This window comes from Callionymus lyra, chromosome 15, assembly GCF_982586985.1.
Source record: "Callionymus lyra chromosome 15, fCalLyr1.hap1.1, whole genome shotgun sequence".
Classification (NCBI taxonomy): Eukaryota; Metazoa; Chordata; class Actinopteri; order Syngnathiformes; family Callionymidae; genus Callionymus; species Callionymus lyra.
This window is the reverse complement of record NC_141832.1, coordinates 22,003,825-22,127,030: the sequence shown is the minus strand read 5'-3', so window position 1 is coordinate 22,127,030 and position 123,206 is coordinate 22,003,825. Positions and strand designations below refer to the sequence as shown.

Here is a 123,206-nt window from a genome sequence, read left to right as displayed (position 1 = left end):
CTTCACCCCTTCTTTTGTTTCAGTTCTGAAGAACTAAAAGTACTACTTGAGATGCATAATCTGAATACAGATACTGTTGAACTGAATGTTTAGCTCTATCTTAATTTGTCTCAAGGTAAAGGTTGTTGATGTCTTCTTGTTTTTATTTTTCGTACTCTTCTTTTTTCTCTTTCTTTTTGATTTTCCTTTGTATTACTGTGTTTCTTGTATATACCTGATGGGTGACTTGAATAGGAGTACCTTGTTGTATGTATACTACATATTATGGATATGTCATCTGTGATTGATGTGAATTGACAATAAACAAGTTAAAAAAAAAATGATAATAATAATAACATAAATGAAACAAATAAAACAAAATAAACAGCATACAATAAAATATACATAAATAATGAATAATGAATAAAAATAAAATACATTATAATTCATTAAACAATATTCATGATCCGGATAGCATACGGATGGAAAGATTTATTAAACCGTGATGTTCTGGTCCGTATTGACCTCAGGTGAACTCAGACAGGAGCAGTTGAAACAGGGAGGGTCCCGATTGAGAGGGGTCAGCCACCAGCTTTGTAGGTGAAACCAAATGGTGGCTGAAAGGATTAACAAGAATCACTTAAGCCTTTATTTATTTGTTTTTATAGTATCTGCCTATACCAATAAAAGAAACAGTCGAAACTAGTGATCTAACTAGTTATCGGATGATAAATAATAATAATTGTTTAGTATGATCATTGTAGAGATTTTAGTTATGTTATGACATACCTGTACATCGTACTGATTGAACCAAATCATTTTTTTCAAAATATTTAATTTGGTGCTTAGTTCTGTTCTTCTATTGCTTATTTCATCATTTTATTCTGTATGGCACCACATAAAAATCCTTAGTTGTGTTTACAACACTGGAAATTTAAGTTTCTGGTTTTCTTTTAACTATTATCAACCTGTTCTGTGTCAAAGCCATAAAATAGAACGGGTTCCAACGCAAATTACTTTCCAAATATTTTTATTCAAAAGTTTATCTACAAGTCAGGTATAAATCTGTTGTGTTATTATCTTATTTAATGGACACGTGTGTAAACTACCATGCACGGTTTTATATATGTACAGACATTTCCTCCCAGAATCAATGCACATTTTTCAAACAGTTTCAAACATCTGAGCCGAAGTAGCTTACCATGATTTTCCTTTACATTTCAACAGCCAAAAATATAAAAATAAATCATATCAAATTGAGTGTGAAGTGTTTCCTGCTTAAGACTGTGGCTGTTGAAAGGGTTTGACTGATGCCATACTGTGACATAGAGCCACTTAAAAAAATATGATTATTTTTAACTATAAACCAGGGACGTGCGGTCAGTGGAGGCAGGGGAGGCAGTGCCTCACCTCTCAATGCGCAATCCATCACAAACTATACACTGTATACGTATCTCTGAATGTCACCAATATAATGCTCACGTTTATTTGCCTTGATTTTCCACAGTCTTCGCTAATCGGAAATACAACCGCAGTGAAAAGGCAAAGTTTGAGGCACATGCTAATGAGACTCACAAACTACGTCACATCTCTATTGAGGCGGAGAGACATTAAAAGCTTAAGTAAATAAGGTGGACTTTTACAACAAAGTAACAGAGGTATGTGTGGCGAAGGAAAAGTGCATGGACTTTATCACAGATAAAATACCAGAAATGGTTTTCCTTTTAATCGTATCAAAAAGAGATAAGACTAAGAAAAATACAACAGAATATTTAAAAACTACATTTTGGCCTTAAATAAAAATATTCTTTGTTTTTCTATCGCTTATAGTGACCCATTTAATACTCGATATATATCTTTTCACCATAATAAACATTGTTCCGGTTTTCTTAAATCTATCCAATCACGGAAAAGCCTGACGCAAAACTAACGCAACAAAAGGCGGGTCTATCTGTCATGACAGCACCACATTTCTAACATCGTCGCTCGGGTTTCTTCATTTTTGAGCCAAACTTAAATCTGGAGAGTTCTCGCTTAACTTTACGGTAAATCCCCAATATGCCATTTAATAGGAGGAAATAAACGCTTGACTTTCAAATTAAGAGCATTGAATTAGCTACATCTTCCTTGTAATCCTTTATCATCACGGTCATATTCTATACTGTTAAAATCCACGCTTGCTAATCCCTTTTAATTATTAGTAATCAAGTGTATTATTAGGTTATAAGTAGGTCATTCATCTTCTCCTATATCCCTTGATTCTTTAAAACAAATTTAGATTTTCAGCCAATTGAAGGGACTCAGATCATTAAATATGGCAGGTTAATTTAACATTATAAATAAATTGAAAATTATTAAAACATAATATTTCAGCTATGACTCTTATATCAATGTCAAAGATGACATGAGGTTTATGAAGCTATAAATCAAAATTTATTCACAAGTGATGACTACGATAGATCTAAAGGATGTAGTATAATATCCCACAGCATATCACAAAAATCCAATATAGACTTGTTGAGAAATTATTTCATAAATATAATTATTATATTTGAAAACTTCATATGAGTGTGAAGAATGCTGCTGAGATATGAAATAACTAGTAGCCAATTAAATAAGTTTATATACTTGTAAATCTGACACTACAGGTGTCAGTGGCTCACCAACCATGGACCTCGCTGCACTTCACTGCTATAAACATAAACATATAGTGAAGCCTCTTGAGCATCAATGTTAATGAAATAATGAAAAATAAGATTGTCTAATAAAAAGCCTGTGGTGTGATATAATTCGGCAGACTATGAGTAAACAACATGAGATGCCACTGTCATTTCTGCTCAAGGTCACGTTAAAAGTATATCCAAGAATGAACCAGCAAATGATGTCAGCAAATGTTTGTCTGACTACTCTCTCATTATTCTGCCATTTTTTCTAATAGTAAGTCAACGATATATTTACAGATGTGTCATTCCATGCAGAAAAAACAGGATGAGCTTCCAGCTGATGCTTATGTAGGACACCAGAGGTTGAGTGTGGTCATAACGAAAGAAACGTTTAGTGGTCTTACATAAATAATGGATCTTTTTAATAAAGAAAAAGTTTGATCTATGTTCTTTTTATTTGCAATTTGTTCTTGTTCTTATGAAACTATCGTCTGCTGAGTACTGGAAACCAAATTTCCAGTGAGATTATTTTACAATGCAATTAATATGGCACTGGTTTCACCAACACAGATATATTGAGTACTTTGTGTAATGAAATTAAAATTCCGTCTGTAAAACTAGTCTCTTGCATTTTTAGAGGCAGCATGACCTCTGACACGAGCTACACTTGGGTCCTTCACAGCTAGCTGAATACTCCCCAATAGATTTGGATGCTGTTGTCATAGTAGCTGAAGTGCTCTGCTGGCTGGCACGCAATGATAGTTAAATCAAAAGTATGATTATTCACGAGTGCGGAGCAACAGAGGAGGCCGCAGGAGATTTACAGGGACAAAAAGAGAGAATCTTATGCTGGTTCTATCAGGACCCTGGACTCCATGTCTGTGATTTAAGGTGGGTGGAATGACGACATGGTTGGAAGATAAATGTTGTGGAGTACCTTGATAAAACCTCTCATTAAATAAAGTAGTCTGTATCGTGTCATTAAACACATTCCAGGATTTATTTCATGTATATGAGATTAATTAGTAGTTTAGGGGGAATGAACTGAACACTGCCACCTGCTGGAGAACTGTAGTTTTCAGTATTTGAAGGGCAAGTAAAGTGAAAACCCATCTCTCCTGATTGACTCACATGTTTCAAATGTTTAAATCTTCCTCTACAAGATGCAGTAAGTCCCTCATCATGACCGGGTTTTGAAGTTACTACTTTAAAAGTTCTCCCCGGCGAATAAGTCCACTAGATGGCGGTCTCTGCACTATTTTCCTTTGTATTGAACACATTTGCTAATGAAACATCACATCATTTTTAAACTGATGGCGCCACCTACTGATCTCTAAACAACATGACACTGCTTCATGAAGCTTCATCAGACCATCACTAGTTTTAACTAATAATGGCTTTGTTTATAAAATAATCCCTTGGACGTGTAGATGACACAACCTTAACGCTTGACCAATCAAATCAAAGTGGGCGTGGTAACAGTAAACATGATTTAATTTTGCGTAAAACTTAATTTAACAATTAAGTTTTAGGAAGGTTTTTGTGAAACTAGCACTTTTGCTGTCAGCCCATTTCTTCTGAAACAATCTAAATCAAATGTATTTAAAATTGTTAGTTTTCATAATTTACCTTTGAATTGTAAATATTAATCATACACGTTCCAGTCATTTATACCAAAACATGGATAATTTCCCTATGACATATTGATTCAAAAATGTTAATTGCGAAGTAATATTTTTAGTGTTTATTGCACATCATCAGTTTCACAGCGGTGTAAATCAAAGACACATATCGCAGTAAAAAGCTGTTGAAGGTGTTAAATGCAGACAGGATGTTCACGATTTCAAAGGTTTTTATTGCACAGAAATCATTTTACAATTCACATAAAGTTCCAGGTGGTTTGTCGATGTACGATCAATCATACAATATACATCCAAAAATTGCTTCATAGGCTAATGTCACACAGAGTCACAGAAGAACCAGAACCATACCAGGTCCAGAACCCAAACCCTGGGTACAGTGGTCCAGTGATGGAGGTGGAGAAGGTGTGGAGGTGGACCAGGGTGTCAGAGGAGACTGCGTAGAAGGATATAGATCCAGCAGGGCAATTTACAAACACCCCTACTCTGTTAGAGACGAAGCCAAGCTGGATCTTCGTTCTCCTTCTATCATGGCGGACCTGATAACCTTCATCGGAGCAGATCAGACTCCAGGACTGATCATTGTGACCAAACAAACACTCGTCTCCGTCTTTTCTGGAAGTCACTGAGACATCAACGCCTCCTCTCCACTCCACCTCCCAGTAGCAGCGCCCGGTCAGATCATCTGTGCACATCAGCTGCTGGTACGAGTCAAACCTGTTTGGATGTTCTGGATAGTTCTGGTCGGTCAACACAAATTCCGCTGTCCGGTTGTTGTTGGACAGTAGGAGGCGCTGGTGTGCCGTGTTTGGATCCAGTTTGTGAGGACAGAAATCTGATGGTGAAAATAAATTAAGACACTTGCTATGATGTTTGCTGGAGAACTCTTTGAGTGCGAATTGCGCAGTAGCGCCCCCCAGCGTTTAAGAGTAACCCAGCAACAGTGCTAAGAATGTAATTCTAATCCAGCTTTATTGATTTTATTGATTCTGAAAATTTAAGTTGGTTGCTTATGCTTATGTTGTGACACTTATTATTTGTCAGAATTTCATTCAGTTGTTTTCTCATCTTCAAAGAATCAGAAAACTTGTGTTTGTCAAAAAAAGTGTTGTAAACAAAAACACTGAAATTTGTTGTGGTGGCATTACATAACGGGACCAACCACAAGGCAACCATTAGCGGCACCATCTTGAATAAGAGACACAATTAAATAAATAATACGGTGTATTGTCTATATTAGGGTTTGTCATAGTGAAGATGTATTCATATCGTTGTATTTTATTTTCTTCTATATAATCCTCCATGGGGTCGTGTGGGCGAGCTTCTTTTGTCATTCAGGAAACATTTTCATATATAATGTATCAATCTGGATCGCTTCATTAACTCATCAAATAATGCACGATTACGTACTTCAATGGGCTAATTTGTGTCCATATGAAGCAAGCATAACTTGTATAATTCTCATTAGTCCAACTAAACTTTGAGACTTACACTTCCTAAGACCAGGTCTTAACCTCTGCTCTCCCCCGTGATCAACCCTGGATACAGAAAGCACAGTCCGAAAGATTTGGATGTGAAGCTCTTTGGTAAAAACAGCCAGTCGGCTTTACTGGTTACCTGAGAGTCTCCAGCCTCCAGTCTGGTCTCTTCAGTCCAGCAGATAACACGGTCAGTCCTGGTCCTCTCAGGTGATTATAGCTCAGGTCCAGCTCTCTTAGATGAGAAGGGTTGGATTTCAGAGCCATGGCTAGAGAAGTACAGCCTTCCTCTGAGACCAGACACCCTAACAAACTGGAATCAATCATAGGGATATCCATCACAGGTGTTTGGAGACATCATGGAACCAGAAGTCAAGATGTGAAGCAAAACTGACCTGAGGCTCTCCAGGTGACAGTGGGAACTCTTCAGTCCAGCAGACAGTAGTTTCACTCCTGAATCGTACAGGTCGTTGTCACTCAGGTCCAATAGAGTCAGACTAGAGGACAGCGACCTGACAACCGAGGACAGTATTGAACAACCTCTCTCTGACAGTCCACAGTGTCTAAGCCTAAGAAGAATGAAGACAAGAGTCAAACATATGGTTAGTCCTGGTATCATTAAGATGATTTATATATTGGTTGATTCACTTACAGGACCTTGTCTGAAGCTCTGACCACAGGCAGCAGTCTCAGAAAAACCTCCTCTGAAGCACAGTACTTGTTCAGGTCAAACTCAATCAGATGCTCCTCAGGGGACAATAGGATGAAAGCCAGAGCAGACCACTGAGCAGGAGACATGTTTGTTAAGAGACCTCCTGATCTTAGCTGCTCTTGGACCTCCTCCACCAGAGATCCGTCCTTCAGCTCATTCAGACAATGGAACAGGTTGATGGTTCTTTCTGGGGATGCCTTTTTACTTATCTGCTCCTTGACGAGCGTGGATGTGAAGTGATTGGTCCGTAGGTCACTTCCTGTCTGTGTCAGCAAACCCTTCAGAAGAGCCTGGTTTGTCTGTAGCGAAAGGCCCAAGAGGAAGCGCAGGAACAAGTCCAGGTGACCGTTAGGACTCTCCAGGGTCTGGTTCACAGCTGTCTGGTAGAATTGCTTCTTACGATTGAACACAAATACACGAGACCACCAGGAATTTTGATGTGGTTCAAGCAGGTTGACTCCGTGAATGGTGAATGTCTGGTGGACATGAAGCGCAGCCAGAAACTCCTGAAGACTTGCGTGCACAAAGCAAAAGACAGAGTCCTGAAAGAGACCTGCTTCCATTCTAAAGATCTGTGTAAATACTCCAGCGTACAGCGTGGCAGCTTGGATATCCATACCACACTCGATGAGGTCTGATTGATAGAAGATCAAGTTTCCTCTCTGCAGATGCTCAAAAGCCAGTTTTCCCAGAGACTCAATCATCTTCTTGCTTTCATGATCCCAGGGTGGATCGGTTCCAGCTCCTCTATCAAACTTCATCTTCTTGACTTTGGCCTGAACCACCAGGAAGTGGATATACATTTCAGTCAGGGTCTTGGGCAGCTCCCTCCTCTCTCTGCCTGCCAACATGTCCTCCAGGACTGCGGCAGTGATCCAGCAGAAGATGGGAATGTGGCACATGATGTGGAGGCTACGTAATGACTTGATGTGAGAGATGACAGCGCTGCTCTGCTCGTCATCTCTGAACCTTTTCCTGAAGTACAGCTCTTTATTGAGGTCAGTGAACCCTCTGACCTCCGTGATCTACACAGTCAGGGGGAATCTTGTTGGCTGCCGTAGGACGCGTGGTCATCCAGACTGCAGCCGATGGAAGCAGATTCCCTCTGATGAGGTTTGTCAGCAGGGTATCTACCGAGTTGGACTGGTTAACTTCTGTCAGGACCTGGTTGTTGAGAAAGTCCAGAGGGAGTCGACACTCGTCCAAACCATCGAAGATGAAGAGAACCTGGACTTCTTCAAAGCTGCTGCGTTCTGCTTTTTTGGTCTCAGGAAAGAAGAGATGAACAAGTTCTACTAAACTCAACTTCTTCTCTTTTAGGACATTTAGCTCTCTGAAGGTAAAAGGAAATATGAAGTGGAAGTTCTTGTGGGTTTTGCCTTCAGCCCAGTCCAAAGTCATCTTCTGTGTCAGGAGGGTCTTCCCAATGCCTGCAACACCCTTGGTCAACAGGCTTCTGATTGGTCGGTCTTTGACAGGTCTGAAGAGGTATTCTTGTTTGACGATTGTTTCTGGTGAGCTCACTTTCCTTTCCACCGTTTCAATCTGCCAAACTTCATTCTCATGGTACACCGGGTCTGTGCCCCCCTCGGTGATGAAGAGCTCTGTGAAGATCTGATTCAGAGGAACAGAGTTTCCTGCTGTAGCGAAACCCTGAGATACGCTTTGGAACTTCCTTTGCAGCCTCTTCTTCAGGAGAGCGCCACACTTTGCTGCACAACTTCCTGAAAGTCAAGAGGTCAAAATATTGAAGATATCTACGTTCCTAAAGTCAGGAGTCTGTTTTGGATCAGGAGGTAAACTCGGACCCAACACATGTTACAGTAATCTTCATTGTCTACCCCATAAAAAAGAAATCTTGGTGTCCGAAATTCCATTCATTCAATCCTAGTTTAACTGGGATTAGAAGTCTTGGTAAAATTGTTGACACCCATTACCTTTGTCCTTATCTTATCTTAAACACTGGCATCTTTATAGGCCACTTTATCTACATAAACGTTAATTCACTTGGATTTTTAGCAATTTAGCATTTGGCGAGCCACTTAAAATGACTTCATTAATACTGACACGTTTCCGTAATATGCAGTTTTACCTGGTTCTTCAGCAAAATAACAATTTGGGTTTACAAAGGTGGAGTTGGAGAATGATCTACTGCTTCAGTTCCTGTTTTTTGACGCACCTATCCTTCAGATGACTTTGGGATGAATAAAGGAAAGTTCGAAGTCGCTCCTTGTTGTGTGAGCGATTTCTTGACCACTACTGCCATCTACCTGCAGTACCATGGAGCTCATTTATTTATCAACGTTATTAAAAAGACGTTTCTAAGGAATAATATTGAGTAGACAATAGGAGTACCATTGGGCTGTGGTCTGCACCATCCTAGTACCTTTTTAGTTTGTATAAATGTTCTTACTGGTCCACAGGCGGTCAGCCATTTCCTCCTTCGAAATTTTCCTCAGGAGTTGAATGATTATCTTCAGGAAAGCCTCGCTAATAATTTGATCCTCTTCTTCCTCCTCAGAGGAAAACCCTGGTTCTGGGTCACCTGGACTGAGAAGCCTCCAGACTCGTTCAAGCCCCGTCTCCACAAAGTTCAAGCACTCCTGTTCCAGCAGCTGGATCAGAATCATAGCGATGAAAGCAAGAGTGACAGGGGATCAACTCCAGAACCACAAAACTTGTATACAGTTTAAATTGAGCTTCTCAGATCATCGCTGGGTAACGTTCATACCGTCCTTGTTGAGTACACAGGAGACAAGTGTTGTTGACCACTCAGACGATCTGAGGTGTGATCATCCATCCTGGGAAGAAATCCTAAATTCTGTAAGCTTCTTCTCCTGACGGGACCATCACTATGTGGTGTTTGATGAAACATCATCTCACCTCTTTTCTAAAGAATCCAGTCCCTTTTTCAAGTCCATACGGGCGCCCATGGATTGGGCACTTTGCAGATGCACCAAGAGTCCAGACTCTCCTGGATCCTCCTGCAGAATCCTGTTGAAAACACAACTCTGACAACTTCTTCATCCTCACAACATGTCACACCTGTATGTACACTCACCTTTGACCTGAAGATTCTGCTTGTCTTCCTAAATCAATCGTTCTAATCTGGCTAGAACATTCCACATCTTGGTTCTGGTCCAGCTTGTTTTTGCTGCGGCTCGGATCTTTAACACAAAAGAAACGATCGAAACAGAGGGGATGTTGGAACACCTTCATGAAACACTGTTGGAGACACTTGTCTCGCCCCGGATGTCTTGAGTGGTCATCGTGGTTCTCACACTCTCAAACGTTGTTTCTGCTCCACGGAAACTTCACCTTCACAATAACACCTTGTCTCTTGGAAGAGAAAAATCACCAGCGTTTCAAGAGGAACATCTAAACACCTGTTGAATCTCAGATTCCCCGTTGGCTCAGAAGGACTGACTTTTCCACTTGGATTAGTTCAGTGAGGGAATTTGAGGGGTACTGCCTTGTTATAGAATTATTTTAGATCTTGAAACCTGCACATCCAAAGTGTGTCTTTTCATTAAATTAACAATTTAGATTTTCATTATCAAGTTTTAGAATCTGTGTTTCTTTTTTCGATTTACTATAGTATAGTAATATAGTAGCCATTAACAAGATGTTCCGTTAAATGTATACATTCCATGGAATGTGAGAGTTCAAGGTTTTAATTGCCTTATATTTCCTCTAGAACAGTTGTGTCCAACCGTTCGCCTGTGGTACTATTCATTAAGTTTCTGTTGTGCTGATTTGTAACGTTTAAAAGTCATTTAGTTTTGGGAGAAGACAGAATTTTCTCACCATTAACATTAACCTGTGAATCTCTAAACACACACACAAAATAATCATAAATTGGACGATCCTTTGGAAATAAACCAGCCCTTGTTTTTGATTTTTTCATTGATGCTATTTAAGTTTTGCTTTATTTATCTGAAGAAAGGTGCGTGAGAATACTGAGAACCCTGCACTATAACTTGTTACTTACTGTACTTTTAAAATTATACTTTTCATGAGCAAGGTACTTCCTGTTAAGCTAGTTTGACTGATTGTGAGAAATACAAAACAAAAAACGAAAATCAAATTCTGGAGAAAAGCTTCTTCTGCCATATCTGACTGAACACTTAACAATTTCACTGTTTCTCACAACTCTCTCTTTGCGCTTGATGGAGTCTACTGACTCCTTTAAGAAACATCTTAAGACGTTTCTATTTGTTCAGGCTTTTCCTTGAATTTCTCGAACTCCTGTTGTGTTCTCAGTATTATCTTGATCTTTAAAGTATGTACTTTTTTGAGTATTGTTTTGATTGTTTAAGCGCTTTGTGACCCTGGTCTCGAAAAGCGCTATATAAATAAATATTACTTACTTACTCACTTACTTACAATCTCACTCAATACACTTAATTCTTGCCTGTTCGTGGAACTAAATAAAAAAAATCCTTTTTTAAATGAACAAGAAGGTCACTCACCTGTGCGTATTCTGTAAAACACCAGCTGCATTCGGCTTCTTCAGGTCCAACAGACTCACTCTGACTGTCTGACAACTTTTTTATGCTGTACAGGTGACGTCAATTGTTGGCATCTGAATTCTTGGCATCTAATCGCAAAAATATTTTTGAAGAAAAAACCCTGTGACGCTAAGGTTTCCTTATATCTTTTCAGTCCTTCACTTCAGATAAGATTGAATGCTAAGATTGTGTTATCTTTTTTTAAGACATGTTTTCTGTTTTGAAGTTGGACACATCGTACAGAAGTACAGATCACCCTTATAATCTAAGCTGTCTGAGCCCGTACCTGAAATAATTCGGACGTGTTCCAGTAAAAACCCTTATCAGCTCGGTACACATCTGAACTGAACTGAACACAAGATCATCTGTCGGAATGATGAAAAACCTGAAATCCATCTATCAAAATAACAAAAGGAAAGGACAACAAAGTTCAAACTGGCCTAAGATTTTACAACTTATCGAATATTATGATGAAACAAAACATTTAAATTAAAACAATTTAAACATGTTTTTGTCCGCTGACAAATTTTATTCTTGCTTCAAATTTATATTCCTTCTTTATATATCTTCGTCAAAGTTGAGTGGTGACCTGGCAAAATAAGACTCAATATAATAAACAACGTATGATTGATTGACGTGTTTTGGGCTGTTAATTTACCATAAACATTTTTTTTAAAAACTATAGTTCCTGTCCATCTTGAACCAGTCAAACTTGTTTTCCATGATTGAACACCCATGCTTGACTTTTGAAACAATTTTATCTACTATTGATACATAATCAACAAAAAACATATCCGTTGAAAATAATTAGCATAAAATCTATGGCACTTTGTATGAATCAGAAAAAGGTCACGTTCAAGGAAGATTGAATTTTAATTCGACTGATAGTTCGAGAACCTGTCAGCAGGGGGAGTCATTTTATAACCTTTTTTTGTTTCTGAGTTCATCTTAAATATTTGTCCTGCACGAAAGAAAAAATATAATTATACATGACATTATATATTCACTCACTGGCCACTTTATCTTGACCTTTAAAGTATATATTTTATTGAGTATTGTTTTGATTGTTTAAGCGCTTTGTGACCCTGGTCTGGAAAAACGCTATATAAATACAAATAACTTACTTACTTACCTTTCTAGCTCAGCAAAAAGTGTGTCCACCTTTGTTCCTTTGGGGAACTTTAAATTACTTAGGAAGGCTGATGAGGCAGTCTTTGGGGGTCTGCACATGCACATGCTCTTAATGCTCTGCACAATTCAATTTTATTGTTATATTCTGTATAGTCTTCTGTTTGTATTTTGTGTATGAAACAAGTCTCTCTTGAAAATAAGATCCAATGAAAAATATTAACTGTGTAAATAAAGGTTAATGAAAAAATGTAAAAATTAAAGCAGATCATCTTTACCATACATCCATCCATCCATCCAGTGTCGGCCGTGCATCCGTCCGTCTATCTATCTATCCATCCATCCATCCAGTGTCGGCCGTGCGTCAGTCCGTCTATCCATCAATCCATCCATCCATCCATCCATCCATCCATCCATCCATCCATCCATCCATCCATCCATCCATCCATCCATCCATACATACATCCATACATACATCCATCCATCCATCCATCCATCCATCCATCCATCCATCCATCCATCCACCCATCCATCCATCCAGTGTCGGCCGTGCGTCCCTCCGTCCGTCCATCCATCAATCCATCCGTCCATCCATCCATCCATCCATCCATCCATCCATCCATCCATCCATCCATCCATCCATCCATCCATCCATCCATCCATCCATCCATCCATCCATCCATCCATCCATCCATCCATCCATCCATCCATCCATCCATCCATCCATCCATCCATCCATCCATCCATCCATCCGTCCCTCCATCCGTCCATGCATCCAGACTAATAATCCAAGTACTATTTTTAAAAATCTCACCTACTACCACATTTCAGCCTGTGAGCGTTATTTGCTTCCTTGTGGCTCATATACAAGTTGTTTCAAGGATCTGTTTGTGGACAGACACCTCTGGATCAGGTCCAGACTCCCCATCGACTCAGTCTGCGCACATGAAAAGTGATGACACAGTTACAGTCTGTTCCTCCACCGAGCCACGTTACGTCTCCAATAAACTACTAAGACAATAAAGCCAGTCTACCTAACCCTGCCAGGTGTCTCGGGCTCAGATCTGCTCCTGCGTCACCTGTTTAGATTTTGGAACGGGATCTTAAACTGTGCTTCCTGGCAAGAGTCTTGGAATCCTCGAGTCACTGATTGCAGCGCGAGTTCAAGCAGTTTTCCTGGCCGGGCCTCGCTGCTGCATTACGGTGGTTAGAGTTAATGAGTTGAAGAGTCCACTCTGAGAGCTTCCTACGATCTAGTGGTGGACATCAGAGTGACCAGTGTGGTCATGTGGGCGAGGAAAGACAAACTGTCTTCTGCTCATGTCAACCCTGAGGATCGATAATTGTCATGTGCTTCTTTAAGCCACTTAGCAACCACAAGGTGTCTTGTCACTCTTTGCGTTTGTTGGATTATTTTTTTTTTCTCTTCTTTTTACTTCCTGTAATAGTCCTTTTCAAATCCAGTGTAACATCTTGATTTCTTCTTTCAACATTGTTCTACAAAACAACACAATTTCTACAGATAAATACAAAATACTTTAAATAATAACAGATACTAACGTTACAATACTTTTGTAATATCTATCGCAACAATTGATTTTAAATGTTTTTGTAAAACAATACCCTCCACTATATTACTTTCATGACAGTCACACTACGACAAATAACTGCTTCTACATTCTAACTACAATTATAGTTCTACATTCATTTTCCAACCATTTTCCTGATCATATTTACGTCTTTAAACAACAGTATTGTCTAAGTAGTCATTCAAAGAGCAGCTTACTACTGTATACCTGAATAGAAATGTCAAACTAATGGGCACATTAGCAAACAAAGATAAAAAAACACTTTTATTTCGGAAATAAGACATAATAACATTTAGAACATGTTTGAGTTGGTGGGATCCTAGCCAACATCACAGGTAGTGTCAATACAGTTTAAATACCATCTATTTATGCAATTCTTCGGTCATTTTCAGTCAAAGGACAGGCCCAGAAAGTAAAAAGGAATGAAAAGTACAACGTTATCCTGCTCTCCATTGGGCCACTTTCCAAGAAATGGAAAGCAGACTGACTATTTCAGGGATTTTATTTGACAATTTCTGTGGGATTTGTCACCAACAGTAACTGTAATGGCCACCAATATATGACAGGTATGGGCAGAATTAATGTCTGGATGTTTCAGTATTTATGAAAATACTGTATCAGGAAATGGTCTCATATATTAGTTATGGTCTGATGAAGCTTCATGAAGCAGTGTCATTATATTCAGAGTCCACTAGATGGCGGTCTGTGCACTATTTTACTTTGTATTGAACAACAGTTCTAATGAAAAATCACTTCATTTTTAAACTGATGGCGCCACCTATTGGCCTGTAAAGAACATGACACTGCTTCATGAAGCTTCATCGGACCATAAATATTTACTATTTAGCATTTTTGAAACATTGTAGCTATTACTGCCGTTATAACAAGGCTTCTGCCTTTAACTATAGTTTCACTTCCTTTTTGAGAAAAGGAATTGAAAACAAAAGTGACACGTTTGAGCACAGATGGTCTCTTTTCTTCTCAGGTAAACTGTTAACAATAATAATAAGACACTTTTCATGCAAAGGTCGCCGTGCCCTTCACGACCAGGCTCCCTGAACAGAAGCTAAACAATGCAAGCCTGCTTATAGCTGGTCCAAAATGTGGCATGACCTCCACCTTCTGTTGCTCGGAGCTGCCTGTGGAGGGAAGTGACAACAATTAGTCCGCAAGCCTGAAGTTCCTGCGAGTCCGACTCTGGATGAGGCAGCATAAACAGACATTTCCTCTGGCACCTGAACCCAACGCGCTGCGGTAAACAAGGAGGAATAATTCACCGTGGTCCAAGAACAATTTACTCATTAATTCAGTGACTGGCTGACTTGTCGTCTTTATTGGACTCACACATTCTTCGACTCCGGACGGCAAACACTGACTTAACACCTCCGTCATTAAACTGCGTTATTTGATTTGTCACTTTGAAACTTGAAAATTGTCGAGTTTTTTGTTTTATTCATTTTATCGCGTGCTCAGACTCGAGTTTCGGTCGAGCCGGTCCGTGAGGCGTTTGTTAATAATTGTTCATTTATATAATTTCGGTTCTATTGACCATTGCATTATTAAAGATGTGTGTTTTTGTTTTTTTTAAACATGGTATTTTCTCTTAAGAAACATTATCTTGTAACTCTTAATACATCAAGATGCTCAAAAAATAAACCTGTAATCTGGTCGAAAAATGATATAACATGAAGGTCCGTGAATATAATGCCATAATATCGAAAAGATCCAAAGAATTATTTTTTACCTACATACAGTTAATGCATGATATTAATCATAACTCACCAAGATATACATTACACTATCTTTTGGCATTAAAACAATGATTGGAAATGGGACCAAAAGTTGCAAATATTGCACATTCAAGAGTGGCCTTTCTCAGTGGCCCGCCTAATGCACACTGTGCAATATCCATGCTAGTTAGTCAGCATTTTGCTGAGCTGGGATGGATTCTCAATGGAGACACGCTCATGAATAAACACCGATTTATTCAGATTTTTAACATTTTAGAGACATTTTGAGCGTTTTTTATTCTTCGAAACGGGAGTGTAGAAAAGTGTTGCAGTTATAGTTTTGTTTCATGTATATACAAAGTATTGATGGAGGGTTGTATATCGACTATACTTGGACTGCATCTTGTCTGTTATGCTAAACAGGAATTAATGAATATAACTTCTACCCAATATGAATGGGTTGGCAGATCTGGATAAATTACAAAATGAGGTAAAGTTCCCACAGAGCCCTTAAGGGCTGTGTATTGGTAAGACTTTGGTGATATGACACGATATACAATATATTGCAATACTGCAGGAAAAGGTATATATTTATCACATTGCCTGAGTACTTGACTGTGACGATTCAGAATACACAGACCACATGAATCTTGACAAAGTCGTAACTGCTGTCATTTTTTTAAACCACCCGGTAGTCAAATGTATCCTCTTGTCCTCAGTCATTGCCCTGATCCATGGGATTTCATTGTTCTTTCGGCCGTGGAGGAGGTATGACTGCTGCCATCTAGCGGCCGGATGTTTAATTGCAACACAAAAATGCACAAACCCTGCGAGGATTTGCATGTTAATAGTACATACAAATACAGCCTATGATTTTATTGTATACACAATTGACATGTAAACCCCCCCCCCCAAAAAATATGATATTGAAAATATAAAATACAATATATAGATATATAAAATATAGCGATTTATTGTAGTGTTGATATTTTCTCACACCCCTACTGCTCTTGAAGCTCTCAGAGCTCTAAACTTGACGTTTGAAATGTATATCCGAGTTGAATTTTAGAGACATTTTGAGCGGTTTTTATTCTTCGAAACGGGAGTGTAGAAAAGTGTTGCAGTCATAATTTTGTTCCAGGTATATACAAAGTATTGATGGAGGATGGATCGACTACACTTGGACTTCATCTTGTCTGTTATGCTAAACATGAATAAATGAATAAAACTTCTACCCAATATGAATGGGTTGGCAGATCTGGATAAATTACAAAATGAGGTAAAGTTCCCACAGAGCCCTTAAGGGCTGTGTATTGGTAAGACTCTGGTGATATGATACGATATACAATATATTGCGATACTGCAGGAAAAAGGATATATTTATCACATTGCCCGAGTACTTGACTCTGACGTTTCAGAATACACAGACCACATGAATCTTGACAAAGTCATAACTGCTGTCCCCCGTCCCCCCCCTAAAAGAACTATGATGACATAAAATATCAATTGGATGCCCCCCCCCCCCCAAAAAAAATATGATATTGGAAATATAAAATACAATATATAGATATATAAAATGTAGCGATATATTGTAGTATTGATATTTCCTCACACCACTACTGCTCTTGAAGCTCTCAGAGCTCTAAACTTGACGTTTGAAATGTATATCCGAGTTGTCAGCGCTTTTTTTTTTTTTTTTTTCCTTTTCATTACACAGAGACTCTGAGAAAAGCTTTCTACTTAATTTGCCTTTAGGCTATAATGAAACCGTTTGTGCAAATCATCTGTCTGCTCGACGCAACATCCCACCGCTGAACCCGAACACACCCAGAATCTCACGCTGGAAAATCCGCTACTTAAATCCACTCCGCCGGGTTTTCCGCGCAGCCTTTGTCTCGTCCCACTCTCACTCGCTGTCACAACTTGACAGTCTCTGGACACCGATCAGCCCACTTTGTCAGGGTTCGAGTGCAAGAAGGAGAAGAAGAAGAAGAAGCTCTGCTCTCTCTCACACCCTCCAGTCCACAGTTCAGCACCAAGACTTCCACTTCACACCCACTTTTAACCAAAAAAAACCTGCACCATGTCTGGAGAAGACGCACCTGTCCAGCAACAGAACGCCGTGGACCAGAAACAGGAGACTAAACCTGCAGAGGAACCCAAAACGGAGACCGAATCCGCGCCCGAACCCGCCGACGGTGCCGCCGGTGCCGCCGAGGCAGCAGCGCCCGCCGCCGCCGCGCCCGAAAAAGTCCCGGAGGAAGATGCGTTCACGTACCGCGCGCTGGTCCTCACCGGCTACGGCGGCTACGATAAGGTGAAGCTGCAGGTGAAGAAGGGCAAGCCGGTGCTGAAGGCGGGTGAGGTCCAGGTCCGGGTCAAGGCTTGCGGGCTCAACTTCGCCGACCTGATGGCCAGACAGGGACTGTACGACCGGCTGCCCTCCCCGCCCGTCACCCCCGGGCTGGAGTGCTCCGGGGTGGTGGAGGCTGTCGGGGAAGAGGTGACCGACCGAAAAGTAAGTCAAATAATTATTTATTTATATTATTTTTAAGCACTTTTATCTTTGAGATCCATTGTGAGGTGACGGGCGTGAGGCTGACATCTGGATACACACATGGGCGTGTCTGCACACACACACACTCTCTCCTCCAGCTGCGTGTTTTCTATCTTTCCAAACATCGCTTTATTTGTTTATTTATTAAAACACTCTTTACTTCCACAAAATCCCCGATTGCATTTTGAATTAAAACGAGAATAAGTGACTTTTAAGGGATGGGCGTGACCCACGTTTAGGGCTTTTTTGCGCAAGTGCGAGACGACGTGGACGCGTGGATGATGTATTTTTTGCAAGTGTTGAGACAAAATAGACACATTATTATAATCCGTGGGAAGCTTCCCACTCTGTGTGCCCACGCGGAGAAATGTCAAGTCAAAAAAAACGATGGATGGCGAAAAACCGGAAATCAAGTCGTGGCGATTTCAAATTAAAGCATCGACCCAAATCTTTTTTTTTTTGTCCCTCTTTCCTGTCTTCAAGACGATGATGTCGATGTAAAAGCAGGACTATAAAAGCATAAAGCTATATTGTCGAACATTCATTCATCACACACAGTTCTTATTTCAGCGTTTTTTTTACTTAAATATTTTTTATTTTATTTTATGTAAATGTGGGTCCACCTCCTAGTAAAAGTCACACCCAGTCAAGAGTTTCAATTTACACTGCATGACTAAAGGAAAATCAGTCTTACTCTGTTCAATTTCCCTTTTAACCAAATAATTCATGAATAACCATTCAAAATACACAATTTCCTTTATTCAAATGTATTTTAAACCAGGTATTAATTTATGTGTGCATATATACAGTATATATAAACAAATATCTCAAGCCTACCTGTTGCCCTTCCCTAAGAGGAGAACACCTTTACTATTTAAGTCTTTTGTTAATAATGTAGTGGTAAATGTGGCCATTTTTCACCGGTGACTGGAGTCACTGATGCCTTTTGTTACCGGGAGCGGTGGTGGCGCTCACACACTTGAAGCAGAAAGGGCGAGGCAGCTGATAGTCTGGTGTGTGTGTGTGTGTGTGTGATTTATTGACGGTGTGTACTATTATAATTTTGTGTGTACCGACCTCCTCTCTTCTCATCCCTTTTCCCACCCCATAAACTTCCTCACACAACAATGCAACATCCATTCGTTCGCCAAAAACAGTCAGGATGGATGATGATCTTTCAGGGCCGTGATGAGTCACCTATATGTCCATCTTCTGCTGCATGGTGTCACCATGGCAACACCATTGTGGGGCAATTACTGTACAGAACATCCAGACATAATCAATCGGTGATGAGTCACTTGTGAGGAGAGAAGATGTCTGGTAAGTGTCTCTGGTTGGTTAGGGAGTGGCACATGCTACACAGTGATGGTGGTAGAACATGATGGTCAGCAGACAGTGGACATTAGACAAAAAAAAAAGGTCAGGATTGACATGGACAGTCACTCAAAGTATACAAAGTAATTCATTCGTCTGCTTCCTGTGACGTTTTAAGTCGATGACGATGTCTAGAAACAGAACAAATATATAATTTAGATTGAGTTATGCAACATTAGGTCCACAAAAAGAAGTGAAAGGAAGAGCCACTTCAGGAGTTTATGTAATGATGTTTTGTAGGAGGCTACAGAGAAACCCACTACAGTGCTCCCACATCGCCTGGCTGGTAGATTGAATTAATGATCCATTTCTAACTATGATAATGACGATGTCAGGATTTTAAACAATTTCCTCTGTCAGGCTGAAACACCCATTTGAAATCATTTAGGCTTGCAAAAGTATTTAATGCCAATCATATAAAAACAAGTTTCATAATGTGGACAATTATTAAAGTCACTTTGCGAAACACCTTTTTTTCTTAGCTAGCTCTAGTTTTTAAAACCAGGCACATTATGGTAAAAAAAAAAAAAAAAACGTTCAAGGAAGAGAAAGAAGCACCTTGTGTCTTTGTTTCAGTGACATCGGTGAGCAGCACAGGAAACATTAGTCAAAATGTGAAGGAAAAGGCTATTTCGGTAGAATAAGTATTCCTGTTTTGTCAGGGCTGAGGGACAGGAGGGAATGTGGTGCACCGACTCGTACTTTAGTAAACCTAAAAATAACACATTTGAAAGCTCTACAAATTGAATTTAAAATGATGAAAAATATTTGTGTTATGGGGAGTAATGGGTGTGTGAAAGAAAAGGTTCACTTGAATAAATCAATGGGAAGCATATTTCCCACAACCACACCGTTGTATCTGAGCACATTTAGTGTGTAGTCATAGGCTGAGACAAGAATAAAACAAGGATAAACTTTCAATTTCATTTATTTATTTGTCAATTGGACAGATTGCTATTGGGTTAGTCTAAATGAAAGAGCTTTTTTCATGGCAGCATCATCACAAAGATAATAACCGTAACTAAAATTTTCCATCATTACCCTTGTGTTATCTCAGGGTCAAGGTGACCCGAAGGTTCGAAAACAAATGTGTTTGAGTTATCCCTTGTGTTGTCACTGGTCCCAGGACTTCGGGTGAACTTGACCCTGATACAACGCACAGGTTAATATAAACTGTTATTCTGGGCTACTTCATCTGTATTTTTCGTTTGAGTTTAAGACGAACAAACAAAATGTCGCCTAAGATAAATAATACACACCAGCATTTCACTAAATACAAAATCCCCCCAAAAAACTATATTCAACCTTCTTCTCTCATATCTGGTCACTTTTACTTCAGTCAGCAACGCTCGAATCAAGGACAACGCAGGTGTTGGCCCAATAGCTGACTTTGTCTTTCCCTATTCAACCCTTGTGTTATCTCAGGGTCAAGGTGAACAATTCCCACCACTGCATATGTTTCTAAAAGCCAGGGAGTGCGTTCACCTTGACTCATCTGTTTTCAGGCCACCGGGTCACATTGACCCAGAGATAACACAATGGTTAAGACACCCTGTTCAACGTAGAGACCGATTTATCAAGTCATGATTTAGTTCTGTGCAAAATATATAATGTTATCCAAAATTGAGGATCTTGAATTTGAATCAGTAAATTTAAACCAAGAATATGTTTTTCAAACTTGGTAAATCAGGCGCAATCCTGGGGTTAGCCCCTAATTAGCAATTGTACATACTATTGACTATATTCTGAAATTTCCCTCGCTCGTGGGAGTAATAAAGGAATTCACATTTCCAAAATGCTTGAAGTTGTCAGGAATATATAGCGAACCTCTCCCTTTCCTGTTTCCAACAGTAGATCTTTGAGATAGGCCAAAAACGTGAAAATTCAAGTCATGGTGAGTTTCACAAAATCATTGTCAAAGCAACTTTCCTGAGTGTCAGAACCACACTGGGGGCTAATGGGGGAGAGCACAGCAAACTCACAGTCACTCTGGCTAATTGACTCAGATCTCTGCGGTGCATTTGACAGCTTAGCAAAACAAAAGTGCTGACACTGATAGATTCGATAAAGCACTAAACTCTTTTGGACAAACTTATAGAAACACCAATGTGTGTATACACACAAACACACACAATCTTTACACCATCGTTGGATCTCACGTGACTTGGTGCCTTTAAAACACACCTTTACCTGACAACCTATACTGTTTACTCCCTACCCCTAAGGGTACACATGTGAACATACCTCATTTCGTCTTTTCTTTTTTACAACCTTAACATGCTCTAGAAATCTTTGTGAGGTATTTCTATTCAGACCTTTTAAGTAAGAAGCAAAGATATCTGGTACATCAGGAGTCAAGGGTCAACTACAATAGTCATTGCGTGGTCTTCTAAGAGGTTCCCTCTTCATGTTCAAGTGCACTTGACTAACAAGGCATGTTGATTTCTCTTTATGGTATATAATGGTCTAAGGGCAGTTAACATTGAGATGATTTGAGGATCAATCATATGTTACCATTCTTTTTTTTCTATAGGCCCTTTGTTCAGTGCAAACACACACACACACACAAGGTACAAACTGACAACGGTTTTCCTAAGAAGGGAACAGTGAATATTTATGCATGTACAGGCATGCAGGAACAAAACTCAGAAGAGGTAAACACAGGTGTTGAGGTGGTGAATACTTCTAAACAGGTTAAAAACTGTTTTGGATAATAATGACTATAGATAAAATAGGGTAAAAGCAGTTTTGGGAAGGAGGTCCGGCTGACCTTCCTCTTCCCGAGGGACCCCGAGGTGTTTCCAGGCCAGTTGAGATGAAGTCTCTCCAGCGTGTCCTGCATCTCCACAGTGGTCCGCCTCCCGCGGGAGATGCCGAGGCTATCCTGGATGACCATGCTTCTCACTCAACTAAGGGAGGGTCCGGACAGCCTAAAGAGATCTTGTTATTCCAGTCACAACCCACCATTCCTGACCATAGGTGAGGATAGAGATGTAGATCAAATGGTAGCTTTGCCTTTTGGCTTAGCTCTCTTTTTACCACATCAGATTCAATCTCACGCTCTATTCTTTCCTCACTCGTGAACAAACCCCCAAGATTCTTGAACTCCTTCACTTGGGGCAGGATCTCATCCCAACCCTTATGAGGATCCCCATGAAAACCACAGACTCCTAATTGGAGGTTCTGATTTCCATCCATGCGATCTTGTGCGAATCTTACCAAAGACACCCGGACCAACTCATAAGCAAAGACCGGTGACCCAAATCTAAGCCCTCAAAACAGGACCCACTCAGTGCCCTGAGTAAATCTAGAAACTCTCTTCATAAAAGTTATGAAAAGAATAGAACAGACAGTGTATCAAAGTATCTGATACCCCATATTCCCTGAGCACCCCCACAGGATTCTCTGAGGGATAAGGTTATATTCTAGAACGTATAAAAATAAAAACTAAAGTCTTCTTAGGAATTTGAGTCGTTGTTTTTGGTTAAGAAATATAATATTTTCCCTCTTTTATATGTTTGTAGAGTATTTATTATCTAGGCTGTAGTTCCTTAGAAAAAAGTGAAACTTCTTATTTTACCAGATGTTATTTTAAAATGTTGCCCAAGGAAACTAGTTAATCATCCACGACTGAGTCCAAACACTTTTGGTTTATGCAGGTTTGCACATCTAGTCTATGAAAGCATTATTAAACATGTGGTATTGTTAATCATTTATTCCATTATCGCTCACTATTTAAGGACTATTGTCGTTTTTATTATTATTCATACAAACCCTTCCATATGACCACATGGACACAATGGTCTCACACTCTTCAAAGTCAAAGTTATCATTAATTTCTTTTATACTACACAGATTGACAAAATGTGACATCTTATTATATTCCATCTATTTTTAAAATCGCTGAATCACCTGACATCTTGTGACCGAAAACACACATGAACTTGTACGTGTGTGAAAATGAAACAGCGTAAAAGAGGAAGGATGGGAAGTCGAACAAATCATTCCAAAGGTCCTCTGACAGCAAACATAAGCACTTTTTTTTCTCTTCCAAATGTGCATTTTTATGTTTTATGCACTTCCTCAGCCGGTTCTGACCCATATGTTCTCAATTACCTAGTCCTGGACCACATTGTCAGTCTGGTATTTCCTCAATCCCTCCTCCCCTCCCTTTATCAAGATCTCATTCCTCTGGATAATCTCCTGAATCTTCTTTATTCTGTCAGGGAATCTTGTCATTTGGGGCTGCCTGTCCTCCCTTTTTCCCGTCTGTCCTCGTCCTCCTAAGGAGGTTCAAATGTCAAATTCATAAATAAAGTGGAAATGCAGGCGACCAAGTGTTTTAGCTTTGAAATGGTGACGATCCATTCTTTTTCCTACGTGAAATTTTACTCTGGAGAAGCAGGATTAGAATTGAAACTGACAAAAAAGACAGAATCCAAAATCGACCTTTAAAAATGAAATGCTTTTTGATCCACCTAATTATGTTATCTTTGGTTCTGACCCGACTCCTTCACCGTCCTTGAAACTTCTTATAAATGTGTTGTTTGTCTCTTGAACACAAGTGTTCCCATCAGTTTTTTCAAAGAAGTCTTCAAAAGCTCTTTTGAAGTTTTCATTTGGATTCGGAGAGTCAAGTTTGAATATTTACCAAAATGGTAAAAAACCTCAAACAAATAAATCCATATAAAAATGCAGCAATACACTTAAACAAAGCCTCCCAAAGGAATTTTTCAGTGCTTTCTAAAGTTTGAAATGTTCTGAAAAACCATAATTCAAGGGGTTCAAACTCTCTCATGACGACTCCATGTTTTTTTTTTTAGATTTATTGAAGGGGTTCGAACGTAAACAGAGTTGAGGGGAAACTCTTTTAAGTTGTAATAAATAAGATTAATTAGGAATATGCTTCTAAGCGTTTGTTTGATCTCAACATTTCCGTTATTAATGTATAACTATTCTTTTGTTCCCTGTTATTTTAGGGGTAACAGTTATGAACTGTAAATATACATTTGTGATGGACACTTTCATCATGAAATATGTTTTGACATTTTCCATTCCGTTTAATAATCATGAATAGAAGGATTATTCTGGATTGTGTTCCACTCTTTTGGTATTTAGGAATTTTCCACACTTCCTACTCAACAACTGTGTTTAAATCATTAATTCAGTTCATGCATGTCCTTCTTGTAAATTCCCCTTTTCTCATAATTTTGAGTCCAAGTCTAGACTAATTTTATGGTCACACTTTAATGGTTCACTCTCTTGTTTGCTTTTTATTAAAAAATCATGAACAATAACTAAATTATTGTTCATTCAACAATCTTATTCAGAAAGAGATCTACAATCCAGTATTCTTATACTAGTTGTATAACTTCAGATGTTTTTACCCTCGCTGTCCTTGAAATGTAGCGAAAGAGGCTCAACAGTGCAGGAGTTTTGCAACTATCAACATCCTTCCTTCCTATTTTGACCAGAGTGTTCTTCGCACAACAATGTGTTGGCTTTGTTCCTGGAAAAAAAGAGAATTAAAATGGAGTATTTTGATTATAAAGTGGTAAACAACTGTGCGTTTTTATTATTTGACCTACAGTAAACTAGTATTGGTTGGGAAGTGATCAACATTTGTATTGAAACTAACTGCAGTTTTGTTTCTCTCTCAGGGTGAGACCTTTTAGTCTTGTTTTGGAGATTTAACTTTTTTTGGAGATCAATTTAAATTTATATTTAACCACCAACAACTTCATCTCTGAACCTTTTTTTTTAATTTGTATTGAAAACCTTAAAGTTAAAAAACAAGTCCATTTACTGCATTATAACTATATTCTTCTTTTTCAAATTTGGTGCACCATCACTAAAGTCATCACACTTGGAAGTAACCAGGTCATATCCAATAGAACTGGTGTGAAGTGTGACTCTCGGGCCCTTGGCCTGTATTTCTGCTGCCCTTAGACTAAAACTGAAATGTTTCCCAGATTGTAATCCAATTATCCTGATTAATGTCAACATTCATTGAGTTTTTTTTATTTTTTTATTTAACTATTCAACCTTTTTTTTATTTTTTTTCAATTATTATTTGTGTCTACTTCTAAGCTAATGTTAGATATAGATTAAACCTTTTTATATACATCCTTTTTAAAAGTTTATTGCATATTTAATCTCATGATTTAATGCTTCTTCTTTGTTCATTTTGCTCCAGTACATAAACCGACCTTTATGGAAATGTAACTGTCCGACAGTAGATGGTCTATTTATGTTTGTGTGGTCTGGACGGGTCTTAAAAACGTGTTGTTCAGTGAACGCCACATAAAGCACGAGTGATCTAATGGAATATGAAACAATAACCTAGAGAGTAACGGTGATTTGCATAATGGGGGGTGCAGTCAAGTGCATGAAACAGCATGTGGTTGTCGGGTCCTGTTAGAGGTGATGTGAGCAAGGGTGTGGTCTTCGTCCTTAAATTAAGTTAAAGCAACAAGAAGTGGATCGAGTATACATCTGTTTCACATATGACCTTCATCTTCCTTCTGAGTCACTGATTTACTTCTTCCTTGAATGTTTTTTGCTGCATCATCAAACCTGTAAAGAGAGCTGACTTTCGGAGGCCCCGCATACCCCGAAATTGAATCAGCATCTGATTAAGCCCTTTTCAAAAAACAGCTCACTGGAAGTGTCTTTGTCCCTGGTCTTCTGACCGCATCGGTAAGGCCTGCGACACGGCGACCCTTGTGCCTGGAAATGAGAGAAAAGTGTCGCCATTAGAAGACGTTGCGACACAGATTGTCACAAGACATTCGTCTGATAGTAGCTGACACTAGAACGTGGGCACTGGAGAGATGTGTGTGTGTGTGTCATGATGTGTGTGTCCTGTAAAAGCTTCTGTCTAGCACTTTGTGTCTGATTATAGCTCTTCTACTAAAAACAACATTGCAATAAGGTTTGACTGATATTTTGTGGTAGCTTCCATCTTATCTTAAAACTAGTATCTCATAGATCAGCTACTTTTGTAACCAACTAACAAGGTCATCACCACCGTGGTTGGATTTATTTGCCTGAATGCTTTGACCTCAGGTTAACTAAAAGTATTAAAACATTAAAGGGAAGAAAGACATTGAAAAGTCAGGACAAAAATAAGAATTCAAAGATTATTTAGACACAAATATAGAAAATAATATGCTGCCCACATAAAATGACCTTAAGTGCAAGAAAAGTGATATAGGTCAAGTAGCCCAATAACTTTAACCTCTCAATGCCTAGTGTGCCCTATTGGCATCATTGTTTACTGACATAATATTCTCACAATGACCGTATGAGCGTTAAGGGCGATGAAGTCAAAACTGCTTTTGTTTGTTTTAAAACCAAAATGACTGTATCCTCTTGTCCACAGTCATTGCGAGATCTGCACAGGACGTAATGACTATCTAGCAGCCTGTTTAATTGCAACACAAAAATTAAGAAATGTGACGAGGATTTGCATGTTAATTGTAAATAAAAAAGATTAATAATTTGATTTTGAACTTTAAAAAAATAAAATAAATAAAAATGAAATATAGTTAAAAGGCCAAAAGTTTATATTATAAAAAATCAATACAGTGCTGTAGATACAGTATCATGGAAAAAAATGGTTTATGTCAAGATATTTAAACAGAAAATGAAACCTAATTTCTTGTAAACTGTCAAATGTATAGGGTAACGAAACATGTTTAGTTCCTGATATTAGTACATTGTTTACTTCAAACAAGAAGTAAACACTTCTTAGATCTCACTTTTCTACAGTATAAAGTTTCTGTTTCATTCAAGTTATCTAGTGTTCGGACACATTCTTTGTGTATTAAAGACCAGTATTGAATATTCATGCGGCTTATCCGGGATAACCAATATAGACCCGAGTCCAAAAGTGAACGTACAGTTTGAAAACACATCAAATGAATCAGACAGGAAGAAGAAAAGGAAGGAAGAGTGAGATCTCTCTAATTGGGTAGACGACAAGGCGAACGGCTCCCTCCGGACCATTTGAGGGGCCCGGGTGGAGAGGGTTTGTTCCCAGGAGGTGAGAGCTTGTCTTATGCTCAGCCATGAGGAAGAATCTGGCAGCGATCCTGACGAGTGGAGGGAAGCCAGGGGAGAAGATGGGCCCCATTGTCCTGTCGCACTGATGAGGACGGAGGGGGATCCTTCTTACTCCACAGAGAGGGGTGACAGATGAGATACGGATGGCACACAAAAAAAAGAGGATAATGAAAGAAAGAAAGTGAATGACAAATTGGGAGACAGGATGAGACAGGAGAAGAGGAAGGAAGGCACTCCGAGGGTTTCGGGAGGAAAAGCAAGTCAGGAAGTTAGAGAAGAAAGAGTGAGGAGCGTGGCAACAGGGCTGCAGGAGTGTCGAAGTGGGTGACGAAGAAAACAGGAAGAAAGTTAGAATCGTCTGTTTGTGCTTCTCTTTTGGATTTTGAATCCTGTCAAGAGGGGCCTCATGTTTGTATCGGTGTAGCTTTTCTTTTGAAAGTTACAGCTCTAAAAATGGCCACCAGGTCTAATATAAGACACCAAACTAATAATACTAGGATATATTTGTAGTATTGTCAAGTACTTGACGTTGCAGAATTTACAGACCACACGACTCCTGATGAGGAAACCGTAACTGCTTTCATTTGTTTCGAAACGAAAAAACAGTTCATCACCTTTAAAAGTGGCAGGAGTCGACTGTATCCTCTCGCCCTCAGTTATTGCGAGATCTCGCAGTTGCAAGTTAAATTGCGAAGCGAAAATGAACGCCTGTTAAATGCTTGAAGCCTGTTATTGAAAATAAAAAAAATAAAAAATCACATTATTTTTATTTTATGCAAACTTTATTTAAATAAAAAAACATAAAATAACTAAGACACCAAACTAAAAATACTTTACCATCTAGTGGTAGTGTTTTTTTGGTTTCAGAATATAACTGAGCTACCTTGAGATCCACTGCTAGATCACAATCCACCTATTTTAGTATTAAAATCTTGATTTTAAGTTTTTATTCTTCCTGAGACTAATAATATTAACAGTCCAAAATAAAGTACAATGGTCTAAATATCACTCTAAATATATTTGTGATTTCCCCTACCTTATACTTGTAATAAACTACTACTAAACTTTAGTTTTAGGGGGTGAAAGTGCACTTTTTGTTTATGCAGATATTTTGAGGAAGTAGGATGACACATTTTGTCACCTGATGCAATGTTGAGTCATGTGATCTTCACTCAATTGATGAGGCTTTTTCCCTGCATTATGTTGAGTCATCAGCCTCTCTCTGGTTAACTTTGACTCAGATATATGAATGTTAAACAGTGTAGAAATTGATTATTTAGCAGCTGGATAGTCTTTGAGGTATCCATGTCTTAGAGGGAAAACTATTGCCAAAAAAATAATGTAATAGATTCAATCTGTTGGACGAAATGATTTATCTACATGATCTCAAAGATGACAGAGTAAGAGAAAACCTTTGGTCAAAACATGTCATCAGTCTTAGTCAGCAAATGCTGTCTACTGTAACTAAATAACGTAAACCACTGTTCCACAGGAGATTAAACAACTGTGGAGCTCTAGCATTTTGCAAACCAAAGAAGCAGAAATGATTACTTCAGATTTCTGTTTTTCTGGAATTTGGTTAAGATTAAAGCTTTTTTTTAGACTTGAAAAAAGTCTAATAAAAATGTAATAATGTATACATCTATAATCCTTAATTCCTTCCATTATATTTCCTCTTTTAAACTAGGTTTGCCTGCATTCTTTGTGCAGAGCAATCTCCTCTCACCAGTGTGGTTCAATGTTTGCCTGAACGAGAGAGAGCGACAAAAGAGAAAAACAAACCACTTTTTTGTTTTCTTGCAGGACAAACAGGCTCCTATCGTTTCATCCTGGAAATCCAAACACAGGAAAGCAGTGACAAGCGAATGACCTATAAGCAAATCTGGGCCCCAATCCCTCAGAATAGCTCTGTTGTTGGGATAAAGAATATATAAAAATAATCACTACAAAGCCCTTTGAAATTCTGTTCATCTGCTAAAGATACTGTTTTTAGATTTTTACTTCAAATACTTTCTTTCGACTGAGAAACACCACAAGAGTGCTTGATAAAAACAGCGATGAAATGCGAATAAACTATTTATTTGGTACTGATGCATTAACTGGCAAACCTACTTACACATACGCATTTATTTCAGTTCATGAATGTCCCTATGATTTTCTATCCAGCTGCGCTTCAAACTGATTATTATTTGGATATCGAAAACAGTAGTGCCTCAGCATTTTTTTCCAAGGCTAGTTTCCAAAAAATAATGGTTTAGGATTCGAGACATATTAGTTTTAGAAGTGAGGCAATTCTACATTACAGTGCAATTACTTTTCCCTTTTTTCTTCCACTTTTAGTGAAAATATTTTGAAAAGTTCATGTTTTCCATAAATCTTTTATGTTTTATATTGAAATAAAATGTGACTCAAATAATACAACCTTACTGGACACTGGCTCAAAAAATAATACATGTACATTACAAAAATGGTAATTAATACTTCGGGTATGGGGACCAGTACCGGTTCTTGAGACATTTGTTACTAGCGATGAAACTTCATGAAGCAGTGTCATTATTTCTAGAGTCCACTAGATGGCGGCCTCTGCACTATTTTACTTTGTTTTGAACAACTGTTCTAATCAAACATCACATCATTTTTAAACTGATGGCGCCCCCTACTGACCTCTAAACATCATGACACTGCTTCATGAAGCGTCATCAGACCATCACTATTTCTTACTATTTATATCATTTCTGTTCTATTGGTTTATTACTGTCGGAAAGGTGTTTTTATTTGAAAAAAGATGGTATTTTCTTTGGAGTAAAATAAGCTTGTGACTCTTGACACGTCAAGACCACCGTTTTTGTCAAGTTTACTCAAAAAATAAATCTGTAAACTGGTTAAAATGAATGAAACCTCTCTCTCCAGGTCGGGGACAAAGTGATGGTGCTGAACCGCTGTGGCCTGTGGCAGGAGGTGGCCGTCGTACCCGCGAGCCACACCTTCCTCATCCCCGAAGGCATGAGCTTCGAGGAGGCGGCCGCGCTCCCCGTCAACTACATCACCGCCTACATGATGCTCTTCGACTTCGGCAACCTGCGGCCCAACCAGAGCGTGCTCATCCACATGGCTGCAGGTACAAACATCTACGAGAGAAGAAACACTTTATCTTCCCGAATGTTTACAGCGGCTCTTCCTTCTTTCCACCTCCTGTTTATACAACCACTCTATAGAAATGATAGCAACTGGAAAGAACTCAAAGTGGGTTTGGATGAATCCCAAAGACCTGATATTAAAACTCCTGCGGTGTGAGGTCAAGAGTCATGTGTAGGTGTTGTAGGAGTGATGGGACTTCAGGAGCACCTGCTTTTGGGTGTGACGCTCTAAATCTTGCGATTTATAGTTTTTTCTGTTGTATTCACACACTGGGTCCAGCTGCAGAGAATGAAGGTGTGAGCCAAGACTGCTCCCTCCTGGTTTGTAGAGGGACAGTACGGGGGTTTTGGTGGCCCAGAGAAGCTCGAGTGAAACAGGAGATATCTGTGAGTGACGGCTTATAGCACAAGAGCCACACAGGGATTTGAAAAATCTCAGCAAAGCAAAAGCAAAATGATCATACCATTGCACCGACGTAAGGGGAGTAACAACCTGATATCCTGTGGCTTTCTTTCATTAAAAAAGAACAAGTGTTTCTCGCCTTCCTGAGACTAATTAACTATTATTCATAGTCTTCTTGGTATTTTTCCCAATAATTTATTCTGCGGAATCGCTTTCCATGAACTGTCATGAGCCTTGAGGTAGTGAGCTGAATGGTTCTAGCGTTCACAGGCTCAGGCCAGTGAGTTCTTCACCATATGTAACTGCACTCACAGCTTCTTCTCATCAGTTGCAATTCGTTTTGTTCAGCCGAGGTTTTTACCTTTGGACTCCACCATCCTTGCCATCTCTGCAACGTGTCTTGAGTCATGAACTCTAACCTTAAACAACAGCAACACAGTCTCTGGCTCTTTAGAAGTGTGGTTTATTCTTTTACTGTCCATGTGGACAATGGTTTTCACCGAGTATATTGGAGCCCCCAATTATGACTTGTACATAATACATGTTGAAAACACCTGGATACTTTCACAGGTAGAGTTAGGTGTGTCTAGGGTCTAAGTCTAAAAATGAAAAGTAGTCAGACATCTTCGATCGGGTACCTCCCGGCCTTATCGCAATTCTGCCTTGCATTGGACCAATAAAGGCTCTTCCTTCCAAATCTCAGCTTTTCTTATTATTTTCTTTTGAGACATAAATGGCCTTCTTTCATAATATCAACTCTCCGACTCATCTTCAAGATTTAAATCGAAGGACTGGGTCTGCTGGCGGGTTCTTCGCTCTAATTTCCTGCACGATGGTGAGTCTCTTAATAATGTCCACCTGCTTTACCAAGTCTCAGGGTCCATTCAGTCGAAAAGCAGCTAATTTGACCAGCTGCTTTTTCCTCTTTGAACAAATAATGTTGGTTGCCAAGCAGTTGTCGCCGGGAGGCTTGGTGATGGTGGGGATCCGCTTATCTTCCAGTTCTGCTTCCAAACACTTCAGCACCTGAATGTAGCACCAGGGAAACCTACCTTGGCCTTCCTACCTACCTGGATGTGCTGGCTGGAGCGGCACACTGAAGACAGGCCTTAAGATAGTTGGAGAGTGAAGATCATTATATCTGGCTACGGTTGTAAATATTTAGAGATTTCTTTCTTTAGAGAATTCTGTTTTACTGGAGGTAAGATGCCTTAATGTGGCCACTGAAGGTAATTTTGGCCAACGGTAATCCAGGTGTCTTAAGACGAGCTCAGGTAGGACGGAAATATATCATAATGAGTCTTATTTATTTTTGTACGAATACAGATCTTCTTAGATCTATTTCATTTTACAAGTGTAGCGACAGTATGAATGCCACATTTTCTGGCAGTTATATAGATGACTTGCTGAAGTACCTGGCGTTGTCCTTGGATTTTTACAACATAGAAAACGGCAAAACACATTTTAAATGAATAATGAAAGGCCATGTAATTTAGTTTTAAATATTTTATTCTCCCTTTAAAATTGTAACGTTAACTTGCTTAATATTTGTTAGTGCTCAAATTTGTTTAAATCTTGGCAATTGGAATGAGACAAAGAATATAATCCTATTAAATGTTTAAAGAATAATAATTTAATTTGCATCAGCAATAATTGAATATACAAATGGAATAATGGAAGTAAAAATATCACAAAAGTGGAAGAAGATGTTTTTAATGGGCACCTGAAGAAGAACCAATCGCAGTGTCACTAATATGTATTTATGTCATTAGAGTTATAGCATCCTCTATAGGGTAACATTCTCTGTGACAGCTAGTGGGGGTGCGAAACTGCGAAACACCACATGATGCACAGGAAGTCAACCGTAGCAGGAGCTGTTAAAATGTGGTGTTAGGCTCAGGCGTCTCTGGCGTGCCAGGGTAGACTGCCGGTCGTGTCTCACTGGGTGTCCCGACACAAGGGTCGTAAAAGCACATTAATGAGGTGACGACGAAACATTTGCTGCTGCTGCTTCATCATTTTGCATCACCGTCGTCACGCTGTGATGCTCGCACGGCTTGTTTGTTTCAAGGTTGTTGTGCTCAAGAGGCGGATTTATTGCCGGCCAATGTGTCTTTGTTGGAAATATTGTTTGCTGTGATATCACATGTATTAGAGAATCGATGAACCGAATGACATCTAACATAAATTCAACTTTAAAGCCATTTTTAAGAGATCATTTAACGCAATTATCGGTAATTTATACAGTTTAATGAACCAGCTCATCACGATAGATATCGCAGCAGATTGTATCTCGTGTTAGGTGGTTCCATTTAAACCAGAATGTGCAGCAATGTAATCCAGGGTGTGGTCGTCTGTTCGGCTCAAAATGAAGCAATGTTTTGCCAGTGATCCCTCACTGTCTTACATCAGAGCAACAATGAGAATATTTGATTCAGCTGGAAAAATGGCAGGGCTTATATGTATAATATATACTTTTTCCACACAAGCAAGATTAAATCTTTCTTTGTTATTCTCTTTGATATTTACAAGATTCTTGTTTAAAACACTTCGCCTAATTCATCCAAAGCAGAATTTAGCCTTCCCATATCACATCATCTGAGACTATAAAAAAAGACATTTTTGCCACCAGCGACTCGCTTTTCGCAGAAAGAGAAACTGCTGTCACTAATCGCTGGATCGCTGTGTCTTTCCTGCACATGCCAGAGGGGTTCATCATCTGTTGACCTCTCTCCCTGTCAGACCTTAATAATCCTCTAACAGGAACATAATCAAATCATTTTAATCACTTTTGGAATGTGATTAGACTCATTTCAATTACCATCAGATTGCTCTGCCCGGAAGCCAGAGGAACAAAGAATAAGTGGAAGATTAATTGAGCCAGAATGTAAATGTATGTTAGGTAACACTGTCATTGACATCAGGTTTGATTTTGTTGATTTATTTATTGTTTGTGCAGCTACAAATTACCTTCCACAATTTAAAAGTAGACCAGGGCTGTCAAAATCAACTATATATTTCCCTAGAGGGATGTATGATTTTGACATCGTCTTTTCATTCCTTGAGGATCAATTTATCCTAATAATCTCTTTCTTTGACGTCCTTCACCAAACAATTTCATCATCTGCATCTTATATTATCTTGAACACTGGCATGTTAATAGGTCACAATATCTATATGAACAAAAATCTACTCATGACATGGGTCTGGGGGATTTGGGCCCCTGGTACATGTTCAGTAGAAGCAGGAAGACTCAAGGATGAAACACTTGTACATTTCACTGTTCAGTTCTGTGTTAGGTAGAATTAACAAATAGAAATAATCATTTTTTTCCACTAAGGAATTTTTTGTCATTGTTTTAGTATTGCTTGAAGGCTCAGTTCACCCAAAATTCAAACTTTGATCATTTTCTACTCACAAAATTAAATAAATGTCTGCCACAAACTATCTAAAATATAGACTTATTTAACTTTTCCTGGAACAATTCTTCTGGTCATGGCTTCAATACAAGATGGACGATACAGACGAGCAGTATGGAGGCATATGGCGCCATTCGTCTATTAAAATGGATATATATTTTTGTCTATAACTCTAAAAATAATCAAAATCCTTAGTTGACATAATGGTGAATAGAAAATGAGTGAATTTGGGGTGAACTATCACTTTAAAAAAGATTTATTGAGGCTTGCCAACTCTGTAAACTGGATATTGTTGGCAAAAATTATTATTATTATCAGGCCCCAAATAGGCATTTCAAATTACTTTATTTACAAAACATTTACTACACATAAATACAGCATGTTGTTTTATGATATAATAATTCCTGATAACCAGAACTGTCTCAAGTTTAGAACTATGTTGTTCAGAGATCAGTAGGTGGCACTATCAGTTTCGAAATCCATTAGAACATTTATTCTAGAGACCGCCATCTAGTGGACTCTGAAAATAATGACACTGCTTCATGAAGCTTCATCAGACCATCACTAGTGAAAACCCTCCGTTCTTCTTCCAATGTTGTCCTTTCCATGCTAAATTTGATATAACTTCTTTGTAAATAATAAAACTTCTATTATTTTCATGTAATCCCCACTTGCGCCCAAAATCCTACGTTTTTAAAGGTTATTTTAAGATAAATACAGAAAAAGTTTTTTGACAAAACCTATTGCACCATAGCGTATTGGATCGTCGTCCAGGTTGTGAATGTAGTCACAGTTATAGTTTGTGTCCAGCTTGAGAATTTCTAAGCGATGACTTGGCTATCTTGATGGATGCTCGACAAGACACCAAATTTTGGACAAATGACCAGCGTGCCAGGCTGAACCAGAACCTTGTTCCCCTAGCTAGCCCATAGTGACAAGTTCTCAGCTGTCTGCCTCGTGGCCTCGCTCCCCAAACAATAGCTTGTTGTACTTCCTCCCATCATGCCCCTGTTCGACAACGCACATCTGCATCCTTCGTTCTCCTCCTCCCCCTCTGGCCCTCCACAACCTCGACTCCCCCCTCTGCGACCTCGCCATATCCGACCCCACGTCATTGGTGAGGTTTTTGCACGCTTCCTCCTCCCGCGTTCCCCCCGAGGGCCTGGGTGGGGAGGGGTTGAGTGACATTTGGATGTACCTTGTGGGGCTTCCTGTGACTCTATAACAAGCCTTTCCTCTGACCTCCCCCTGAACTGGTCCTAATGTTTATGAACTCTGGCCAGTCGCCCGCCACCACACCCACACTACACATTCCTGCATACATATGGAGCTCGGCAGCCTCCGATGATGACGTCAACCTTTTGTTGTATTTATGAAGTGTCCAGTGACAGTGTCACACACAGTGTGAGTCTACACAGTTGGATTCTGGCACAAAGTTATCGGTAAACTTGATTACTTTTAGCCAAAACAAAACATTTTTTAATTATTTGACAGCTAAAAAGTTGACTTTTACATCTACTGGGAAGTATATCAAATAGAAGTTCTGCATCTGGAAATTCTCCGTCCATGTTTTTAGTGCTCATGGAGCCAAAGCAACAGTATTGTGTTTTCGACGGTCATCTCTGGTGTATATCCAGATGACAGAGTATTTATCTTATAATCCCGCGAAGAATCGATTGCAGCTGTTTCTTGCGCGAGCGTTCATGTACACACACATACTGTGGCGGAATAAACTGACGGTTATCTCCCCAAAAATATGATGTGAGCAGCTGCAGATACGAGAATGGAACCATATATAAAGGTTGACAGTAATCCCACTGAGGGGAGACGTTCATGTTAACGATTTCATAAAAAGACATTCATGCACAAAACCTCACAATAAAGCAAGAAAAAAAAAATCCAGAAAGTAAAAAAGAATTAAATCAAGAATTTGAAATGATCTAAGAATATTTAAAATATAATAACATCCCTTGCTACATCCTTATAAACATCTTTATAACTTTACTTGCTAAAATTGCCAGCATCTTCCAGGTATAAAAAATGTAATTTGAAACCAAATTACTGAACATTCTGGCCTTAAAATTGCAAAAAAAAAGGAGCTGAAGTTACATGAATCATGTTAAAAAAATTATATTAAATATTGTCTTAATGTAATCGAAATTTCGTCTAATTTAATTAACATTCTTTGGACCTAAGTCTTTGGACCTCTTTTCTCCCCCTGCAATTAACAAAAGAAGCAGAAATGGGTAAAAATCTTCCTTCCTTGCTTATTATGCAATAAATATGGTTCTATTCAAGTTGGACAAAGTTTTAATTTTCCATTTGGGTCTTCATTGGTATTGCCAACTCATTGTCGCTCTGTCGAGACAATTTCAAGTAAAAAATTATATCTCAATAAAGTATATTTATTTTACTGAAGTGATTGCATTCTTAAATAAACTTAACATTTTCTTTCATTCATTATTTGCAACCTATACCTTTAAAATGTCCAGAAATCTAAAGAAAACTGCAGAACTTGACCAAAGTTTAAATGACCTGTTATTTACCTGGAAAAGTACATTAAAATATATTTTACTTACATACAACCGGACAAAAGCAGACATCTACAATCATGAGTAGGGATCAGTACCGTTACGGTTTTATCCCGTATGTATCCGGTAACGTCGAAAACATGCAAACGTTTCAGACCCTTTTGGGAGTTTTTTATATATTTATATAAAGATCGCTGCATCAATTTGGTGAATTAACTTAATAGCATGCATGCTCAAAGTAAATTACGCTTAAAAAAAACATATAGTTACCCATAGATCAACAACTGCTGTTATCATCATCAACCGTCTGTCATTTCTGTGACACTGGCATTTCTAGCAGAGCTCGTCCCTCCGCGGTCCGTTGTGCTAACTCCGTCTTGCTGGCTATCAAATACGGTGTACCTCTTGGCTTTTAAAACAACGCTTTGCATTGCCAGTTATTTCACGAAATTCTAAGTGCTGTCACAATATCACATTCAAACACTTGTTGCTGAGTCTTAATGTTTTATGGTAAGGGTCACCCTAGACGGTTTCGCCTTAAGCATTCTGATAGCAATGCTAAATGTACTTTTAATTTTAATTATGCAAGAAAATATAACCGGAATGAGGCACCAAAATCTCTGTAGCTATTAGTTCTGCAAACCATCCATTACGCAAGAACTGGTGCCGTTCTGGCACCAAGTAACGTTGCCTATCCATAATCATAAGACGCATCAGAGCATTGAGGTTACACTATAAGTCATATAAATAATGTTTAGCTGCATTATCAATGTGCGTGAAAGTATGTCCATTTTAGCTACAAGGATAAATTAGCCAACCTTTCCCTGAGAGGTTTTGAAATGTTAAGCCCTGAGCTTAAGCTCCTCCATAGGAGCATCAGAACCATTCATTCCTGATCCTGGAGGTGATACGTCTCTGGCTAAAGGTCCAACTGTCAGCTTACATCATGAGAGAATGTTTAGGATTGATTCTCCATGGGTCTCTCGGAAGGAGGGGCTGTTCTCCGGTTTGATATTTGAATTGAGGAGAAGTTATATAACAGCAAGAGGAGCAGGTTGATGAAAGTGTATGAGAACAAAGTGTGACAAAGAGGAAGTAGTTAAGTAGCTGATTTCTGTGAATCATGACAGAGCGCTAAGAAATGAGGAAATATTGATACACAGATATATTGCAAAGTTTTTCTCACAATACTGTATCAATTTACTTTTATTTATTTCCAAAATAAATGGGTTTTTTTCTTTCAACTTTTTTGTGGCTTTCAAAATCATATTTCATTCTCATCATAGATCTTTTATTGTTACCTTTTTTAATAAAGTGTATATAGAATAGCTGCCTTGGGGCTTGGTTCTGTTTTTCTATTGCTCATTTTGTATTATATTATTATTTTTTATTATGTACTGACACCTCTAAAAAAACACCTTGTGTTCAAAACACTGGCAATAAAAGTTTCTGATTCTGATAAAATATAACTATTTATTTAAACGACAATTAACGTGCAAATATTCCCTGTGTTTGTTAATTTTTGTGTTGCAATTAAACTTCTGGCTAAGCTAATGGAGCAAATAAATCCTGCGAGACCCTATAAATGACTGAGAACGAGAGGATACAGTCGACTCGATTTGTGTATGATTTGGTTTAAAAACAAATGAAAGCAGCTATGACTTTATTATTTGGTCTGTGAATTGTGCAAGACCAGAGTCAAAGTACACGTACGGTACGACAAATAAATTATATTTACCATGACCTGTGTGAATAAGAACCTTCACAGAAAGATTGTATACACATATACTTCACAATATATTGTATAGTTCCCCTGTATTGTAACACGTGTTCTAATACACACCACTAGTAGAAATAACAGATTAATCTGTATTATTTAAAAAGGAAAACTATTCTAAAACGTGCTTTCAACTTTTGGGTGAAGAATAATAATGTCATGGTTTGACGTAGGTGCTCAGATGTAGATGTACATTGAAGATGTCAGGGCTTCAGGCTGGCCTCAGGCCGCTGATCTTCTGCTCTGCAGTTTAATGCTGACGTGTAGCTGAGAAATGAAAATCAATAATATTTCAGTAGGAGAAAGGAGAGCTGGGTGCCATAAGGAAATGAAAGTATAGATCTAAGGGCGTGTTATTTCTCCCAGGATGGCTTCTCAATGTTATTGCTCTCATGGATTATTTATCAACCATCAGAGCCTCCAGTTTCAAAAGCATTAGCAAATGTGTAGTTACATCTTTGGTTTTAATTGTAAGACATTAATGCAAGTTTGTCTGGGTTTAAATAGCTCCCTCTTCGCTCTGTTGTTTTTCCTCGAGAGATCTCTGCCCAGTTCGAAGAACGATAATTCAGTCTGACCACTGAGTGATAGTCTGGGTTTGAGGGCAGAACCGTCGCTGTGTCTTCCGAGCCTGGCATTGCCAGAGGCTGATCAGCTGTGCAGATAAGAAAGAGAAAACCAGGGCAACATTCAGCCTAAACCATCCGATCGCATCGCACTCTCACGCTCAGTGCAGCAGTCGTTGACTAGTGACCCCATCGTGTCGGATCTTGGCAACCACAGTCAGGCAGGTGGAGCTCTGAAGTGTGGTGGGACACCTGTCTGTCTTCAATGTATAGTCAGTTACTATGCTTGGTAGTTATTGACTGCAACATAAAAACAACATTTGTCTTGCTCAACAATGACTTCAAGAGCTTTTTTTATAACTATATAATACGTCTGATTATTAACTCATTACTTTAGAGCACAATAAGTCATGCTTTAACAATTAGATCCTTTAGATATCATTAAAATATATTCAACATGAAAATAAAAATAGATTAAACCAATAATGTTTTACAACAACAATAATAAATCTTACAATTGCAAATGTTTTTAAGACTTTTTTTAGTACGTCCTACGTGAGATCATTACCAACATTTTGTCCTTTGAGTTCAATTAACCCCATTTTATCTTAAAGACATTACGAGACTAAAATAAAAGGTTGTACATTTCTTATAGAACAGGGACAGTAAATGTAACCACAAATGTTCCTTCACTGACGTGACAACCATTGTGCCTTTGACGGATCACAGTCATTAAAACATTTTTCATAACAGCCTCGACTCTATTATAGTATTTAACATGTTGATGGTTCGTGCTTTTCATTCTCTCTCATTACTAGGCCAAGTAAGGTCTGCGTAAGAAACCATATTGTGTAAAGAGTTGATTTTTTCCCCCCTCTTAATTTGCAGTTAGCAGATACATGTCATTCACAATTATAATAGGAGTTGTCAGCTGTTTGTAAATGTTGACCTAAATAAAAACCTAAATAGACTTAAAAGTAGTAAGAAATTCCTAAAGATAAAAACCAGTTGAATTACAAATGCAATGTTGTTTTTGGTTGTCTTTTGTTTGGTTTTTTTTGCTCATATCTTTTTCCCAATCTTGTAAAAAAATATGAAATATATATACAAATAACTGTAGGCACTTCATCATCATTAATCGTACACATTGATCCTCTTTACTTATGTCATCTATTTAACTTAAAGGAGAAGGTCTTTCTTTACCATTTTGTTAGCGATAAATTGACAGATATTAATCAAATGTCCAGCTAAGGTGGGTGACAGTACACAGAACATTAAATTAGATTTCGGATGTGAAGAGAGATACCGCATGGACCCTACAAGACCACTGTTGTCTTGTCCAGTTCATCTGAGAAAGTTCTGGAACCCTTAGCTGCTGTTATCTGCTATTCTATTGAGCCTATTTGACATTTACTTCTACTAATATTAATATTCTTAATGTAAAACTTGTATCTTACTATAGGAAAATAGATACGTTGATATATTTGTTACTTAACATAAAACTTCCAGGTTCTATTTTCTTTTCAAATAGCTACAGATGTTATATTTTATGTTATTTTTTAAGGACTTGTTTTTATCTGTTAAATTATCTCAGTATTGTCCTGTCAAGAAAAGTATTTGTGCCAGTATTTTGAATGCCTATGTATTATTTCTACATTGTGCCTAAATTATAACCCGAGGAAGGTTTAGATTGCATAATGCAATGTTATACCTTAAAATATACACTCAAAAACACAATCAAAATGCTCAAGGATCCAGAAGTGTAACATGAAATTAGCCTGTCGTACCAGTGGCTCTTGTATCCAACCGTGGAGAGTTTCGGCCAGACGGAGATTCTTGGATTTACATTTGTTTTCATTCTTTGTCAGCCACATGAGTGACCACGAGATAATGAGACGTTGAGAAAGACCAACGAAAGTGTTTGAGGAAATGTGGAAATGATTGCAAAGAGGGTCAGAAGCAACAGACAACTTCTTTTTTTCTTCATTTGTCTCTTTTTTGTTTTGTTTTGATCGCAAATGTGTTTTTATTTTGGTTGACTCCCACTGCAGTGCAATCTGTGAAACTGTGCTGTGTGAATTTTTATTTGGACTCAACCATTTGTCGTATATACATTTGAAAGATAAGCAGATTAAAAATGCTTCAAAAAAATTGAGAAAGATATTGTGCACTTAATTGCAACACACAAACACACTACTGCAATGGTGTCTTAAAATGTGTAAGTATTCCTGAACACAAACTGCTTCTGTGTTGTCAGACTCGGTAAGAGAGAAAAACAAAATAGATGGCATATCTGACATTCTTAAATTTCCTTAAGTAAACCATTCAATTGAATTATAGCATAAATTCAATCAGTAGAAGGAATGGGCTGTTCAGGAAAATAGATTTGTGTCAGGCCCTAGATCTCAACCTGTTTGTCACATTCATCAAGCAGTATAGGAGCGACGACCCAAGCGGGGTCAAATAAAGGTTCCAAATCCTGCATAGTTGTGAGGTTTATCAGATGCAGCTCAATGTTTAGGAGGGTTCGAGGCCCCTGTTGTAATCTCAGTACATATGTTCTTGGCTAAGATCCGAAGTCTTGTGATGTGAGATCAGGAGTTCGTTCTCCGGAGCAGGTTCCTCACTGGACACGCTATCTGATCACGTGGAAACATTTCAATGTTCACAAAATACGTTATCAAACTTTATAGAGACACTTGTGGCTGAAATATCATTGGAGGAGAGAAGGTAGGACTTGTCTGCATCTGTATGTAAACCACATATGTGAACTGAACGTATGTGAACTGATGCCAAATAATAAGATTCAAATAAATATCTACATTTGTAACTAAGTTAAGTTAGCTAACCATCAACATTTTCACAGATTTTTGTCTAATTTTTATTAATATTTTTTAATATTTGTGGGAAGAACCTGTTGCTTCAATGAGAGATTTGATTTCAGGAAGGTTTGGGTTCGGTATTAGTGGAGTAACTTTGAGGAGTAGATGGAAATGATCTAGCACGGCTACCTTCAAACACGCTCAACAGAAACAACACAAATGGAAGCTAAGAACTTTAAAAACATGTGTTAAAAAGCTGAAAATAGCCTTATGGTTAAATCTAGACAGCAACAAAACATGTATTAAGTATAGTTTTATTTCAAGAAATACAAGTAGTTCACTCATTTCAAAATCCAACTCTCCTGACTCACATGTTTCAAATGTTGAAGTCTTCCTCTCCAAGATGCAGTAAGTCCCTCATCATGACCACGTATTGAACTTATTACTCTATGAAGTTCTCCCTTCCTCAGCGAAGGAGAGGTTACAAAAGCAAAGCTCATTATGATGTAATAAAGGGCTTGACTCCTGCTCCGGCCAGCTGAAATCATGCCCCGCTTTCTTTATCTAACAAGTCACTTGGAGGTAGAGACAAGAAAATGTATTGTTTGACCAATCACAGCAGAGTGGGTCTGGTTATGGTAAACAACATTTCATCTTCAGAAAACAGTGTTTTCAGTGGGCGGGGCTTAAGCACATAAACGTAAATATTTTAATTAAAAGAGTGTTTTGTTGGGGGAAAATGGGAAGGTGAGAAAATGACATTAAAATAAAAGAAGATAATCGCAATAGAACAAAAAGAAGGAAAATAAATGCTACTTTAAGAATCACAAGTAAACACAGAATCTTCAAGCGATAGATGTCATTTTTCTTGTCAGCACTGTCAGAATCTTTAGATTATTTTTGTCATGAAATGAGTTCCAAGGGCGGGTTCTTAACAAACAACTACTAAAGAAGCAGTATTCATGCATGGGGATATAAAGTAGAGTTCCCTTTTATGCTTTTCCTTTTTGATGTATTTCAAGAAAGATTTTTGATAATTCATTTTTTAATTGATGCTCATTTTTCAAACGTAAGAAACTACGTTTTCCCACATGTGACAGAAAAATCCCAAAATCAGAGATGTATTAAAGGATTGTCCACAAAGTTCTTGCACTCATTTAAAAACTGATTGATTCTCTGTCCAGTCATATCCATGTTCTGATGACCCACTCTATTTCCCTCTCAAATTCCCCAGCTGTCAATGAAACAAAATGGCTCCTTCTGCTCAGTCATTGTGAGCAATTTGGCTGAGGTTTCCGTGGCAACGCAAAGTTGTTTTTTTTTTCTCACCGAGGACGGCGAGAGATGTGGCTGTTAACGCAGCCACAATCACATCCAATGGCAACAGCCTTGATATTGTCTCCACGTCACTTCTCTCCCCGGAGACGCTGATTGTAGTAACAGTTTGAGCTCTATTCATCTCAGCGTTCCCTCGCTCCCGTCTTCACGTCCAATCTGACATTGATGGGGAATTTAAATCACTGCTTGTCATCTCTAACGAACTGTGCTCAAATTCCATGTTATTTTATGTCAATAACCGCTTCTTCCTGATTAGAGTGAGAGAGAAGTCTTCACAATCCGTCCACTTTTGCTCTCTCTGAGGGTCTTTTTTTCGTGAAATTTGCCTGGAAGCTTACAAGCGTTTCTGACTGCCTCAGTGGTTCAGAAGAATTTGTTTTTCTCAGGGATGAAGGGAGGAGAGGCGGAGACACTCGTTTGATGTGTTCTCCTTAAGATCTAAGAGGAAACCTGAAGACAAAATCGGGCCCAGTAAAGTAGATATTTGTATTGAAAAACATACAAAACCTACAATAAAAGGGGTGTTGATGGGTATATAGTCGAACGCAAAGATTGTTTCACTGTGTCAAATGTGATGAGTGGCAAGTGGGTGTGTCTAGTTTTAAGAATAGTAGATGAAATATTTTGAAACCTATTTTTAAACCATTGACTAACGTGTTTGTTTGTGATCTTACTAACTCTGAGACCGAAGAAGAAAAAAATAACCAAGCAAGTCTCTCTATTGTTGTTTAGGGTGTGAATTGGTCCAAGCGCATATTTGGGTTTTGTCGGGTGTGTCGGAAATGAATGCACGCAGTCCTCAAGTTGAACCGCACTGAGGTGAACCATATGAATGCATGATGTCCGCTTTACTCTTTTCTATCTCATCAGACGAGCTCTTTACCGTGGTCAGGCATGAACGACCTTTATAGATGCCTCCTCTCTCCTGGCCCTCCAGTCGGCCTCCATTGCAAACAAGCCACTGCTTATCAGTGACCTATTACTTGTTGCTGCCGCTGTCTTGGCAAACATCGGGCATTCGCCACGACTGTGTACACATGTTCAAATGGAATGAAGGAACACACAAGATATTCCAGACCGGAACAAGCAGTCAAATGTTGATAGTACATTCCATTTGTGGCGATAGAATCTCTTGTCCCAGTGACATGGTCATTGTCTTAAACACATTCTCCTGCAAACACAATTATATTGTTTTTCACTTTGGAACAATACCTTATTTTAATCACATTTACCTGGCATGAAAAAAACATGCACTGACCTCTTCAGTACCGATATGTGACGCTCATCCACATCCATTATGTGTCCACTTGCCTCGGATGTGTATCGCTAACTTTCTATAGCTATCAAGATCAGTTTCTCAGATATGTTTTCTTGGAGCAAAAGGTAACTAACATGTAGAAAGAAGTGATCAGGTGTATTTTCCTGATCATCATAATAGTGTAGATAAAGTATATAGCAGAAACTATGTTAGTTAGCTAGCGATCACCAAAGTGGACTGAGTGTTTTTATATTGAAATTCTATAGGCTTCTGGCAAAATAAATGAAACATGGGCTTCCCTCACTTGAACTGGAACTTCCAACTTTGGTTTGCTTTTGTATAATACATCGTAAGAACATATTTATTAAAGTTTGAAGTTTTAGTAATTCAATCAAATGTGTCATTTAAAAAAAAAAGTTTTTGCCATACTTCCACTTACAGATAGTTGGCCCATTTCTAACCACAATTTTATTGAATTCCATCCCCTACTTTTGTGTTTACAGACAATATGTTATATGATGCCTGACTAATAAGATTAATTTCAACATAATCCTTCTGTCTATCCAAGGTGGAGTCGGTACCGCAGCCACCCAACTGTGCAAGACTGTGAAAGACGTGACGGTGTTCGGCACAGCCTCAGCCAGCAAGCATGAAGCCATCAGCGAGGCCGGAGTCACGCACACCATCGACTACCGCACCAAGGACTATGTGGAAGAAGTTCGCAAGATCAGTCCGAAGGGTAAGAAACCTGCGGAGATGAATGATCACTTTTCCTTGAAATCCTCTTGTTTCACCATCAACTCACTTTGTAAAAATACAAAAGGCATTAAACCTTCCACAACATTTAAATTGTGTGTGTCAAAATGACCTGTTTTAATGGTCATATTGATAGGGTAACCTTTAAAGTTGCCAGTGTTCTAGGTAAGCTAAGGGACATATGTTATTATACAGAGACTTATAATAACAGTAAAAAGATGGTTAATGGAATTTGCTTGGTGATCATTTTTTTTCTTTATAGGTGACGACAAACAAAGGTAATTGAGATAGATAAAACCTCCAAGAATAAAAAATAATATTGCAATCAAACTCATACTTGCCGTCACAGACAGGTTTTGCAAATGTTATTTGGCCCAGCACTTAGACAGCTAAATAATTTCAGCCCTGATTTAAAGTGACAAGCGACTTTCTCTGATATTCTGCCAATGGTGAGGCCACACAGAGCCTTTCAAAGCTCATTTTGATGGTCTTCATGTCATTTTCAATAAAGTTGGCATGGATATTTAGACCCAGTTGCTATGTGGAAATATCCTGGGGTATAGTACTGACAAGCTGGAGCTAAAATTTAAACATTAGATTTTTTTTTCTTTTAGAAAAATAGTATTTTCAAGTAAACATTTTTTTAAATAAATGTCACATTAACAATAATACATTTCTTTTTTCTAGTAAGATTTCCCCATTTGGAAGCTGCAAAACAAATTCAAAAGAGTAATGATATCACATTCAATTTCAAATTTTCAACAAGAGAAAGAATGAGTACATGTCTTGAGATTTTCAAGAATGTATCATGTTTGCTTTTGCAGTTCCCGGCTGGTTTGAAATGTTGCTATCAAAGTTTCCGTTTGGTCACGTCTCCTTTATCGTGTTTCCTCTCAGCAATGTTTCGCCCTATCAGCACTTTCATCCGTTCCAGTGTGACTTGTAAATTTGTTGTGTATTTGGCAAGTGTGAAGGTTCAGGGTCAACCCTCACAACAATGTCCTATCCTAACATTTACGTAAAACAAGCCGCCAATAGCAGGAAAACATGATTCCAGGGCTTTTGTTTCCCCCCCTGATATTCCCAGCAGAGACGGTCGCCATGTCACGCACAACATGTAAGGAGTTATTTTAGTCGCCGTCGTCTTGGACGGAATTAAACCATTTCCACTTCCTGCTTCTTATCATTCGGTCCCACTGCAGTGTGCATTAAATATGCTCATTCTCTAAACCCTTCTTCTTCAATCTACTCCAATACGGATCGGAGCCAAGCGAGAACCGACTCGACAAGCCAAATATATCTAATTAAAAAGGGAAGTACAACCTTTTTCTCAGGCTTCCTGTTCCTCAGCGTTCTGTTCAAAACTGAGTCCTGCTGTGAGCCTCCTGAGATCAATGTAGCCTCCGGTCAACAGAGCAAAAAAGGAACAGTCCAATTCCAAGAGCCCCTTAAGCACAAAGGAACATCATTAGCGCCCACTAGCAAGACATTTGTTGGACACAGAAACATTGACGCTGCTCCGTCCGATAACAAGCAAGAATGACATTTAGATGTTTTTTTTTCTATCATCGACCAGACGGTCTCTCCGGACCACCCTCCACTATAATCTTGGCATATGTGTGATTTATTTTGCCGTAAACACGACACTGTATCACTAATCTCACAACTCCTACCTAACGCAGGAACGCCGAGGGAGTTTTGGCAGCTTTCCCTCTCGCAATTCACAACATTGATAAATGTCTCTTCTTCCCTGCTGCAGGACTGGACATAATCCTGGACCCTCTTGGAGGATCGGACACCCACAAGGCCTATAACCTCCTTAAGCCCATGGGCAAGCTTATAACTTATGGTGAGGAATGGAATTTTGTTTGTGTGAAAAGTGATGTTGAACGGAAACTGAAAAGTCCAAGCATTCAGTATTGGTACAGTAGTTAGTGCTACAGCCTTACAGCAAAAAAAGTTGCGTGTTTGAGTCCATGTCAGGCAAATTCACCTGATCTTAATGTCTTATAGACTAAAAAGAAATTGGATAAAAATTGCTTGAGAATTTGCATTTAGACTACTGAGCTTTTTGTGTAGGTTTCAATAGGGAGGGAAACTCCATGTTGTCAAGGAAAAGGAGGCACAAGGGGAGCAAAAAATACAAAAAAACGTCACATTTTGATTAAAGTCTTATATAGCACCTGTGAAGTAAGGGATATTTACAATTTTCAGCTCCTTCAGCTTACTTATTTGTAAGAAGGAGCAAAACGGTTTGAGGACCCACATACATTTTTGAATTATTTATTTATGTATGTTTTATGTAAGTATATATTTATTGTATTTATGTATTTATTTGATGGTTTTGACATGTATTTATGGATGTGTTATTGCTGCTAGACGAAACAATTTATTCCCCGGGGATCAATAAAGTATCGATCTTTTGATCTATCTATACGGTTATTAATTAATTATATATATTTTTTGGCTTTCAATTATTATTATTTTTTATTTTTCTGCTATTTTGTTTTCTTAGTACAGCTTATTTGTAAAAAGGTTTATTCTATTTGTATTATTTAATTTGTATCTATTTTCTAATGCCACCACAGCAAATTCCTTTGTTGTGTTTACAATGCTGGCAATAAAGGTTTCTGACTGGGTATTAAGGTAAAACCTTAAGTACTGTATATTTTCAGGAGATTTTGAGTTTCACCTGGATTTAGTTCTGGCAAATGTAAAAAAAAATAGATAACTTGACTTCATAAAATACAAAGTATACGAATAATTAATACAAATCAGAGTTATTACTCATTTAACATGTTCAGAGTCGGTAATGTCATAAGATCGATGGAGCTTTGAGAACTCCACCATCATGGGTTCTAGTGGTCAAAACCTGGTGTGCACTGCCAATGGTGAGGCCACACAGCACACTTGAATCCTTTTTAGTTTAGTCCTTTTAGTGAACTTATTTCTTGAGATTAAAATTCTGGGAGTTGTTTTATTGATTTGAGTGTATGCTGTGTTTTATAAAGTAATAAGAAATTTCAGATGTCCACATCCTTCCATAAAAATACACATCATATTTGGTATTTCAACCATGTGAGAGCAAAACTTTTTCTTTTTTTTAACCAGTATAAATTAATTTGATCTGAAATCTTTTAAACCTGTGTTAATTGAACACAGAAAATTGTAAATGTCTGTTTAATAGACAATGGTTAAGGGACTGGGAAGCAGATGTGGGTGGTGCAGTGAATACAGGAGCTTCCTGGTGGGCACGGACAACTCAGCGTGCTGTGTTGTCATATGTAGGAGGCGTTTACACTCAACAAGCCTATCTGGATCCAGCATGCATGCCGGAGTGGGCGAGGTTGGCATGCGCGGAGAACAGGGCTTTCCATGTTGCTGAAAAGCACTGGTACCATGCCTACTCACTCTGGCCCACCCCTGGTCCCCCCTGCTCCCTCGACGCTGCATGGCTCTCTCTCTTCTTCCCATGAACATGCCAGTGGAACAATGGTCATTCTATCCATCAGACCTGGAATGTGCCTGAATGCTCCAGACCGGGTCCCTATCTTTACTCACTGCGCCTTCTGTTTGGGATGACAATGTGAGCTCACAAGGAGATGCTGGGGAGCAGGCATAGAGCCACAGAGCCTGAGCCCGTTTTCCAAGTTTGACTCTGAGACAGTGAGGTGATGAACTGGCTGAATACAGAAGATCATAAGCTTGAAGAGGGAAAGATTCTACCAAAATACGCCACACCTTAAGTTTTGCCAATTTGACATAAAAAACACATTTCCTGTCCATGGAAGGGGCTACAGAGTCAAACGTGCACACCCTTGGACATGACAATTTTACTTCAAATAAATGGACATTTAAATATATAATAAATAAGATAGGAGATACTAGATGATGTTTAAGGTGTCTTCACAGACAATGATGTTTGCCGATGAAGTAGTGATTTTGAAACAGTACAAAATGCAAAAGAAATTAAAGTTTAAAAAGTAGTGTTTTCTTTTCTTATTACTTTACTCTAAACATGTAGTATTTACTTATTTGTATTTATTTGGTTTTGAATATTGGTTAAATTTCATTTTAACCCTTGTGTTATGTCAGGGTCAAGGCGACCCGCTGGCCAGAAATCAAATGTGATTGTGATTTCTCTTGTGTTGTCTCTGACTCAAAGGATACCGCAAACACACAAGGGTTAAGGTATATAAAAGATGGGGGAGAATACCTAATATGGACAGTTTAAATAATGCTTTATATAACACGTGTCAAACTCATTGCACAGAGGGAGTTTGAAATAATCCAAAGCCCAATAATAGGTTCTTCTTCATAGCTAAGTGGTTGTCGGTAAAGTGATACACAAAGCCAGCAAATTTACAGAAACCTGCAAAAATAAGAAGAATAAACCTCGAAAAGAGTCTTTTTGAGTAAAGATTGATAGGTTGTGTCAACGCAGAGATCTAAACGTGATAGTGAGAGTATGAATTTTTTGCCACCAAACATTAATAACTATGCAACATTCAGCCTTCAGTATTCTGGAGTTTTTACTTTTTGTTCGGGCGGCAGCTTGTATTGAACAATTTTGAACTCTTGTATGTTCGAGATTAGCGACCCTGCTGTAACTGATGCTGTTTCTGGTGCATTGATAGCGATTAGGAAGTGTAGCCCAGTAGTTCTATAATCCCCACCATTGTCTCCTCCACCTCAGGTGCTGCTAACATGCTAGCGGGCCAGAAGAAGAACTTGATGGCGGTGGCCAAGAACTGGTACCATCAGTTCTCAATCCACACGCTCAGCCTGATCCAGGGAAACAAGTCGGTTTGCGGCTTCCACTTGGGTTACCTGGACGGAGAGATGGAGCTGGTGAGCCAGGCCATGGACACCATCCTGGACCTCTACAAGCAGGGCAAGATCAAGCCCCGCATTGACTCTACCTGGCACCTGGAGCAGGTACGTGTTCAAAATGACACTTATGATCATAATAAACTTTACAGTGATATTTCGCCCAAACGTCACTCATTTTCGACTCACCTTCATGGCGATTTAGGGTGAGGATTATTTTCCGAGTAATCTGTGGGGGTTTTTAGTTATACAAAGGACGCAAACAGTCATCTTGGTCCAAATACCTTTATACTGCTCGTCTGTACCATCCATCTTGTCTTGAAGCCTTGACAAGAGAAATTATTTGGAAAAAAAAACTTAATCAAGTCTATAATTTGAGCTTGTTCGTAGCAGAAGCTAAAAGGCTAACATGCTACACAGATAGAAAACACTCGATTAAATATCGCGAGAACTCCCAGTCTAGACAGTAAATCCCTTTTAGAAAAATTGAGAAGCTTCTGTCATATATACCATTCAATTTTGTTGCCATCTGACTATTTCTTGACCAGTGAGAGCTCAGATCACCATTATTGGTTACAGTTGAAGTTGAACGAGTGATCCATTTTAAAACAATTTAGTTTGCACGTCAGAATCAATTCTACATAAATTCATTTTATATATTTAGTACGTTAGAACATATGAGGGCCACTTAAAAACAATGAAAGGGACACAAGTGGCCCCCAGGCTGCACTTTGCATCTGCATTAAGATGACTGTGTCTCCAAGTGAGTTAACTAAACATTTCACTCATAAATACACAAGGAAACTGGAGTTTGGTTGGAGTTTCATGACTTGATTCAAGAAAAAGGAGTTGTTGTAAATTGAATTGATTGTTGCATTTTGTTCAATATGCAGTAAATAGATGGAAAGAAGCGAGGTCGGAGAACTAAGGCACTTTTGTCGGCCCAGTGTTCAACAGAGACTACTGGAACTGGGCGTGGCCTTCTTACAATTAGCCTTAAAGTTTGGCTGGATAAACCGACTCTGTCTGTTTGAGCATAAGTGTCTCAGCAAAACACAAACACACTGTGTGTGAAATAATTGAACATTGCTGGTCAAACTGAATGGAGCGAAACGGCGAGAGTTGGAGCGACAGCATCAGATGCTGACTTCTTCTGTTCCCCAATACTGAGCCGGTCAGTTTTTTTTTTTCATTTTCTGGCCGACATGTCCGGAGAGAAACACCCGCTGTCTTTCTCTGCCATCTGACGCTCTTTCTCTGCCTCTCCATCTGTCTGCCCTTTATATCCCGCTCTTTCTCTCCATCCCTTCTCTGCTCCACTCTCTCGGTTTCACTTCTTCTTGCGTCGTATCTGTTTTGGCTTACTCCTCTCCTGTTGCTATGGCGACATCGCTTAGTGAAATTGTGTTAGTATCTTAAGGAGCAACCTTGATCTTTTAAAAAAAAACAACCAAGATATTTCAGGTAAAGTTTTCCACTTCCATTGTGAAGTATGATGGCTTTTGATTTAAAATCTCTTATAATAATGTCCTATAATCAACCTATAATCTTTGCAACAATCGTCAACATCTCCATCTGTTCTTTCTCTACATCTTCCTCATGATAATGGTCGAGTCTGTAAATAGAACAGGCCGGTCTCTAGAGCCAGAGAGGCTGAAAGATCTCGAAGAGACGGAGTAGGCAGGGATGACCAGCGAGTGCCTCGACTTTCATTCACTTAGATGTCCTCTCCAAGCGAGTCCCAAACTCCCCTTGTCTTGACAAGGCATCTTCCTTCTCGAAAAGGGCACCAGTTGCTCTCTCTCCTCCCACACCGGCCTCCTTCCCTCGGTGTCGTCAGCGAGGCCACGTATGAGCGAGGCTTCACGTTGCTAGGAGATGGCCCTGTTGCCGTGGCGTTAGTCGCTAGGTGGTCTGCTCGCCTCACGCGAACAAGTGGGCAGAAAGGAGGAAGAGAGGGGGGTTTAGTGATGGAGACGGAACCAGACAGTGGACACAGAGGGTGGAGCTGGACTGGATTCTTTTTCTTTTTTTTATTTGCTGTGTGTATTGTTAGTGGTCAGTCATAAAGGGATCACCGAAAAGCTTCAGCTCGTCAAATTCTCATTCATGTGTATATGTTTTGTAAATTTGATTGACTTAACCACAACGGATATTCTTTGTGTAATCGTTCACCCAGGGCTGCAGTTATTGAAGCTAAGCAAAGAGCTTCTTATTTTTTTTGTTCAAACCTCTTATGAATTCATTAAACTGGCCAGTAAAACACCAAAGACATGAGGGATTACAGGCTTTTTTTTTTTAACATCTTGAATAAATGTCATGTGTTTGTTATGACTGATCTATGGGAGTTAAATCCAAGACTTCTGTATGTCAATCATCTGACAAGGGTGTGCACAGAAAACCAAAATTCAAATCCCTCTGTGTCTCTGTGTGTAAAGGAAGTTTGGCCAGAATGGATGAACAGTTGTTGTTTTTTATTGGTCAGACATTAAATCCTGCAGTGAATTTTCCCAGCTGTCTGGTATCATTAGTGCGATCAGAACCAAATCACAAAAATATGACCATTTGTAACTTGAGAAAAACTCTGGCAGCGAGTTGTTTTGTTTTTCTATTTTCGTGATTTATTGACGATTTCCTTTTATTTCTCAACTTATGTTAAAGCGTTTGTGAAGTTAGAGAGATCGGATGGACAGATAGAAAATAAAGGAGTAAGACAGTCAGAGAAGAAAGAGCCTGTAAAGGGAGTATAGGAGTGACTAGGGAGAACACACAACTTAGGTGGGGAACTTAAGTTGTGAAAACCCTTGACAGGTATTGCCAAAAGACATACAAAAAACAAAAAGGAGAAGAAGAAGAAGCAGTTTTGTTGTTGTTAGAGAAACCACACTTGCATTCATGCACAATGTCCAAATAGGGAGAGTTAGTGCTTCTAGGATGAATGAAGAATATGTCAAAAGTGACTAAAAACATGGCAATATATTGCGATACTTATTTTCGCGGCACTGTATTGAATTTTTTTTTTTTAGTTCTTTAAATTACTTTATTAATTACTTACTTTAATTATTTATGGTTCAATTAAGTGTGTTTAAAAAAAAATAATAATAATTTTTAAACAACAATAAACCTTCGGCCTCTGGAGGGCCGTACTCATTATGTCCATTGCAGCTGAGCAAACAAGGAAATACTGCAAAATTCTGGCAATGACTGAGGACAAGAGGATACAGTTGACTGATGTTTCGACATATTTTGTCTTTAAAACCAAAAAAAGTAGTAATGGCTGAGATACGTGGTCTGTAAATTCTGCAACGCCAATACATTCAGAATCTAACTTGTGGGTCTCAAATCTATCTTGTATGATGGTTGGCAAACTAATGGATGACAAGTTTCAATTCTGTATTTTAAAGTTTTTTTTCACCTTTTTGACTGGTTTTCTTTCAATGTTCCTTCTCTTTTCCTTCGGTTTTCTTTGCTAACTTTTCCCCTCCACCGCTTCTGCTCTAGGTCGGTGATGCCATGAGGAAGATGCAAGAGAGGAACAACATTGGCAAAGTCATCCTCAACACGGAGCCCATGCCGGAGGAGGAGAAGAAAGAGGAGGCCAAGAAGGAGGACAAGAAAGAGGACAAGAAGAAGGAGGACAAGAAGAAGGAGGATAAGAAGAAGGACGATGGCAAGAAGGAGGAGAAGAAGGACGACAAGAAAAAAGAGGAGCCCAAGAAGGAGGAGAAGAAGGAGGAGGAGAAGAAGGAGGAGCCCAAGAAGGAGGAGAAGTGAAAGGGCGATGTTGAAGCCGGGGGTTGTGTCCTGGGAGCAGGGGATGTGGGACAGGAAGTGGGGACAGACGAGAGGCAGGATGGAGTTGGTAGATTACACAATGATCACGTTCCATTTTTCATGCACAACCCTTTTTGAATCCCAAAGGCCTGAGCATCCCCCTCCTCCTCCTCCACCCCCTCTCTTTAATTGTCTTTGTTTCCACACACGTCTTCATTAGTGAGATAATGTGTTGAGCGCGAGGGTTCAGTCCTGGCCCGAGGGCGGACCACCGTCTCCTTGACAACGCCCCACCCTCGCCTCCCACTGTGCCCCTCTGCACCTCCACTCCCACTGTGCTAAATTGTTCTGCTCTGACTTCCACCTGCCACCTCCTCTTCTCCCCTCCCTGTCCACCCACACCACCACCACCACCACCATCACCACCACCCCCTCACCCAACGGCCAAACTCACAGACAGGCACAAAGGCAGGCGGGCCACGCCCACCGAGTCGCCCACACCTCACAGTGTCAGTGGTCCTTTATTTCACCCGTGATGAGTCATAGAGAAATCGGCTTCCATCCATGTTTCATGTTTGACGAGTAACGTGGGTTCAATTCCAGCATCGTAATGCACCTCTGTTTCACTCCTAAATACGCCACCGAAATCACTCCGGAGCGTCACTCTTCATTGATTCTCCAGCAAGAATTTATTAGCGCCAATTAGCCGCGAACGACTTCCTGCACACGGCCTTTGTCGTCCCTCAAATTGAAGCGTGGCCTTCGTCCTCTGTCACTCCTGATCCAGCATCCGTCCGCTTGTCAATCACGCTGACCTGAAGCAAATACAGAATTCAATTCAGGCTCCATGCCTCACTTTTTCTTTTTCTTTTTTTTTTGCTCTTTCTCCCTCTCTTTGGTCGGCATAGCAACAGGCGTCAGGCTTATTCGGAGATGGCTCTCTGGTGTGTTGCTCTGACTTCCTCTGCTTGTGTCGCCCCCCATGAGCTCGGCTTTTTAGCAAGTGGAGTCCACAAGCGTTCAACACATGCGTTAAATAAGACCGCCAGTATTAACTTTCTAATCCCAGAGATAGAGGAAATAAATCAGCGGAATCCTTAGTCAGTATTTCTGTTACCCATAAACTAAAAAGTATCAGTGATTCATCATATTAGTAGGCTTGTGATGATCATGATTTAGATTGTTCCAAAACATATTTTTCCCCCCACATTTTTGGCCTCGCATTGTCGTCTATGGATGCGACCTTCGACCTGACAGGTGGTGAAGTCGTCTGCCCCCAGCTTGCCTGTCTGTGAACGCGGCCTCAACGTGGAGACTCAGATGGTGACTAGTGACTTTGTATAAAAAAAAATTCCCCCCACAAAAAAAGAATGTCATTTAAAAAAAAAAAAAAGGAGAAAAAAAAATGTTGTGTAAGCATGAGTGGCCTCCCTCATGTGCCGTGTGTGGTGTGCCATTGTGTGTGAAGACGTGTGTGTGTGTGTGTGTGTGTGTGTCCTCAGGTCTTTTGTCAGGTTTTAAAAAGCACCCCCCCCCCCCCAGTCACATCATCCTCCACACTATTCTGCTACGGTATTATGTAGCTCACCTGTCTCTCCCTGCCCTGATAAGAGGCCTGTGTTACGAGGACTGTCGGTATTAGTATTTTTGCACTCTGCTTGCTGATTTTAATGCACTTACAAGCCTGACAATGGCACTCCAGTCCCACAGACTCCGATCCAGCTCCACATTTTCAGCCCCCTAGTCAATAACTAGTGCACATGCATTAAAAAAAAAAAGAAAAAAAAAAAAGAGAAACACTTCCCACTCATTTCTAGCATGCCAATCCTGACCTGGACCAACTTCTCTTGGGTGGCAGCTAGAATCAAATCATTCATCTAAACCGCGAGTGCGGGCGGTAAACTGCGGCGTGGAGTGGACTGGAGTGCGGCGGTCACGCCTGGTGTTGGGGAGTGACTGTGTCCTGTCAGCCTCTGGTTAGTGTTCTGTTCTAATCTGCTGGGCTCCCTTTGTGAACCTGTGGACGGTGCTTCTGCTCTGAGTGCCATGTGAGAAACAAACGCTTCATTAAAAGAGAAAAAATATCTATGTTTTACTGACCATGTTGTTTTCAATAGACCGTCTTTATGTTTGTAATCCAAGGGTTTAAAAGTGCAAAGGCCTTCCAACATCCTAAATGTGATAAACCTGTTATTCCAAACCGTGTGTGCCAAATTGTATTTGTAACTCCTCTGTCACTGCTTTCAAACTAAACCAGGCATCAGAAGTGAGCTTTGGATCGCTGACGCCGTCCTTTTTAAAATGCGTTAAAGCTCATTGAAATTCAAAAGGAAAACTTGTAACAACATTTTTGAAATGCACTCTTGAGTTTTCTGCCATTTTTCCTTGCACAACATGTACGCAGGTTTGATTCCCTGCATGTGTTTACAAGCATCAGAAACAAATGATCCAAATAAGATGAACTTAACAATCAAATTCTCGCCGGAGTCGCTTTAAACACATTTCTGCTACACAGTTCAAGACCAGTCGACCAGGTTCATTTAATCACATGTTAGGTTTAAGCCCCCCCCCCCCAACACACACACACACACACACACATTTGTAAATCCTCAAATGGTTGTTCAAATGCACTTATCGACTCATAGTTGCAAAGGAAAACCACATCAAAGAATTTAGGATTAGTCCCTGTGAGAGCACTGTAGTAGGGAAGAAACTGGATTGGAATTAAGCTCCTGGACGATCCTGTCTAAGACACTCAAATCTTATCCAGCTTCTTAAACCTTTTCCATGCGGTTTGTCCCACTCTGTCCGTGTCCTCCGTCCGTCGTGTTTTCTCAGGTCATTCCGAGAGGTCTTTGTGTAGCTGATTTCCCGAAAGGGAACTTCTCTTTTGAAAACATCTCAACTACGAGAGGGCTTATTCCACAAGTTTCACAACACTGACGCCACCTCACCACAGTATTGCAGCGAACGCCGAGAACCTGGCTGGGCTTGTTGAGTAGAACCGCAGGCTACAAGTTCAGCTTTAAGCTGCAGTGAGAACCACCAGCTTAGTTCAACACCCGTCCTGGTCCTCCTTCAGGGTTGCCAGAAATGACTTCCATCCTTATCTCTGGGAATGCTGAGCTACCCTGCCACACACACTTCTTGTTACAAGTTCAGTCGCAGCTGTTTTTTTTTTCTACAACTAGCTTGTTGCATCTTGGCACATCTCGATTAGTCCTCTCCTGGTTGCGCCAGCGTTCATCTCGACTTTGTTTTTTAAACCCTTGATGCTGCTTCTGTGCTTGACTCTGGGTTTACTGCGTGGTGCCATGTTGACCACATGGCCTCAAGAGCTTGTAACGCTTCAGTGTGTAATGTTACCATATGCCTTACATGTTTTCCAGGACTAATAAAAAATGCATAACAAAAAAAAAAAACATTGAGATCTTGTCTTTCTTTTATTTTTACAATTTCAACTTTTGAAATGATGGATGTTCATCTAATGTATGAAATCGTTCATTTGTTTTTACAAAGTCATTGACAGTAAAAAACGTATAGAAAAAGTTACAATATACAAAAAAAAAAGATAAACAGGACACAAGCAACAGCGACATCTTCTTTATATACATATAATCCATGTCATTAATAACACCTTTCGCTGTTTAATAGAAAAGATTTCAATAAAATGATTTTCTGATTTTCACTTTCGGAACTCTGCAAATAAGACCCCATACTTTAAACTCTTTTTTTTCCAATGAGAGGTTGATGTTTTTGATCTTTTGCCTTTAGATTTTTTTTCAATTAAATAACATTTCAATGACTCTTCAAAATAAGTCCCTTGGAGATGAAAAGGCATGAAATAATCATGACATGTCAGAAATCAATTCACAATATGCTCAATAGTATGAATGTCCGGTCAATAAAATACTATCACAGTGTTTTTTTTAGGCACCAATTAGATGATTAGCTTAGCAACATTATTACTGTATTTCAAAATAAGAGCACTAAATGATGAGCCCCTGAAGGAGATCCTTCTCTTTAAGGAACCGCCTCCAGGTTTCCTCTCATTAACGCTGGTTACTCCTCGATCCCAAGCAATGTCAAGACATCGGACAAGCGGGTCAAGTAGCCGGAATCCGGGTAACCTTTCCTGAGAGACAAAAAGAGAAAGCTTTAGGTGTGTTGCTTTCTACGTTAGAGTTGAACTGGTGCTGCTTTATTTTACACCACAATTCAAATTGAGTGCAAAACAAAAAAAAGTTAATCAGCAAATAACATTTGCTCTAATTACAGTCAATGTCCAATTCAGTTATGATGTGGCCAACATTCATTACAAAACTCAACAAACATTCTTTCAAATTTTCAAAAATGGATTTTAGTTCTTCATCCGTCAAAATACATCTTGTATTTGCCTCAAACCTCCATTATCTGACTTAAGTCCTCCATCAGTTTCACTTTAAATCATAATCTAAATTCTAAATGTTGTCATTATCTTGATTTTAAGGATCGTAGGTCCATCTTTTTCCCTGGCTCTATTTACTAAATGATTTACAATATTAATAACCCAATTGCTAACTTTTATTAAAGTAATATAACAGGGTTTTATTAAACTGTTACCATCATCCATGACTGACTGTTGTGGTGATACATCAATCAAATTAAAAAAATAAAACATGCTGACTTCTTATTGGATGAGTTAGATGTTTTTCTTAGTATCTGGGGACTTCCTTGTTCTTTCATGAACTCTCTGGAGTGGATTGAGTAGATACAGATTCTTCTAAAACCACCAATAAGTCTCCATCAGAGAATCACTCCATTTGGTTGATCTAATCTCAATTAGGTTTGTGGTTTTGGCACATATAAAGGATCAGTAGGAGGTCAGAATAGAACACCTACTAAGTAAATAACATATTGTTCATCACTTAGAAATCAAAGTGAAGATAAAGTTATTATTAGTGATAAACAGATGAAGCTTCATGAAGCAGTGTCATTATTTTTAGAGCCCACTAGATGGCTGTCTCTCCACTATTTCCCTATGTTTTGACTTCGGACATGCCTGCTATATAAGGGTATTTGTAAATATTGATACGTTTATTTTACAATACTGTATCGATATTGAACATCACTGGATCAATTTTCTGCTATTTTCGAAACATTTTTTATTTTTTACTATAGTTCCTGTATGGTTGACAACATAGTTGTCCACTATATGGCAGAAGTGATAACATTCTGTGCTGCTAAACGAAAAATGTAATCAAGCGAGAGTCCAGCAAGGACTGAGAACAAGAGGATACAGTCAACACCAGCAGCTTTTAAAGCTGATTTTTTGACATCCTTGTTCCTAAAGTATCGCAATATATCGTATTGCTGGCCCTGTATCGTAACGCCAGATTTTTGCCTATACACACCTCTACTGCTAAATACGATAATGTGGGCCTACATGTCATGACACTCACCCTGATTTGCCTCCTTGTAGGCTTGTCTTGTGAGGGATGGAGGCCCACGTCACCCTAGCATCATTGTCTTTGCTGGTCACCGTGAAGGTGAGCCCCTGCCTGAACGCTATCGCCAGCCTCTGCAACAGCCTCCTGCTCTTGCCGCAGTCAGGCAGGTAGGCTTCAAAGACTGCACCGTGAAACGGCTCTCCGGGGGAAGGATGGGTATCCTGCATAACCAAAGTATATTATCAAATGAACAGAATTCAGTTTTTTATTTTAGCAATTAGGTAATGGTTCATCTATGCACAATTTAAAATGAAGCAACGCATAATTGTAATTCAAATGTCCTAGTTAAGTGACTCAGCTGCTCTACTTGTTTCTATATCCATCCAAACTAAAAAATGAATTTGAAATAATTTAACTAAGATACGCACTTACCCCTTGTATACCGTTGGGAATGCAGTAGGTAACCTTGATGGCTAAGTATTTGGAGCCGGGTATACTGACGTTGACTTTGGAGTGGCTCATCGTGCCCTGGATACCTCGCTGTGTCTCTTCAACTCCAGGACATACTCTGCAGTGGATATGCACAGTTTCCAGGCACGTGGAGCACATAAGAGTCCCACAATCAGTCCTGGTCATGGGGGACTTGGTCTTTCCACACACACAGATGCACACTGGGTCTCCCTGAGCGAAGGCAAAAGTGTTTGTAATAGTTTGCGGTCTGTTATGTCCGTCTCCGACGTGCCCAGAAGTTCCATCCATGGATTCTTGGTGCAATCCAGCACCTTTCAATTCAGTGGTTGAAGGGTAGGCTTGGCTAAATATATGCTCTGATGTTCCCAAACTTTTCATTTTTTCTTTGACCACAGGATCCTTTCTCACTGATAACTGTGTGTTGGATGAGGAAAGAGTGAAACCTGTCGCCTTCCCATTAAACTCGGGACCTTCATCGGCTCGAAACACCTCCTGCAAGGAAGCGCCGACCTGCGAGCACAACCTCTTCGGCCCCAACAGAAGCAACTTGTTCTTTAACATCCGGATGACAACCTTTGAAAACCGTCTTCGCACCTCATCACAGCAGGCATTCAAGATCTCCTCCGTCGGGTTGGAGATTCCAAGCTGGATCTCCAGATGGCCGAAGTCGGGACTGACCGTGTCGATCAGGGCTTGCAAGGCCGTCTGACAGATGATCACTTTGGTCTCATTCGCCCCGCTGATTTTCAGGGTAACGTTGTTGCTGTCTTCCAAGCTACTCTCTTTCACTTGCACGTCCGTAGTCAGGTCCTCCACGTCGGAATTATAGGCCTCTTTGATGTACCCCCAGAGAATGTTTGAGGCTATTATGTCCGCGTGATAAGCTTCCCTTGTCACATTGTCCTTTTGTCTCGTGAAACTGGGGAGTTGAACTTTGCTTTTGGAAACAGATAACGCAGAATCATCTTGACTCACTGGAGCCTTACTTTGAGGTTTTCGCTGATGCGTGCCTGAAAAACTGCTGGTGCGCTTCATGGCAGGACGGAACTCAGGACTATCAGCTTGAACGACTGGAAGGGATTTTATATCTTTTAGAGAATGATTTTGCCTAGTGGAAAAAGGAAATTCACCAGGAAGACGGGTTAAAGCGGACAGTCCAGAATCTTTAAACCGAGTGGCCAGCTTGTACTTTGAATTGGATCTTCTTTCCTCCTCTCCTGACTGATGACCTTTCTTATCAATTACAGTCTTTTGTACGTCTATCACAGGAGGGCTGACCGCCTCCGTAGGATGAGGAAAAAGAGAATCCTCTTCCTCTTGATCTAGGAGGAGAATCTGCTTTGCATCGCACACATCGCTACGGTTTCCTATGATGTATACATTAACATCATCTTCCGTCAGAAGAATTCGGGGGAATTTCAGGCTTATATTCTTCAGCGCCCTTTTAAGCCCCCCTTTGGGCGACAGGATGCTCTTACACAGCTGATCTTTACGGATTCTGATCTCGTTCTCCTGGTACAGCTTGCTTATTGCATCCTGCGCCATCTGGATACGCTCTTGCTCCTGACCTTGATCGGGATCGGCGACGTGCAGGAACAGAGTGGTCAAACCCTGAGCCGTCACGTCCACGACCTCCACGCGGTGCTGGCGGAGGATCTCGTGATATTGGTCCTGACAGCGTTTCTGCAGGTACTGGAACATATCGGAGTCTACGATGATTGAGACTTCTACTACGTTGGACAATCCTCCCGTCGTCTTCTCGTCCAGCGGAGCCTTTTTGTGTCTTTCATCCGACAGTCTGGAGTTGTAGTCATTTGTTCTTTTCTCTTTAAGCTCCTTAAACGAATGCTCTTGTGGTTGGGGCAACTCTTGCTTTTGCCTTGTTGGAGTCAAAGAGTTGTGACTTTGGCAGCAGCCGAGCAAGTGCGCCAAGACCAACTGGACTTTGGAGTGAGCCCCGCAAACGATGCACGTTGTCCTAGTAGGATCGTATATTGTCTGAATATCTGGGTGTCTCTGATGAAGACTTGTCAACACTGCTTTCCCACCAGGTAGCTGACTGAAGTCTACTGTTGCAGATACGTTGATGATAACCTGCAAATCAAGAGGGAAAACAAACCATTTAGCTGCACTGATGCGTCAGTCATTATTGCAAATGCAAAATTATTTACTGGATTAGTTGACAACAAACACAATAAGGACCAGCAAGATAGTGGGAAGAAACAAGTTTTGGCTTTTTACAACAACTACAATACATTCTAGTAGTGGCTAAGAAATTATCACAGGGTTGTGATTCACACCGGTTGTATTCAGGGAAACGCTTTCAGGATCTTTAACATGCACTTTATACGTGGACCTCAACACCTTGCCTGTAAGGCATTTGTTTGCTGGAAAAAATATATATATATAAAACTTCTGTTCTATTAATTTTGAATGCCTGAAATGTGTTTTTTTTATTCTGCAGTTACATTAGCTTCAGACTGTTGACACTACTGTGAAAAATTCCCTGATGCAGTAGGACACTCATCATAACACTGTTTTGAATTAACTATATCTCCCCCATCTGAAATCTCGGCGAACGAGAGGTTACGAGAGCGGAGTCCACGTAATAATGGTCTTCACTCCTCCTCCTACCAGCTGTAATCACGCCCTGCTTTGTTTATACAGCGAGTCCCATGGAGGTCAAGACTTCCGGGATTGATGACACACGGAGGTAAACCTTGATGCTTGACCAATCACAGCAGAGTGGGCGTGGTTAACAAGATTTCATCTCAAGAAAAATTGTGTTTTAAGCACATTTTCTTATATAAATATATTAATGAAAAGATAGTTTGGTAAAAACAGACACCTACTTATGAGTACAATAGAGGTCCAAGATCAAATTTACTTAAATCACTTAAATCAACACATTAGTTTCCCATTAAAAATGCTTGTTTCAGTCAAGTTTATTCAGAAAAATAAAACAGTAAATAGTCAAAATGAGTGAGACACTAAATAGACTAATATAATGCTGACATTAAACAGGTCAGCAGTGAAAAAAAATATTTGGAGCCACTGCCCTATATGAAAGGAACTATTAGTGTATTATGCTTGTTATTGTGTTAGAGCAAGAATTTTTTGAATTCAAGAAAAAATTACATTTTGTAATAATTTCAAGCTCTTGGATCTTATTTCTGGCCTGGAACATACTGGTTGTCAGTCAAAGTAAAATGTGGCTGGGTTGGATAATTTCACAACAGTTCACCATTTTATTCTAGAAAGAAGCAGTAACATGAGCCCTGAGGTCAAAGAAAGACCTTGCTGGGTCAAACATATACCTGGTCTGGGTCCAGCCTCCCATAATGCTGACTAACGCTGATTTCCAACTTCCTCCCATCCACATCCAGAAGGTGCCAGTGAAGCTGAGCGACTCTCTGTGCCACTGAAAAAAAAAGGAAGCCAGAGCGACAGAGACAGGGTGAGAGAGACGGGTCAGTCTCAGTCCATCAAACATCCTGACTAAGCTCCATCACAACTGGCCACTTCATTGACCTGCGCGCCAACATTCCAGCTCGGTGTGAATCACTGGTGACAGACAGAAGACCACGACACCTCACTTAACACATACAAGCCAGTTTAGTCCGTTTTAAATTGAAAACTATTTCTTTAATGCTGTGTAACGTATCGCTAGTTAAAGAACACTCCATACCATGTGTTGCTTAATTTAGTGATTTGAAATATTTGCACTTCTTCTCTATATTGTCCTGCTGTGCCTTTCCATCCAGTGGTAAACATCTTAAAATGGACAGGAATATTCCACCAACTGGTTCCTTATTAAGTGAAGTAGCATTAGCTCTTCTTAAGGCATCGTTCAAGGACTCATCTCAACAAGCACATGCTTTCATTCTTGATTAATAACGTCCTATTATGAGAGTCTTTTCAACTTAAAGGACAAAAATTCAAGACTTCAAATTGAATAGCGGAAAAAAAAAAGTGCTAATGCGTTCAATTATTTTTCTGTTAGGCCTTCAAATCCACCTCACACAAAAACACAAGTACAGAAATCATCCCCACACCTTAAGAATACTCACCCATTGCCAGAAAACAGAAACCTTGGCATTTTTTCAGGTTTCTCAGGGTCCTGAGTCATAACAATAAAATAGAAGAACAAACAAGTGTTTTATGGTAAGTTGTAAAAGAATATATATAATATGTATAATTTTTCCATTTTTCATTTTTATTTATTTATTTAATGCTTATTTAAATCCGGTATTATTGTAATATATTCAACAAATTGTGACAACTCCAATTATTATTACTCACGTTGTGAAAATGTATGAGTGAGATCCTGTAGTTTTTTGCTCAATATCCGTGCAAGGAAATAATAATTTCTACAGGTAATAACTGTAATTGTTTTTCTTTATTTTGTTTCCATGTTTGTTTATTCATGTGTACAAATTGAGAATTATAAAGATTTAAAATAAGTACAATTGTATTTCTTTGGTTTCTTTGTTTATATTACATATAAGTGTAGTTGTTGCAGAATTGTGTTTGTGGGTTAACCTGGATTTTTTTTAATTAAAAAATATATTATTTAATATGTCTCGTCTGGGTATAACATCACTGTTCCCTGGTCGTAGTTCAATGCCTGGATAATAGATAGGCGGCCATGTTTGGGAGCTTGCCTGGAGGGATATGTATGGCTTCATAACTCATTGTTTCATTCCCCAAAATCCCTCATTCTCCAGCTGAGCTTTATAAAGTATTCATCAGGATCCTATTCCGCAGCCATTAGTATGCACAGACATGATCCCTCAGCGGGGTCTACTGACCGAGGCTGTCTTCAAAGGTGATGAGGGCAGAGCCCGGCTCCTGCTTGTCAAAGCTGACATGTTCAATTTCCCCTCCTCCATTCTTCGATCTCAGGAAGTGAATTAAGAGTTTGTCGTTTAACCTGTCGTCTGCTATGTCGGCGGGCAGTCCTCTGACCCTCACCGTCCTGGCCAGCTCCATCTGCTGCAGCGAGAGGATGAAGAAAACAACTCTGGGTTAGTAAAAAATAATATATATGACGTCATACAATTATTTTAGTAGGCTTAAAAATGCAGGTTGATTGTTCAGATTGTTGAAGACCACACCCAAGCGAAGTCACACTTTACGATCTGGCGCCATCTACAGGGGCTTTAAGGTCACTACATCCATCCAAGTGACTTTTTTTTTCGAGTCAAAACTGTTTTAATAAGAAAGTGAAAGTGAAAAAATGATCACAGTGGACTGTAAGGGACCATTAGAGCTGCATTTTAAGTTTTTGATTTCCATGAAAATTAGTTTATTAATATTCAACATTTTAATAAATAAAATATATATATAAATATTATAATATAATAATATTAACAAAGGAATTAGCAAATAAGTAAGTAAAGGTCATTTGTAAAGCGCCTTTCTAGACCAGGGTCACAAAGCGCTTTAACAATCAAAAACGATACACAAATAGTTCAAATATATACTTTATAAGGCCAAGACGACATAAGACAAACACAGGAGTCCCAGAAAATTAGGGAAAAGCCTGCACAAATAAAAAGGTCTTAAGATGTTTCTTAAAGGAGTCAGTAGATCATCAAACACAGAGAGAGAGGAAGATCATTCCAAAGCTTAGGAGCAACAGCCTGGAAGGATTTCTCTCCTCTGGTCCTGAACCGTGTGTGAGGAACCATCAGTAGATTCTGATCCACAGACCTCAGAGCCCGAGCTGGGGGATGTAAGGCTGGATCAGATCACTGATGTAAGGAGGACCATGAATAGATCTGAAAGTAAGAACCAGAATTTTAAAATTGATCCTGAAAGAAACTGGCAGCCAGTGAAGAGTTTAAAGGATCGGAGAAATGTGAGTTCTTCTACTAGAGTGGGTCAGAATTCTCGCAGAGTTTTGTACTAACTGCAGGCGAGACAGATCCTTCTTGATTAAACATGAAAATAAACTGTGACAATAGATCGTGTTATGACATCATTTTCCTAAGTTGAATTCTGATTGAAATTGTGAGAAAATTCGCTAAAGACTATACATAAATGTAATTTCTTAATGTCCTTCATGCAACAGATGTTTCGAACTTCTTACCAAATCTTTCACTTAAACAGAGACCTAGGTTCATTTGACGAGTTACAGGTATTTTTTTGATTTAACAAATCATCGCTAAAGCAATACCAGTTCATAATAAAAGGGGGGATATTTTTCCTCATCAGGAATGTGTTGTACATGTAGATTTCCTTTTTTGCAAATGCCTTTAACAACAATCATGATTTATTGATTTATCCAAAACACAAAGACACATCGTTTTTTAAACGCTTGTTTTGCCACATATTCCAAACAAGAAATGCTACAATGAAACTTAGTCGTAAAATACCACATGTACGTTCCAGTTAAAGCACCACAGTTGAATGATTTAGATACACATCATATGGAATGATTGTCAAATGGAAAAATAAAAGAGTTAAGATTTAAATAGCAAATATTTGATCGTCTTAATATGTGTAGGTGCATCCACATGTACACCGCTATTACATTTTTTTTAAATGTATTGTACATTTTTTTGTATTTTCCTGTGCGTGTTCTTGCTATGATATTGTATTTCTCCTTTATTGTGTAACTCTTTACTCCTGCAAACCTGAACTATCTCCTCATGGGACCAATTTCTTATAATACAAATACAATAAGTCAACTTATCTTGTACCTGCTACCATTTCCTGCTATCCAAAGCGCTGAAGCTCTTAATACCATTCTGCAGTTTTTAGCAAATAAATGACATCTATAAAAAACACGGTAAGCTTGTTTTGTCTCACTTTTCGAAAAAAAACATGTATGACGTATATTCCCTTGTGAGAAATCATTGATACAGAGAGAATATTTATACAAAGTCACAATCGCTGATGTGTTAGAATGGTGTCATGATGAGTCACAAAGACATTAAAATGGTGAAAGAGTAGCATACAGAATGTGACACGACTCCTGTAACAGAATAAACAGCTAAGAATTAGTGAATAATGTTAACTTCTTCTCTCCTCTCACTCATCAAATATCATGTCCTTATGGATTATTTTAATTATAGTTTTTCTTTAACATCTCACCAAAGCCTAAATCATAGGTCTATGTTTTGAGTGTATGGTTTCACTTTATTCTGTTCATTTAGGTGACCATTGTGACTGATGAGCTGCCCTTTTTTTTTCTTCTTTAATATTGTTTAGATCGGTACCAAGACACGATGACCCCTGAAGGAATTGAACCCGCTCCAGAAGAGCGTATTTTACCAGGCTCCTGATTTCAAATGTTCTCTTCAACATCCTTGGTATGTCATTCATTCAGTCGTCTTGACGCAAAAACTATTTATTAGAGCATTTAATTGACTAAGTAAGTAAGAAAGTAATTTGTATTTATATAGCGCTTTTCCAGACCAGGGTCACAAATCGCTTAAACAATCAAAACAATATTCAATAAAGTATATACTTTAAAGGTCAAGAAAATACTGAGAACAACACAGGAGTTCCAGAAAATCAAGGAAAAGCATTTAATTTGTATCTATTATCGATTATTCTAAGGCTTCTTAGTCGCTCTGTGTTTAACCAAAAGCTTGGAGAACATCATCACATTGTTAGTTTGGAGGTTGTGCTCGTGATAATGTTTTAGAACAGCAGAGACGTATTCGTTAAGAATGTTGGTGGTCCTTTACATTTAACATTCTTTCAAGCCTGACTGACCAGAACTGGTCTAACTGGTGTGTCTGGGATGAAACTTAAAAGTTCAATAACCGTCACATTATAGTGTAAACATTAGCAACACTTTGAATGTGTGACTCTGATTTAAACATTTATGTTACTTAAAATCCTTACCTTGTATTAAAAAAGCAGACAGTTGATTCGTGTGTAGCTTCTCGAGGAGCCTCCCAGCTGTTCGGAATAGAGAATTATTGCAATATGTTGTTAAAGAAAATGACATTTTAAACGCTAAAAAAATGACATTTTAAAAGCTGATTTAACGGTGAACACCATGTAGAGCTACGTGACGTTGTCATAATGCACGTTGAAGTAAGAGTTTAAACTAGGAGGATTTAAATCGACAACATATCTAAGATATCTCACGACGGTTGAATCGCGGATCGACGGTTAGTTGAGTTTGTTGTGTCGTTGCTAACAAGTGAGACGTGAACGCGCGCGGAGATGGAAAAAAAATCAAGGAAGTGTGAAGTTTAACTGACGAGTAAACGTTGATCGACGCCAAACGTTTGAGGATTATACTGTGAGAGTTATTATGTGTACCTTACACGTGCGTGCCGTGGATGAAGATGTCGTCTCTGCTCACAGATGTTGAGAAGCTTCGCCAGTTCTATGGAGGAAAGTGAAACTAACCTTCGAGCTGCCGCGTCGCTGTCTCCACGCCAGGGGGCGCCCTTGAGTGATGTGAGTAGAACCCGAGCCTTGGGTTATTTGAACGGTTTTATTGTTATTTGAACGGTTCTGTTAAAAATGGACTTGTGGAAACTACTCGGATATTAAATAAGCAGAATATTGTTGTTTATTTTAAACTCTGATGCATCTGCTAAGATATTTTATGTATCAGCGTATTCAACTATTTTAATTTAATTTAATTTAACATTTTTACAAATACATGTTATGAGCTATATATGTTTAATTTGTCTTATTTCAATACGCACATGATCCCTTTTTCAAAACAATTGAAAAAAATAACGAAAAAACGCCCATTTTCGTGACAAAACTATGTATAGTTTCATACTATACTTACTATGTAAGTAAGTAAGTAATTTGTATTTGTATAGCGCTTTTCCAGACCAGGGTCACAAAGCGATTAAACAATCAAAACAATACTCAATAAAATATATACTTTAAAGTTCAAGATAATACTGAGAACAAAATAGGACTTCCAGAAAATCAAGGAAAAGCCTGAACAAATAAAATGTTTTAAGATGTTTCTTGAAGGAGTCAGTAGATCCATCAAGCCCAAATAATAGTGTTGATATTGGAGTATTATTTGGTTATTATAATTATATTCTTATTGTTTATATGTAGTCATTTGGCATAAGTTTCTAGAAAAAAAGGGCAACATATATACATATTCCCAAACAAATTATTTTTAGGACTAAATAATCAACAAAACAGTTTAAAATGAAATAAACTATTCGATATTATTTCTTCTAGGTGGTTAGAGTGATGTTTTTATGACAGAACGGCATTAAATGTTTTGTAAGGTGTCAAATGGAGTATATCTTGTCTGTTACGGTGTCAAAAAGACAAGTTCATCTAGGTCATAATTTAATGGATACTATTAACAATAAAATATTTAAACATCTCTTCTAAAATTTAATTGTAAATAAACCATTTTGTAATTACATTGGAGTAATTGGTCTCTTGCATTTGGTTTCCCCAGTTGTTTTCATTTTATTTAAATAATCTATTATATAGTTGAAAGACTGATTTTATATCTGGGTAAACTTGAATTATTAGGTAGGTTAGGTTATTAGGTAGGTATTAGGTTTTCTACTTAGTCCATATAATATAAAATCAAAGGACACAATAAATAACTATTTATTTAAATATCCATTGGTGTGCTTCACATCTAGTAAAATATAATATAAATACCTTACTTGATCCTACTAATAATTCTGAAAATCCCCTATTTATTTGTCAACCAGGAAAACTGATTACACCAAAGCACCGTTGATTGAATTATGGAAAAATTACATTTATCCAAATAGATTATTAATTTGCTATTTCTCTTTTAATTCCTTTTTTATTTGACTTTTTTCCATCGTAATTGGAAGAGCTGGTATCACAATGACCACACGGTGGCGGTAACATGTGAGAAGCTTGTGTAAGCTCCGTTAGATACTGTAGAAGTAGAGATCACTCTGTGAGCCAATCAGGTGTAAGGTTACATTTCCGTTGCGCAGGCGCACTAGATTGCAAACTCATGCGTTGTACGCCGTGTCCGGTGGAGGTCATAGACAACCGAGGTGAGTTACGACACGCAGCACGGAAATCACTTCAAATTGCTGTAATGTAGACTTCATAACGTATGTGTGGGTGACGTGGTTTAAGATTCGATTTTCGTGCAAACCTCTTGTTTTTAGAAGGTCTGTGAAGAAGCTAAATTAGCTTACATGCTCACGCCCGCTGTCACAGCATGGCCGACATTAAATGTTAATAATGGATCACTTTAAAAACTTTATACTCTCGCTTGCAAGTGTATTTGCTGTTGTTGTTAGTTAAGCTGTTTTATTGCTATATATATTTCATTTTTGTATTGTTCCAACGGTCATACCTGAGATCCGCCATCACTAGAGTAATATTCAGACACATAATGGCATCAAACTCCCTCCAATGTTGACAGATCCACGCCTTGAAGACTGCGAGTAACACAAGATATCCTTGTAATATTGCTTCACTTCTTTTTCCAGGGAGTTAAATAGCAGTCATGGCCAAACTCTTTGAGAATATTGGAAAGCTGGGACTTGCCCTTGCTGTCGGTGGAGGTGTCGTGAACTCGGCTCTCTATAATGGTGAGTGACTTGATTTAAAAAAATAAAAATAAAATGTCTAAAGTGTTTTTATTGCACATGTTTTAATGTCTTGTATATTCTGATTGTGTTATTATTTGTAACTGACAATTTGCTTTTTTTCCCCTTGTTCTGACCCTAGTTATTTCTATTGTTTATTTCTTTTTTTCTTACCCAATTTTTTTACATAAGCATGGTTTTACTTTTTGTGTCTAGTTGACCTTGGATGTAAATGAGAGACCCGTTGGTATCACTTAAATAATTTTGGGTAAAGACAATGTAGTTTTACAAAACCAAAAAGCTGTTTGAAATGTGAAAACACTGGTTATTCAATACATATTTTCATTGAAGTAGGCATCAATGTAAACAAAAATCCTTACCATAAAACATGTTCTGCTTGTTGCAGTTGATGCTGGGCACAGGGCTGTAATATTTGACCGGTTCAGAGGTGTTCAAGATATTGTCGCTGGGGAGGGCACACACTTCCGCATTCCATGGATCCAGAAACCAATCCTCTTTGACTGTCGCTCCCGTCCACGCAACGTGCCCGTCATCACAGGAAGCAAAGGTGCACTATTTCTACTGATGACCTGTGTAGTATAATCTTGCTCATCCTGTCACTAACTGTCATTAACGTGATTTTTTTCAACTTTTAGATTTGCAGAATGTCAACATCACATTACGTATCCTCTTCCGGCCCATGACTACCCAGCTCCCTCGTATCTACACCAGTATAGGCGAGGACTATGACGAGAGAGTCCTTCCTTCTATCACAACTGAAGTCCTGAAGGCAGTCGTGGTAAGTAACTATTTTGGCTTTTCCCCGTTAAAGTTCAGTTGTACTGAATGGAAAAGCATTGAATCTGTTCATACAAGGAGATCTCTATCTATATGTGTTGAAAAATGTTTAAAAAAAGATCAGATAAATGGTGATTTAAGTCAGTTTCTCTTTCTAATGTGGAAAAAATTTACATATTTACATAAGTGGTGATCAAAATAATGATGTCTTACTAAATGCCTGAAACCATAGTTAAGTACAATATTGGATTAGACTAATCAATTAATTGGACTGGTTATTTGTTTTGTTTTTTTTGGTTTCCTGAGCTCTTGCTCACAGATCACCGGATCAGTCTCTGTAACAGCCCGCTTGAGGTCCCAGCTCTCTCAAGGAACTTATTTAACATGGAGCTTTAAAAACACAAATCGATAAAAAAAAATACTATTATAAGATTGCTCAAGGTAAAAACCAGTCTGCTACGAGTCACGTTGACTTTGGAGCAATCTGGTAATGCTGGATCCTCACAAGGCTTATAAACAAATGTCAAAAAGGGCGCATTTTCATTACTCTGTTAAAACGTCATGCATTTTTTAAATTTTTTTTTTACGTCAAAATTGATGCTGTTTCTAAACATAACTGGCTGCACCTGCGACAGTGCTTTGCAAGATGTACAAATAAATGACTAAATCTTCTCTAATTGAAACGCGCAGCGTATGTTGCAGCACCTTAATTTAGTCATCGCATTTCTAACCAATCCTCATAAGGTTGCAAACTGTTTACAATGCGGCAGATCAACCTTACTGAAAGCAGAACACCCTCCACACCTTGGTGAAGTTAATATAATTAACATTTAAATATGTTTTGAACAAAGGTCATTGCTAATGGTTAACGCACCTTATTTTTTTTTAACACAGAAGGGACAGTAGTTTATAAAATGTTGCCATGTTTTAATAGAAGACATCCTTTACTTGTAGACCATTGCCAGACTGACTAACTCTTATTTTATTTTGACTGCCAATTAATATGATGCATTATATGCATAAAACATGTATTTGTTTGCTACATTTTCAAACGTGTATATAATTACTTGTTGATGTTCGTACATAAATGTTCTAGTTGGCAAGAAGAGCTTTAAATTAATAACAATAATCACATTTGAGAAATATTGATATTGTGAAGACCTAAATGTCCATATCACCCAATCCTATTGTGATTTCAATTTCCTTTTTTGCTCTTGTATTGATCAGTGTTCTGGTGTATAACTGGCTAATAAACAAGACTTTTCAAACACTCCTTATTTGTCAATATAAGTGTGATTTTAATTCACTGTAGTCATTCCTTTAAGAAGGTTTAAGTGTAATCCTGTCCTTTGTGTCTATTTCTATTTACTGCTAGGTTTAATCTACAGCTCCTTGATCTGTGCTCCTGTGTTTTGCTTTAGTTGGTGTCCAACTCATTCTCTCTTTCCCTTCCTTGCACAGGCTCGGTTTGATGCTGGCGAGCTCATCACACAAAGAGAGCTGGTGTCCCGGCAGGTCAGCGAGGACCTCACAGAAAGAGCCTCCACCTTTGGTCTCATCCTGGATGATGTTTCCCTGGTCAGACGCATTTTTTTCTTCCTTTTTTAAGCTTAAGTAAAACATTTCAGACACTGTTTTCAATGTTAAACATATAATCTTTGATCTTTCAGACGCACTTGACCTTTGGCCGAGAATTCACTGAAGCCGTTGAGATGAAGCAGGTGGCCCAGCAGGAGGCAGAGAGAGCCCGGTTTGTTGTGGAAAAGGTGGGAAGATCATTTTCATTTATTGCGACAGGCATTTGTGTTTGTTTGTAGACACTAACCAGCAAGTGCTAATGTTGGTGTATCTGCTATTGTTATGAATAGGTTTTCCATACATTTAAACTAGCTTAAATTATTTGTCAGCTGAAAACTGTTAAGTAAAGCTTTTTATTTTTTCTTCTCAGGCAGAGCAGCTGAAGCAGGCTGCCATCATATCGGCAGAGGGAGATTCCCAAGCTGCCTTGCTCATTGCCAACTCCCTCATGGAGGCCGGTGATGGTCTAGTGGAGCTGCGTAAGCTAGAAGCAGCTGAAGACATTGCTTTACAGCTCTCCCGCTCCCGTAATATCACCTACCTGCCACCAGGACAGGGCACATTGCTCCAACTGCCCCAGTGATGACATCACAAACCCTCCTTAGTTTACAGGGAAATGTAATGTCACCGTCAAAGAAAGTGTACAAGTCCACAATAAAATTGTTTGTTTGATTCCCAGGATTTGTTTTCTATTACTTTAATCATTACTGAAACTATTGTTTTCTAATGAAGTTGTGTCGATCCAATATGGCATATTGAATATGCCATAATGTGCATGTACCTGTAGATCAGTTTGCAAATGCTTAACATGTCTATAGACAATGCAGGATTATCAGCATAATCTCTAAATTTAGGAAAATGTCTGGAGCTTGTAATCTATGCGTTTGTGTCTTCTCGCCTGGACTATTGTAACAGGCCGTTTTCATGTCTTAACAAGAAGGATCTGTCTCGCCTGCAGTTGATTCAGAACTCTGCAGCGAGAATTCTGACTCGCTCTAGTAGAAGAACTCACATTTCTCCGATCCTTAAAACTCTTAACTGGCTTCCAGTATCTTTCAGGATCAATTTTAAAATTCTGGTTCTTACTTTCAGATCTATTTATGGTCAGGCTCCTCCTTACATCACTGATCTGATCCAGCCTTACACCCCAGCTCGTGCTCTGAGGTCTGTGGATCAGAATCTACTGATGGTTCCTGTACACAGTTCAGGACTAGAGAGAAATCCTTCCAGGCTGTTGCTCCTAAGCTTTGGAACGAGCTTCCTCTCTTTCTGTTTGATGGAGTCTGACTCTTTCAAGAAACATCTCAAGATGTTTTTATTTGTTCAGGCTTTTCTTTGATTTTCCTGAACTCCTGTTGTGTTATCAGTGTTATCTCGACCTTTAAAGTATATACTTTATTGAATATTGTTTTGATTGTCTAAGCGCTTTGTGACCCTGGTCTGGAAAAGCGCTATACAAATACAAATTACTTACATAATAGTCATATTATATATATTTTTGGATCACTGATAACAAGGAGAGTGTGAATAAGGGAGTGGTAATGTCACTGAGCAGATTATACTATCACGTACATAACTTTAAGGACATTATTAATGATGATTTAAAATTAATTCAAAATGTTTTGTAAATATCACGTGGGAAGCATCCGTATCCTTGATTAAAAAAGAAATGACACGTAGGATTTATTTTTACAACAATATTGAAACATGCATTATGTAATTTACAACGCTCCAATTCAACGTTTTTCTCTATAACGCATTTTAACACATTTTACATGTTTGAAAGCTCATGAAATATACTGATCACCTTGTACCAGTTTGATTTTAGTTTCAACATTTGGAATCAAGGTTAGATTCTAGTATTTTCGGAATTGTTCGTGGAGAAAAAAATTGGAGATAGAAAAAAAAATCACTCCGACCCAAATTATAGGAATCATGTTTATAGTAGTGGAAAGCGAGACATCACAGATTTAAAGGGAACACGATGTAACATTTGTGACTAAATTAAAACGTTATTGGTTTGGTTTAGACTACAAATCGTCATATTACAATGAATGGCTTCCACGTATATATTATCCTTTATCCTTAAAGCAAGTCATAACTCAAAAACACCTAATTAAAGGAGTACTTCGAACTTTTAGCCAATCAGTCTGCGTGCAGGCGATCACGTGACTGATCGGTACTCTTTTAGTAATGCCTGGTTGCACTAATTATTTTAAATGGATACGATTTTTTTATTTAAAACAGTGAATTAAGTGGTTTTCTTTTGAGTTATTGGAGTCAGAATATAAAACTACGAGTGAAAAGAAATGCGTACATTTGGAAAATCGTCAATTTAATTATCTTAAATTCAACTGTTCGATGTACAAATTGTAGTCAATTATTCCAAAAAAAGAAAATGCAATCTTTCACTATAGAAATGATTTGATTATTTTTATTATAGCTTGATCAGAATGTATGATGAATTTGCTTGAAAAAACGTTTTTGAAAATAGAAATAAATAATCAAAGCTTGTTATTCTGTCAGATGCTTTTTTTCCCACATTCACACATCGACTTCACGGCGAGTTTCGACGTGTTTTACTCGGTGGATCTTCTCTGTCACCGACTCCATCACAAACGGGTCCAGCTCGGGCGTGCGTGTGCGCGCCGCCTCTGGTGGGAGGGAGGCTTCCAGACACAACCACCGCGGCGCGCCTCTTCCAATCCAGACAGCGGCCTTTACTCCCGGGGATGAGCGCGGGCCAGCTGAGGACGAGCTGAGGACGAGCCGGGCCACGTAGGAGTACCGGTGTCCCGCCATCTCTGCAACCCCAACCACACGCTCTCGTTTCCAGCAGCTGGGCCGTCGCCGTGTCCCCCTTCTCCTCCACCCCCCTATACACACACCAATGTAGTGTGCTGGAGCCTGAATCTGTGCAACTCTGGTCGTGGAGAGGAGCCCCAGACTGAGGTAAGAACCCCGAAATATATATAAGTATTGTGTGTCGTCACGGGTGGAGAAGACGGCGCAGGTGACATGACGGCAGTTTCTCACTTTGATAGTGAGTTGAGTGGAATTGTTTGGGAACTGTTTCCTTTTTTTTTTAACCCACTTCGGCGGGATCCACCGTGTTCTTTCCCATAATACTACCACTTCTTGGTCTCGTCTCTTCCCCGTGCATTTATTGTCACGACATTTTTTTTACACGAACCTCCATTTATCTACATTTTGGAGCTAACTGTCTGACGTTGATGCTACTAGCCGGGAGCTAACTAGCGTCACCGCAGACGCGTCAAAAAAAAATCCAACTTTCGGTGTCTTTAGCGTGTCCTGCAGGCGACTGAGCAATTAGTTCTGGGATAAAAAACCGCGTTTGCAATCGAACGTTTGCGAATTCGTGTGAGTTTAGTGCACGGAGAGCGAATGCTGCCACTTTAGCTTGTCATGCGCTTTGCAGGTTATTACCTATGGAGTGAAGCTAGCGAGCTAAGTAGCATAAGTTGGCTAGGCCTGCACTGTGTTGGTGCTCTTTGGGTCCAAGTGTTTTCTTTTTTTTAACCCTTCACTAACTCGTACAGACGGCATGTAAATATACATGAAAAATACGTCATATATTAACCAATTACTCACCTTCAACCATTTATTCACCTTCATCATTTGAAATTATGGCTTGTTCCCTGTTGTATTTATATGGTTCATCCATTATCAAAACCTTCCACATCCTTCTTTCATTTCTCAGCTTAGTCTTCTAATTAAACACTATTTAACATTTATTTATTTAACAAATTCCTTTTGCACAAATGGTATGTAAAGTCCTGATCAATACATTTAAATATCTGCTCAATACTAATTATACATTTACAATGCATTGTTCAAACGTTATATTATTTTAGACATTGTTGCTTTATGCAAATATTTGATCCCTCTTTCCTTTTCCGTTGTGTGTTGTAATGACAATAGATGTGCTTTATTGACATAATTGTATGTGCTCAGCGCGAACACAGTTTTTGAACATTTAAACATTGCACAACAACTTTGCATCAAAGATCTCTGGAGAGGTCATATAACCTCAGTATCGATAACATATTTCAAGAAAGACCTGGGCAAAGCGCAGCCCTTTAACGGTATTTATGCGACTTACTTGATGTTAAAGATCATGCAGAAACTAAGGATTTTGTTTTTATTTTCATTTTTTATTTCATTCATTTCTTGTTTTTATTATTGATTACAACTTGTTTTGTATTTATTCTTACCTTGAATTTATGAGTATGTTTTTTTTGTTAATATTTGACCCTTAATTTTCCGCATACAATCCAGGTTTTTGCATCGGGTCAAAATGGACCACTCGAACTACATAAACTGCATATGTATTATTGGCAGCCAGATAGGTCGTTCCCGTTGACCCAGAGGTAAAAAAAGGGTAACAATTATTTACGTTCTGTAGGTTTTTCCACATTGTATTTATGATTTTCTCACCTTTTGCTGGGCCCTCACAACAGTCACTGTATAAAATGTGGCCCTTGAGGATATTTGAATACCCACCACGGATATAGAGGTTAAATAATCTAAAACAAATTTGTTCGATTGTCATCTCACTTTTTTTTTAAGAGCTACCTTGTCACACTTGACTGTCTTCTCTGATATGTCAGCGGATGACTCTTATCAACTGTTTTAAAAAAGCTCCCCCAGACAACAATCTGTATTTGCCGTCTGTGACCTAATTTTTTTCACTGGCTCGAGTGCCAATACACTTCCAGAGGTGTGCGGCACCAAACTGTGAGCCGGTTAAGGGTATTATGAGTTTGGACAGGGGAAGGAATGTGAACCCTCACACAGTCTCACAGCCTCACAGCAGCTAAAAAGGCAAAGCTTATTAAAGACTTGGGGTGGGTATGTAGATTTGAGCAGGCCTGCTGCATAACAAGAGGTGAACTGAACACATTGCATTTGGACTGTTTTAGTGCTTTAGAACACAGTGACGTTTGACACATTACATTGTTACATTCTCTGTTGCTGCCTTTCAAATTTTAAGCCATTCTATTTACACTCTTCATTTTTGTAGCTTGTCTTGTTTTTGAGTTTTGTTTTTCTCTGTTTTTATGAAGATATTAATGAAGGATAAAATTAAATTTATTTTTTCTTATGTGCACCAAAAGGTCTCAAGCAGAACATTTTTTTTTTGATACTTCCTAGCAAATGTCAATACTATGCTATTGCATATTCAAGAGACACAGGACACCAAAACTGGGTTCATTATGAAATGTATGCTGATTCACTCACTGAAACAAATGCAACTCTCTGTGTTTCTATAAAGTGACATGTTTATTTCCCTGAATGCTTGGATCATTTATTGTTGTTTTTTTAAATGCAAAATATACAAATATACACCCTTGGGTAAATCTTTTTGGTAGAAAAGTGGGTGCTATGTCTGGCAGTAAGTAAGAAATTTGTATTTATATAGCGCTTTTCCAGACCTTGGGTCACAAAGCGCTTTGAAAATTGGTGTTGAGAGTTTAAAAAAAAATTGGTTCATATTTAAAACGCCCACATAAGGAGAAGATCCAGCTACTTTCTCCCCCCAATCCACACAAGCTTGGTAAACCCCGGGGTTGGTTCTAACTGTTAACCACCACTGGGTTTGACCCGCCTGATCTCAAAGAATGTTTGTGCTAGAAGACCAATTACCCACAATATCGAAACATGTGTGAGATCCACATCAAAGAGCTGCTTTCAATGGGACTGAAACTCTGACTCAACATTGAAAATACGAAGAGATTTTACTAGTGTGCGTTACATAACCCGTGACTCTGTGGGCTTATTGGCTGCCAGGATTTCTTTTCGAATGAAAAGGCAATTGTCTAAACGTTGTTCTCTTACATGCTCGAGTCGGGGAACTAAACAGAAAATGCAATTTTTTTATTTTGCTGGTGTTATCCAGTTGCTTTAGTAGTTTGTCTTTCTATTACTCTTGCCCTTTATCAGAGGTTCATGGTGTCTGGGCTGGATTTCAAATTTTAGTGACACTGATGGTCACTTGGAATCCTCAGAGAGATTGTACTTGGATTATGGTCATAATTATTGAACACTGTTACTATGGCCTTGGTAAAAGTCAATTTTTGTTTGCATCTCTGCATTAAGCTACAGTTCTACTGAAGCCAAATTTCTAGGCCTAGTATCAGTTATTATGTTTATAATGTCATGAATATTAGATGTACAGAGAGTGTAATGGAGGGTTTTTTTTAAGCCTGAAAGAAATGTAAGTATAAGTGTAAAGAAATCTCAATTTCCAAGTGTGAATAATTATGTATAATCTTTAAATTTGTAAATACAATAATTGATTTTATTTTATATTTTCAGTAAAATATGCACTATGTAAATGAATGTAACACAGGAAGCGAGTGGTGCACACTCATAAGAGCAGAGAGGGTGTAAGGTTGCACGAGGTCAGGAAACTGTCAGATGTGACGCCCTAAAATGAATGACTCAATCGCCCTTGGCATTTGGTTTACTTTAAACTTGCCCAAACCACCTTTTTGATTTGAAAAAAAATGACAAACAAAAAAACATCAGGAAAGTCAATCGTGCATTTGCCAATAATAGTAAGTAAGTAAGTCATTTTTATTTGTATAGCGCTTTTCCAGACCAGGGTCACAAAGCGCTTAAACAATCAAAACAATATTCAATAAAGTATATATTTTAAAGATCAAGATAAAACTGATAACACAACAGGAGTTCCAGAAAATCAAGGAAAAGCCTGAACAAATAGAAACGTCTTAAGGAGTCAGTAGACTCCATCAATAATAATAATAATAGCTGTTCTTTATACGGTTTACCAAGTACCTTATTTTGTATTTACAATTTGAAAAAGCTTTTGACTACTGTCATTTGGTCACCTGTCCATCATCACCTTTGATAGAAACTATACGTATTTTTAAGATGACACTGTTTCTATTTTAAACCGGATTATTAGTTTGCAAACTTTGCAGAGAATAAAAGCAGCAGTCATGAAATCAGTTTTATTGAAGTTAATTTTAATTTAATAGTTTTTCTATGATGGTTAGTTAATGTAATCATGAAGATTTACATTTTTTTTTTTAAATGTATCTAATGAATGAAGTCTATACATGCCACATTTATAAAGGGATTTTTTATATATTTTTTAACTTTATAGAGTGTTGTTGGTCAAAGACATTACATTTATTAATGTCATCTTAACTTACACAAAGTGAAAACACAAAAACGTGATGCTCTTCTTACAAAGATACATTTACTTGAATATCCAGGCGCACAGAGACCAGGAAATACTGTTTTTGAGGTTTCAAGATTTTTCAAGTGATACTGCGGCAACAATGCAATATATTGCGAAACTATAAGAACAAGGATATATTTGTAGTATTGCTCGAGTAATTGTTTTGTGTGTTTGACAGAATTTACAGACTAAACTTGACAAAGTTTTTACTACTTTAATTAGTTTTGAAACTAAAATATTGTTCATCAGCTTTAAATGCTGCTGGAGTCAACTGTATCTTCTTGCCCATCTCCAGTATTTCCTGTATTCTACGAGGCTTCTTGTCAACTTTAGATCCTACTTCCTGAACATACTTCCTTTACCTCCTGAAATGCAGAACACTTATGAAATTATAGCCTGGTGAGCATGTGCAAGCTCTACTAAGAAGTATCAGTTGTGGTTTCTCTATCTATGCTCTCATGTTTGCTGGTTGTGGTTGACACTCCCACACACTGAAACACTGTATTACTAACAAGAGTTTTTAGTTGCACGCTGGCGGGTAAGATGATCAGACATGTTTTCTTCTCTATTTATCCTCAGGTGATGCACAGGAAATGGCATCTTCAGCAAGACGCCCTGATGGCTGCTGGAACTCTGGCACCACGTTCTCCTGCAGTATTTGAAGACGCAAGACATCGTGCCTGGTGGTCCAGAGACGATAAACCTCAGTCTAGCTACGTCATGGGCGCTCCTTTTGAGTCGGGTTGACCCGCTTACTCATTATCCCCTCCTTCCTCTCTTCAAAGGAGGGTTGGGGATCAATTTAGGGCCACCAGAGTCAATCTTCTCCACCTGGATGAAATCCTGCCAGAGCTTCAAGGAGGGGGATTCTATCTCGAGCCTTGACGGGATGTCACAGGAGGAAGGACGGCTGCCACCGGTGTCCCAGTCTTACTTTTACCCCGCAAACTCAAATGTCGACCTGAAACTTTTCAAGAGAGAGGTGGGCAGCCAGCCACACTCTGTCTTGGTGGACAATAAAATGTCCAGCAAGGCCTCGGTGGGAGAGCCGAGTATCAGTCAGATTCCTGTTCAGCACACGGATCAGCAGCAGTATTTTCGGGAAGGAGTATTGAGGCAGGATATGGGCATGCAGGGGTTACAGGTCGACAACCATGGATCATCTGAGAATACAGAGGAGGAGGAGGAGGATGAAGAAGAGGCAGAGGAGGAAGGTGAAGATGCGTTATTCAAGCGGGAGCAGATCATAGTTGAGGTCAACCTCAACAACCAGACACTTCATGTTTCGAAGGGGGAAAATAAAACGGACTCTGAGAGAGGAGGCAGTGATGAAGATGAGGAGGATGGGGAAGAGGAAGAAGAAGAAGAGGAGGAGGAGGAGGAGGAAGAAGAGGAGGATAGCCCTGGAGAGGAGGACGAGGAGGAGGAAGAATGCGATGAGGATGAGCTGGACACTCAAAGAACTTTAAAGCGTTCCAGACGGGGGTCCGTCAGCACAATGGCTGATGGTCAGCCTTGCCGGAAAAGCCTACGCACAGCTCCGGTGGCCTCGACAGGGGTGACCACAAGAGGGCGCCGGAAGAGCATAGACCCGCCGGTAAAGAAGCGTAGAACATCGAAATCGGCGCCACCATGGAGCGGCGCCCCTGTGAGCGAAGGGAAGACGGAGACGGAGGAGAAGGAGATGCTGGCCTGCGAGAAGTGTCCGCGGATGTTCAACACCCGCTGGTACCTGGAGAAGCACATGAATGTCACGCACAGAAGAATGCAGATCTGTGACAAGTGCGGGAAAAAGTTTGTGCTGGAGAGTGAGCTGGCCTTACACCAGCAGACAGACTGCGAGAGGAACATTCAGGTAAAATGGCCGTAGACAAATATTTAAAAAGCTGAAACTCTTAAATCAGATATTGCAATATTTAAGTGTATTGATATTTTTCTACAGTACTAATGGTCACAGTTGACACATTCCATCGTTTAAAAATGTATTTAAAGTAGGCTAAATCATTCAGTAAATACTCATTGAGCAACACAAATTTGAACTAAAAACGGGACACTTCAATTATTTTTCTCAGACCAAAGCAAACGATCAATAATTATATATGAGTCATTTTCTGTCCTCCTGTGAATATCAAGCGTCTAAATAAAAATGACTTGCAGCTTTCATTGACCTTAATTATTCATTATTATTGACCAATTATTTTCTAATTGTTCAAACCCCTGGGCAGGATCTGCTTAGGCTCTCTTTTGGGTTTCCAACTATGAAGCACTGTTTATTATTCACCTTTCAATCCTAACAAACATTCAGCCTTAACATTTATAAAGGAATTATTATTTTACTTCAACTCAAAATAAGATTGATTAATTCCTTATAACCGGCAATGATGAACCTTCAATGGTTATCTTTTTTCTATTCATTCCTATAAAATCTTTTTTTCCATAAATAATTTAAGAATTTTCCTTTCATTGTTCTAGTAAAAAAAAAAAGCTTAGCTTTACAAATGAAATACTAAAGTATTTTAATAAATCGGAGGGAAAATGTTGAATTGTGGTTATTAATGGCATAGTTTTCTTGCTTTTTATCTTTTTTATATATTGCAATAAATACGTTGTCTCTATTGTAACTTATGAACTATATCATTGTTCCACCAGCAGAGGGAGCCAAATAATATAATTTTCTGGGGACTTGCAACAGCAACTTTCGATCGTTTATATCATGGATTGTTGACTCGCTCTTTTGTCCTTTGATTTCAGTGTGTGGCCTGCAACAAGTCTTTCAAGAAGCTGTGGTCGCTCCACGAGCACATAAAAATCGTGCACGGTTTTGCAGAGAAGAAGTTTGCATGTGAGATCTGTGAGAAGAAGTTTTACACTATGGCACACGTGCGAAAGCACATGGTTGGTAAGTCTTCCCGCTTAAAGTATTTGTACTACATACAAATATTATATAACTAGTTAACTTCTAGATTCTTTTATTCCTTGTTTTTGTTATTACACATTTATTATAGTGTTGTCTACAATCTAAAGTTGGTGGTAATCTACTTTTACAATGAATTCCCTGAATAGCCATTATAGTTGCCTTGACTCTCACCGTGAATATTCGTTCTTATCCAAGTGTTCTTTCTCTGTCCTCACAGCTCACACAAAGGACATGCCTTTTACCTGTGAGACATGTGGGAAGTCCTTCAAGCGTAGCATGTCTTTAAAAGTGCACTCACTGCAGCATTCAGGGGAAAAGCCTTTCCGTTGTGAGGTAGGCAACTTTATTTTTCCAAAAATGTCCTCATGAATGAAAACATAATCGATGTTAAAAAGTAAGGAAATTAGCCTTTATGCCCATTCTCTTCATAAAGGGCAACTAATGTGTTGATTTAAGTGTCCCTTAAATTGATTTTTGACCTGTATTGTGCTCATCAGTATGTGTCTGTTTGTACAAAACTCTTCATTTAAATATTTAAATTAGAAAATGTGCTTAAGCCTTGCCCACTGAAAACACTTGGTTTTTCCGGGGATAAAATCCTATTTACTATAACCACACCTACTGTGATTGGTCAAGCATCAGGGTTTGTCAACGTGTCATCAATCCCAGAGGTCTCCACCTACAAGGGATTCGTTGTATAAACAAAGCAGGGCGTGATTACAGCTGGCTGGAAGAGTGAAGACCATTATTGCGTTATAATGGACTTCGCTCTCATAACCTCTCATTCGCTGAGATTTTAGAAGGGTGAGAACCTTTTAAATTAATAACTTCAAAACATGGTCATGATGAGGGAGTTCCGTCATCTTGAAGTAGAAAATTCATTGTGAGGAAGTCAAGAAAGTTGGGCTTTTACATTCGATGCCATATAAATATTAAATGGCTAATAGTCTGGTATAAAAATAACCAAATTGACTAGTGAAGAGATCCAAATGTCCTATTTTTAACTTCTTTACAACTTTCTTTAATGGTACGTGACATGAACTTTGACTAAGAAAGGATTAAGAAGAGCCATTTCTATGTTTTTTATTTAGTATCGACACACTAAGCGTTACAATTCTGTTTCCATTTACAACCGTAAATTACGGCGTAAATTGTTGCGATAGACGATAATGTCAGTTGCTATTGGTCCACTGTTCTCTGAACTTGTTTTACCCACAGGCTACTCTGGTTCTGGAGTGAACTCTAGTGGGAGTTTGTCAGAGACCCCTAATCTAAATCATTACTGTATCTTAAACTAACATCTTAATGCATCATATGTTTACATCTTTTCTGATTTTAAAGAATGTTTAAAACTGGATTTAGTGTTGTTTCTCAGTGTATCACAGTTTTTGTTCGTGTAGCGTATTACACATACTTCATGTTCTTCATGTTGATAGCCGCTAGATGGTGCTAACGAGCTCTTAAGTGAAAGCTGCTCTCAGTCGCGACTCCAAATCTGATGATGCAAACCGTTCAAAATATTTCGACGTTTTCGTTTATGTGTGAACTTTTTAAGGAACATGTTGTTCAAACATCAGACACGGAACCAGTGACTGATGTATTTACCCTACAAAGCCATGTTTGATAATAATTTGAAATCACCGGCTTTTTTATTTACACACAAACATTGCCATCGAGTACAACTACAACCTTCTTAAAAATTGAATTTGAAAAAACAAAGTATATTTGGCTGGCTTGCTGGAATACTTTAAAATCTTTGTGTAGATCTTATATTTATTTTGGTAAGTTTTCTTGCCTGATCAAAGCCTCTATTTTAAACCATTGCGGAGCTTCTGTATGCACTCGATTAGTTCCATACATACATGAAACTGCCTCCCTTGATTGGAACTTGTGTCCAACCTTTAGCCATCTTTCATTTTCCTGTTAAACCCTGACCACATGACTTGAACCTGAATTAGTAAGTTGACAAAAGGGCTCTAGCCCCACCCTAGACGGTTTCATACACACTCAAAACATACAGTCGTCAGCATATGATGTTGGGTGGAGCTGCTGAAGTCGGACATATGGGCGCTTTTAACATGTAATTTTCCTCCATATTACAGGAGCGTGTGAGGTACAGACATCTGGGTTAACCCTAACATTGTTTTATGATCCTTTTTTGAACATTTAGAATTCCAGGAATATGCAGGTGTTGTGACATAATATTGGATTTGGAAGTAACTGGTTGTAGATCAGGAGTTGTACACATTTCAATCATGTTCTGGCAGGCAGAGAAAAGAGTATTTTTTTTTAGTTTTTTTTTTTAGTTTTTTCATGTTGGCTGTCAACGTTTCTCTCATTCCCTTAAGTTTTATAATATTTACCAATCCCTGATTGTTTTTGTCTCTTCCTTTGTTGTGATCACTTCAAGAAATGGTACTATTTAATGATTGAATTATCAAGTCAAACCTGTATAACATGTTTGTTAATCTATAACTGTACACAGACTGATGCACTCAAATATTTCCACAAGCTAAAACTTGCCAATGTGAAACTGAACTTCAGGCTTTTCTTAGCTGCCAATAACACTACTCAAAGGTTATAAGATCGAGGGGCTCACACGTCTCCGTCAATGATTTACAATTCTTGTAATCGCTTGACTTTTCCAGGCAGCCTTAAGTAGCAGTGTAAGAATAAGGTGAACTTTTAAAGTGCACTTCAGTCAAACTGCTCTTGTTTTAACATTTAGATTCATTGATTATTGTTATGTGCCAAAATATTCAACATTTTGTTTACAGTTCATCTACTTCTTTTTTATTCTATTTTACTCTGCCGTCAACACTTTTCAAAGGTCTTTCATAATTCTTTGTGTATGTTTTTTTAACTCTTCTCCGTCTTATCTTCTGCAGAACTGCGACGAACGCTTCCAGTACAAGTACCAGCTTCGCTCCCACATGAGCATTCACATCGGCCACAAGCAGTTCATGTGCCAGTGGTGCGGCAAAGACTTCAACATGAAACAGTATTTCGACGAGCACATGAAAACGCACACAGGTGAGGCCTCAAAACATCCCCTTGCGTTGACTTCTGAACTCTTTAAGTTCACTGATTAGCCGCTCACGTTTTTTTTCTGCTTCAGTAAAAACATGTTTATACTCTTATCGGTGTTTGACGTTAACGTTATCGCAGTTTGACAAATCAACGTTTTTTATGACATCGCCTGGTGCTGTTTGCTGTTCTTATCTTATTCCATCTTGTTGTTTGAACAATGTATTTTCATTAACTGTGAGGTACGCATATAAAGAAGTCATGATACTGCACTTTCTTTATAGCATACTCCATTTTATACACGTTTCTTTTACAAACTATTACAGTGTTATTCGATTTTTTTTCATAATAATAAATGTATAAATATCTTTCAAGTAGTTGATTTCATATACTCATTTCTGGTGTTAAAAGTACTTGCAGTCTGACACCTCTCCATTTTTATATGAGTTAATCTTGACACGCACTAGAGAAACTGTCCCCCATCAATAACTTATAGTGGTTTTAAAATGGTAACCTCAGGGGTCACCAGTGATTATGAAACAACCTGCTTTTTCTAAGGTGCTGCAATCCAAAGGTCTTCCAGATTAATGCATTCGGATGGAACAAAGAGTTAAATTTATGTTGTATAATTATTGATATAGTCATACTTCTGGTTAAAGAAAGTTTGGCAACTAAAATCTGTTATTTTTATTTATTGTTGTTAACATATTTTGGCCCTTGTAAGTTTGAGTTTGACACACACTTTTTCAACATTTCAGGGATAGCTAGTCCTACTTGGGTTCTCATTAACATTGTAACACATAAAAACGTATGATTATATTTTCCAATATTAAGATTGAGATTAAGCTAAAAAAGACAATACTTTTTTTTTCGTTTGTTACACTTGGAGAAGACATTTGTCATCACATATCTTGTGACTACAAGAAACATCTTAAGACACTTTTATTCGTGCAGGCTTTTCCTTTATTCTCGGAGACTCCTGTGTTTGTCTCGGCGTTATCTTGATCTTTTAAGCATATATTTTATTGAGGCTTGTTTAAGCGCTTTGTGACCCTGGTCTGGAAAAGCGCTCTACAAATATTACTGACTTACTTACCTAAAAGCTTAGTGATATTTCAAGTTTGAATTTCGGATGAACTATCACTTTAAGTCATGTCTGAACTCCTGCTATTATGTAACAAAGGAATTTCTCGCTAATAAACAGGTTTTTATTGTCATTCCATTCTACATCAACGGAGTAAAAACTATTTCTGAGGCCTGTAATGATAGCTACACAAAAGCACATCAAACATTCTCAACAACATTCTCCTGACCTTCCTACAAGAGGACTTTAAAGGTCAGAGCAAAGGGATTTGTTTTCTTGCTCTTATAAAAGATACTTGCAGATCCTAATTAGCTGGTAAGGTTAGGTTAAAATTACCCTGTCAATCACAGGCTTCTCATCAAGAACAAGAAAAACAACATCTGTAACATGAATGTCTAGCCTGCATGTCTGCAACCTTCACTGTTGAGATGTCGTCTTTCCCCGTACTGTGACATGAAACTCTTCCGCAGCTTTCTGTTGGATGTATTACAGCAGATGATTGTGTTTTTATTCAATGAAAAATTATTTATCTTGCCTAAGAGTACATTTTTCTAACTTGTTTGTTTTCATTTTACTCTATGATTTTCTTTATATGTCCAATGGAAATTGTCAATTATTTTAATTATAACATTCCCCACTTTGATGCCATAGAAAATTGAAGGATTAAATTAAACATTAAAGCTACATTCTTGCGCTCCAAACTCTACTGGCTGTGATAAAAGCACTTGCATGCTAAGTAAATTAGTCACTTTTAAATCAATCAGCCAAACATTATCTTTAGAAGTAGATTGATTACTCATTGAACATGAAGGAGGTTGAGTGGGCTTCACACAATGTGTTTCTTCTCGTCTGGACTATTGTAACAGTTTGTTTTCATGTCTTAACAAGAAGGATCTGTCTCGCCTGCAGTTGATTCAGAACTCTGCAGCGAGAATTCTGACCCGCTCAAGTAGAAGAACTCACATTTCTCCGATCCTTAAAACTCTTCACTGGCTTCCAGTTTCTTTCAGGATCAACTTTAAAATTCTGGTTCTTACTTTCAGAGCTATTCATGGTCAGGCTCCTCCTTACATCAGTGATCTGATCCAGCCTTACACCCCAGCTCGGGCTCTGAGGTCTGTGGATCAGAATCTACTTTTGGTTCCTCGCACACGGCTCAGGACCAGAGGAGAGAAATCTTTTCAGGCTGTTGCTCCTAAACTTTGGAACGATCTTCCTCTCTCTTTGCGCTTGATGGATCTACTGACTCCTTTAAGAAACACCTTAAGATGTTTCTATTTGTTCAGGCTTTTCCTTGAATTTCTCTAACTCCTGTGTTGTTCTCAGTATTATCTTGATCTTTAAAGTATGTACTTTTTTGAGTATTGTTTTGATTGTCTAAGCGCTTTGTGACCCTGGTCACGAAAAGCGCTATATAAATAAATATTACTTACTTACTTACTTCAAGAATGTAGAGATATCTTTGGAAATATATTGGTGCCTTCAGAATATTGAATGGGTCAATGTTTAAACTTTTTTCCTTTTTTTTTCGGAATTTAACATACCTTTTCAATGTTTAAATGTTAATTTGAATTTCTTGATGTCTTTTTAATTTCATTTTTAAATGGAATACTTTGAATGAAATTCTTTTCACTCATTGTTTTTGATTTTATATTTCCAATAACAAAAAAAGTACATTTTCTGTATTTAATATTTTTAATTCGTAGCCATTTCAGCCAATCATTATAGAAAGATATTGATGTGGGTATAATATTGCCAACAGACGATACTAAAATGAAATGTTAAAAGGCTATGAATAAAAAAATGAATTTAGAATTTTTCTTTTTCAAAAATTTCAATTGGAATATCAATTTAAGTCTTAAAAAAAACATTTTGAGATATTTTTAAGTCAATTATCTAAAATAAATAAACAAATTCAACCTTTCAGTATACAAATTATTGAATGATGAATCAAAATTCAACCCTTTGATATAGAAATGATGAAGTCGATGAAATTAAATAATGTAATGCTTTAAGAAACGATGGCACATACTTCCATATATACATTTTATTTAAAGCCGGCTAGACGTTGAACCATCTGGCCGTCAAATGTTCCCGGAAATATAAATGTGGAACGCAGCCAAGATGAACATTTTACTAGCAGAGGAGTGGAACCAGTTTTCTAATGACAGAGATGTTCACCAACAAAGCGACTGCGGCACATAATGACAACCTTGACACTCGCTGGATCACATCCCTCTGATTTTCTCTCACTGTGGGTTTTCGCCATGTTTCCAACTAAACTTGGCGGCGGATTCTCTCCCCCTGCAGCCTGGTGTGGGTGGACACGCTGCTCTCTGTTGGCCTCGCTCAGATATATTCGCCATGTGTAATTATGCTTCTCTGTTCTGCACCCGCCGCTAACATTTATTCCTTTTATAGAGAGGACACACCCAGAGCTGCCCTGTAATAGGCATGTTCCACTTAGGGCCCCCTTTTCACAGCAGCATCTCTGCTGCTCTGCTGCTGTCAGGTTTGTCCAGGAGTTTAGGTGACAGCGACAGATTGCTGTCAGACATCACCTTCTTGATAGTCAATGTGTTTGGAGGAGCATCCTGAGAGCCCTCCAGCAGCCTGCTAATAGACCCATGCGTGGGTGGTAGCCAGCACAGTTGGTGGCGCCGTGGAGGGTGGTTAATGTGAGTGGCAAACCTACTGTGCCGCTGTTGTTCATTTCCACCGCTCTCCTCCAAGTGTGAATCGTAATGGCTTCCTGAAGAGTGGGTGGGCAAAGACCTCCATTTCAAGATGGCAACTGATTAGCACTTTTGAGGAGACTTGAGAGGGGAGGGGGTGTTCTTTAGAGGTGGAAAGTTAACTTTGGAAGAGCTGATTTTCATCTTTCCAATGCATTGTCCCAATTCTCGTACCCCTGTTGAATTATTTTATTTGTTATATTCTTGGACTTCCCGCCGCTGGATTCTCCTTCCTATGGACTGAGTTTTATACCAGCATATGTCAGATCCTCCTACTTTTGTACTTTTAAGGATGGTCTCATAAGCCGGATCTTATGTGTCACTAAAATTATTAGTAGAATTATTATTCATCGATTCTTTAATTTTATTCCGATTGAATCTTTATTGGGGTCACTTGGGAATGGAACCTACCCCAGCTACTGGGACCACCTGAACAGGTCTCCAGCCTATCGTAATGGCACAGATAGATTATTATTATTTTACTCTCTTTTTTGTGGAAAGGAAAACTTCATCAAGTCTGAAATAATGTTTCAAAGCATCAACGTATTTAAACAAATAAAGGGTGTTTGTCGAAAAATATTCTTCATGATGGTCAGAGTTAACTTCCCAGATGCTTGATGTGGTATAAACTGGCTTAGTTTTCCCTCTTAAAGAGAACTTGATAGCTAAAACTGTGGTTGAATGGGGTTATGTTTTTTCTTCCCATTTAAACCAGGGGTGTTAAACTCAATCATACAAGGGGCCAAACAAAGTCATGTGCCGAACCAAATGTATGAGGGCTGTGTATTGGCAAGAATCTGGCGATACGATACATGTGCGATGATGCAATATGTTGCAGTATTGTTTCTTTTAAAATAATTCAATTGTAAAAAAACAAAAAAAAAACATCATAGCATAGTAAATATTCAATGCTATCACATGCTTAACATCAGTCATATATATCGGATACACATGAGTTACAGTCAGATGTAGAGAAAAAACATATTTCGCTGCTTCTATTGTTGTTTTTGCTTGGAGGAAATTTTGCCAACTAGTGGCTGGAGGTTTAATTGCAGCACACAAATTAATGAACCCTGTTGATACTTGAGTGTTCATTTTAAGTCAACAAATCAATTTGATTGTCTTTTATACACACACTATTGAAATATAAACCATAAAATCTCCTTCATCAGTTTTTACTCCTATTGAAATATTCAGTGTAATTGTTGACATAAGATGCCACTGTTTGAGATAAGACAAGGAACAGATATTACTTTATAGCTCACCATATCAACATTAACGTTCTTCAATCTTCTTTGATTGTGAGCCAACCTTCTGGCGGGCGACATAAAAAAATGACTTGAGTCAATGCGTGTGATCTAAACGTCTCTTGTGCCCCCGCAGGTGAGAAGCCTTTCATCTGCGAGATCTGCGGGAAGAGCTTCACCAGCCGACCCAACATGAAGCGCCACCGCCGCACCCACACGGGCGAGAAGCCGTACCCGTGCGAGGTGTGCGGTCAGCGCTTCCGCTTCTCCAACATGCTCAAGGCCCACAAGGAGAAGTGTTTCCCCGTCAACAGCCCCATCGTCCTGCAGACTAGTGGCTCGAACGTGCCAGTGCGCATCTTCGCCAACACTTTCTCCTCCTCCTCCTCCTCCCCCCCGCCGCCCGGCCCCGGGACCTCGGCCCCACCTGTCGCCACGGTGGCCCCCCTCGGACCGCCCGGAGCCGCCCTCCCCCAGCGAGGCCTTGTGGGACACGCCTTCTCACACATGCAACTGCACCCCTCGCCTCACCCTCCGCAGCAGCAGCAGCAGCAGCACCTTACGGCCCCTCATGCCCATCACCACATCGCGGTACCCCATCTGCCCCCGCCCCCCGCCCTGTTCAAGAGCGAGCCCCTCAACCACTGCGGCCACGAGGACAACAGCTACATGCACCATTTGGCTGCACCCGATAAGCTTTCTGGAGCCCCTCAGCACCACTGAACCACTGCCTCTTTTCTCAGACTGACCCTCGACGAGTGGGTGCATTTATCGTTCACTATATATACATAGAAGTCAAACATCTACTCTCTCTTCTTGACTTCTGGTCGGGAATGACGCTCGAGTTTTCTCTGTACAGAAGATTAATCCATTTGCACATTGGTTACTTAAGAACGTGCAGTGTCCCTCCGGACCCTCTCCCCAAAATAGCAATACTCCAACCGTCCTCGGATGGAGACGTTTTAAAATGAATGTTTGCAAAAGAACCAACTTTTGTCTTTTCGGGGCTGAAGCTTCCTTCAGACGCAGTGCCATTAGGGAAGAGAAGGAGGACTTGAGTTTAGGGACTGGGAGAAAAGTTTGAATCCTGTTTGATTCATGGGTTAACGGTGCTTTCCATTCCAATTCATAGAGTCTCTTTCTTTTTTTTGTTGTCTGTTTACTCTCCAAAGGTGAGATGCTTGCATGTCTAAGGACTTGATGATCATGTTACTCAAGTTGAACAGGACATGCTCGACACACATGGACACACGCACACACACCGAGCATGCGGTCTCTCATTGACCGTCGTCAGTGCAACCTCAGCATTCTTCACTGTTCTTCAACCTTTCAGATAAGAAAGCTCCATTAAATACTGCCACTGTGAAGGGTCAGACTACACGACCCGAGTCAGGATTTTAACCCTTCGCTGCTGTCCAAATGAAACGGGTTCCCATACTAGAAGTCCTTTCACACTCACCAACACACACACACACACACACCCGGTGCAATTTTCTCACCTTCGCAGAAGTAACCAAGACTTGGTTCATTCTACAGTTGCTGTCGAATGTTGCAGATAAGTTTTATTTTTACAGATCGTTTTAGAAAAGTGGTGCCGCTGAACTTTGACTAATCCTTGTGTGCTTAAGTGAGGATTAAGGAAACACATTGATAAATGTAACATTTGTTCATGTATTATTCGTTAATTTTATATTCAGAATCAGAAAGGTTAAAACAAAGGTTTGTTTGAAAATATTGCGCCACTTAAGAAGTGAGGATTTCGTGTGTCCTTTTTAATTCTTTTTTTTTTTTTAAAGAACATTCCCAAAACAATTTGGGGCAAACTCGCCAAAAAAACTTTTTTTTTTTTACTATTGTCAAGGTGGCGGTAAATTACCAATTCTAGATTCAAACATAATTTTATTTCCCCCTTAAATTCATGGTTTATGACTTCCAGATTACCTTCCAAATATCAAAGCTGACCCAGTTATGCATTAAAATATGTTTAAAAATATGTTGAATAATGAGCGAAAACAAAACAAAAAGGTTTGTTTACAATTGAAAGAAAATATATTTGAATTTAAGCTCATAAGACGTTTTTGGGAAAGAAGATGTTGCACATAAACAAGGTCCCGAACAGAGAAAAAATATGTTGGTCCAAAAAATAATTTCTATGACCTGTTCAAAATAAGTAAAACTCATGGTTGTATCATATTCTTTATCAGACCGTCTGAAGTCTCAAAGATAGTTGATCGAGTCAGAAACCTTAACAGTAATTTACTATTTAAGTAATTTACATTCTTTCAGAAACGTTTTCTATTACCGTTTATCATTTACCTTTCTAGACCAAAAACTCCTTGGTGCATAACAAAAAACGCTGCTCTCTTTAGAACGGAACATAATAACAATAATTCTATTTATATAACACTTTTACTAGTTACAAAAGTGCTTTACATAAAAGCAAACAACGTCATTTAAAAAATGACACAACACATTAAAACAGGACATTGATAAAACAAGATAAAACAACCCGCGTTCCATTCAAGGGAAATAGCATTGAATAAAATGAGAAAACTCTGCAAATAAAAGAGAGTTAAAGCCCATTGATGACTCAACATGGGTGAGCACGTTTTCTTGAACCCAGCTAAAGTATCTGTTCATTTTTTGCTGTACTATTATTATTCAAGTTACATATTTTATTCAAATAATACATTTGTTCACGGACCATTAGGCACGATGCACAAATAAGATCCTACGAATGACTATTTAATGGTGTTTTTACCGCCACATTGAAATGACCATCATTATTCCCTCCAGGTATTATTTTTAAATATTCATTTTAGAATTGAATTTTGATTCAGTTTTAAAAAATGCTAAATTGAATAAGTGAAATATAAATGGACCAATTGCCGATAGTATGAATGTTATTTAATAAGAAGGAGTGGACAGAAGAGTTTTTTTGAGTTCCTAACCTGGAGTGACTGTTAAACAGAGGTGTGTGGATGAGAAAGTGTGGTGAGTGCATGTGGACCCCCCCGCCCCCGCCCCCCCCAAGAGTGCTCTTGTACCAAAAGCTGCTTCTCGCTCTCCTGGTGTTCACCTGTAGCTGTTAGACCCGACCACCGCGTTGACCCTGGATGTCGTCATCCTGCCATTATCTCGTGTGTCTTAACTTCTCTAGTCCTCTCTGGTTTTATTTGAAATGGCCTTTTTTTTCTTTTTGTGTGTATTCTCTGCACTTTACTGATGCGTGGGTGAGCGCAGGGGAACGAGGGAGTGACGAAGCATTGTGAAAAGGGTGTCGATGATTCAGGAAGCAACAACGCTGCCATGTTTTTATTGGACACTTTTCTTTCTGGTCTTCCCATTCTCGGAGATTAAAAGTGTTTTTCTTGGAATAATTTTGACGTTGAATTTGTTAAAAACAAAATGTATCTCTACATTCTCCAGCATTTAATAGAAGGTTGTAAAAATGAGATGCACCCCTTAATTTCCCTTTTACAGTTTCCCTTTAGAGTGCATCTTGACATTTTTACAAGGTTGTTAAAAAATATAAAAGTAACAACATAATATTAGAAAACAAAATATCTTGATGGTCAAAGACAAGTTGTTAGAAAATGTAATTACTGGTTTCCTCTGTTCCACTTTTACCAAAAGAAAAAAATCAAGAGTAGACCAAAAATAAAGACATGGTAAATGGTAGGAGATTTACTGAATAAAAGATGCTAAAGTAAGGCATTAATAATTATGTTAATACATAAAACAAAACGAGTGGTGATTTTATAAATGGGTTTGGGGAATTTTGTTAATTTGACCAAAGGCGCTATAAATATTTCTTTTTTTTTAGGAACACATGTTTGTTTTAGCAGAGAATATAAAACAAATGTTCCTTTATTTAATACATTAACTAAAAGATGTTAAAGTTACATTAATATTAGATCACAAATAACAGACGGCTATTTGGTGTTTGGCTAACACTGAAACAAATCCACAAGGCATAATTCAGAAGTAAAAGATATAATGGATGGAATTGATGATAACTATTGAAATCAATAAGAGAAAAATTAAATTTAAATTTCAAGTAGAACCAGCTTCATTAAACTGGTACAAACCTTTCAATAGCTGCACATTTATTTAAAAGGTGTCTTAACTGTACAGTAAGAGCTGGACACGGTCAACCAGAGGGTCAGATCATTACTCTTCCAGAAAAAAGTAGATTATATGACCAAAGTTAAAAAAAAAAGAAAGTCAAATGGTGTGAAGGTAAATGTGGCAGTGTTGTTGTTATCCTACTCTTAAGTGAATGTTTTTCGGCAGGAAATGAGTTCCAGGGGCAACTAGAAGGGACCATTAAACATTTAAAAAAAATTATATTTCCCATTCACCCCTCATGCCTTCCTTCCCTTCACTTCTGCGACTCATCCGTCGTCTTATGTCTTCATTTGCTAGACGATCCTCCTCCTCTTCCTTTCTTTGTTTTCTAGAATGCACTTTTTACTAAAAAATCTTCTCGGCTAGATGAAAAAATAATAACGATGTATATTCTTTAAAGATGTTCGAATATCCATATACTTTCCCCCAGTTTGTATTTCTAACCACTTAATGTAGCATTGTGTATTTTATTATTGTATCCGGTACAACATGTGCAGCTTTATAATGTTTTGTTTTTTTTGTATGTTATCTGGAGATTAAGGATGACGTGTGAGGGGGATGGTGGGCCTTTTTTTGATAATGTACATGGAAATGAGTGCTAACTTTGGAAATTAAAAGCAAGTAGCCACGATGACGATGCTGTGAAGTGTGACTTGTTGTGCGACACCTTAATGCCACGGCAAGAAACGTTGCACGACCTGTCTTTAGATACATATTCTGCATTCTTCACAATCTTTTATGACAGACACTGCAATCCTCGATCAGGGCTTCATTTCAAAAGTCTACAAAACGCAGCATAAATCTAAACAAAAAATGTATAATTATCAGGCTAAAGCAAACTTGCTGGTCTCTCATAGCAACATTTAATTATAATTTAAAGTAACATTTTATTACCGTAGTGAAAGTTGATCTCTTTACTCATCTGATTCTTTGTTGTTTTCTATAAGTTAAGTTTTCTAGGGTTTTTTTGGGGTTCCAAGACCACCTTCGTTCTTGCCAACAAAATCACATTAATGCTATGTAAAGAAAGGATCTGTTCCTTGTTCTATTATTAGATGAGATAGACTTCATTAATCCCCTGGAGATCTCATTCGGGGAATTGGGTTTCCAGTACACAGCAGACAAAAGTTACATAAAAACAAGAACAATGTGCAAATAAAAGAACAAAGTTCAAGTGATGACAGTGCAAATATAAAGAACATATTATAGCCATTCAAATATTTTCAGACTAATACGGAATCAATAGATCCATAGTGAAAGGCTATAGCTGAACCAACAACTGACATTAATTTAATTCAATTTTATTTAAAGTGTCAAATCATAGCGAGTAGGACTATAAAGGAGAAAAGTGAAGCAGATTTCAGCGAATCAACAAGGAGTGAATCACAGTGTGGCAGTGGCGAGGAAAAACTTATTTTTAGGAGGCAGAAATCTCGAGCAGAACCTGACTGCCAAGACTGGCTAGGAGGGTGGGTATTAACCCTTAATTAATAAAATGATATCTTTCTATAATCCTTATAATCCCTTTTATTTTTATTTGATCAAATTGACATTTCAATTTGAACTATTGCAACGTCAACATATAAGTATTATCCAACACAAGATGACTTTATTTAAATATATAGATATAATTCCAATCTTTTTATCTTGTACTCAAACAATTGGCTTATGGTTTTGTCTTTTAATTTAATTTGTTTTATTTCAAAGAGACATTCCTAAAACCCAGTTTGAGTGCCATACTTTTATTTATTTATTCATTTATTCTGTTGTCAGCCGTTTTATTAATCATTCAAATGAGTTTGACTTTCAATAAAGTGATGAGAGTTGGTTGTTTGTAATCGGTAAAAGTCTACAGCTTTGTGCTTTTTCTCTCCAATACGAGATGAATAAAAATGTCTCAAAGTGGAAACCTTGAGGTAAAAAGTACATGGACAGATCAGGACCAAAGAAGTTACCTAAAGTAATGTCAGTGGTTGCCATCAAGGTCTCGTTGAAGATATTGAAGCAGGATTCACCAGCGTTCCTGATGCGATTTCCCAAACAGACGAGACATTAACCACAGAAATGGGGTAGTGAAGTGTAACAACACCATGTTTTTCCTCCAAGGTTCATTTATTTAAGACACTTGGATATGACTCATTTCTCTCCCGTGGAGTCGCCATTAAAAAACTTCTGTTATTCAGATTCATTTCTTTTTTTTTATTGTACTGAATAATTCATAAAGTTAATATTGTGTTATTATTCATATGAGTGGGTGCAGGTTTAGATTATATAATTATTCTTTTATTGTGCTTGTCTCTTGGCTGCAGATATTTTTCTAGACGGCATGACTTGCGGTTATTCATCCGCAGACGGTTCACAGGGTTCCTGGCACAAATCCTCTGATCAGATGTGTCAACAGGCGGCACGTGACTTTTTTTTTCCTCTTTTTCCAACTTCCAAAGTCTCTTTCACTAGAGTTTATTTGGCTGCTGGTGTTGGAATTCAGGTCAGTGACTTGGAATGAACATGTGTATAATGAGGGCGGTAAATCCTAAAAACACTGACAGCGGCTCTTCTGTCTGGTACGACTGGTCTGCTCAATCTGGATCGTCACGCACACCTTTGTTTGAGGCTTTTACTGGCGGTGCCTTCGAGGACTTTTTTTTCAAACGTCAAACTAAATCCATAAATCACCTTTTTACACTTGCATGCATGCAGACGTCAAACTAATTGTGATGAAAATAAGCACATTGAAATGAGAATGTTATTAGAAGACTTGGACTCACACTTTTACTATGAGAAGGATAAAAAAATGGTGAAACCGCCAACACCAGTGACCAGATATAGAAATGTCAAGACTCCCTTTATGTCCTATCACTATGTGAGTAAGAGTAATGTGACAAAACATTAGTTATTTCTTAAAGGATGTTGGTAATGTTAAACTCAGCAATGCTATTAATAAGGCGACATTCACAATAAAATACATGCATTATGTAAAATTCTACCTTCACCATCTACAGAACGACATCTTACATTCCTCAGAGACTTCATTCTGAAAACGATACCGTTACACAATTGAGAGACTTAACCGCTGCTAATCTGTGACGCAACTTTCCTGTTCCACTATGTTCCAAAGATGCTTTGTTGGATTAATTGAAAAGGAAATTGTTTCTGAAAATTGTGCTGGGAAAATATCCCCAGACACCATTTAACTCTTTTATTATTGTGAATTTCCCCACAGAGGGTTGTGTATTTAATGACAAAACGCTTTTCAAGCTTTGACTTTGTGCAGTGTAGTCGTGCCTTATGGCTTTATCCATGTAGCTCCTGTGTAGAATGTTTTACCTTTTATTATTTATAATGGCTATAAGAATGTTAAACACTTAAAAATGGAATAGATTTTCTTATTTCCCCTCATATAATTGTACTTTTTGTAGTATTTTTGTCCCTCGAAATAAATGCTTTCATATACTTTGTTGTCCTTTGTTATTTGCTAAATATAAAAAACTTCTATCTATTTTATTGTATTTTATCATCATCAAATTTTTTATTTTATTCTTAATCCTTAACTTTTCCAAGTTAACTTACTGCACTTTATATAGACCTGCTGATTTTATTTCACTGTCCACTTCATCTTCAAAGACAGACAACTGAAATCCACTGAGCCTACATGTTCCTAAATTGTTACTGTGACCACAAATCCTGTAATTCATGTTTGTCTAGTTGCACTCTTTTATTTCAGTGTTTGATTTGTAGTTGTTGCCTTCTTGTTTTTATTTAACTATGATGTGTGCTGCTGCTTTCCTTGGCCAGACCACCCTTGTGACAGAGATCTTGATCTTACTACATATTTTATCTTGTTAAATAGAGGTTAAAAAAAATAAAAATTAAAAGGTTGTAGGCAAAACTTGAGCCTTTAATACAGCAAGAATGAATATGACTAGAACTGCTTTTGCGTCATAGCTCGGGCGGTACGGTGTGTTGCTTGTGGCCTGAGAAGTTGTGGGTTCAATCCCATCTTTGGAAGATATTGTGGCGCTGTGTCCCTGAGCAAGACACTTTGCCCTGATTTCTCCTGATGGTTGATCAGTGTGTGATTGTGTGTGTGGATGGGTGAATGTGTAACTTAAGTGTAAAGCCAAAGTAGGAGCCAATGACCATTCTTTAACACTGAAGAACTGCGGTGGTGTCTTGTCAAAACTAAATTCTCTTAAAAAAGGTCACTTTTACAACATGTCCCTTCAAAATAAAAGTATATACCCACTTTTTGATCGGGAACCAGCAGACTTTAGAGCTAAAGCAAAAGTACCAGAGACTAGTGTCCATCCCAGCGTCATAGGGTCATAGGTGGTGTATAACTAGAACCCACTGTCAGTAAAGTGCTCATATTAATACATTTTTATTTCTTGATATATGTTTTTTGCAGAGTATACCACCAAAAATAAAGTGACTTTTAATGGGAATGAACTTGAGCATCATGAGCCTCCACAGCTATAGGTAATAACCCATAAAGAGCTGTGTACTAAACTGCCACTTTTAGCTAAAAAAAAAAAAAAAAAAGTCCTAAAAAGTATATTGTGTGTTGCACAAAAGCGATGCATAATAAGCAGCAGAGAAAAGTGCAAGTGACTCACTGATGGTGTGAGTGGGTGGTCAGGTAGCGAGGCTCTTTTTTCTGAAAGCAGGGGAGATAATAACACACCATCCGCACATCTTGTGTTCCCAACCAGGTTGAAAATATATTCAGCCACTAGCCAGCTGTTAGTCATTAGACGTGCAGAGAAGGAGGGAGGAGGCCGCACATGTCAACGGGCTGATAACAGAGTTCACGCTCAAACTTGCTGCACGGCTCATTAATTGCTGTATTTAGTTTATCCACACAGATGTCTCGTGGAGAGATGGGAATTGAACCCCCCACCCCCTCTGGATGCAATCATATTTCACCGATCTGAATAAACTCAGGCACCATATTGTTTCGTGGTAGAGCGCAATACATCACCACTGTCAGCACATGTGACGCGCCGGCTCACGTTTAGGGTCCGGTCACATGTTCCACAAACACGGTGACATATTTTCAAACGCTCGCCTGAAGTTCAACAGAAGCTTAGTTTGGAGAAGTAACAGCTTCCTAATCAGAAAACAAATATACTCACAGTGAACTTGGGATGAGGGCTGTTTTCTAAGCAAAACAAGAAACAAAAAAACAAACTTGTTTTTGTTTTTATCTAACAATTATCATTGATTATTTGTAGTATAAGATAGTTAACTAATATTTTTTCATCCACGGCCTTTCAGAAAATGCCACTAAAGCAGGGATGTCAAAGTCAATCACACAAGGGGCCAACTTTTTTTTTTTAGCAATCTAAGTCACAAAGAAAGTCCCAGAGAAATGTTTATTCACCTTTAGTGTTGACATCCACTATCTCTGTTCCTTAGCCTCTCTTAAACCCTGCCATCGTTTATGGGTCCCCATGTCAACATTAACAATAATCTACTTTGATTTTGCCCCCGAGGCATGAGTTTGAGACGTATCAACACAAACAAAAACCAAATGAACTCGGTTGTTGACATCTTTTGTCCATTAAGAATAGAAAACTTCCAGTTTTGTAACATTTGATACAATGATACTTGAGGGAGAATATAGTGTTATTGACCTGAAATATGCAAAACAAGTGGTTTTGTACTGAAATATATCAGTGCCATCAGAATATTGAATGGAAAAGATTACTTTTTCAAGCATTTAATTCTTTTATTTTTTATTATTTAATTCAGTAATTTCTTAAATGAAAGGTTTATTTTTATTTAATAATTTATTCCAATAAGTCACTAATACAGTTTCTAAAGTCCATTATTTTATTCGTAGCATGAAGTGCGATTTTTTCCAGACAGAAACAAAGTTGACACATTGTCAGGAAAATACCTAAATCTAAGCACCAGTGCTTCTGTGTTGTGTTATGTATGTACTCTTTTGTGTTTGTCTGGTGGGAATATTAAAACAACATTTTATATTAAATTTAAAATGCCTATTTTTTTTATTTTTTTTTGAATTCAAAAGGCTACGAATGAAATATATATATATTATAAAATATGTTTTTTGATTATTAGAATTACGATATAAAACTATATCTGTAAAAAATATATATATACGTTACAAATACTTATACCTAAAATATTGTAATTCAATCGATGAAAACAAAATCACATTTTAATATTGATATTATTGATTTTTTATTTTATTTATTTAAGTCAACATCAATATTCTAACGTCCCCGATCTCCTTCCATATTCTCCCACATGAACAGAGCAATATTTTCCGCACCGTTCCGTAAAAGTGTTATTTCTGTAGCCGCTCCTCCAACCGTAAGGATGGGCGGACCGTGCGCGCTCCCGCTCTCTCCTGTTCAGAGCGTATATAAATGTAACAGAAGCGCGCGACCTCAGCAGCTTCACCGGCGCGACATCTCCCTGCTGGCTGGACCGAACCGAGCTCCTCACACGACGGAACCATCGACGGTATACTCTTTGTTCTGATCTCATTCATTTAGATTTAAAAAAAAAAATTTGATCGAGAAGAATAGTGTTGTTGTTTTTCTGCCGCGGAAGGTTCACGCGCCCGCGCGTGTGTCAGACGAGCATGTAGAGAGTCCACTCCAAATATTTGTACGGCAGCCACGATTGTTTACCTTCACCTCTGCGACCAAATACATTTGACATTCAACCGTTTATTTTATGACGCGACTCTTATGTGCGTGTTTTACATGGACGTGTCAACTACTTGATCTATGCGGGTATTTTTCTTCATCTGACTAAGTGTTTTTTTTTAACTATATATATATATATATTCAAATAAAAACATTAGAGTCGGATCAATAATAATAATAATAATTTAAAATTAAGCCTATGTTTTCTAAACGTCTCTTTGTTCTTTTGGAATAGTTAGAAAGATAATAATAATAATAATAATAATGTCTATTTATATAGCGCCTTTATAGATGAATTCAAATTGTGTAATAACTAGTGGTGTGAGACAATGTAGATAAACTGATAAATTGCTATTTGTTTTATTAAACCATATTAAAATTCAACTGCATTATCAAGTTTTATAAGATAACATTGGCTTTTTTTTTAATAATTATTTTATTGTTTATATTTCATCTGAGTAATGCTTAAAATAAGATAATTCGATTTTTAATTACCATTAAAATTTACTGCGTTTGTTCATTTTTTTGTTGGAACTAAACTTCGCTAGATGGCCGCAGTCTTCCACAGCTAAAGGAACAATGAAATCCCGGTGCTGACTGGGGACAAGAGGATACAGGCTTTTAAAGCTGATGTTTGGCCAGATTTTGTTTTTACAAACAAATGAAAGCAGTACTGACTTCTTCAAGAGTCATGTGTTCTGTAAATTCTGCAATACTAGCGTCAAGTACTGGACAATACTACAAATATATCCTTACAGTATTACAATATATCGCTTCCCATGTCTCGCGGTACATATCATATCGCCAGAGTCTTTCGACTACACGCTGCTGGTAATTACTGTGTAATAACGAAACAAACCAGTAATAAAGTCTCACAAACCTTCTCAAAACATAAAATCTAATCCCTACAATAAAGCAGCAGTTAGACTGTGTTTATTTAAAGAGTGAAGCAGGAACAAAGAGTTTGTTGGTTCAGTGCAGACGCTAAGTAGAACGTAGAGATAAATATATTTAGAATGGGTGGAACCTTCGTCTTCAAAACATGAACCCTCTCCGACCAGACAGCGTGTCAGCAGAAGTTCCAGCTTTGTTTTCAACCACAATAGTCCTGCCCACTCCGGAGAGGGAGGTGTATCATTTGGGGTTTAAAGGTTCCTGTGTCTATTTTTTACTTCAATGTCTTGAGTTTAATTCTATGTCTTCTGGGTTCAACGTCTTCACCCTCTCATCATCTATTTCTGGTGATTGTTTTCCTTGGTAGCCTCCACGTGTGGCGTGCTTTAAGTGGGATGCTGGGAACCCGAGGAGAGATTTGAGTGAATGATGGGGGATTCAATCTTCAACTGCTGTTATGTCCCACCTCACCCTCCAGGCGAGGAGGAACAGCTCAGGTCCAGACGCTCCGAGATCATGGCCTCCAACTCGGCTCACATCCCGTCGGACAAGCGGTTCCTCATCTTCTTCGACTTCGACGAGACCATCGTGGACGAGACCAGCGATGACCTGGTGGTGCAAGCCGCCCCCGGTCAGCACCTCCCCGACTGGCTGAAGGACACCTACCAGCCGGGCCGCTACAACGAGTACATGCAGCGGGTTCTGGGGTACCTGGCCGAGCAGGGCGTCACCGAGAGCCACATGCGAGGCATCATGGAGAAGATCCCGGCCACGCCGGGCATGCTCATGCTCTTCCAGTTCCTGCGCACCCGCCCGCCGCAGGACTTCGAGGTGGTCCTGGTCTCGGACTCTAACATGTTCTTCGTCGAGTCCTGGCTGCGTCGCGCCGGCGCCCGTCAGCTCTTCCACCGGATCTTCACCAACCCGGCCACCTTCAACAAGGACGGCCGTCTGGTGCTGCGACCGTTTCACTCCCACGACTGCCCCCGCTGTCCGGTCAACATGTGCAAGCAGGTGGTCGTCCGGGACTATGTGGCTCGCAGGGTCCAGGAGCGCGGGCGGCCCTTCCAGAGGGTCTTTTATGTCGGAGACGGGGCCAACGACTTCTGCCCTTCCGTCTCTCTGGGGCCCAGAGATGTGGTTTTCCCACGAAGGGACTTCCCTATGCACCGCCTGATCACCGAGACCCATGAAGCCATGCCGGGGGAGTTCAAGCCCGTCACGGTGCCGTGGGCCAGCGGGGAGGACGTGGTGCAGCGCCTCAGGAAGCTCGTGGCAGAATAGGTGGTGTGTCTGTCAGGTGCCATGAAGAAGTACGAGTTAAACATGTCAAAAACCTCAAGAGACAAAGGTGCTACATCACGTTCAAAGAAGAGTCTCAAGACACTTTCACTTTGCCAGCGATCTTTTATGTTCCATGTGTGTCTTGACGTCGACTAAGAAGCAATATATTTAAACCTATTGTGTGTAATGTTTTAAATGTTTTGTACTAAGTTTTTGAATGTCTATAAAATATATTTTACTCTCATTACGACGGTGGAGAACATTTTGGATGATATGATTTTAGAAAAATTGTCATTTCTAATGTTTGAAGTTTGTTTGTTTAAATCTACCTTGTAGGTCTGACCTACTCAGGTGAAAACACGGGAATAAAGCCATTATCTGAAATGTTGTTATTCATTGTGTGAAAAATATATATACATTTGAGCCTTTATGTGTTTAAAACACAAATTGATTATATATTGGTAGGATGTTTTAATTTTATATATTTAATTTCTCTTAATAATCATGATCTTTTAAACAGATAAACCAGAAAAAAAACAACTATTTTTCAAGTCATTTGCATTAAACAGATTATTTTATGTCAGTGTTTCATGAAGGAATTCTCAGTAATTAAAGGTGATTTTCAGATAGATGCGGTAGAACACAAAAAAAACATAATACAATACAGAACAGTCAATTCAAATAAAAAGCATTTCATTTTTCTATTGGAATATGTGGGATGGATACAAGGAAAAAGTGCAACAATAGAACAAAAAGACATATGAAAAAAAAGGAAAATTAACACAAAGAAAATTATACAAAGATTAACATAGAATAGAATGTCATGATACTTTATACTTTCGCTCCACTCCTGCCCCCAAACTCAGAATTAAACAGCCTCATAGCACGAGGAATGAATGAGTCCCTGAGTCTATTAGTGTTCAAAGGACAACATTATACACAAAACAACAATCAACTAACTAAATTCAAAAATAAGTCATGTACAGGTAAACAAATACATTCTTTATAAGAGATAAAAAGATGTCGCCCTTCTGGAGATTATTTCTATATTTTGAAAACTCAACTGAAAGAAATTAAAAAAAACTAAACAAGAAGAACACAAATTTGAAAATAAAAATAAAGATGTATAAATAGTAGGATTGAAACGTAGAAAAATCTACAAATGTAAGTTACAGATCCAATGAAATACACATTATAGTTGGAGTTAAAATGCAGTATAAATGGAGCTATCAATGAAAGAACTTTCAAGTAGAATAGTAATGTTTGCGTGTGTTTGTGTTTGTAATCAAAAGGTCTTTTTTTAATAGTGATTGAATGCTATTAATTACTTATACAACATGATTTATGTATATTTTTAATCTATATGATTCAATGAAAACACAAAAAGATTGGGATGGTAAGTTGAAAGTTAAAAAAGTTTCCTGTTTATAATGGAAATTAATAAAATGTATGGCTATTGAATAAACAGAAGTTAATCAATCTTTTACATCTTGTATCTTTACATGCAACATTGACTGGACGACTTTTAATTTCGCTTTAATAATTTAACAACGTAATTATTTAATTGTAATTATTATCACTGTTTATATGTTGTCATATTAGTTTGACATAAAGTCACTTATATCACTGTCCAGATATAATAGTACAACTAAACTTTTATTTGACTTTAATTATCTTAATTCTTTTTTTCCGCTCGTTGGTCGAGTCGTCGAGCAAGTAAAACATAGTGTACGTTTGAAACCAGACGTTTAAAGCCACAGCTGAAAATAACAGTACTAAGTGTACTAATAAAATACACGGAAATATTGAAATATATTTGGAAATGATATGTTTATAATTTAAAATTGTAGTAAATACTATTAAAAACAGGACGAGTGACATTTATTTATCGTAAGTCATCGATGGGATTGTCAATAGGTTAATAAATTACTTTAAACCCATACACAAAAATAAAATCCCTATTTTTTTAATTTAAATATTTTATTCTCGGAAAATCTTGTGTCTTATGTGTAAGACCCCTATTCGACGCTGGGTGGCAACAGTGAGCTAAAGAGATTCTCGATCCTCTTTTGAGCAGAAGAAGAATACCGGAAAAGCTTCTGATGCGCATGGCGCTCTTTGAAAAATAAATTACAATTTACCGCATTTTCTTTAAATTTGTCCTCTGAAGCAGAATTCGGATCTAAATTTCAACAGTATACAGGTATGTGTGTATTGCATTCTTGCTAGAGTTGTAATACTGCCGCTGGTAGCACTAGTGTGCTGAGCAACGTAGCGCCGACGTTATCTCATTGATTTAGCTAGCATGCTGCTCCTCACCCGAACAAAACAATGGAAACTTAATACGAGCATCGTATCATGAATCATTTGACAAAACTATAAACCGTTTTTGTTCATTATTGTTATAATATATTATAAAATTGTGTAAATATTTAGACCGATAATATAAAGCTGCCGTGCATTAGCATTAGCTACATTAGAAGTGAACTGTGTTGCACTTGAGCAGTTTAACTGTTTTGTTGATACTTAAAAAAACAACTATATTATTGTGAACCTGCCTAATGTGTACGTTTTGGAAAGCCATATTGCTTTTGCCCTTTTAGTTATTTGTACTGGTGATATATTTATGCGAGTTTTTAATGCCGACGTATTTCAAATTTGTGTTTAACAATATTTGTCTCAAACAGCTTTGAAAGATGGAGGCGGATCTTTATGATGAGTTTGGAAACTACATTGGACCAGAGCTGGACTCTGATGATGACGATGATGAAGAACTGGAAGCCGAAGACCGAGATGCTGATGAGGTATACAGTGCTATACACAATTGAATAACGTATGCTTGACTTGCCCTTACAAACTGATGGTAAACACACACCCACAACATGTAAGTAAGTAATTTTTATTTATATAGCGCTTTTCCAGACCAGGGTCACAAAGCGCTTAAACAATCAAAACAATATTCAATAAAGTATATACTTTAAAGGGAAAGTTAAACTGATAACACAACAGGAGTTCCAGAAAATCAAGGAAAAGCCTGAACAAATAAAAACGTCTCGTGTTTCTTGAAGGAGTCAGTAGACTCCATCAAGCACAAAGAGAGATGAAGATTGTTCCAAAGCTTAGGAGCAACAGCCTGGAAGGATTTCTCTCCTCTGGTCCTGAACCGTGTGCGAGGAACCATCAGTAGATTCTGATCCACAGACCTCAGAGCCCGAGCTGGGGTGTAAGGCTGGATCAAGTTCTGAAAGTAAGAACCCGAATTTTAAAGTTGATCCTGAAAGAAACTGGAAGCCAGTGAAGAGTTTTAAGGATCGGAGAAATGTGAGTTCTTCTACGTTAGCGGGTCAGAATTCTCGCTGCAGAGTTCTGAATCAACTGCAGACGAGACAGCTCCTTCTTGTTAAGACATGAAAACAAACTGTTGCAGTACTCCAGACGAGAAGACACAAACACATGGATTACAAGCTCCAGATCATGTTGTGACAACATTTTCCTAAGTTTAGATATTTTTCTCAGTTGAAGGAAAGTTTCTGGTCAGTTTTCTGCAGTGTTGATTAATGATTGATTAATGTGTTGCCCTAATTGTTTGATTTTCAACATTTCAACATCAGCATGTTCATCACATAATGATGCAGACGATGGTTGGTTGTAAGCTTCATTTCTAAACGGATTAAAGCTTCATTAGAATAATGTTAATATCCACTAGAGCTAACCTTGTAGATGTTATAACCAAATGTCATCCCAAATATTTATACTGTCATGTTAATTTTCGGTCAAATCCACTATTTCAGGCTGATGAAGAAGAAGATGAGGAGCAGGCAGATGCTGATGAAGACGTGCCTGGAATGGAGGTGGTCCTGCACGAGGATAAGAAATACTACCCGACAGCAGAAGAAGTTTATGGCCCGGAAGTAGAAACGATTGTTCAAGAAGAAGACACTCAACCGCTAACAGGTTTATACATGGAAAATGCAAAAAATAAAATGAATGAAAGTCCTTGACAGCAGTTGTGATAATCGTTTCCATTGATTTAATCAGAGCCCATCATCAAGCCAGTGCGCCACAGATGTTTCACTCTTATGGAACAGGAGCTCCCTGCAACAGTTTATGACATGGAGTAAGTTATCATTGTTATCAAGATTGTTTTGCTTAATTTCACTTTGAGGCAGAAAATCTGTTTTGTGAATTATACACGTTTAAAATTGTGATTCTTTCTACAGATTTCTAGCAGATTTGATGGATAGTCCTGAACTCATTCGCAATGTCACACTGTGTGGTCACCTCCACCATGGAAAGGTAAGTCACAAAGTGTTTATTTACTATAAAATAAACACAACATGGGTCATCCAACACTAAATCGTTCTTATTTTTATTTTTATTCTTGTTCTTATTTTTTTTTAAATAATTGCTGTATTGCTGTGTCTAATTGGAAAAACAATTTAGTTTAATAAAGTTCTACCTAACCTAAATGAAAATACAATAACAGTACACATTAAGGAAGTTTTATTTGTTTATTTTTCTCCTGAAAATAAACGTGATATTTTATCATAAAACAGAATATAATGTCATATACTTTAAAGGCCTTATCCTGCTGCTTTTTTAAGTGACTTTTTCCAGTAGGACATTAAGCTAGTCAAGCACTATAATGTTGGATCTTTGTTAAAATACTAAAAATACCAAATGAAAGTTATTTATGTATGGTTTCCTTTCATTTTATTACTACTCTAATCTACTGATCTACTCTTGTGACCCGACAAACAGCTTGAGTTTGCTTTATTGTTCACCACTTTGTTAATGAACATTTCAAGTCTTTTATCACATTTAACAGCTGTTCTTTCACTGTAGTTAATTCACCTTCAACTGATTTCAAGTAGTGTCTGTGAGTGGTCTGAATTAAAAAAAAAAAAAAAAAAACCAATGATTTTCTCTCCTAGACTTGCTTCGTGGACTGCCTGATTGAACAGACACACCCAGAAATCCGGAAGCGTGATGATGTGGATGTGAGTTCTAAGTCATATCTGACCGTTCTTTGTGGCTGTTTGATGATCATTTTTGGCTAAACTGAATTTTCATTGCCTCGGCAGCTCCGATACACTGACATCCTCTTCACAGAACAAGAGGTGAGTCTGTTCGTTCTATTCTGAGAAGTATTTGTGATTAAAGCTCCTTGCTTATTTTCTGTTCCTCATTGTTAGTTGATCTTTAATTTTGACAACTCTGTTGTTTCGTCAGAGAGGTGTCGGCATAAAGAGCACTCCTGTCACTATGGTCCTGCCAGACTCCAGGGGAAAATCCTATCTTTTTAACATCATGGACACACCAGGTACTTATTGTCAGGATTACAATGATTCTTTGTTTGGCAAACAGAAATATCTACAACATGTTTTGCTATTTTGTGAAGGGCATGTCAATTTCTCTGACGAAGTCACGTCAAGTATGCGGCTGTCGGATGGTATCGTTCTGTTTATCGACGCAGCCGAAGGAGTAAGTGAAACCCTTTGTTTTCTGGATAATATTTGAGTCCTCAACTTTATTAAATGTATGTCGTCTTCCAGGTGATGCTGAACACGGAACGTCTGATCAAACATGCAGTGCAGGAGCGAATGGCTATCACAATCTGTATCAACAAGGTGGATAGACTGATTGTGGAGCTCAAACTTCCCCCCACAGATGCATATTACAAACTACGCCACATCGTTGATGAAGTCAATGGTTTGCTGAGGTACGTCTTGTTTCAATGCGTAACGAGAGTTTTCATTTGTCACCTCCTAAAACAATAGAAATTGCATTACATTCATGTAAAACTATATGGTGAGGTTTTCTACAATTCTTTTCAAATAATAGAACATTCAATTAGCAAGGACATGCAGTATGTGTGACAAAGATATAAAAGAATATAATAGTTTTATTCTGAAGTCCAATATGACATGAATGCATGTAAGATTTAAATGTTGCTGCCAGTATATATCACATAGAATATGTTTATTATAAATGCATTTTGACATACTTAGTGTTTTTATATAAGTAAATCACATTTAATGTTGTTTCTTCATTTATTTATTAAGTGCCTTCATTTTGTTCATATTGTGTTTAATATAAGTCTTTTAGATTATTTATTTTTTGTCCTGTTGACTGTTTTATTTAAATGGCGCTTCTGTCTTTAGAAGTTTACTTATTTTCAGTGGGTCTGAGAGGACTGCGATTTCATCTGTGCTGTATGTTGTTAATATAATATATTTGAAAAATAAAAACTTGAACTTAATAATACTCATAACAACGTAATACCTACAATTTCTGTATTATTTAACAGTTATATATTTATAGACTGATCAGGTTATTCAAATTAAAGAGCAGTCTTTGATAAAGTTGTCTTAAACGGTTGAATTTAAAAACATGCTGCTGGTGCGTTAATAAACATTTGTTAAATTTCTCTCTATTTTCACAGTACCTATTCGACCGATGAGAACCTAGTTGTTTCTCCTCTCTTGGGAAATGTTTGCTTTGCCAGCTCTCAGTACAGCATCTGCTTTACACTGGGCTCATTTGCAAAGATCTACTCAGACACCTATGGTAAAAAAAAAACTACCCCTTACTACTTGAAATAATCCTCATTTTTTATTTAATGGTTATTGTGTTCTTTTAAAGGTGACATCAACTACAATGAGTTCTCCAAGAGACTGTGGGGAGACATTTATTTCAACCCTAAAACGTGAGTAATTCATGAGGAGCATGATGGGAGTCTGTGCTTATTCGTCTTCAACTAATGTTTTGTTTCCTTGTTCAGGCGAAAGTTCACCAAGAAGGCACCAACTAGTAATTCCCAGCGCAGTTTTGTCGAGTTTGTTTTGGAGCCACTGTACAAGATCCTATCACAGGTCAGACAAAAGTGATGTAGAACTCTGAGAATTTATTTATGACACACAACTTTCAATATAATCTAATGAAATAATATTGATGCATAGTGAAATCACTCTCAAGAGAAAGTTATTTATGTAACAGTTTTAAAAAGCATATTTGAAAGTGACCAATTTACACTGCACCTTTTGATTTATTATTAGAAATATTGAAAAAAAAGTTTATTTTTGAAACAGGTTGTAGGAGATGTGGACACGTCTCTGCCACGTGTTCTGGATGAGCTGGGAATCCACTTGAGCAAAGAGGAGCTGAAACTGAACATCCGGCCTCTTCTGCGTCTTGTCTGCAACCGGTTCTTTGGAGAATTCACAGGTAAACCTTCACCTGTCTACCTCTTCTTTTAAAAGCCACAGTGGGTCAGATGGGCCAGAGGTCCACATTTATAAATATTTAAGTTTAGATCTAAAAATACTCGGATATGTTGGGTTGATCAAGAACTGTTTTTTTGTCAGGTTTTGTGGACATGTGTGTTCATCACATCGCATCACCACAGGAGGGCGCAAAAAACAAGGTGGAACACACCTACACAGGCGGCCTGGACTCGGATCTTGGCGAGGCAATGTTAGAGTGCGACCCAGAGGTAAATGAAAGACAAATCTTTCTTTCATTTCGAACATTTATCAAGATCTCAGACATTTGTTTTTCAGTGTCATTAGTCAAAACTTATGTTTTATGACTAATGATGATGTTTCTCTAAATAGTCGGATGATGTCACTAAGGTTTAATTTATTTTATTTTATTACCAATTATTGTGTGGGTTGTACAGAGCATATTTAGTGTAGTTTTTAATGTTTTACATAATACGTTCAATGTTTTGACCAGGTAATTTCGTGCAATATGATTCCAATAATATATATTTGTTTCACTTTCTGACTCAATGCATAAAGAGTTGTGACAGAAAAAATTCCTGATATCAATAAAAATATCAATTGACCATTTAACTGATCGAGCAGGTAATGAAAAATGATAATATCATGTTTTGAAAAGCACTGCTTGGAAGGCACTTTTCTTTAATGTGTTTTTGTTTGGTGAAAAGCTTGATTAGAAAATTATCGACTGCAATTATATTTGATTGTCTTCATTACAATGTTTTTAACAAGCAGTAGAATTGGTCTCAATTATAAGTTTTTCATATTTTTTTCATTTCTTAATCAACCACTTTTCAGTAAATCATAAGAATTTTTTCAGGGGCAAGAATGACTTTTAGGAAATAATCCGAGAGTGTTTATTTCAGATTGAAGCTGTAAAGAGTGCAGAAGTGTCAGATGTCTAAAAGAACAAACATGGCCATGGGGGGTTAAGCTGTGAAAGTAAACTTCAAACGGAGCAGCTTAGGTTTAAGGCTTATAAGATTGGATGGAGACACTTGAGTTTTCAGGTCACAATTTCTCCGAACTGGGTTAGTTTCCATTGCCATGATGTCAACATGTATAGCTTCTACCAGCGTAATTAAAAAGTCTGTATGTTAGTCAAAACAATTAAAAGGCTAAATTAAAGTATTGCTACCGTTCTGCTGGAGATTAATAAAGTAATTATTTCGCGTCCGGTTCTTGTGGCTTACATGTAAAATTAACTGGATCGTGTTCTGGTTTGTGTAAATGAAAGGGATTATTTATCACATGTCACAACCACTTTTCCGAATCCATCATAATTATGACCAGAAAAGTGGCAGAAAGATTTCTCTGTCCCAATTTCTGTGTCTCCTCCTGATCCGTCTTTCCTCATCCCCCCCTCCTCTATTTCATCTTCAGGGTCCTTTGATGTGCCATACCACTAAAATGTACAGCACTGAGGATGGTGTGCAGTTCCACGCCTTTGGGCGGGTTCTCAGTGGTACCATCCAGGCAAGCCAGCCTGTCAAAGTGTTGGGGGAGAACTACACCCTTGAGGATGAAGAAGACTCTCAGATCTGCACAGTGGGGCGACTCTGGATCTCTGTTGCCAGGTAAACCTCGATTTGTTGATGTCGTTTCTTATTCTCATCTTAACGAAACCTGTCCTGATTGTATTCTTCACTATCTTAGATACCAAATTGAAGTGAATCGAGTCCCTGCTGGCAACTGGGTACTAATCGAAGGTTGTGACCAGCCCATTGTGAAGACCGCCACCATCACTGAGCCCAGAGGCAACGAAGATGTGAGATATCATCATGACTTCTACGATCCATCAACGGTCTCATGATTCATTGCTGAATCTTCTTCCAGGCTCAAATTTTCCGGCCGCTCAAGTTCAACACCGCTTCAGTGATTAAGATTGCAGTTGAGCCAGTCAACCCGTCTGAGCTGCCCAAAATGTTGGACGGTCTGAGGAAGGTCAACAAGAGCTATCCTTCACTCACCACAAAGGTGCATTAGTCTTTTCTTATGTGGATGATTAATGTTCTGAGCAAAGATGGTTGACTGTGATGTGCTCAAACTTCAGGTGGAGGAGTCAGGCGAGCATGTGATTTTGGGAACAGGAGAACTCTACTTGGACTGTGTGATGCACGACCTGCGCAAGATGTACTCCGAGATTGATATCAAGGTACTGCTCACACTTATCATTTATTTTTGTTACGTTTTAAGATAATGTCATTAATGCATTTTCTTCTTTCCACTTGGCATTTTTTTCCAATTTAATTTGGGCTATATTAACAACCTTAAAAATGTTTTTCAAGAATAAAACTTTAATTGAATTTTGGAAAACCAACTCACCAGAACAAGAACCTGCAACCAACCAATTATTCTAATACAGTATTTACTTCTCTAACCATGTTGTCCAAGAAATGTGGATGTGTATCATCAATTATTAATTGACACTATCCTGAATGCAAAATGATCAAATGCTTGAGACGAATTAAGACTTCCTAATGTAGGACAGTTTAATAAGAAGATCGATGATGAACAAGAGATTTTCTTTTTGAAAAAAATAACATTTTATATATTACCTTTTTATTACATTCTTCGATAGGTTGCTGACCCAGTCGTCACTTTCTGTGAAACAGTCGTGGAAACCTCATCCCTCAAGTGTTTTGCTGAGACTCCAAACAAAAAGTAAGTAGTTCTTGGTTATGTTAATGCTTCGGGATAACTCATTTGGAGAAGTGATTCACTGTAATTCGCTGTCTCGTCAATGTCACTCGTGGTATGCCCCCTCATCTCGTGGTTGACTGTTTAATTTGACTGACAGGAACAAGATCACAATGATCGCTGAGCCCCTGGAGAAAGGGCTGGCTGAAGACATTGAGAACGAAGTGGTGCAGATCACATGGAACCGGTGAGTTTGTTCTTCATCATTCACAAAGTGGTGCATCAAAGTAATCCATCTGGAATGAGTGACTCCAAAACTAAATATGGAAAAATAGTTAATAATCGCTTTATTCTATTTTTCTTCTTTGCTTGTAAACTTTATGACAGAGGTCACTGACCTTTTTTCTACTGTAGCTGCTCTACAAGAAAGGATACTCAAAGTCAAATATAATGAGAAGGTTATTGTGTTGTATATTTTTTTGAACAGGCCAAGGGGCTACTCCTTTGATTTCGTTGGGTCTAGAATAACTAATGCAACAACGTTGAGTGTAGCAACCAGATGAAACATAACAGGTTATTGTTAACAAATTCAAGTATTTTTACATTTTCTATGTTTTAATATATGCTTCAACAAGTGAGCTATTAATGCTTTAAATGAACACCTTGATGTAGAACCTAACAAAGAGAAGGCAACAATGTAAGTAAGTTTTATTTGTATAGCGCTTTTCCAGACCAGGGTCACAAAGAAGAAGAAGAAAAGAAAAACAATCAAAACAATATTCAATACATATATTTTAAAGATCAAGATAAAACTGATAACACAACAGGAGTTCCAGAAAATCAAGGAAAAGCCTGAACAAATAGAAACGTCTTAAGATGTTTCTTAAAGGAGTCAGTAGACTCTATCAAGCGCAAAGAGAGAGGAAGATCGTTCCAAAGCTTAGGAGCAACAGCCTGAAAAGATTTCTCTCCTCTGGTCCTGAACCGTGTGCGAGGAACCATCAGTAGATTCTGATCCACAGACCTCAGAGCCCGAGCTGGGGTGTAAGGCTGGATCAGATCACTTCCACTTCTCTGCCAACACTTTTGAAGCACAAGTGAAAACCACATTAAACTAAAGGAGATCGTGGTTCAAGACTGCTGCTGTGGTAGGATTGTAGTTACTCTCTAACTCTCTAGCTCAATGTTAACCAACTCTTGACGAACAAACATGCTATAGATGGATTCAACCTAAAAGTTAAAATCTAAAATTCAAATAAGTAATTAAGCAACTAAATAAGTAATTCCAATTAATATTCAATATTGAATCCCAAATAACTTGAATACAAAAAGCTATTTTACAGCTTTTAAAATATACAACGGCTACATAAGATATTGTAATATCACAGCTGATGCATGCTCTGCATTATTTGTCGAAAGATATAATCAAAGCAACGTGAACTTGAGAGTGAGATCGGTAAGAGGTGCACGATCTTGCTGATGACTAAGAGCACATTCAAGCTGCTCCTTGATATATTGATCAGTTCAATTCTGCTAATTGAATCATCCACTAAAAGCCTGCATGAATTTCCTTGTCCTATTGGCACAAGAAGACTTGAGTGTACCCGTTTGATTGCAGATTTCTGGAAGTACCTCGCTCATATGTAGAGCCATCTGGTCTCAGCAGTGTCATGCCTTAGGATGGACATACTTTCACACACCATTAAACTAGACCTTGATTCTGTTCCTCCTGTTCCATTAACCCTCAGAGCCCTCAATCAACCAATCATGCTAATGTTCCATCTGACAATTCATCCAACCTTTCTGTCGCCTCATGTCCTCATTCCAGGAAGAAGCTGGGAGAGTTTTTCCAAACTAAGTATGACTGGGATCTGCTGGCTGCTCGGTCTATCTGGGCCTTCGGACCGGACACAACTGGACCAAACATTCTTGTTGATGACACGCTGCCTTCTGAGGTGACCTTTTCCCCCATCAATAGTCAAACTATTTTAAATGAATTTCAAATACTTTTATTATTATTATTATTATTATTATTATTATTTATTTATTTCACTTGCCTTGTAATGGATCAGGTATCGTTACCACCACCACCCATGATGTTCTTTTAAATTTAGTTTTTGAATCTTTCAATATAATACAACAATTAAATACTGTACTGTACATGACTGATATTAAACAATTTATAGAAAAAAAGGCTGAATTTTCCACTTGTTACCTTCAAAATTTCATCAATTGTGTAAAATGTGGAAATAAGCCTTTTTTTACCATTTAGAATTCTGTTTATGACCCCCATCCCACAAATTTAGAATCAGAAACGTTCATTGCTGTCTCATTTGAACCCTGCTGTTTTCTTATTCATTCTTTTCCGAAGGTGTTTAGAAAGGATCAAACGGTTATTAAGCGCATCAAAAAACTTGAGATGGATTTAACTATGAAATGTAAATTAAAACAATTTGAGTTTTCATTAAATGATAAATGTTTTTGTTTTTTCAAGTTGCCCCTCTAGGTAACGTACAGCAGTTATTAAATAGTTGATATTGATTAGATCAGTGGTCCCCAACCTTTTCTAACTCAGGACCCAACAGGTTGGAAATTACTGGATTAGATTATAACATGATACTACTTGATTGAAAACTCAGTAGTATGTAATACAGAGAATTTTACAAGTCAAATGTGTGCAAAGCACAAATTATGAATATGTATTTACCTGTAAAGCAGTAACAATATAAAAGTATTCAAGTGTTGACAAAGAGTTACCCGGCATTAATGAAACGTCAGTTAATGCTGAAATATTTGAATGCTGCTATTGTAAGGAATGACCACATTTACAGGTTTCATTTTTCGGATGTATTGTGAGTGATTTAAATCCTTTATCTTTGTCCAGGTGGACAAAGCTCTTCTAGGTTCAGTCAAAGACAGCATTGTCCAGGGTTTCCAGTGGGGAACAAGAGAAGGACCTCTGTGCGATGAGCGTAAGAACATCATGAATTTCAATTAAGAAATGATAATACAACACACTGGCATTTTGGCTGAACACGGTTCATTATGGCCAGAAATGAGAACTTTTCCTTTTGTCCCACAGCCATCAGAAATGTCAAGTTCAAGATCCTGGACGCAGTTATTGCTCAGGAGCCCCTCCACAGAGGAGGAGGTCAGGTCATCCCTACAGCTAGGAGAGTAGTATACTCTGCCTTTCTTATGGTGAGAAAGACACACCCACACCCACACATACACACGCCTTCCACTTCCTTTAATGTTCCATTACCTTGATTACTCCCTGGATTCTGTCAACCTCAGCTCTTTTTAATTGCACTGTGATAACAATCCCTCTTCCACCATGTTGGCTGGTCCACCATCTTTACCATAAATCCAGGGGTCTCATCCGTCTTTTGGTCGTATGGATTCTACATCCATTGTCCTCAGGCTAATGTGTTCTTTGTGCTGCAGGCAACGCCGAGGTTGATGGAACCATATTACTTTGTGGAGGTCCAGGCTCCGGCTGACTGTGTGTCTGCTGTGTACACTGTGCTGGCTAGACGAAGGTTGGTCCTGAATCTGATTTGCATTTCCTTTGATTGATCGTCCTTCTTGTCCAGCCGAGGAACAAACACACTTTATAAATGGGAGAAGGATGTGATGTTGTGGGCTGTAAAATTGTTTCTTAATCTGCATATGCATTTGTTGACCAAATATATCCAAGTAGATGATGAACAACGAAGCTTGGCGTTTAAGTTAAGGAATTATTCTTGGAATTATTTTGGCGACACCAAAACCATATCAAGTGGAACCTCAGAAGACATCACTTCTAGTTGTTAATCCTTCTTCATTTATCTTGCAATTAATACTGGTGTATAATTATTTTTGTTAACGCCTGCATATATCGTTTTAAAAGAACTGGGTTATCTGCATGGCTGTCCAAAAATAAATAATTTCCAATGATAAAGATGAAACTTAACTTTATCTCCTTTTCAGGGGTCACGTCACCCAGGATGCTCCAATTCCAGGGTCTCCTCTTTACACCATCAAGGCTTTTATCCCGGCCATCGATTCGTTTGGTTTTGAGACAGACCTCCGCACTCATACGCAGGGCCAGGCCTTCGCTTTGTCCGTCTTCCACCACTGGCAGGTAAGAAATCATGAATTTTCTACAGAGCAAAACGGTCTTTGTAGCATGGAACATAAGTACATAGAAATCCATCAGATAAAAACTAAAGCCTTTTCAAACTTAGAAATAAGCAGTTATTTGCAAATCAATAAAGAAAAAATCCAATATAAATACAAGATAATGTTCTATACAATGTTGAGTAGCATTCAATGAATATTTTTTTATGAATGGGTTATAAAGTTAATGTTACGGTTGTGCACCTTATCAAATATAACTAATCTTGTGTTTATTTGTTCATTCAAAGACGTATCCGAGCTTCTTGGCTGTATGCCGTGTGGGGATCTAGTTGCATGCCTCTGTCAGCTACGCCACTTTATATGTGCACTGTTGACTCATTAAGATTGTAGCTAAACGTGCTCGTCCGTCTTCCTCCAATGACTTGGACATGTGAACGTGTCTGCACTCTGCTGAGCCGTGTCAGTGAAAACAAACTCCACTTACTGCACATGATTGCACAACAGCCATCATGCTGACAGACTCTTAACTTGATAGAAGCGCTTGTCTTTTGTTTGTATTGTTATATACACAAAGATGCACATTTTCTTTTAAAGAGATCTCATGTAGGGCAAGCAAGACGAGATCTGATAAAATATCTGAGAGGATACTGGGCAGTATACGACACATGTAAGACATTAAAATTAACGATTCACATTTACTCTCACATGTTCAATACCCATATGCGGGCAAAGGATCATTACCTTACATATGAAGTAATGGACCGTGGGTTTCATAGAAAATTATATATGAATATAGATATATTTAATGTAAGCAATATAGAGTTAGCTTTCCCTGCAGGCAGACTTGATGGTTTAATTTTGGTACGACCGCGGATCAAGTTAATTCAGTTCCGCTCTGACTGATGATACAATCAGAGTTGATATCTAAACCAATGAGTGACCGAGACTTTGAACATTTGTATACTCATTTGAAGTCAAAGTGATTATTGAGAAGAATGTTAAACGATCATTGTTTTGTATTGTGATATCATTTTGTAATTATTAGAGGCTATTTACGTTATAATTAAATACAACTTGAAATTAAATACTATCAAATATGTGCATAAACTAAAAACAAACAAAACAAAGTCCTATTGTTACGACTAAAAATAAATCTGTCTGATATAATTCTTGGAACATTTTTACTTTCATATTTATATCATATTTCTCTTGCAAACTTAATGGCTTCCGTCCTGAGTTGGCGACAGTAAGTCCTTGTGACAGACGCTTGTGTGACGAACTCGGTGTCAGACACCAGCTCATATTGAAAACATGTCTGTTAGTGTTTAGAACCTTGTCCTCTAACCACAGGGCTGCCCTTGTGCCGTCAATATTTAATGGCCTGTGCTTCCAACTGATGCCTCCATCCCCTGGAGGAGATCTCTACAGTGTGTAGAAGGAAACTCGGCATTTAATAATGAATGGTCTTGAAATCACTCGGAATAAAAGTGTAATCGAGACGTCTCTCTTGGGGACATTGCTTATTAATGATGAACAGACGATGGTTATCTCCAGAAGCATTCAACCTGTGCCTCAAAGTTGTCTGTTAAGTTAAGGAGGCATAGATTGCGTACAGCTGAAGTCAGTGGAGCTGGAATTTAAAGTGGTGTTGCAGTCTGGTATCTCTGTTGCGCTGACGTCCAGCTGTCATGAAGTGGCAGCTTCAGACTGTTGACTATGTTTGGGCTGAGGTTAGGTTGTGATCGTTGATTTTTTTCATAAAAATTGTCTGAGTTAACTGAATGTCTCCTATTTTCACTAATGGGTGATTAATGAATAACACAGATGGTAGATAAATAAAGGATTACTTTCGATTGCTGGACTGCAAACAGTCTTTTCCTGGTAGAAATTCTGCAACATAATTACTATGTCTTTAATAGAGACTTGTTTTCAGCTTACACCCGACTTGAACTTCCCACTTTCTCCAGTGACTTTGATTTGTACTTTGTAGTCATGAATCCTCGGAGTGAAGTGACCATGCATCCCTCATTAGTCTGTGACGCAGTGCCAGCATCGTCAGGCCCACAGCAGTGATGAGTTTCTAACGTCATCCGGCCTCATCCATTTATTTGGCTTTCTGCACTCATTTCATTAATTCTCCTTTGGACACTTCTCCTGGGGCGGGCCTCCTCTTTACCCAATATGAGACTCATAAGTAATGGCATTATTTCCAGAAACACTTGCTCTGAGTACATTTGCACCAAATATAGAGGCGGACTCACACGGACACTGACGCATTGATATGTGTTTATATGGAGACGGAACAGGCACCTCTGAGAACCTTCTAGTTAATAACCAACATAGCCATGAATAAATAAAAAACGGGTACATTTGTTAAATGAACAGGTACAGTCATCCATCATGTGACGACTTAAAAGTTAGATGTAGTTGGAACCCACTGACTAATATTAAATGTGATTAAAAATGATAGATGTTTGAATATAAATTGTGCTGAAGTCATCAAATATTACCAGCGGTTGCTTGTAATAAAAGTGACGCTACATAAACGCGTGTCTTGCATCGGCTCGCTTCATTCTTCAAAGTGCTGCTCTAAGTAAATAATTTCCATGTAACTACATCTTCTCACTCAACATGCTGTCATGTGCTAAACCGCGGTCGCCTCCGAGGTGCCTCTCCTGCGCCGCACACTCCATCAAGATGATGGACAAGCCCCTGACTCAGTAACAAAGAGACAAACCTGCAAGTGAATCACATTGTTTCTGAAAGGTTTAAGCTGCGCTGCAAACTGCCCACTCAGCGCCGAGATGACGGCAGGCTCTCAGTGACCGATTGTGTTTAGCATTATTTTTGGTGGCAACACAAATGGATTCCCCGGCGCAGCAGCCGTCCACTCACCGCTGTTGTGTTTGATTCCAGATCGTTCCAGGTGACCCCTTGGACAAGAGCATTGTGATCAGACCCCTAGAGCCTCAGCCGGCCCCCCACCTGGCCAGAGAGTTCATGATCAAGACCAGGCGGCGCAAGGTGAGCAATGGTCCAGGTTTTTAAAGGCCCAGAAATAAAATGTTTCCTTCCTCAGTTTGAATTTTCTTCCTTCTTTCCTTAAACATACCTCTGACATCGTGGATCCCCTACTGTGTGAACCCTGACCTTTGTACAGGATCAAACATTTTCTCTGGCCTAGGCTTAAGATAATATTGTGGCTTTTCCAAATCGGTACCAATGATGATGCCTTCACTTCTATACGAGTTCCTGAACAATAGTTTCTTTTAGATACCACTTTATAATATCAATGCTAACTACAGAAAAATGTGATTTTACATTGTAAAAAAACCTTGAGTTAAAGTTTTCACCTTTTAAAATGTCCACTTAAAGCTGTTTTCCTACAGAAAATAGGACAAAAAATGTCCAGTACAAAGGAAACCGTAGCAAACAAGTGACAAATACATTTTTTAATGTACGATTAAAAACATGTCCGTTTCATTTTAAGTTATCACTCTGTAGCTTAGTTGCAAAACGCTTTGATTGCAATGTTGACTGGTGCCACCTCAACAAACCAAGTCACTAAAAAGAACTTTGGCCAGTCAGGCACAGATGCCCATGAATGTACATGGAACTATCAACAGATGCCTCAACCCTTACTGGCAGGAAGACCAAGGTCTCTGCAATCTTCTGATATATATGTATATAGCTAACCTTGTGAACGAAATCTGTGTAAACACAATCACATATTTTGTTCAGCCAATCACCGATAGCATTATCAAGTCACATGATTAGCCTCGGAGTACAGGATGTGGTACAAGATGATGATGGTACTGCCCTAATATCAGAAACTGTCATTATTTTAAATGAGTAAATTTGTCAGAAATGTTGTAGTTTAAAAAACTCTCTCTCTCTCTCTCTCTCTCTCTTCAGGGTCTGAGCGAAGATGTCAGCATCAGCAAGTTCTTCGACGATCCTATGTTGTTGGAGCTGGCCAAGCAAGACGTGGTGCTCAACTACCCCATGTGAGGGAGAGACCCCGACAACTGAGTCTGGTTGCAACTTTACACGAACATGTGCGACTACAGTGTTGACACTTGAACCTGTCAAGTCATACAGTTTTGTCTTCTCCCATGTGTATAAAATCATGTTTTCGTTGGTCAAAGAAACAATGTAAGCATTTTTACTTTCTGAATGAATCAGTTTTTTCTAAATAAAGTAGATCTTTGTAGTTGTGTTTCCTGTGCTCTGCCTGACTAGCCCTGAGTGACGGGGATAATTCAGCCATATTTGAGTGGTCCCAGGGATCTGCTCTGGACACTGCGTGGACAGTGACTGATGGACGGGCTGCAGGATCGTAAGAGACAAGCCGGGAGAAAGCAAAGGTCAGGGTCATGTGACCAGATAAAACGGAAGATTGAGTCGGTGTGTATAAAAGCTATATGGCTGACGTGTAGCTGAAGATGTTTTTATAGGAACTGCTGGAGAGACTCAAGAACTTTTATTATTCTGCTGCAGCAGAGGTTGAATTTCAAAGGGAAAACGACCTCTACCAGGAGTGCTTTTCCTAAGAAACATGCAGTTTGTTTAAGCTTTCAATTGTCGAGTTCATACACAACATTGAAAACTATGAAGTTTTTAATGTTGTGTATGAACTCGACAATTGAAAGTTATATGTAGCTGTGAGGTATAAAACATTCCTAACCTGGAAGTGACCACCTCTGTGAAGGACGCTCTGGATACTCGCATTCAAAGCCTTATTTGTTCAAAAGCCCGCCTGCCATCACTTCATTATCTAGATGAACTCCCGACTGGAGCTGCCATCTCCACGACTGATGTCTGCCCTCTCCCGTCACTCGTCACATCGGAGGCTGCGACGGTCCTGGAGGTGAGAGGAAGTCCGGGGACGGCCTGAGCAGCTCTGACAGTTGGACCGGATGTCAATGTTGATTAGTGCGACATTGTGTTTCTTCCTCTCGCGTGATCAGATGTGGCTGGACAGTGCAGGGACAACTCTGACCTTTTCAGTTTTTATTTCATTTTTGAAAGTGCTTACTCGCTCCCTTACAAGTTGTCAAAGTTGTTTCTTA

At 38.5% G+C, this 123,206-nt stretch overlaps 6 protein-coding genes and 1 pseudogene across 14 annotated transcripts; 5 read left to right on the top strand and 2 right to left on the bottom strand.

The window, feature by feature from the left end:
* Positions 1-4,476: 4,476 nt before the first annotated feature.
* On the bottom strand, positions 4,477-10,999 carry LOC148065366 (NACHT, LRR and PYD domains-containing protein 3-like; annotated as a pseudogene). The gene is made up of 8 exons (XR_015713447.1): positions 9,534-10,999; positions 9,356-9,466; positions 9,204-9,273; positions 8,886-9,087; positions 6,156-8,196; positions 5,900-6,073; positions 5,774-5,820; positions 4,477-5,117 (listed from the first exon to the last, which is right to left on the bottom strand). The product of XR_015713447.1 is annotated as an NACHT, LRR and PYD domains-containing protein 3-like (transcript).
* A 6,331-nt stretch (positions 11,000-17,330) lies between these two features.
* Positions 17,331-57,461, top strand: vat1 (vesicle amine transport 1). The gene is made up of 6 exons (XM_087810006.1): positions 17,331-17,948; positions 30,339-30,546; positions 45,248-45,418; positions 47,195-47,284; positions 50,132-50,373; positions 53,767-57,461. The coding sequence occupies exons 1-6, from the start codon at positions 17,514-17,516 to the stop codon at positions 54,037-54,039; spliced, it is 1,419 nt and encodes a 472-aa protein (XP_087666132.1). The 5' UTR covers positions 17,331-17,513; the 3' UTR covers positions 54,040-57,461.
* Positions 57,462-57,469: 8 nt separating this feature from the next.
* Positions 57,470-68,329, bottom strand: LOC148065364 (uncharacterized). 7 transcript variants are annotated; one of them, XM_087809998.1, is made up of 8 exons: positions 68,226-68,329; positions 67,800-67,856; positions 65,655-65,722; positions 64,751-64,934; positions 63,257-63,360; positions 59,901-62,033; positions 59,481-59,689; positions 57,470-58,174 (listed from the first exon to the last, which is right to left on the bottom strand). In XM_087809998.1, exons 4-8 carry the CDS (start codon positions 64,929-64,931, stop codon positions 58,102-58,104), a joined length of 2,700 nt encoding a protein of 899 aa, XP_087666124.1. In that variant the 5' UTR covers positions 64,932-64,934; positions 65,655-65,722; positions 67,800-67,856; positions 68,226-68,329; the 3' UTR covers positions 57,470-58,101. The 7 variants fall into 7 exon arrangements, with proteins under 7 accessions (XP_087666124.1, XP_087666121.1, XP_087666123.1 ...); XM_087809995.1 differs by lacking the exon at positions 65,655-65,722; XM_087809997.1 differs by lacking the exon at positions 65,655-65,722 and having other exon boundaries at positions 64,751-64,931.
* A 1,481-nt stretch (positions 68,330-69,810) lies between these two features.
* phb1 (prohibitin 1) lies at positions 69,811-73,537 on the top strand. The gene is made up of 7 exons (XM_087810013.1): positions 69,811-69,937; positions 70,382-70,483; positions 70,887-71,048; positions 71,137-71,279; positions 72,740-72,856; positions 72,949-73,044; positions 73,227-73,537. The coding sequence occupies exons 2-7, from the start codon at positions 70,399-70,401 to the stop codon at positions 73,437-73,439; spliced, it is 816 nt and encodes a 271-aa protein (XP_087666139.1). The 5' UTR covers positions 69,811-69,937; positions 70,382-70,398; the 3' UTR covers positions 73,440-73,537.
* A 2,020-nt stretch (positions 73,538-75,557) lies between these two features.
* znf652 (zinc finger protein 652) lies at positions 75,558-95,859 on the top strand. The gene is made up of 6 exons (XM_087810002.1): positions 75,558-75,808; positions 80,667-81,942; positions 82,839-82,986; positions 83,222-83,337; positions 85,893-86,037; positions 91,234-95,859. Exons 2-6 carry the CDS (start codon positions 80,923-80,925, stop codon positions 91,818-91,820), a joined length of 2,016 nt encoding a protein of 671 aa, XP_087666128.1. The 5' UTR covers positions 75,558-75,808; positions 80,667-80,922; the 3' UTR covers positions 91,821-95,859.
* A 5,756-nt stretch (positions 95,860-101,615) lies between these two features.
* phospho1 (phosphoethanolamine/phosphocholine phosphatase 1) lies at positions 101,616-104,473 on the top strand. Of its 2 annotated transcripts, none has more exons than XM_087810012.1 (2): positions 101,616-101,723; positions 103,284-104,473. In XM_087810012.1, the coding sequence occupies exon 2, from the start codon at positions 103,322-103,324 to the stop codon at positions 104,087-104,089; it is 768 nt and encodes a 255-aa protein (XP_087666138.1). In that variant the 5' UTR covers positions 101,616-101,723; positions 103,284-103,321; the 3' UTR covers positions 104,090-104,473. The 2 variants fall into 2 exon arrangements, with proteins under 2 accessions (XP_087666138.1, XP_087666137.1); XM_087810011.1 differs by having other exon boundaries at positions 101,618-101,723; positions 103,173-104,473.
* A 1,692-nt stretch (positions 104,474-106,165) lies between these two features.
* On the top strand, positions 106,166-122,347 carry eftud2 (elongation factor Tu GTP binding domain containing 2). Its single transcript, XM_087809993.1, has 28 exons — positions 106,166-106,292; positions 106,777-106,893; positions 107,881-108,043; positions 108,128-108,206; positions 108,310-108,385; positions 109,024-109,089; positions 109,174-109,209; positions 109,322-109,412; positions 109,491-109,573; positions 109,645-109,811; positions 110,535-110,659; positions 110,735-110,798; positions 110,874-110,964; positions 111,181-111,316; positions 111,457-111,584; positions 112,756-112,949; positions 113,029-113,140; positions 113,209-113,349; positions 113,426-113,527; positions 113,954-114,036; positions 114,173-114,259; positions 115,841-115,967; positions 116,897-116,984; positions 117,095-117,213; positions 117,460-117,554; positions 117,985-118,138; positions 121,051-121,158; positions 122,050-122,347. Exons 2-28 carry the CDS (start codon positions 106,786-106,788, stop codon positions 122,143-122,145), a joined length of 2,919 nt encoding a protein of 972 aa, XP_087666119.1. The 5' UTR covers positions 106,166-106,292; positions 106,777-106,785; the 3' UTR covers positions 122,146-122,347.
* Positions 122,348-123,206: the final 859 nt, after the last annotated feature.

Excerpts from the sequence above, each read along its gene's own strand:
- eftud2 (XM_087809993.1), top strand. The coding sequence starts at position 106,786 with ATGGAGGCGGATCTTTATGATGAGTTTGGAAACTACATTGGACCAGAG. Across the intron at positions 114,260-115,840 it reads GTGCAGATCACATGGAACCG|GAAGAAGCTGGGAGAGTTTT; the intron begins GTGAGTTTGTTC and ends TCCTCATTCCAG. Across the intron at positions 118,139-121,050 it reads CCGTCTTCCACCACTGGCAG|ATCGTTCCAGGTGACCCCTT; the intron begins GTAAGAAATCAT and ends GTTTGATTCCAG.
- vat1 (XM_087810006.1), top strand. The coding sequence starts at position 17,514 with ATGTCTGGAGAAGACGCACCTGTCCAGCAACAGAACGCCGTGGACCAG. Across the intron at positions 30,547-45,247 it reads GCTCATCCACATGGCTGCAG|GTGGAGTCGGTACCGCAGCC; the intron begins GTACAAACATCT and ends TGTCTATCCAAG. Across the intron at positions 45,419-47,194 it reads TCGCAAGATCAGTCCGAAGG|GACTGGACATAATCCTGGAC; the intron begins GTAAGAAACCTG and ends TCCCTGCTGCAG.
- phb1 (XM_087810013.1), top strand. The coding sequence starts at position 70,399 with ATGGCCAAACTCTTTGAGAATATTGGAAAGCTGGGACTTGCCCTTGCT. Across the intron at positions 71,049-71,136 it reads CGTCATCACAGGAAGCAAAG|ATTTGCAGAATGTCAACATC; the intron begins GTGCACTATTTC and ends TTCAACTTTTAG. Across the intron at positions 72,857-72,948 it reads TCCTGGATGATGTTTCCCTG|ACGCACTTGACCTTTGGCCG; the intron begins GTCAGACGCATT and ends TTGATCTTTCAG.
- znf652 (XM_087810002.1), top strand. The coding sequence starts at position 80,923 with ATGAAATCCTGCCAGAGCTTCAAGGAGGGGGATTCTATCTCGAGCCTT. Across the intron at positions 82,987-83,221 it reads CGTGCGAAAGCACATGGTTG|CTCACACAAAGGACATGCCT; the intron begins GTAAGTCTTCCC and ends CTGTCCTCACAG. Across the intron at positions 86,038-91,233 it reads GCACATGAAAACGCACACAG|GTGAGAAGCCTTTCATCTGC; the intron begins GTGAGGCCTCAA and ends GTGCCCCCGCAG.
- phospho1 (XM_087810011.1), top strand. The coding sequence starts at position 103,232 with ATGATGGGGGATTCAATCTTCAACTGCTGTTATGTCCCACCTCACCCT.
- LOC148065364 (XM_087809998.1), bottom strand. The coding sequence starts at position 64,931 with ATGGAGCTGGCCAGGACGGTGAGGGTCAGAGGACTGCCCGCCGACATA. Across the intron at positions 63,361-64,750 it reads CACCTTTGAAGACAGCCTCG|TGGCACAGAGAGTCGCTCAG; the intron begins GTCAGTAGACCC and ends TTTTTTTTTCAG. Across the intron at positions 58,175-59,480 it reads CTACAAGGAGGCAAATCAGG|GAAAGGTTACCCGGATTCCG; the intron begins GTGAGTGTCATG and ends TTTGTCTCTCAG.